Source organism: Lagenorhynchus albirostris, chromosome 5, assembly GCF_949774975.1.
Source record: "Lagenorhynchus albirostris chromosome 5, mLagAlb1.1, whole genome shotgun sequence".
Lineage (NCBI taxonomy): Eukaryota > Metazoa > Chordata > Mammalia > Artiodactyla > Delphinidae > Lagenorhynchus > Lagenorhynchus albirostris.
In genome coordinates, this window is record NC_083099.1 from 59452879 (window position 1) to 59597057 (window position 144179).

Genomic DNA, 144179 nt, shown 5'->3' on the forward strand with positions numbered 1-144179 from the left:
CCAGCAATCCCACTACTGGGCATATACCCTGAGAAAACCATAGTCAAAAACAGTCATGTACCACAATGTTCGTTGCAGCTTTATTTAAAATAGCCAGGACATGGAAGCAACGTAAGTGTCCATCGACAGATGAATGGATAAAGAAGATGTGGCAAATATATACAATGGAATATTACTCAGCCATAAAAAGAAACAAAATTGTGTTATTTGTAGTGAGGTGGATGGACCTAGAGACTATCATACAGAGAGAAGTAAGTCAGAAAGAGAAAAACAAATATCATATGCTAACACATATATATGGACTCTAAAAATAATTTTTTAAGTGGTTCTGATGAACCTAGGGACAGGACAAGAATAAAGATGCAAATGTCGCAAATGGACTGAGGACACGGGGAGGGGGAAGGGTAAGCTGGGACGATGTGAGAAAGTGGCATGGACATATATACACTAGCAAATGTAAAATAGATAGCTAATGGGGAGCAGACACATAGCACCCAGAGATTAGCTTGTTGCTTTGTGAGCACCTAGAGGGGTGGGATAGGGTGGGTGGGAGGAAGATGTAAGAGGGAGGAGATAATGGGGATATGTGTATACATATAGCTGATTCACTTTGTTATACAGCAGAAAATAACACACCATTGTAAAGCAATTATACTCCAATAAACATGTTAAAGTAAATAAATAAATAAATATTCAAAGCTGGAAAGAACAAAAAAAAAGCCACAAGGAGGTATCACCTGACTCCAGTCAGAACGGCCATCGTTAAAAAGTCTATAAATAATAAATGCTAAAGAAGGTGTGGAAAAAAGGGAACCCTCCGACACTGTTCGTAGGAGTGTAAACTGGTGTAGCTACTATGGAAAATGGTATGGAGGTTCCTTAAAAAACTAAAAATAGAGTTACTGTATGATCCAGCAATCCCACTCCTGGGCATATATCCAGAGAAAACTAATTCGAAAAGATACATGCACCCCAATGTTCATAGCTGCACTATTTACAGTAGCAAAGACAAGGAAGCAACCTAAATGTCCATTGATGGATGGATAAAGAAGATGTGATAGATATATAGAGATATATAGAGATATATAAAATGGAATGTTACTCACCCATAAAAATGAAATAATACCATTTGCAGCTACATAGATGGACCCAGAGATTATCATGCTAAGTGAGGCAAATCAGAGAAAGACATATATCATATGATATCACTTATATGTGGAATCTAAAATATGATACAAATGAACCTACTTAACAAAACAGAAACAGACGGGCAGACATAGAAAACAAACTTATGGTTACCAAAGGGGAAAGGAGATGGTGCAGAGATAAATCAGGAGTTTGGGATTAGCATATACAAATTACTCTATACAAAATAGATAAACAACAAGGTCCTACTGTATAGCACAGGCAACTATATTCAATATCTTGTAATAAACTGTAATGGAAAAGAAAAAAATGCAAGAAGGAGAGATACCAAAAGTTTAACAGTGGTAACTGTCCTTGAAGTGTTTACACTTGAACTGGTAGATACATTGAGTTGGTAAGTACGTTATTTAAATCTTTTTAGCAATATGTAAGTAATATATGATATGCGATACATTACTAAATTACTTGCATATTACAGCAACATGCGAGTAATATGTTGAAGCACAGAGGCATGACCAACTAATCATCTCTGTACAGGGAATTTCTTTTGAACTAAATCTAGAAGAATAAGTCATTTTCCAGATGGAGAACTAGTAGAAAGGCATTCTTGGAAGAAATTATGTATGCAAAGCCACTGAGTTGTTTGTATCCCTGGAATACAGTTCAAGGGCTAAATATTCAATTTTTGTCTGTTGAATACACTAATGAATGAGTTATAAAAAATAATTCATTCTCTCTCACTGTTCTTTGTCTCCCGTATTTTAGTCACTAAAAGTCTACTATTACAACATAATGATATATTACAAATTTCAAAAGTGACTAATTTTCTATCTACATCTTAGGATGTTGCTTCCTAAAATCACCTTGGAATTCTTTAATTTCATTAGTAATTGATCAATAATTAAATAGTTAAAGTGAGCTAATTCTGGAGACCTTCCAGAGAGCCAATCACCACCTCTTAAGAGTATTAAATCTTTTCCTTGCTTTATATCCTAAGAAACAGCTGATATTTCGACAAAGAGCCCTTTATCTACTCACCAACTATAAATCAAAAGAATGACTATAATTGATTTTGGACACCTTTTCTTCAAAAAAAAAAAAAACCTACCACAAGGTGATCTTTGATACAACAGGTTTTTTTAAAAAAGATTCATTTGCTGCTGTTTATTCTTAATAAAGTGATATGTTGGCAAGGCAGATTGCAAAATTTGTATTAAAAAAATCTCCACAGTTACTTAATTCCTGAGTCATTATTTATCTTTTTAACATTCATAAAGACTGAAGTCTATCATCCTTTGTCAGCAATTATGAGATAGAACGATTAGATGGAAACAATTTTTTCTAATACAATGATATTTGACAAGAAAAATGACTACTGAAAGGAAAAGCAAGGGATACAATATCAGCTAAGGCAAGATTGAAATCATAGATGGGAACTTAATTTCAAAGAGATATTTATTTATTATTAAAATAACAGCAACTAAAAACTTCTTTTTCTAGCCATTTTACTTACTAGATACTCTAAACAGTCCTCTATATTAAGACAAGCAAAATGTTGCAGATAATGCATAGGGCTCCTGACAAGGTAAATCTAACAGAAGATCCCTACATAAATCTGGATCCCCACAGAGTCATACCCTTTGAGCCCCTGTAAGGGTGAATAGAAATAAAGAGGCATTTCTGTTAGTGTTTGGGGTAGTTCTGTCACCAAAAAGTACCTTTTAATAGTGAAAGTTATTTTTAATTGTGAAACGCCCAACCTCTGTCCAAAAGAGCAGAGGTGGTCTTAATGCTTTAAAGACACATCCATGCCAAGGGAAGACCAAATGGTACACTGCAGGAACGGAGGTTTCACAGTAGAGATGACTGTTGAGAAAACTGAGTGGTCACATGCCTATGGATAGTTACCCATGAAGACTCAAAAGACTCTCCACTATTGAAATCAGTATTAAAAATGCAATCTGTGATTTAGTTGGAAGAAAAAAACAACTGTCTTATGAAATCAGTGTGGTTCATTTAAATTGTGTCGGTTTTGTATTTTTGTTTGTATTTGATTTGCAGTTTTTTTGTTTTATTTTTACATAAGTCTTGGACATCTTAATGGTTTATACTTAGTTTTACGGTTGTACATATTTTAAGAGGTTTTCTTTCTTAATCTTTTTTTCTTTCAAAAGAGATATATACATTCTTTGATAGAATATAGAATGTAGGTTTGATAAGAACTGGCTTACCATTTGATTTCTTGTGTTAGTCCACCTACAGTGTGGACCTGTCACTCTGGCCAGAGTGTGCCATGGCAATTATGGTGGCCATTACAACTTGTGAAAGTTGTCTTATATTTCAATCTCTATGAACCTGTTGAAATGGTTCTGCCCTGAGGCAGAAATCCACCTCAAGTGAATTAGGTTGAACTATGTGAAACTGCCAGTCTTATAAGTCAAAAACAGCCATTTGTAAGCATTTTCTTGTCATACAACTTAATATATACATGCTCAAGTTTCTTCTCCTTCAAGAAGAGCCTGAGCTAAACCAGTATGGATGCATCATAATAGAAACCTCTTAACAGGCAACTGACCCTCCTTGATACTATCCTGGTTTTGGCCAATGCCATTCAGTCAAATCAGAAATTAAAAGTAAAGGCTTTTTCTTTATATAAAAATAATATATTTTAAAAAGCAGGGCTTCCCTGGTAGCGCAGTGGTTGAGAGTCCGCCTGCCGATGCAGGGTACAGGGGTTCGTGCCCCGGTCCGGGAAGATCCCACGTGCCGCGGTGCAGCTGGGCCTGTGAGCCATGGCCGCTGAGTCTGCGCGTCCGGAGCCCGTGCTCCGCAACGGGAGAGGCCACAACAGTGAGAGGCCCGCGTACCGAGGAAAAAAAAAAAAAAAAAAAAGCAACTACTGAACATAAAGAAAGAAAGCTAGAAGGAATACAAAATTAGACCATAGTACGTGAGACACTGTCCTGGGGAACTACTTGGACATTGATCAAGGAGACTCTCTTCTTAAAAGACCAGAAATTAATCAATCAGGTTTTTGTATAAAACAATACAAAAAAGATTCAGAACTCCCAGGAACAGCTATCAGTCAGAACAGTTTTTCAATAAAGTCCTCTTTATTTTCTATTCACTACAATACTAAGAAATAATCAAATATTACCCACACTGTTTCCTCAACCCTTTCTTGTGAGGGTCCTTTCCTTTTATTGTTTCAAATTTCCCAGCAGTAAGAACCCCCACCCACATCTAATTGTAAGATGGGAGGACAAAGAAGGGTTTGTCCATAGTTACCGCTTCCTTAGAGCTGAGGTGATCTGTCTCCCTGTTTCATACCAAACATGATTGTTAGTGACAATATCCAAGTGCCACTTTTCTGGTCTCATTTGAGACACTGAAATGTACATTCCAATCTCCTCCAACAGAAATATTTCAAAATAACAAGCATGACAAAATCCTCATGATACAGGGCAAGATATGAAGAAATATGAGGAACACCTCAAGTTCTTGTTACTCCCATGTTTAATGTTTTTTGGGTTTTTTTTTTTGCGGTACACGGGCCTCTCACTATTGGGGCCTCTCCCGTCACGGAGCACAGGCTCCGGACGCGCAGGCTCAGCGGCCATGGCTCATGGGCCCAGCCGCTCCGCGGCATGTGGGACCTTCCCGGACCGGGGCACGAACCCGTGTCCCCTGCATCGGCAGGCGGACTCTCAACCACTGCGCCACCAGGGAAGCCCCCATGTTTAATGTTTTTAATTTATCTTTTGGGAAGGAAACATCTCAAATCTTGTATACAGAAACTTTATGTCCACTTTGTTCCCAGATAAAGGAAGGATTACCCTGTGACAAATGGCCAGTGAAGCCTGGCCTCAGAGACATGATATTCCACAACTTCCCTGTCATGGCACCAAAGGGCTGAGGCTAAGAAAGAGAATACATATTCACAGAAGAAAAAATGTGATATATCGGATCTATGAAAAAGAGCTGAGTAAAATTATAATAAATGATAAAAGATTCCTGGAGTTCTGTGATAGAAAAGTCATTCCTTTTTCATTCATTCAACTAATGTTTACAAGAATCTATTTTATGTAAGGTATTGTATTAATACAAATAATCAACATTCATTGAGTACTTATTATGTGCCAGGTACTATACTAGCTATTTTATATACATTATTTCAAAATTATTATGAATAGATATTCTTATTATCCCAACTTTACAGAAGAAAAATAGGAAGCTAAAGAGGTTAAATAACAAGTTCATAAGTGGCTGTGCTGGGATTTGAACTTATAACTGACCCTGTTTTCTTTCTACTACACCATACGAATCACTTAAAAACATTTGAAAATTGAAGGGATATAAATATGTAGAGTGCCTAACAATGCACAAATCAATATTCTGTTAAAATAAATATGAATCATTCTTAAGATAGTCACCAAAATTTCATTTGGGGTCAAAAGCATAAATATTAAAGTACTTATTCTGTTGATAGTGGTATCTCCCAATCTCATCTGTAGCACCTGCCAACAGCCAACATCACAGTGAATTTTACAGGAGTAACTGAAAAACTATTATTTCATTGACCAGTGTGGAAATTTCCCGCTGGTTCCTCTGTTAGAGGAGTTACCCCTCAAATGAAAAATGCCTAGAGTCTGCATAATAGCCAAGACTGGGTTCTCTCCCATGTGTTTGCCAAACAATAGCCAGGAGTTGCAGCTGGGAGACCTACTCAGTTCTCCCTCATTTTGACTTCCATGGTGGTGGACTAGAGCATGATCATTTCATAAAAACATTTGATTATTAATTTAGTTATACAATAATCTCTTACTGAGTACCTATTAATGCAATCTATGTTACAGGGACATTTTTTCAAAGAAAATGTAACCAATAATAGTTTATATATCTATCTTGAGCAAATATGGCATGTTTAGGACCTTTCTATGATTCAATTTGCATACATGCACTAAGGAAGACATGTGGAGAGAATGTATACCTACTTCCCAGTCCTCTAAATACATCAGACCTTTAACAGGAAGGACACGTGCCTTTTTCACCATTTTTTATCCCTAACCCCATGCATATATGCCTTGCATATTGTTGGTGCTCAAATAATAATAATGTTTATTATTAGAATAAATGAACTCTATATTCTTTCAAATCCTTTGGCAGCACCCATAAAAAAATAGCAGCAGCCTGTGGGTCAGAGGCTCTGGTTCTAGTCCTGACAATATGCCAAACCCACCATCTGACTTTTTAAACAAGCCACAGCAACTGACTGCTTCCATGAGAGTAAGTGGAACTGAACGGACAGCTAGGATGTTAAGGAATGGTACCAGATGCTCCTTAGTATAACACTAGCGGATTTCAGCTCATTTCTGAAAATAATTGCTTTAGAATGAGGCTTCCACCAGAGAGCTCATGATGAACAAGCAGAATTTTGGAAGTGATGTTGGGAAGTACTTGTGAGTGGTACTAGGAACTGTGGAGAAGATGACCTAGGAACTGTGGAGAAGATGAAAAACTCTGAGACCCTGCTGTCAGAATGGGCTCAGGAGTTCCAGTAGGAATGGACTAATTGGTCCCACTTAGTGGGCCTACACTAGGAGATAAAACTGACTCTGGGCAGAGAAAGGAAACACAATCATCAAGATGCACCAAGTACCCTGGGAAGTGAGATAGGTGGGTTAGATGGAAGCTTCCAGAAGTAACCACTTCGAGCCCTCCTTATGAGAGCTTGCTTAGAGGGAGTCTGTGACAGCATTATACTTAATTGAAGTCTGCAGGCGAGTAAAGTCTGTAGGCTGGGTTTGGGAGAAGAAAGTCAGACTCTAGAGTCAGTAACTACAAATGGCACACGAGTTCAAGGCAGGACACAGCAAGGTTGGACTAATATTGAGTCTGATAATCACAAAATTTCCCAAGAAGAGCTCTTAAAAACACCCTGCTGCTCACTCCTTATATCAGTCCTTGAATTCTGTGAAACTGATGACTGCTTTTTGCTCAGAGAAAATCCATTTATTTGATTCTATTTTTACCTTTTTCCTCAACTCCTAAACTATCTATGGCCAATATTTTTCAAACAGTTCTGTGGATGACTCCTTTGAATAAGACTCAATGAACACAATCAAAAATGGTTACAAGATCACTTAGATCTTACATTAGTGGTCCAGTGATCAGCACAGATCCAAAGATAATCTGGTCTCCTCTTTTCATTGCCCATGCAAAGCACTAAGGTGAAGGGAAGTTGAATGACTTCCTTAACATAGTACAACCTGTTAGAGGTCACATGAGGACTAGAATCCATGTCATGAACATGCCTAGTTCAGTGCTTTGTTCCCTAAACAGTGCTGAGTTCTATTATAATGTGAACACATGCAGCTTTCCTTACTTACTGTTCTATCTTGCACAAGACTTCATGAAATTATATTCTTATCAGACTATATTTCCCAAATAGCTTGCTTAGTAAATCTCTCTTACTGAAGTGAATATCTTATTTGTTGGACTTCTATGTCTTGCCTTTCACTGCTAAGAACAAAACAAAACAAAAACTGCAGTGCCCAATAGGTTATACATCTCTGACAGTATATGGCTCAAAAATTGTCAGATACAATTTATGTATGGTAGTCACTGTTAATAATCAATGACGATATTACAAAAATCTTTAAGTGGTTTTATTGATAGGGATATTAAATTTGATAGGATAGGAGAAACTAAGAAATTCAGATTAAAATAAAGGCAGAGATATAAAAAACAGTGAAGATTACACAAGTAGGCATCCCAGTTCAGCCACTAATTAATTCTGTAACCTCAGTGAACTCATTTAACCTCTGTAGTCCAGATTCCTCATAAGAAGGAGAAGAAGAAAAAGAAGGAAAAGGGGGGAGAGGGACAGTAAGGGGGGTGAGGGGAGGGGGAAAGGGAGCAGTTGGAACTAAATAACCCTGGATTTAAATAAAGCCTCCAGAGCTCCATGTAGGTGTACTCCAATTTTGATAAAAACAGGGTCTAGGATATAAGCATGGCTTATATATATAAAAGTCTCTGCGATAATAATAGCTAAGTTAGAGAATAATAACCATATGTCAGGCATTTGTCTAAGGGCTATAAATATATGTGAATTCATGGAATAATTGTCACAGAAACTCAATGAGATAAGCACCATTATTTTCATCCTTATTTTCCAGATTAGGAAACTGAGGCATAGAGATTAAGTGATTTGCCAATGTCATACATATAGTGAGTGGTAGAATCAGGGTTTGAACCCAGCCTGGCTCCAGTGTCATGCACTTAAAACACTGTTATACTGCCCCCTTACGATGGGTGAAGTGATAGGTTTGGGTGGCTGATGATGACAGATTAAGAGATTTTGGATGGTCTTTTAAGGCAAAATGGATAACTTTTAATTATAGCATCCCTCCTGGGGCAGTTTTCTTAGACAGTTTATAGTAGTAAGACACCAATATTCATCCAGTTTCTCAGATTAAAAATCAAAGAATAATTCTTGATTTTTGCCTTTCTCTTACTCCAAAAGTCATTAGCAAGTCCTCTTAGGTCTACCATCAAAACAAATCTCGAATCCAACCATTTCTCACTACTATACTGCTACCACTTGGTGCATCTTCATCTTCACCTTCACCTATAGTGCTGCAATTACCTCCTGAATCACCTCCCTGCTTTTACACTTACCCTTCTGCAGTTTAATCTCCACATAGCATGCTGAGTAATCATTTTTAAAACACAGATCACATCATTCCTGGATTCGAAACCCTCCTATGGCTTCCCATCGTATTTAGAATAAAATCTAAACTCCTTATTAAGGCCTGACTCTACATGATCTGGCCTTCATGCACTTGTTATCCACTTTTTTTTTTTTTTTTAGAAACAACAGAAATTTATTTCTCACAGTTCTGGAGGCTGGAAGTCTAGGATCATAGTACTGGCAGATTCGGTGTTTGGTGAGGGCTTCCTGTTTCATAAATTATCCACTTCTTTTTTATGGAATATATTTTGCTATCTGAATAAACTTCCTGAAGTCTTTGAACTTCTCCTGTGATGTTCTGGACTTTTTTCCCACCAAAATATAACAGCTATGTATTTATTGGAAGAGAGTTAGCTCATTAGCATTAAATACTAAGATAATTACTACATTAAAATCCCATGCCATGTGGAGATGCAGAAATGAAAGCTGCCCCCTGCTTCCTTTGCTCTTCACAATCTATGGAAACTTCCTAGACTGCCCTGAGAATTCTTTTTTTTTTTTTAAGTGACAAAGAATACCTGCTCAGCAGGTTTTTACTCTCTAGGTATTGTCTATTCACCATTACAAATAATAAGTTGTTGGCTAAGACTGATGTTTGTCAATTCAGATAGAAACTTTGGAATAATTAATGATACCATTTATTTTTAAAACCTGTGGTAAGTTAGTGGCAAACGTACATAGTGTATGGAAAGGAAAAATTGTTGCTTCCCAGAAACTGATTTCCTCATCAGGGGAAATTAAATAGGTCAAACACAGCTAACACACAAAAGTTAAAAAAGAAGCCCTTGTTTCTAGTGATAGTTCAGGGAAGTGCTCTTGAAGATTCCATTCACATGTTCTGAAAGCATTAATTTCTCCATTAAACATCTATGGAAGTAATGACTATCTAGTGATTTAAAAGACCATAAAATGGATATGATCCATTTTCTTTTCATTAAATAGCCCACTGCAACATCCATGATTTGACCTCCACATGTACAGACAATAATAAAACTAAAAATTTCTAAATTGGTTGATTTCTTAGCTCAGTCATAGGAGTTGAAACAAGTTAGCTCTCAAAATCTGAAAGAGCATTAAGAGCAACAGCCTTTTTTATGTGCTAACTAGGAGTGTGCATTTAGTTCTCTAGAAACAGATTTGAAGTTGTATCCTCCCCTAACCTTCTACTAAGATTAGATCCACACATTTTAAACTCTATTTGGAGCACAGATTACAGTTTCTGTGGCTCTGTCATTAAAATAAACAGCACCAAAGCAAACTATAATCACAGTGAACCGAGGAATTAATGTGAAATACTAAGTAATTCATTCAAAGGATAAGTTAGCTTCCTTGCTCTTAGCTTCAAAGATTGTAGATAATAAACTAAAACTATAAGCAAATTGAAATAAAGGGAGTAAACATAACTCTTGAGACTGATGTAGGTCACTTTACTACTACTTCATATCTCTCCCAGAAGATAAAAGAGACTGAACTGTTGATATCCTAATGAGGCATGATATTAAAAATATTTTACAACCAATATTGTATTAGCACTGACCTAGTAGAATAGACTCCATCCTGCCAGAATGAGGAAGTAGTGTCTTTGAGGGCCCCTTTTGTGGCAGGCATCAACCATTTAGTTGCTGATTTGGGGGAAGTCTGGTAGGTTCTGGGGGAGAGCCTAGGGTCAAGCCAGCAGGGATGAGGGTAGGGCCACTAACCCCTGGAAGAGCCATACAATGCATACCAATTGAACATTGCCCTTAATACTGCCATCAGCTTTGGGTAATTGAAGAAGGGAAGGGGGGAGCAATGAACATATTGAGGCATGGGATAGATGGACTCCAGGATAGACATTTACAACCAGCCTCATGTTTATATTTCTAGATAGAAATAACAAGAGGAACAGGGTAAATGGCTGGACTTTGTCTCCTGTGGACACTTTAAGATAACAGTAATGGCAGGGGAGAGAGGGGTTAAGCCCTGCTTAGGTAAAAGATCAAGATGTCATATATTTCTCATCCTTGGGGTCATGGAGAGCTGGACTGCTCATGCACAGAAAGGCTCCTCGGGGGTCAAAAAGGGAGGGGATGCCAGACCATAATAAGTTTTGCTAACTTCCCAAAGGCCCTTGTGCTGAAACCCACCTTGGCTAAAGGATGCATGCACGTATTGGGAGGGGCCCTGAGTCAAAGAACATAGCAAGACAATTGGCCAGAGGAAAACAAAGACCCAGAAGACTGCCCCCTTATAAAGGATTTAAAGGTGTGACTTTCCCTTTCCCAAAGGTGTGACTTTCTCTGAGCTTACCCGTGCATCTGTCAGGATGTACTCCACTTTTCTAATAAACACCTTACTTTCCTCTCTGTCTTCTGTCTCCTTGTCAACATTTTTTTGAAGACAGACAAGAACTGGTGCCCAGACTCTAGCCCATGGTCTAGTGGTTAGGATTCAAGGCTCTCATCACCTCGACCAGGGTTCAATCCCTGGTCTTGTTTCCAGCTGTGCTCACTACTGTCTCCTGAAATCAATATCAGTCCTTCTAAAATATTTTTTTTATCTTGCTATTTCTCTTCCCTTAGTGAGATCCTACTCATCCATCAGAACTCAATTCAAATGTCACTTATAAAGTCAAAAGCTCCCTCCCAATTCCCCTCCCTCCTGTTCTCATTCTCCCCTCACTATAATTATATATGTGTGTAAATGGGTATTTGCTCCATGTCTCTTTCTCACATTAGCCCAAAGCCCTGAGGGGTCTAAGGCCTTGACTTACACCTTGTCCTTTGGCTCACCATTTTCTTCCTAGCGATTAGAAAAATACTAGAGGGGGGACCTTCAAGATGTCAGAAGAGTAAGACGTGAAGATCACCTTCCTCCCCACAAATACATCTACATGTGGAACACCTCCTACAGAACACCTACTGAATACTGGCAGAAGACCTCACACTTCCCCAAAGGCAAGAAACTCCCAACGTAACTGTGTAGGGCAAAAGAAAAAAGAAGAAACAGAGACAAAATAATAGGGACGGGACCTGCACCTCTGGGAGGGACCTGTGAAGGTGAAAAATTTTCCACAAACTAGGAAGCCCCTTCACTGGTGGACGGGGGTGGGGTGGGGGGGAGGCTTTGGAACCACGAAGGAGAGCATGGCAACAGGGGTGCAGAGGGCAAAGTGGAGAGATTCCCGCACAGAGGATCAGTGCTGACCATCACTCACCAGACTGAGAGGCTTCTCTGCTCACCAGCCAGGGCAGGTGGGGGCCGGGAGCTGAGGCTCCAGCTTTGGAGGTCAGATCCCAGGGAGAGGACTGGGGTTGGCTGCGTGAACAAAGCTTGGAGGGGGCTAGTGCACCACAGCTAGCTGGCAGGGAGTCCGGGAAAAAGCCTGGACCTGCCTAAGAGTCAAGAGACCATTGTTTCAGGGTGCACGAGGAGAGGGGATTCAGAGCACTGCCTAAATGAGCTCCAGAGATGGGCACGAGCCTCAGCTATCAGCGCGGACACCAGAGACGGGCGTGAAACACTAAGTCTGCTGCTGCAGCCACCAAGAAGCCTGTGTGCAAGCACAGGTCACTATCCACACCTCCCCTCCCGGGAGCCTGTGCAGCCCACCACTGCCAGGGTCCTGTGATCGAGGGACAACTTCCCCAGCAGAACACACGGCATGCCTCAGGCTGTTGCAATGTCACGCTGGCCTCTGCAGCCACAGGTTCACCCCGCATTCTGTACCCCTCCCTCCCCCAGGCCTGAGTGAGCCAGAGAGCCCCCCTAATCAGTTGCTACTTTAACCCCATCCTGTCGGGGGCGGGGGGGGGACAGATGCCCTCAGGTGACCTACACGCAGAGGCGGGGCCAATCCAAAGCTGAACCCCAGGAGCTGTGTGAACAAAGAAGAGAAAGGGAAATCTCTCCCAGCAGCCTCAGGAGCAATGGATTAAATCTCCACAATCAACTTGATGTACCCTGCATCTGTGGAATACCTGAATAGACAACGAATCATCCCAAAATTGAGGCAGTGGACTTTGGGAGCAACTGTAGACTTGGAGTTTGCTTTCTGCACTGAATTTGTTTCTGGTTGTATGTTTATCTTAGTTTAGCATTTAGAGCTTACTATCATTGGTAGACTTGTTTATTGATTTGGTTGCTCTCCTCCTTTATTTTATTGTTGTTCTTTTATATATGTATTTTTTTTTCCTTTTTCTCCTTTTGTGAGTGTGTATGTGTATCCTTCTTTCTGTGATTTTGTCTGTATAGTTTGCTTTTACCAATTGTCCTAGGGCTCAGTCAGTGTTTTTTTTTTTTATTTTTGTATAGTTTTTAGCACTTGTTGTCATTGGTGGATTGGTGTTTAGGTTTGGTTGCTCTCTTCTTTCTCTCTTTCTTTTTTTTATTACTTTTTAAATTTTTTTTTATTTTAATAACTTTATTTTACTTCTTTCTTCCTTTCTTCTTCCCTCCCTTCCTCCCTCCCTCTCTGCCTACCTTCCTTCCTTTCTTTCTTTTTCTCCCTTTTCTTCTGAGCCATATGGCAGACAGGGTCTTGGTGCTCCAGCCTAAGCCTCTGACGTGGGAGAGCCGAGTTCAGGACATTGGTTCACCAGAGACCTCCTGACTCCACATAACATCAAACAGCAAAAGCTGTCCCAGAGATCTCCATCTCAATGCTAAGACCCAACTCCACTCAATAACCAGCAGGCTACAGTGCTGGACACCCTATGCCAAACAACTAGCAAGACAGGAACACAACCCTACTCTTTAGCAGAGAGGCTGCCTAAAATCATAATAAGGCCACAGATACTCCAAAACACACCACCATAAGTGGTATTGCCCACCAGAAAGACAAGTTCCAGCCTCATCCACCAGAATACAGGCACCAGTTCCCTCCACAAGGAAGCCTACGCAACCAACTGAACAAACCTTACCACTGGGGGAAGACACCATAAACAATGGGAACTGAGAACCTGCAGCCTGCGAAAAGGAGACGCCAAACACAGTAAGTTAAGCAAAATGAGAAGACAGAGAAATACACAGCAGATGAAGGAGCAAGGTAAAAACACACCAGACCAAACAAATGAAGAGGAAATAGGCAGTCTACCTGAAAAAGAATTCAGAGTGATGATAGTAAAGATGATCCAAAATCTTGGAAATAGAATGGAAAAATACAAGAAATGTTTAACAAGGACCTAGAAGAACTAAAGAGCAAACAAACAATGATGAACAACACAATAAATGAAATTAAAATCTCTAGAAGGAATCAATACCAGAATAACTGAGGCAGAAGAACTGATAAGTGACCTGGAAGATTAAATAGTGTAAATAACTACCACAGAGCAGAATAAAGAAAAAAGAATGAAAAGAATTGAGAACACTCTCAGAGACCTCTGGGACAACATTAAATGCAACAACATTCAAATTATAGGGGTTCCAGAAGAAGAAGAGAAAAAGAAAGGGACTGAGAAAATATTTGAAGAGATTATAGTTGAAAACTTCCCTAATATGGGAAAGGAAATAGTCAATCAAGTCCAGGAAGCACAGAGAGTCCCAACAGGATAAATCCAAGGAAAAACACACCAAGACACATATTAATCAAACTATCAAAAATTAAATATAAAGAAAAAATATTAAAAGCAGCACGGGAAAAACAACAAATAACATACAAGGGAATCCCCATAAGGTTAACAGCTGATCTTTCAGCATAAACTCTGCAAGCCAGAAGGGAGTGGCAGGACATATTTAAAGTGATGAAAGGGAAAAACCTACCACCAAGATTACTCTACCCAGCAAGGGTCTCATTCGGATTCGACGGAGTCATTAAAACCTTTACAGACAAGCAAAAGCTAAGAGAATTCAGCACCACCAAACCAGCTTTACAACAAATGCTAAAGGAACTTTTCTAGGCAGGAAACACAAGAGAAGGAAAAGACCTATAAAAAAAACCACAAAACACTTAAGAAAATGTTAATAGGAACATACATATCGATAACTGCCTTAAATGTAAATGGATTAAATGCTCCAACCAAACGACATAGACTGGCTGAATGGAGACAAAAGCAAGACCTGTATATATGCTGTCTACAAGAGACCCACTTCAGACCTAGGGACACATACAGACTGAAAGTGAGGAGATGGAAAAAGATATTCCATGCAAATGGAAATCAAAAGAAACCTGGAGTAGCAATTCTCATATCAGACAAAATAGACTTTAAAATAAAAACTATTACAAGAGACAAAGAAGGACCTTACATAATGATCAAGGGATTAATCCAAGAATATAAAACAATTGTAAATATTTATGCACCCAACATAGGAACACCTCAATATATAAAGCAAATGTTAACAGCCATAAAAGAGGAAATCAACAGTAACACAATCATAGTAGGGGACTTTAACACCCCACTTTCACCAATGGATAGATCATCCAAAATGAAAGTAAATAAGGAAACACAAGCTTTAAATGATACATTCAACAGGATGGACTTAATTGATATTTATAGGACATTCCATCCAAAAACAACAGAATACAATTTCTTCTCAAGTGCTCATGGAACATTCTCCAGGATAGACCATACCTTGGGTCACAAATCAAACCTTGCTTGGTAAATTTAAGAAAAATGAAATTGTACCAAGTATGTGTCAATTGTATCAAGTATCAATAGTATCAAGTATCAAACAAGTGACAATGAAAACATGACAACCCAAAACCTATGGGATGCAGCAAAAGCAGTTCTAAGAGGGAAGTTTATAGCAATACAATCCTACCTCAAGAAACAAGAAACATCTCAAAGAAACAATCTAACTTTACACCAAAAGCAATTAGGGACAGAAGAACAAAAAAAAACCAAAGTTAGCAGAAGGAAAGAAATCATAAAATCAGATCAGAAATAAATGAAAAAGAAACAAAGGAAATGATAGCAAAGATCAATAAAACTAAAAGCTAGTTCTTGGAGAAGATAAACAAAATTGATAAACCATTAGGCAGACTCATCAAGGAAAAAAGGGAGAAGACTCAAATCAATAGAATTAGACATGAAACAGAGGAAGTAACAACTGACACTGCAGAAATACAAAGGATCATGAGAGATTACCACAAGCAACTATATGCCAATAAAGTGGACAACCTGGAAGAAATGGACAAATTCTTAGAAAAGCACAACCTTCCAAGACTGAACCAGGAAGAAATAGAAAATATAAACAGACCAAGCACAAGAACTGAAATTGAGACTGTGATTAAAACTCTTCCAACAAACAAAAGCCCAGGACCAGATGGCTTCACAGGCGAATTTTATTAAACATTTAAAGAAGAGCTAACACCTGTCCTTCTCAAACTCTTCCAAAATATAGCAGAGGGAGGAACACTCCCAAACTCATTCTACAAGGCCACCATCACCCTGATACCAAAACCAAAGATGTCACAAAGAAAGAAAACTACAGGCCAATATCACTGATGAACATAGATGCAAAAATCCTCAACAAACTACTAGCAAACAGAATCCAACAGCACACTAAAAGCATCATACACCATGATCAAGTGGGGTTTACCCCAGGAATGCAAGGATTCTTCAATATACGCAAATCAATCAATGTGATACACCACATTAACAAATTGAAGGAGAAAAACCATATGATCATCTCAATAGATGCAGAAAAAGCTTTTGACAAAATTCAACACCTACTGATGATAAAAACCCTGCAGAAAGTAGGCATAGAGGGAACTTACCTCAACATAATAAATGCCATATATGACAAACCCACAGTCAACATTGTCCTCAATGGTGAAAAACTGAAACCATTTCCTCTAAGATCAGGAACAAGACAAGGTTGCCCACTCTCACCACTTTTATTCAACATAGTTTTGGAAGTTTTAGCCACAGTGATCAGAGAAGAAAAAGAAAGAAAAGGAATCCAAATCAGAAAAGAGGAAGTAAAACTGTCACTGTTTGCAGATGACATGATATAATACATAGAGAATCCTAAAGTTGTTACCAGGAAACTACTAGGACTAATCAATGAATTTGGTAAAGTAGAAGGATACAAAATTAATGCACAGAAATCTTTTGCATTCCTATACACTAATGATGAAAAATCTGAAAGAGAAATTAAGGAAACACTCCCATGTACCACTGCAACAAGAAGAATAAAATACCTAGGAATAAACCTACCTAAGGAGACAAAAGTCTTATATGCAGATAACTATAAGACACTGATGAAAGAAATTAAAGATGATACAAACAGATGCAGAGATATACCATGTTCTTGGATTGCAAGAATCAACATTGTGAAAATGACTATACTACCCAAAGCAATCTACAAATTCAATGTACTCCCTATCAAACTACCAATGGCATTTTTCACAGAACTAGAACAAAAAATTTCACAATTTGGTTAGAAACATAAAAGACCCGAATAGCCAAAGCAATCTTGAGAAAGAAAAATGGACCTGGAGGAATCAGGCTCCCGGACTTCAGAGACACTATGATACTGGCACAAAACCAGAAATATAGATCAATGGAACAAGATAGAAAGCCGAGAGGTAAACTCATGCACATATGGTCATCTTATCTTTGATAAAAGAGTCAAAAATATACAATGGAGAAAAGACAGCCTCTTCGGTAAGTGGTGCTGGGATACCTGGAGAGCTACATGTAAGAGAATGAAATTAGAACACTTCCTAACACCATACACAAAAATAAACTCAAAATGGATTAAAGACTTAAGTGTAAGGCCAGACACTATAAAATTCTTAGAGGAAAAGACAGGCAGACACTCTATGACATAAATCATAGCAAGATCCTTTTTGACCCACCTCCTAGAGAAATGGAAATAAAAACAAAAGTAAACAAATGGGACCTAAAGAAACTTAAAAGTTTTTGCACAGCAAAGGAAACCATAAACAAGATGAAAAGACAACCCTCAGAATGGGAGAAAATTTTTGCAAACGAAGCAACTGACAAAGGATTAATCTCCAAAATATACAAGCAGCTCATGCAGCTCCATATCAAAAAAACAAACAACCCAATCCAAAAATGGGCAGAAGACCTAAATAGACATTTCTCCAAAGAAGATATACAGCTTGCCAACAAACACATGAAAGGATGCTCAATATCACTAATCATTAGAGAAATGCAAATCAAAACTACAATGAGGTATCGCCTCACACCTGTCAGAATGGCCATCATCAAAAAATCTAGAAACAGTAAATGCTGGAGAGGGTGTGGAGAAAATGGAACCCTCTTTCACTGTTGGTGGGAATGTAAATTGATACAGCCACTATAGAGAACTGTATAGAGGTTCCTTAAAAAACTGAAAATAGAACTACCATATGACCCAGCAATCCCACTACTGGGCATATACCCTGAGAAAACCATAATTCAAGAAGAGTCATGTACCACAATGTTCATTGCAGCTCTATTTACAATAGCCAGGACATGGAAGCAACCTAAGTGTCCATCAACAGGTGAATGGATAAAGAAGATGTGGCACATATACAATGGAATATTACTCAGCCATAAAAAGAAACGAAATTGAGTTATTTGTAGTGAGGTGGATGGACCTAGAGACTCATACAGTGTGAAGTAAGTCAGAAAGAGAAAAACAAATTCTATATGCTAACACATATATATGGAATCTAAAAAAAAAAAAAAATGGTTCTGAAGAACCTAGCGGCAGGACAGGAATCAAGACGCAGATGTAGAGAATGGACTTGAGGACACGTGGATGGAGAAGGGTAAGCTGGGATGAAGTGAAAGAGTGGCATGGACATATATACACTACCAAATATAAAACAGCTAGTGGGACGCAGCTGCATATCACAGGGAGATCAGCTTGGTACTTTGTGTCCACCTAGAGGGGTGGTATAGGGAGGGATGAAGAGAGATGCAAGAGCGAGGAGATATGGGAATACATGTATAAGTACAGCTGATTCACTTCGTTATAAAGAAGAAAATAACACACCATTATAAAGCAATTATACTCCAATAAAGATGTTAAAAAAAGATAATAATAATTGATAAAATAAATATTAGAGCAACAGGAAAAGAGAGATTTGGCCATAAAATGAGGTTAGCTAATATTTAATAAGGTGTGCCAGGCTCTTTATGAAAGTTATTAGATTTAATAAAGGTGTTAAAACTATGGAAAATATATATATATAGTAGCTGAAATCTAAAAAAAGAAAAATACTAGATGCATATTAAATATTTTTTAATAAACGAATGGAGAAGTTAGTTTGATTTTAAAATGTTACATAACATACAAGGTCAATTACTGTCTACTCACAATAAAGGAGAAAGTTGTGCAAGTAGAAAAAGAAAACGATAAAAATAGATAATATTTACTGAGTTCTTACTATGAGATAATCACTGTGTTACAAATACTATCTTATTTAATTTTCCTAAAACCCTATGCGGTAAGCACTATTTTCACTGTCCTCATTTTGTAGATGAGGGAACAAAGGCTTAGAGTAAATTGCTAAATTTGAGAGCTAGTAAGTGGTAGACCAGACTTTTAAGCCAGGCCTATCAAATACCAGAGACCAAATTAATCTCCATACATTTGGTTTCCCCATGTTTAATCCATGTGACATATGCCCCCTTCCTTTGGGGTGAATGAACCAGCAAGTATTGTACTTCCGTGCTTCTGTACTGGATTGGATTAAGTATGCGTAAGAACCAAAGTAATGCACTGTAAGAGAGACAACTTGACAAGAAAAACTGCCACAGACTTATTCTGGTATCTATTTGATGAGCAGATGGTGTACTTCTGAGAAATATCAGGATATATGAAAGAAAACATTTAGGCAACTGATGTTTATGTGGGTGCAATTTTCTGGCTACAGCAGATGCCTATTGCTTCCTGACATCTGCCCTATTCCACTCTGAGTATAAAAAAGTATAGCTGACAAAGTTGAATAGACTGTGGCTTTGTATATCAGTAAATTGTACTTACTGGTCCTATAAGGCATCATTTAACCAAGAATTCAGAAGTTGAAATTGATCTCTCAGGTACTATGGCACAGTAGAAAGAACATAGACTGTGAAAACAAACAAGCCTGAGCTCATAATTCTGCGCCTGTCATTTACATGCTGTATAACCTTGACCAATGTTTTTAACTTCACATAGCTTACGTTTCATTATCAGTAAAATAATACAGTATTGCATAACCTGCTAGTTGCTGCATGATTCAAACAGGAATAAAGTGTCTGACAAACAGTAGGCACTTAACAAATGCTAGCTATATATCCAAATTAAACCAAAGTCTGGCATAGTTAATATAAAGGTTAATTTAATGTAGCAACTTGGAGGGTGTTTTTGAATGAGATTAACTTTTAAATCAATTAATTTTGAGTAAACAGATTACTTATGTGGGTGGGTGAGCATCATCCAATCAGTTGAAGGCCTGGATAGAACAAAAAGATTGGCCTCCCCAAGCAAAAGGGAATTATCTAGCAGACTGCCTTCTGACTTCATCTGTACCACTGGCTCTCCTGGGTCTCCAGCCTGCCAGCCCTTCAGATTTTGGACTCACTAGCCTAAATAATCATATGAGCCACTTTCTTGTCTCTCTGTCTCTCTGTCTCTCTGTCTCTCTCTGTCTCTCTGTCTCTCTGTCTCTCTCTGTCTCTCTGTCTCTCTGTCTCTCTGTCTCTCTCTGTCTCTCTCTGTCTCTCTCTCTCTCTCTCTCTCTCTCTCTCTCTCTCTCTCTCTCTCTCTCTCTCTCTATATATATATATATATATATATATATATATATCCAGCCAAGTTGACACAAAATTAACCATCACAAAACACTTTGGGTCATTATTCTGGGGATCATATTTCTAAGACCTTTTAAGAAAACTTGTAAATTTGAAGACTGGTGATGCTGCTAATAGAGGGTCATGTAAACTGTTATAGTCTAGGCCAGGAAACTTTTTCTGTAAAGGGCCAGATAGTAATATTTTAGGCTTTCCAGGTCATAAGGTCTCTGTCACAACTATTCAGATAATACATAATGAAAAAGCATGGCTGAGTCCCAATTAATCTTTATTTATGGACACTGAAATTTGAACTTCACATAATTTTCACATATCACAAAAGATTTTTCATTTTCTTTTATTTTATTTTTCAACCATTTAAAATGTAAAATCTGAGAGTTCCCTCATGGTCCAATGGTTAAGAATGCAGGGGACACAGGTTCAATCCCTGGTGAAGGAACTAAGATCCCACATGCCATGGGGCAACTAAGCCCACATGCTCTAGAGTCCGCACGTACCACAACTAGAGAGAAGCCTGTGTACCACAATAAAGAGCCTGCAAGCTGCAACTAAGACCCGATGCAGCCAAATAAATTAATTAATTAATATTTTTTAAAATAATTAAATAAAATGTAAAATCTACCCTTAGCTCCTGGGCCATACAGAAACAGGTTGCAATTTGCTAACCCTTGGTCTAGGCTGATAATTCTTAAACAGTTGTCTTTGGTACCTTGGGAGTTGCAAACTTCTTCCTGATGGTATGTGATTCAAAATTGTGAGTTCCTTCTTTGGTTGCTATAGGCTGAATAAATGACATGAAATGCTGCAGACTTACTGTTATGTATGTGTGAGCCTACTTACTAGTAGCCTACTAATAACTTATTAAACATTATTTATATTTAGTTATAAAAAACTAAAACTGATCCAATACTAGAATTTTCCCCACCTCTTAGTCTTTTTACCTTTTACAAGGATTATATGTTATATCACCCAAATTACCTCACAGACATTGTACAACATAACCATAACACGCTGTACTTTTACTCCATATCACTTACCATAATTGTAATTAATTTAATTAAAGTATGTCACTCCCACTACACTATTAGCTCTGTAAGATCAGTGGTCATGTCTATTTTTTTCACCACTATGTACCCAGTCCATAGCATAACTGGAAAATTGTAGGTGTTCGGTATATATTTGTGGGCTGAATGAATGAAATGAATTGCTTCTGGTCGTTAACTGTTTCAATTCTTAGTTTTTAATTATAAAGAACTTTTCATTTAGCTTTAACATTATCAATCCAGTTTGTTAATGGTTGTTTACCCTACTGCTCCTAATGATGTTATGCTTATACTAACAGTATTTTGGGTCTATAATTTTGAACTGACAGGTCTTAAGACAAGAATGAAATGTGGTTCTAATATAAGTCATTCACACTTGTACTGTTAAACAGTTATATGAAATTCACTCCTGAGGGGATGGGGTGAAGGATAGAAGAGGGTAAGTTTAACACGGACACTTTATTATTAGCTACAAGTTCTTATTCCAATGGAAAATGGTCAAAAGGTTTGAAAGCCTTTGTATTTGCAAGAAATGTACTTTGTGGATGATCTCTTTTAGTCTACACCCTTTGGTTCCGGGACATTTAACTTCTAGATATTCTTGCTTCTTCTCTACCTCAAGGCTAGACTTTCAGAATGTTTCTGCTAAGCCTCACCTCAGCTCCACTTGGGGTAATGCAACTTTTACTAGCTTGTTTCCAAGACAAGATGTGAGAAGGAAGGAGCTCTCCCAGCTCATGATAATGCTTCGAGGTCATTAGCCCTCTGTGTGCTTTGTTTTTACAAACATGCAGGTGCAAAATGGAACCCCAGGGATGATGGTGCCAACCTCCAGGTCTTAAAATACAGGCCTAATGTGAGACATAAGAAAGACTTCCTTGGAAAACAGGACACTGATCTGTACTCAACAGCTTTAGATACAGTTTTGGTCTATTTAACCTCAATATTTCTAGCATTTAAGCAAGAAAGATCCAATTCCAACGACTCTTATTTTAAACTATTTCACTAAAGGCAGCATTAAGGCAATTTAGGTAAAAACAAAATGTAAACAAAACAAGGAAAAAGAATGTTAATTACTTTAGGGAAATGTGTAAACTTCCTCTTCATTGAATGCTCAGTGGTTATTTGTTCTAATTGCTCTTTGGTGAGTATTTATTGGGCACACTGGCAAGCTGCTCATTAGAACTGCTGATTCAAAGATAAGAGGAAAACTGCAAAACTACCAAAAAGTTCACCAGATCCTGTAATCCTTTATGCCCTTAACTCCTTTGGCAACCTCTGCACAGTTGTCAAGGAATCTAAAGACTCAGTACTGCCAACCGCCAACCTGATACTCTGATATGTACTCAGAATTTAACCTGCAAGTTCTACACAGATTGACCCAATTTGCAAAGTTGAAAAAGGTGGCTAAATTGTTTCTGACACTATAACAAGTCCTTGAAAAGAGATAATCTTGTCAAGCTGTGACGTCTAGTTATGTCAAAAAGAAAACAAAGGGCTTCCCTGGTGGCGCAGTGGTTAAGAGTCCACCTGCCGATGCAGGGTACACGGGTTCGTGCCCCAGTCCGGGAAGATCCCACATGCCATGGAGTGGCTGGGCCCGTGAGCCATGGCCGCTGAGCCTGCGCGTCCAGAGCCTGTGCTCCGCAATGGGAGAGGCCACAACAGTGAGAGGCCCGCGTACCGCAAAAAAATAAATAAATAAATAAATAAAAATACAGAAGAAAACAAAACAAAAACTTGGAAAGGAAGCTTTTTTTGTATGTGTGGAAGTGTTTGTAAAGGAGAGAGCTTTAGCTTCCAGAGAACTTAGATTTAAAGTGTCTCTTTCTTTTTAATTTTTTTTGAGAAAAAACAGTCTAGTACTGGCAAAAAAAATGTTTTGCCTTCCATCTTTGGCCTAACTTACACAAGTTAACATCTCTCAGAGAGCCCCTTTCCACCTATCCAGATCCTACCTGTTCTTCCAATTCCAGCTGAAGTCCTTCCCCTTGCAAATTCTGCCTGAGTCAGTTTCCAAATGCATCAGCCCATATCGATTCCCTTTTTCTCTAAAGCATCATTGTCTCCACCACTTATTATATCTTTTGTTTCTTGGTTGCTTTACTTTTATTGAACTGTTCCTCTTCTCCATAATCAAAGAATTAACTCCAGGAAAGCTAGAAGAGTGCTTTATCTCCATTCAAACTAGGAGAGGGATGTTATGAGGAGCTACTGGTAGGGTGTTGTGACAGCACTAACACAGACTGGGGGGTTTGGAAAGACTACCCAGAGGAGATACCACAAAGCAACATTCTCTCATTCCTAGGGCTCTGCTTAACCCAATGATCCAGCCAAAGCTTTGGCTCTCTTTATCTTCCTTCTGACTATATTTACCTCTCTTTTTGAAAGCACATCCACTTTATACTCAATCCTTTTGGTTCTGCTTCAACTGTAAGTCTTTCTTCATTTCTCTCTCATAAGGGCAGAAAGGGCTGAGCTAGAAACAAATCTGCTTCCAATTTAATGGGTACTCTGATGTATTTTTATTTTTCTTTTATACCTCTGTATTATGTATGCTGTGGTGCTACTGCATATGGATTGGTTCCAGGTCACTGGTTGGCAAACCTGTACTCTAGTTCCAGAGTGGTATTTCACTTTCAGACTTCACTGTCTGTTGAGCAAGTATGTTATTTGTGTCAGGACAGAAGATAAATAAATAATATTGCAGCAGACATTCACCCAGGGATTATTGTGTTCTGCAAGGTAGTGGTAGTATTATATGCACTCTATGAGTAGGTGGCTAAGGATAAAGAAACTTTATATATCTAAAAAGCATAGAAATAAACTTACAGGGTTCTTTTTCTAAATTAGAAAAGGGGCTTTCTCCTTCAAACTTTCTCCTTCAAACCAATGTTCATAGCAGCATTATTTACAAGAGTCAAAAGGTGGATGCAACCCAAGTGTCCATCAACAGATGAATAAACAAAATGTGGCATACACACACAATGAAATACTATTCAGCCTTAAAAAGAAAAGAAATTCTGGCACATGCTACAACATAGACGAATCTTCAAGATATTATGCTAAGTGAAATAAGCCATTCACTAAAGGACAAATATTGTACAATTCCACTATATGAAGGACCTAGAGTAGTCAAATTCATAGAGACAGAAAGTAGAATGGTGGTTGCCAGGGGCTGGAAGGGAAGCAGGAATGGGGAGTTAGTGTTTAATGGGTATATAGTTTCAGTTGGGGAAGATGAAAAAGTTCTGGATGTGTAAGGTAGTAGTGACTGCAAAACAATGTGAATGTACCTAATGCCACAGAACTTTACATGTAAAAATGGTTAAAATGGTAAATTTTATGTTATGCATATTTTACCAAAATAAAAAGGGGGGACTTTCTCAATAATACTTCTCTCTTCCTCAAAAGTAACAAAAAGATGAAAGAGAAACTAAAGATGGATTCTGCCCATCTCTTCACTTGGCTAACCCCAGCCTAGCTGTTCCAATAATGAGTTATACAAATAAGACTTACCTGATTGTTTTCTTTTTAAGGTGTTAAAAAATATATATATCTAGAGGAAATACACATTTTAATATCATTTTAAAACTTTTCTTTAAATCACTTAACCTTCACATACCAAGTAGATTTTTACTTATTCTGCCCCTAGATGTTTCCCATACCTTTTGATATCTGAAATTCCATGTATAGGGACATAAAAATTGTATTCTACAATAGAAAATAGGAATTAATATGCACAGACAACTTAGGAAAGGGAACACATTTTCTTCAATTAACTAAGCCAGAGTTGCTGACAGTATGATCTTATAGCGTCTTGCATTACAACAACTAGAGAACCTATTAACATTCTTATCCTAAGCATACTGAATCAGCATCTTTGGGCTGATGACTTGTAACCTGCATTTTAAATTAGCTCCTCTAAATTAAATTAATGTACACTGAAGTTTGAGAACCACTAAACTAACACAAAAGTAAATAATACCAGTTATATCTCCTTAGACAAACAGGAAAAGATGACAGACAGGTGGGAATCTGATCAGAGGGCAGAAACATGAGACTGTATAAACTGAAATCAAAATTACAATGTCTTGGCCTGTACTCACTGATTCTTTAACTAAGATAGACAACATCGGGATGATGCCACAGATTTAAATACCAGAACAACAAAGACGCAAAAAGTTTCATGGGGAGGTACACTGAAAGGAACAATTTGTCTTTGTGAAGTGTTTTGTAGAACTTGAAGGAAAAGTGTAGTGTGTCATGTGTGTAAAAATTAATAAAACAGAAACCTCAACAAAAATAGAGTCAGAAGGCCAGACAATAGCAGAGCACAACAGGAAGAAGAAAGACTTCCTCTTCTTGCCAGGCAAGAAGTCAGCCAATGAATGACTGTCACAACTCAGCCAATGAACAGCCACTATACTTTGAGCCCTCAATTCCTCCGATGTACTCATTGTTTACTACAGCCCTCCCAACTTCCGTTTCCCACTGTTTGAAAGCATTCTCTCCTTGCTGTGTGGAGATTTGCACCGTGGTTCCCCACGACTGTAGACCCTGAATTGCAATTCTTTGTTGATCCCAAATAAACCCGTTTTTGCTGAAGAAATATCTGGCAGTCTATTTGTTTTAGGTCAACATGTTTCAATGGTAGGAACAGGAACAGGGCACAGTCCCTTGGCATTTTCGTCTTTGACCAGCCAGTCCAAACTCAGACAGAACTTTGCATTATTATATAGTGTTTACATTTTATTTGAATTCTTATGTAACTTCTATCCAGGGCCACCCAAAGATCTTTATGCTTTGCTTCCTTGAAGTTTTCTGTCTCACATCTTTGAGAATTGTTGAGTGTCTTCCTGGGGCCAAAATATACCATATATGTAGAAAGTGTCAAAGGAATTGAAAGAATGCATGAAATGGTTTTTATCTTTCTAGGAACAATATTTCTGTTAAACAAAAAAAAGAGAGGGGGAAGGAGGGCTTAAAATCCAAAGCAACAAAATATTAAATAGTTTAAAATACTGTCAGTAATGCAAAAGCCTTAGTATTCAGTCTTTTTCACAGTCCCAATATGTATCCTATAAAGAGGATTTCAGAACATTGAGACTGCAATATGTTTCATAGTCAATGTGGTTTGAGTGATAAGGCTCATTTCTCTCCTCTTCAACTTTTCTAATGTCTATACTATGCCTTCATTCTGTCTTTTCTGCCTGTATGTCTACATTTAACTCTTTACCTCCAAATAAAGAATGCTGCCCTTGATTGTAACCATATAAGAACAGTTCCTTTCTTTAAATTGTAATTTCATTGATGAGATAAAATGATATCTGTTAGCATTTTTTTTTAAAGTACTGTGAATAAATCACTTCGGAGCAATTATCTAGGAAATGGTCATCATTACTCCCCACCCAATCCCTTGGTGTTTCATACCCATGCCACATTCCCAGGTACTCTGGGTTCAGAAAGAAGCAGCTGCCTGAGCATCATGTAAGGACATCCATCTGTGGCACCAGAAGGAATGGATACATGGGAATCCATTAGGAAGAAAGAGCTTTCAGTTCTTTCTGGCTGAATTGATAGGAGAGGCTAGAGAGAGGGGAAAGAGTCCAACTTAATCAGAGGTTTCAAGCTGGGCAATAAAGAGAATCATGACACCACCAGCAGAAATAGAAAAGACAAGAACTGGTTTTGAGAGCAAAATGATGCATTTTCTTTGAGGTAGAATTTTAAAACTGATGACTGGATGTTCAAATAGAAATGTCTAGCAGATAACTGCAGATACAATATTGCAGCTAAAGAGAGGGGGCAGGCCCAGAGAGGGTGATTTGATCATTTTCATTTATGCAGTGGTTATGGCATTATGATGAATGAAACACCTCAAGAGAAGGAGCGAAGAAAGACGAGCAGAGCATATGGATGGACATTTAAGATATGAAGAAGAAGAGAAGCCAGTGAAAGGGACAAGAGAACAGAGATCAAAGAAACTGGATAAGAACTATACTGACTCAGAGTTATAGAGGTCAAGGGAGAAAGAAAATCAAGAAAGCAGGGATCCCCATTGCGTGAAACACAAGAAAAAAGACCAATGAGAATGGGAACCAAGAAAAAAAATTAGGTTTAGAAATTCAGAGGCTATTAATGAGCCAGATTTTAGGGTAATGAGGAAGTGGGCAAGACGGGTGATGGCACTGACCAATAGAAAGATGATATGCATCACATATATAATTTAAAATTTTGTAGTAGCCACATTTTTAAAAAGGTAAAAAGAAATAAATGAAATTAGTTTTAATAATATATCTTGTTTAACCCAATTTCAAAAATTAAATTGGAAAATTTCAATCTGTAGTTAATATAAAAATTATTGAGAATTTTACATTCTATTTATCTTTTGCCATCTTCAAAATTTAGTTGTGTATTTTACACGTTGCATCACATCTCAATTTGGTTGCTATATTTCAAGTGCTTAATAGCCACATATGAATAGTGGCTTCCTTATTGGACAACTCAGAGTCAGAGAATGTAAATATGCCCCATGTAACACAGTGAAGACAGGAATGGGTTATGGAAGCCAGTAACCAAAATTGCAAGTGGGGATAAGGTATCCTAAATGGATTATCTGAACCTCAGATGAGAAGTGGGATGACAGTGGCCGATAAAGGTCCTAGAAATGACATTTGGGAGCTAGAAGCCCACCTCCGTCATGTTCAATACACTAGGAGGAGAATGAGAAATGAGGATGAGTTCACTGTAAGGGGGTTAAGGGGAAGGTAGTCCTATCAGCAGAGAGTCATATCTGAGTTATGTTGAAGGGAATATTTGATTATGAGGAACAGCAGTGTGGAAATAAAGATCAGCCAAATTAAGACAAGCAAAGGCTATTATTCAGAGCTTGCTATAGAAAAGGAGTTAGCCACTGCTACTTGCATTTTGGCTGAGACTCAAAGCGGGCAAAGGAGTGGGGAAAGCTTTGTAGTAGAAAAAGGGGAAGGCTTCAGGTATGCCTTGAATGGAGGCTGTTGGCATGGGGAGGTTGTAGGCTGGCTAACTAGAAGTGGGGCATCCTATGTGATTCGTTAGAGGTACATATTTGGCTTTTTCTGGTTGGTCCTAAATTGGAATTAGGGGCAAAAATTAGGGAAGCTATCAATTATTAATCAAGTTCTGGGCATTCTGGGCAGATTGTAACAGGGGTTAGTGTTTGGTTGTGGTTTTTTTGTTTTTTTGCTTTTTACTAGTTACAGCCCCTGACTTCATACCAGTCTGATTTATAGCAAACTGGCTTCCTGGGCTGCTTACTATAGATAATGAGTCAGTTTCCTGGGCAGGTTGCTGCAAATTGTGGGTCAGAGATCTATTCATATATATGGTCTGGCCATCATCCATTTGTATATTCAGTCTCTCAGTAGCCTTGCTTCTGTTACTCATTGTAAGACTGTACTTTTGAATTTAGTGTAGCTCAGGAAAGTCACATGTTAGAAGTCAAAAGACCTGAGTCATAATCTCCATTCTTTCACAATTAGTAGTGTGACCCCAAACTCATCATTAACCTTTCTGTACCTCAAATTTTCTCATCCAAAATTGAAGAGAAATCAAAAGTTTTCAGCTGCAGAAAATACAAAAGGAAGGCAGAAAGCAAAAAGGAAGGAAGACGCCAACCACAGAGCAGAGAAAACTAACAATGCTTCAATATAAATTAAATATAATTAAACAAGAAATTGTAGATATAAAAAATATTAAAACTGAGTCTAGAAATGAACAAGGAACAGAGAAATGTGAAGTCATAGTTAGCCAAACAATGGGAAAAATTGGGGAAAAAAAAGTATGTCAACAATTAAAACTAAATTACAAGATGTCTATGCACCAACACAGGCAATAGGTGAGAATCAAAGAATGGCATCTGAAACTCATAAACAAAACAGAAGCTTAAGTAAGAAAAAGTGGTACTAAGAGCATTATATAAAGAAAATTATTAGAATTAGTATAAAGGTAACACTGGAATAAAAATACAAACCTTCCTACGTACCAAAAGCAATATAGAGAAAGAACAAAGAAAACATAATATAATGTGAATGTCAGAGACCAAAATTATCAATGACATTAACAAATTCAAACTCATATATTAAAAGAAAAAGTTACATTAGCTTACAGGGTAAAAACCAATGCTATACCATATATAAGAGAAATCCCTAAAAGTTATTCAGAAAGTTTAAATATAAAGAGATGGGCAAAGGTACATACACACACACACACAAAAAGCAAACAAAAAGAAGGAAGGAGTTGTGATCTTAATATCTGACAAGCTAGAATTCAGTACCTTAAGCATTAAAAAAAGTGGCAATAAAGGACATGTCATTATGTAAAAAAATATGAATATATAATAGTTTTGAATATTTACGCACCAAATTTCATAGCAATCACTTTATAAAGCAGAAACTACAAGAGCTGTAAGGAGAAATAGCCAGATGCACACAGTAATGCACAATTTTAATATATCACTCTTAGTCCAAGAGGAGTTGACAAAAAATAAAGATATAGAAGCCCTAAACAACATAAGCAATAAAGTATGTGAATATACATCAGACTTTGCATCCCAAATATTGATGCATTTTCTTTTCAAGAGCACATAAACATTCATGAAGATAGACAATATATTATGGTCCAAAGAAAATCTCAATGAGTTTAACAAAGTAGAATGATACAAAAATAATTCTCTCATATAAAAAATATAGAACTTAATAGCAAAATTAAAACATAAATAGGCCTTTCTATCTAAAGTTAAATAACTCTCTATTAGACAACTCTCAAGGCAAAGGGGAACTGAAATTTCAGAATTATTTGTAAAAATAATGGAAATGATGACACTATTTGTCAGTATTAATGAATGAAGATCAGAGAAAAAAATCATAGCCTAGAACAAACGTATGGACACCAAGGGGGGAAAGTGGAGTGGGTGGTGGTGGTGGGATGACTTGGGAGATTGGGATTAACATATATACACTAATATGTATAAAATAGATAAGAATAAGAACCTTCTGTATAAAAAATAAATTCAATAAAATTCAAAATTTCAAAATAAATAAAATGTCCTTTTACATTAAAAAAAAATCATGGCCTTAAATGGTTATACAGAAAAAAATAAAAGGATGACAATAAATAAATAACCACTTGAATTAACAGAAAGACATTCCTTGTTCTTAAATAGGACTTATTTAATATCACAAAGATGTCAATTCTTCACAAATATATAAAAATTTTACTGGGGAGCAGTCAAAAATAAACAGAAAAAGTGGGGATATTAAAAATAATGGCAAAAAGGGACTTCCCTGGTGGTCCAGTGGTTAAGACTTCACCTTCCAAGGCAGGGAGTGCGGGTTCAATCCCTGGTCGGGGAGCTAAGATCCCACATGCCTCGTGGCCAAAAAACCAAAACATAAAACAGAAGCAATATTGTAACAAATTCAATAAAGACTTTAAAAATGGTCCACCTCAAAAAAAATCTTTAAAAAACAAGGCAAAAATAATGAGTTATAAACAGAAAAAGAGATTTAATTAAAAAGTTAAAATGTTGGTTTTTTGGAAATATTAGCAAAATACAGAATCCACTAGCTAATTAATCAAGCAAAAAAGAAACACAAATATACAAAATAAGAAATGACAAGTAAACAACCATAAAAACAGGATTTTTTTTAAAAAATCATGAGAGTTTACATGGTACAACTCTGCTAATAAATTGTAACACCTAGATGAAATATATACATTCAGAATATTAACCCTGGTGTATATAAAATGTCAAAGAAACTAATTTTCATAAAAGAAATAGAGACAGTTTTTCAAAACACTAGCCCACCAAAAGCACAAGGCCAAAATGGTTTCACGAGAGAATTCTAGCAAACCTCCAAAGATCAGATTATCCCAATGCTTCTATGTTCCAAAACACAGAGGGAAAAAATATCTGCCTATCCTCCTCCTAAATACCTTTTTAACTATGATCCATGCCCACTACCATTGCCTGAGCTCATAATCTTTTGCCTGGATGCTCCATTCCTTTTCCCTCTATTTTTTTCCTGCAATCTGATGCTGGAGTGTTACTTTTTTGAAAATGAAAATATGATCACAATTTTATTTACTTTCCCAACTTAAATGTACTGGTAATTGAAGTCGTAGGTGTGAAAATTACAATGGGGAAAATTCTGCTATCATCTTAAACATGCTCTGTCTAATAAATCTGATTATTGATATAGTTTTTGGGTATGTGGGGCTTAAGGGGCCTTTGGTATATCCAGGCCGTTTCTTTGGAAGACATTATGGAATTGAAAAGATAAGACAGCTGAAGATGGAATTCTAGATAATATATCAAAGGAAACTAAAGAAAAGTTGAGGGTGTAAGACAGATCTTCCCAGTGATTTTGTGGGGTAGTCAGGTAAGTAACCATCTTCATTTTGAGAACCTTGTCTCAGGATATTTAGTCAAGGTCATATAACTAGCATATGATGTAGCCAGGACTAAAGCCCAGATTACCACCGTAGCCAGCAGTCTGCACACACTGCCTTTCTTCATCTAATAGTCCTCAGCAAGTCTGTCCTTTGAAATGTAAAGGCTTCTTATACTGCCTAGTGTCGATAGCTCACTTCTCTTAAATTTTATTCTCCTTAAAAGCAGGAACCATATTTTATTGTACCCTTTAATCAACAAGGGTGCCCAGCACAGTGAAGCACTAATTCATGCTATAGAACTCTTGGGTATTATTAACTATTATTATAACACATATTTTCTTAAATCTATTAGATTTCTGTGGAGACTGGTACATACTTTTAAAGCAGTTGTGCTGTTGAAAATGTCAAACAATAATCAGTATTGAGGCTGCAAAGAACAAAGAGCTTTGGAGTCTTAAGAATTGCAATTTGGGAGACACAGATTCGGATGAAGCCGAAAGACTGCTCCGAAGAAGAGAATCAGTCAGGAGTTTAAAAAGACAAAAGCCACAAGGTTGTTAACTTGCGAGAGAATTGTGATTGACTCTGATGCAATCAGGGGATATTTGTGCTTAAGGAATCATGAGTTGTTTTAGGGTAAGGATTCAATAAGCAGATAGGTTGTCACAAGTTGTTTTAGGGTACATGATGGATAAGTATCTTGAGTAGGACAATAAGTGTTCAAAAGTTGAGATTCCATCTGGGCTGAGATGCACATAAGTCACACTTCCTCAATGGTCTCCCAGCTCCATTTTAGAAAGCTCTCTTAGCAATACTGACTCCATTTTGATTTTCCTTTCACAAAAGAGATTGAGAGGAAATGTGTTACACGTAAAACATTGTACACATAGCAACCTTATGGCTTAGATTTTTTTCCTTAGGTCGGGACAATTTCAAATATTTTGTTCCATTATCACCATAAACAGATGTTATAGTTTGAAAAAATATAGCAACCATATACTTATTATTAGTTTGAACTGCTGTCCAGTGTAAAAATTGTGCTGTAAGTGGAGAGTCAAGAAAACCTAGATGAGGTGGAAAGTATCTTGATTGACTTAGTAAAGTGTTCTCAACTTAAAGTATAAATAATATTTTGCTTCATCTTGACTACTGAATATACTCCATACCCTCAGGTTAATACTGAATATCTACCTGCTATAACTCTATTATGTATATTCAGTATGGTAATTCTTTTAACACTTTATCACTAAAAAAGCTCATCAGTGCTCATCATTCAGACTAACTGAAGAAAAGGCTAACGTGGTAAAAAGTTTAAAAGATAAATTACATTAAAGTAAACTTACTACTTAAAATACATGCAGTAATTATATGATACCTAGTTGAGAAATTACTTCGATGAATAATTTGAAATTGGCATATTTACAGCTATGTCCTTCTGAAGTATATAAAGACCCATGGAAGGTTTGTTCTCCTGAGTAGTTTTTAACGTAAACCTGTTAGTTTTATTAATATTGTTAATTTTCTCAGGAAACCCTTTTTACATAGATGGTACAAAAAAAATTAAAGCAAATAATCACAGGATATAAATTCAATGAATGTAAATGAATGCTTTACTTGCATATAGATTGCTGCCATTTAATTTGGTGTGCATTTCTAGATTATTTCTTTATTCATTTATTCACAGAAATTCAAGTAGCCCTCTTTTTAGACCTGCAGAAGTGAAAATGTAAGTTTGTGAGAGCATTGTGATGCTTACTTAGAGCTACTATGGATAACAAAGAAGAATCCCACCATGGTTGCACTAAAAGGTAGTTTCTGTGAGTGACAGACTGGAAGAGAATCCAAAATCTTAAAGTGAGTCCTAGCTCATATAGATGCCAACAGGCCTCAGTTCCCTTTACCAAAGACTTTCTTTAACACATTGCAAAAAGTCTAAAGCCTTGCTGTGATATTCCATTGAGCATTCACCACCAAGCAATAAATTATTCAAATGGCAAGTCTGATTATGTCTTTTAAAACTACCTCATTTTCCTCTATTTTGAAGACCAAATGGATTATGTATCCCTCAGGTTCTGGCAGAAAGAGATGGCTCTGGATTAGCCTCAAACTGGATAACTGAGGAGCATTTAATAGAGAGACTACAAAAGTATGGGAAAGGTTACAGGAAATCAATTAAGCATAATGCTTTAATCCAGGACTAGCAATTGTAGGGAGGTACTACTCCCCTACATCAGATGGTGTGAAGGGAGAAAAAAGCTACTCAAACCTGGAGAGAGAAGGACACTTGACAGGATCTACAGCCTCTGCAAGAAGGACCAGCCAACCTATTCGTATCTACCAGTGAGAGCCCCTAGGAATAAACGGGGAATAATTGCCCTGACTTCAGTCTCCAGAGAGACTTCCATTGGCTGAACACAACCAGAAACCAGAGGGCAACAGAACTCTTTGATGCAATTCAGATAGGTTAGTCCCCTGGGGCACAGAGAGGGTGGAGAAGAGTAGAGAGTGAATTTGGAGGGCAAATGGAAAATATCCAATATAGTACTCTTTTGGAGGTAATATAAAATCTAACTCAAGGTTATCTAAGCAAACAAGAGTATTTATTGACATAAGTATCTGAAAACTATAGAGGTAGCTCTATCTTCAGGCCCAGCTTCACCCAGCATTTCAAAGGATGTCATTGGGATTCAGCATCTTTCCATCTCTCAGCTCTGTTCTCTTATGTGTAGACTTTATTCGAAGTGTCAAGATATCTGATAGCAGTTTCAGGTTGAAGTCCAGAAAATATACTAAAAGAATAATAAAATAAAATAAAAATAATAAAGTAAAAAACACAAGGTCCTTTCAACAGTTTAATCAGAGTTCCTGGGCTTAACTCTCAGTGGACTAAATCAAGTCACCTGCCCATTCCTAAACCAATCAATTTAATCAGAGGAATGAAACATGATGATTGGCCTGTACTGAATCACATGCCTATTCTTAGACTCAGTTGTTTAGGCCACACAAAGCCCAAGGACAGAGGGTGGGGAAAAAGTGGGTACTGTTACCAAAATTAGGAAAAATGGATGTTAGGCAGCCAAAAGAAAACAAATGACCACTGAGGCCTATTTGGTAATCTAATTCACTTCTCAGCTCTAATTATCATGATGTTCAGGAATATATGAATCTAACAGTTTAGGCTGACCACGTAGCATTAGAAAAATATAGTAAAAACTTCCACCTTTCTTCCAATTTCCACATTTTATGCCAATGAAGCCATGACACACTTATTCATATATATATATTTATATGAACATATATGTAGATACTGCTATCTATGTATGTATATAAAACTTCTCATCTTGCAATAATTTGATTTGTTGTGCTATTAAACGTAAATATAAATATATTAGCTTTCTAGATCTATAAGTAGTGTGCACAACATAAGCATTCTCTTTAGGTCACCAGTTCTTGAAAAAAAGGGAGACATTTCTTTTTTAGTTGTTGTGTCACTTCTTTCCAAACTATTGGCATAGAAGGATGAATTAATGAGTCAATATGGTGTTTGGGGTTTTTTTATTTATTTGTTTATTTATTTTTGGCTGCGTTGGGTCTTCATTGCTGCGTGCAGGCTTTCTCCAGTTGCACCAAGCAGGAGCTACTCTTCATTGCGGAGCAAGGGCTCCTCACTGCAGTGGCTTCTCTTGTTGTGGAGCACAGGCTCTAGGCACATGGGCTTCAGTAGTTGTGGCGCACGGGCTTAGTTGCTCCGCGGCATGTGGGATCTACCAGGACCGGGGCTCAAACCTGCGTCCCCTGCACTAGCAGGCGGATTCTTAACCACTGTGCCACCAGGGAAGTCCCAATTTGGTGTTAATAATGATAAAATTATACTTTGGAGTATTTTTCTTTGAAAAGGAAGTATTTTTATTTTCAAACATAAATCACACTATCACAGAAATTTAAAGCTGGAAAGGCCTGGTTTATTTTAGAAGCTGAGAACCAACAAAGTTCAAGTGACCTAAAAACTAGGTAACATTTTAAAATCAAATCTTGAAGAAATGAAAGTCTATGTCCCAGGGAAATTATAGTATGATGAGGTAACATTAGTAGAGCTTCTATATTTTAGCCAGGGACACTACATGAACTTGTAATCACAGTAAATTTAACCATGTGAGTGGCAAGGGACTACTAAGGCTGAGCCTAGATGTATATTCCTCTTAAATCATCCTGTTTTAAGGAAGAAAAACTTTAACCAGGTAGACACAGGATTTAGTTCTTTCAGATCACATTTATAGGGTAAATGGAGTTTTTTTTTTATTGCAGCTGTGTATTTGCTGATAAGACAAAGCGAAGAATGCAAGTACTTAATCATCACATCTCGAAAATGATACAGAAAATCATCTATTTTTAGCTTTCTACTGTGCCCTTTTACCTTTCCTCTCAATAATGTACCTACATATTAGTTTTTAAATTGCTTATCTACACAAAGCACATTAACTTCTCATAGGTTTATAGGCTGGCTTCACACTCATTCCTCTACAGAAATGAGCACATCTCTAAAATTATCCAGTGACAAATCTAAAGCTAGATGATTAGAAAAGCAACTGGGGAGCAGGAAATCATTTTTTTAGCCTGCTTGACAAAAAACTAAGATGTACCAAAATGAAAACTCATTCCTATTTAAGATTACTTTCCCTTTGTCCTCTTCCTCTACCCTGGCTGTTGCTGAGCTGGGGAACTTAAATATGCCACTATGACATCTGGGTAGAAGGGTTATCCACTTTGTATTTTAATTGGTCTCATTTTTGGAAACTGGTATCCTTGGAGATCATGTTTCACCATTGTGTTGTTGATAATCCATTGGGATGTGGCAGCATCCTCTTCGTATCTTCTCCCATCTCTCTGGGATTCTTCTCACCCAGGCTGAAAGACTGGTAAACCTCCTGCAAGTCTGCTGAGTGTTTCTATCTCACCTATATTCTGGGCCCTTTCTTTCTTGTGGACACAGAGAAATTCACTGTTTTTTCATATACCTCTTGGACCACAAAGGTTCTATGGCTGTCAGCAGGCACTTGCTGTGCCATACCATCTCTTCAGAATTCTGTTCCATTGCTCTCCAGTTGTCATAGTGTGGTGAACCTCAGCAAACCTACCAAAGTCCCAGAAAGAAAGGGTGATTCATAGAGAGTAAACCCATCGGAGGAAGACAGGGAGAAGGATTTACCACCATTCTCTCCTCTCCCTATACTTGCCCCAGAATTCATTCCAAAGGAATTCATTTCATTTACATAGAAAATGACAAAGCTCCCTTTTCTTGCCTCTATCTCCATTACCATTACAAATCTTTATATATATTTATAATAACTTCTTTAAGCGTCCTTGTCTGTTAATTCCATCATCTCTATCAGTTCTTGGTCTGGTTCTATCGATGGATTTTTTCACCTGGGTACGGGTCACATTTTCATGATTTTCCACAGGTCTAGCAATTTTTGATGAATGTTGAATATGATGAATTTTATTGTTGAGTGATTTTTGTGTTTCATTAAAGGGAACTGAGTTTTGTTCTGGTAGGCAATTAATTTACAGGCATACCTTGTTTTACTGCATTTCACTTTATTGTGCTTCACAGATACCATGGCTTGTTACAACTCTGCATTGTCGGATGATGGGAAGCATTTTTTCAGCAATAAAGCTTTTTTTTTTTTTTTTTTTTTTTTTTTTGCGGTACGAGGACCTCTCATGGTTGTGGCCTCTCCCGTTGCAGAGCACAGGCTCTGGACGCGCAGGCTCAGCGGCCATGGCTCACGGGCCCAGCCACTCTGCGGCATGTGGGATCTTCCCAGACCGGGGCACGAACCCGTGTTCCCTGCATCGGCAGGCGGACTCTCAACCACTGCACCACCAGGGAAGCCCAATAAAGCATTTCTTAATTAAGGTATGTACGTGGTTTTTTAAGATTTTTTTTAGATTTCACACTTAATAGACTGCCGTATAGTATAAACATAACTTTTACATGCACTGGGAAACCCCAAAATGCATGTGATTCAATTTATTGTGATATTCACTTTAGTGCAGTGGTCTAGAATGGAATCCACAATATCTCCGAGGTATGCCTGTACCTGAAGAGTAATATGATCATTTTGCAGCTTCTATTTCAACTTTATTAAGGTGGGTCTAGAACAGATTTTACTCTAGGGATAGTTTTAGCCCTTCTTCTTAGGAGTAAAACTAATGGTATAGCCCTTTGGGGATCTCTAATGAATTCCCTGAGTGTGAACAGGCCTTTCCACCCTAGTTGGTCAGAATTCAAACATCTCCCAACGCTGTGAAACTCTGATGGATTTTCAGCTTACAGCTTCCCTATAGTTGTCCCCTCCCTGGTAGGCATTTATCTGGTCTTGCGGAGTCTCACCCCATATATGTACGGCTTAATATTCAAATACTCAAAGGGACATCCATGCAAATTTCTGGAGTTCTTACCCTGCTTAGCTCCCTTCTTTTTGGTCCTCTCCGCCATAAATTAACTTTCTTAAGCCTCTCTAACTCTGATATTTGCCCCCTCAGTTTAGCAAGGCTGCCATGTTTTGTCTGTGTTCTACCTCTATGCACCACTGTCTACGAAGTGCCTCCAGCCAGAAAACTGGGCAATTGTAGGGCTTATCTAGCTTGATTTCCTTCTCTCAGACACTGTAGTCTTGCACTGCCTGCTGTACAATGTCTGAAAACAGTTGTTTCATATATGTTTTCACGTTTTCTTTTTTTTAGTTCTTTATTGCATAAGCGTTAGTCTGGTACCAATTAATCAGTCATAGCTGTAATACAAGTCAAGGCTTTTGATTTTCTCCATTTATACTATTATTGACAATCCCTAATATAATGGATATCCTTCTATGTAGGTGTCAACTGAGAAGAGGATCACCATTTAATCATTTATACCAGGAAAAAAATCAATTAATAATTCATAAATCATACTATCAAAACATCTCAAATTTCTACAGGTATGTAAACTAGATTGTATAGTCAAATTTTATTACCACTGTAATGACTATAATTCAGATACTTCACATAAGGAGATCAGCTAGAAGATTTATTCATAAAAGAGGACAAAAGAGAAGTTACTGGAAGAGAAGAAGAAGATGGGAACTAAAAATGACTTCCTGGAGAACAAAGGAAAAGCAATTTCCTAGAGAACAAAGGAGAGATTAAGTTCTCTTCTTTTCTAATAAAATTGAAAAGTTTCAGAATTTAATAATACAGGAGTCTGCAGTCAATGACAGGATAGGGAACTGGTGTTTGCTCACTGCATGGCCTTGGGAGAATAAAATATAATCCATTGGAAGAGTGCAAGTAGAGGCCCAAGTGATGAAGATCTAAGAGGATTTTCATGCTTCCCTCAAAGACTGAAGATGTGATAAGTTTAGGCTAGCCTTAGAGAAGTGTATCACATGCCAAAGGTGAGTATGGGTCTTGCATGGAACTGAAATGAACACTTACGACAGAGTTTCAGGAAAACTGGGAGGGTATACAACCTAAATGGGCAAGCATGCCAAAAAGTCTCACACATGAGCTCAAGGTTTGAAAAAAGACAAATAGGTAAACAGGCTGTAAATAATGAGATTGCCCAGAAAATTTCAGCATTGACATGCTATTAATCCATTTAGTAGCAATATTTCTTGTATAAAATGTATTTTTTTTTAATAATTTTATTTATTTATCTTTGGCTGTGTTGGGTCTTTGTTGCTGAGTGCGGGCTTTCTCTAGTTGTAGCGAGCGGGGGGCTACTCTTCGTTGTGGTGCACGGGCTTCTCATTGTGGTGGCTTCTCTTGTTGCAGAGCATGAGCTCTAGGCATGCAGACTTCAGTAGTTGTGGCACGCGGGCTCAGTAGTTGTGGCTCGCGAGCTCTAGAGCACAGGCTCAGTATTTAAGGCACACGGGCTTAGTTGCTCCGCGACATGTGGGATCTTCCCGGACCTGGGCTCGAACCCGTGTCCCCTGCATTGGCTGATGGATTCTTAAAAACTGCGCCACCAGGGAAGCCCTAAAGATGTGACTGTGTTTCTGTTTTGTAATTTAGTGCACGTGTAGCCATTTTTAGATTCCACCTATAAGTGATATCTTATGATAAGTCTCTTTTTCTGTCTGACTTATGTCACTTAGAATGATAGTACCTAAGTCCACCCAAGTTGCTGCAACTGGCCTGATTTCATTGATTTCATGGCTGAGTAATATTCCATTGTACATAAGTACCACATCTTCTTTATCCATTTTTTCCTTCCAAGGACATCTAGGTTGTATCCAAGTCAAGGCTCTTGTAAACAGAGCAGCACTAAACGTTGGGGTACCTGTGTCCTGTCGATTTTTGGTTTTCCCAATATATATGCCCATGAGTGGAAGTGCCGTATGCTCTGTAGCTCTGTTTTTTAGATTTTTGGGGAAACACAATACACTTCTCCAGAGTGGCCATTGGCAATTTACATTCCCAGCATCAGCGTAACAGGGCTCCCTTTTCTCCATGCCCTGGCCTCCATTTCTGGTTTTTACTCTTTGTGAGAATGGCCATTCTGACTGGTGGGACGTGATACCTCTTTGTAGTGTTGATTTGCATTGCCTGCCTGTGCATCATTGGCGAAGTTCAGCTGCTTTTCATGTGCTTTAATGGCGAGTCCAATCTACCTCTTGAAATCCCTTTCCTGCAATTCTGCCTTGCTTACAAGTCCTTTTCGATGACATACCTCAAGACATTTTTCGTTGATAGGTATCATTTACAACCCTGCAGGTTTGTGAATTGTAGTGTCCCGAGCTCCATTTTTCAACTTGTTTTTTTGGGAACTGGCCACAAAACAGCATGTTTGCTTCAAGCCCTATTCTGGTTACGGGGGCAAGCTGAGCCCTTGGTCAATTCCTCTTCCTGATTGGAAATTAGAGTGGCACATGCCTGTCCAAACACCTAGGGCTTGTCTCTCATTGGTTACCCCCTTCCGCTTCATGCTCCGGACAAATTCCAAACTGTACGAAAAAGGATGTTGAAGGTGCTGACTTCCCCAAGTGGGGAGACTGTAAGGGAAGAGGCTGGAGGGGGGAACCCGACCACCCAGAGATGAGGAGATGAGGTGCCTTTTCCAAATTCTTCCCGATCAGATGGTGTACCATCCTCTAGGTGTCCCATGCATGTTTTAGCTGTAGGAAGGGTCCCCTGCACCTGGAGATTTGGGACCCATGGAATGGGGACCAGGCAGTATTACTCTTAAGGGGCTGCATTTGCTGGCCCATCCTCACCAAGCCTCTCAGCCCCATGAGTGTCCAGCCTTAGGTCCCATCCAGCTGTGGGTCTAGATGTGGTCAGTCCAGGTTGCATCACAGCCCCTGAATGAATTCTGTAAGAATTTGTCTTTTTTTTCTTTTTTTTGTATTTTATTTTTATAACGGTGTGTAGCTGATTTTCAATGCTGTGTTTCTTGCTGCTGTACATCCACTTGATTCACTTACAGAGAGACATCAATAAATTCTTTTTCAGATTCTTACTACTCTTATTTTTTAAATAATTTTATTTATTATCTTTGGCCGTGTTCGGTCTTTGTTGCTGTGCACGAGCTTTCTCTAGTTGTGGCAAGCAGGGGCTACTCTTTGTTGTGGTGCACGGGCTTCTCATTGCAGTGGCTTCCCTTGTTGCAGAGCATGGGCTCTAGGCATGCGGGCTTCAATAGTTGTGGCTTGCAAGCTCTAGAGTGCAGGCTCAGTAATTAGGGTGCATGGGCTTAGTTGCTCTGTGGCACGTGGGATCTTCCTGGACCAGGGCACAAACCCGTGTCCCCTGCATTGGCTGGTGGATTCTTAACCACTGCGTCACCAGGGAAGCCCCATAAAATGTATTTTTGTTTAGTCATTTTTAATAAAACCTATCATAAGAACACTTGCTCAAAATTCAACACTCTCTCTCTCCATGAACACTGGGAAAGGGGGCTATGTCAACTCAGACTATTCCATAAAATAAATTTCGTAGTAAATGGTATAAAAATTTCACCAATTCAGTTCTTATTCCACTAATTCCAAGGATCCTACAGATACTCGTTTGTTATATAGTTCAGGAAATGAGTTATCCTTAATTTGGCCAGAAATAAAAGCCAACGGCAAAGGCTTGGAAACATTTTAATTATACAGAGATAATCAACATAATGATATGTGTTATTGTAAAATTATACTATACTATTGTGAATTTTATTCTTCTCTAAATTTTAACAAGAGTACTAGTGCTTTTATTCTGTATAACTGATAAAAGCTATAGAAATAATTCACTTTTCTTTCATATCCAGAATTATAGAATTAAGGAAGATTCATCAGGATGAAAGCAAAATATCGGCAATAACCATTCATGCTACCTTTTTCAATTATGATGTTTCTGTGACTTGTTCACCACTGAATTCCCAGCACCTAGAGGTGCTTGGCACAAGTAGATATTCAGTAAACATTAGGTGAATGAATGAATGAATTACAACTTTTACATTCATACTAGTCACCATGATGCCAATAATGAATACAATAAATTAATTCAATACAAAAAATGAATACAATAAAATCTGGACCAACAGCTAATGAAAGGTCTAAGTGTCACAGAAAAATAACAACAAAAACAAAACCAAAAAACTTTCCTAACAGGATGATGCTTGGTTTTGTTTATTATTGCTGGGGAAGGGGTTGAAATATGGCCACAGAAATGGGCATGAGACAGTTAACAGTAAATCCTTAGCTTGTTACAATTAGGAGAGATGTTTTATAGCTTAAAAACAGAAGTCACCTGGGGTCAATGATTCATGCAAAAGGCAGAAAATTTTTTACTCAATGCTCAACATGGAAGTTATTTTGCAGAAATCACCAGGCTGGATAAGAAATCTCCTTATGTTCTAGATATTAGAAATAGTAAAATAAAAGCATTACTAGCTTAGATGTTTTGTTGATAAAGGCCCTTAACTGAAATTAAAGCAATTTCAAGCCAAAGGATAGTGAAATGTCTACAATTCATACTGTAACTCTGATATAAGTAAGACATAATGATTCAACTCAGAAAGACACTGGGTATGGACAAGTGTGGAACCCAGTAGTTTGAAAGATGCAGAATTTCTGTGTTTATTTTAACATATTTATTGGGAGTATAATTGCTTTATAATGTTGTGTTTCTGCTGTACAACAAACTGAATCAGCTATACGTATAAATATATGCCCATATCCCCTCTCTCTTGCATCTCCCTCCCACGCTCCCTATCCCACCCCTCTAGGTGGTCACAAAGCACCGAACTGATCTCCCTATGCTATGTAGCTGCTTCCCACTAGCTATCTATTTTACATTTGGTAGTGTATATATGTCAATGCTACTCTCTCACTTCGTCCCAGCTCACTCTTCCCCATCACCATGTCCTCAAGTCCATTCTCTACGTCTGCATCTTTATTCCTATTCTGCCGCTAGGTTCATCAGAACCTCTTTTTTTTTTTTTTTTAGATTCCATATATATGTGTTAGCATATGGTATTTGTTTTTTCTTTCTGATTTACTTCACTCTGTATGACAGACTAGGTTGGTCCACCTCACTGCAAATAACTCAGTTTTGTTCCTTTTTATGGCTGAGTAATATTCCATTGTATATATGTACCACATCTTCTTTATCCATTCATCTGTCGATGGACACATAGGTTGCTTCCATGTCCTGGCTATTGTAAATAGTGCTGCAATGAACATTGTGGTACAAGACCCGTTCTGAATTATGGTTTTCTCAGGATATATGCCCAAGAGTGGGATTGCTGGGTTGTATGGTAGTTCTATTTTTAGTTTTTTAAGGAACCTCCTTACTATTCTCCATAGTGGCTGCATCAATTTACATTCCCACCAACAGTGAAAGAGGGTTTCCTTTTATCCACACCCTCTCCATTTATTGTTTGTAGATTTTTGGATGATGGCCACTCTGACTGGTGTGTGGTGATACCTCATTGTAGTTTTGATTTGCATTTCTCTAATGATTAGTGATGCTGAGCATCCTTTCATGCGGTTGTTGGCAACCTGTATATCTTCTTTGGAGAAATGTCTATTTAGATCTTCTGCCCATTTTTGGTTTGGGTTGTTTGCTTTTCTGATATTGAGCTACATGAGCTGCCTGTATATTTTGGAGATTAATCCTTTGTCAGTTGCTTCGTTTGCAAATATTTTCTCCCATTCTGAGGGTTGTCTTTTCATCTTGTTTATGGTTTCCTTTGCTGTGCAAAAGCATTTAAGTTTCATTAGGTCCCACTTGTTTATTTTTGGTTTTATTTCCATTTGTCTAGGAGGTGGGTCAAAAAGAATCTTGCTGTGATTAATATCATAGAGTGTTCTATGTTTTCCTCCAAGAGTTTTTAAAATATCTGGCCTTACATTCAGGTCTTTAATCCATTTTGAGTTTATTTTTGGTTATGGTGTTAGGGAGTTTTCTAATTTCATTCTTTAACATGTAGCTGTCCAGTTTTCCCAGCACCACTTATTGAAGAGGCTGTCTTTTCTCCACTGTATACTCTTGCTTCCTTTATCAAAAATAAGGTGACCATATCTGCGTGGGTTTATCTCTGGACTTTCTATCCTGTTCTATCAATCTATATTTCTGTTTTTGTGCCAGGACCATACAGTCTTGATTAGTGAAGCTTTGTAGTATAGTCTAAAGTCAAGGAGCCTGATTCCTCCAGCTCCGTTTTTCTTTCTCAAGATTGCTTTGGCTATTTGGGTTCTTTTGTGTTTCCAAACAAATTGTGCAATTTTTTGTTCTAGTTCTGTGAAAAATGCCATTGGTAGTTTGATAGGGACTGCACTGAATTGGAGATTGCTTTGGCTATTTGGGTGCTTTTGTGTTTCCAAACAAATTGTGCAATTTTTTGTTCTAGTGAAAAATGCCATTGGTAGTTTGATAGGGACTGCACTGAATTGGAGATTGCTTTGGGTAGTATAGGCATTTTCACAATCTTGATTCTTCCAAACCAAGAACATGGTATATCTCTGCATCTGTTTGTATCATCTTTAATTTCTTGCATCAGTGTCTTAGGGTTTTCTGTATGTAGGTCTTTGGTCTCCTTTGGTAGGTTTATTCCTATTTATTTTATTCTCATGTTCCAATGGTAAATGGGAGTGTTTCCTTGATTTCTCTTTCAGGTTTTTCATCATTAGTATATAGGTATGCAAGAGATTCCTGTGCATTAATTTTGTATCCTGCTACTTTACCAAATTCATTGATTAGCTGTAGTAGTTTTCTGGTAGCATCTTTAGGATTCTCTGTGTATAGTATCATGTCATCTGCAAACAGTGACAGCTTTACTTCTTCTTTTCAAATTTGGATTCCTTTTATTTCTTTTTCTTCTGTGATTGCTGTGGCTAAAACTTCCAAAACTATGTTGAATAACATTGGTGAGAGTGGGCAACCTTGTCTTGTTCCTGATCGTAGAGGAAATGGTTTGTTTTTCACCATTGAGAATGATATAGGCTGTGGGTTTGTCATATATGGCCTTTATTATGTTCAGGTAAGTTACCTCTATGCCTACTTTCTGGAGGGCTTTTATCAATGGGTGTTGAATTTTGTCGAAAAATTTTTCTGCATCTATCGAGGTGATCATATGGTTTTTCCCCTTAAGTTTGTTAATATGCTGTAGCACATTGATTTGCGTATATTGAAGAATCCTTGCATTCCTGGAATAAACTCCACTTGTTCATGGTGTATGATCCTTTTAATGTGCTGTTAGATTCTGCTTGCTAGTATTTTGTTGCGGATTTTTGCATCTATGTTCATCAGAGATACTGGCCTGTAGTTTTCTTTCTTTGTGACATCTTTGTCTGGTTTTAGTATCAGCGTGATGCTGGCCCCATAGAATGAGTTTGGGAGTGTTCCTCCCTCTGCTATATTTTGGGAGAGTTTGAGAAGGATAGGTATTAGCTCTTCTCTAAATGTTTGATGGAATTCGCCTGTAAAGCCATCTGGCCCTGGGCTTTTTTTTGTTGTTGGAAGAGTTTTAATCACAGTTTCAATTTCAGTGCTTGTGATTGGTCTGTTTATATTTTCTAGTTCTTCCTGGTTCAGTCTCAGAAGGTTGTGCTTTTCTAAGAATTTGTCCACTTCTTCCAGGTTGTCCATTTTATTGGCATATAGTTGCTTGTAGTAATCCCTCATGATTCTTTGTATTTCTGCAGGGTCAGTTATTACTTCTCCATTTTCATTTCTAATTCTATTGATTTGAGTCTTCTCCCTTTTTTGCTTGATGAGTCTAGTTCTTCCTGGTTCAGTCTCAGAAGGTTGTGCTTTTCTAAGAATTTGTCCACTTCTTCCAGGTTGTCCATTTTATTGGCATATAGTTGCTTGTAGTAATCCCTCATGATTCTTTGTATTTCTGCAGGGTCAGTTATTACTTCTCCATTTTCATTTCTAATTCTATTGATTTGAGTCTTCTCCCTTTTTTGCTTGATGAGTCTGGGTAGTAGTTTATCAATTTTGTTTACCTTCTCAAAGAACCAGCTTTTAGTTCTATTGATCTTTGCTATTGTTTCCTTCATTTCTTTTCATTTATTTCTGATCTGCTCTTTATGATTTCTTTCCTTCTGCTAACTTTGGGTTTTTTTGTTCTTCTTTCTCTAATTGCTTTAGGTGCAAAGTTAGGTTGTTTATTTGAGATTTTTCTTGTTTTTTGAGGCAGGATTGTTTTGTTCTAAACTCCCCTCTTAGAACTGCATTTGCTGCATCCCATAGGTTTTGGGTCATAGTGTTTTCATTGTATTTGTTTCTATTTATTTTTTTTATTTTCTCTTTGATTTCTTCAGTGATCTCCTGGTTATTTAGTAGCATAAGAATTCTTTAGCCTCCATGTGTTTGTATTTTTTACAGTTTTTTTCCTGTAATTGATATTTAGTCTCATAGCATTGTGGTCGGAAAAGATACTTGATACGATTACGATTTTCTTAAATTTACCAAGGCTTGATTTGTGACCCAAGATATGATCTATCCTAGAGAATGTGCCATGAGTACTTGAGAAGAAAGTGTATTCTATTGTTTTTGGATGCAACGTCCCATAAATATCAATTAAGTCCATCTTGTTTAATGTGTCATTTAAAGCTTGTGTTTCCTTATTTTCATTTTGGATGATTTGTCCATCCATGAATGTGGGGTGTTACAGTTCCCTACTATGATTGTGTTACTGTCGATTTCCCCTTTTATGGCTGTTAGCATTTGCCTTATGTATTGAGGTGCTCCTATTTTGGATGCATAAATATTTATAGTTGTTATATCTTCTTCTTGGAATGATCCCTTGATCATTATGTACTGTCCTTTTTTTCTCTTGTCATAGTCTTTATTTTAAAGCCTATTTTGTCTGATATGAGAATTGCTACTCCACTTTCTTTTGATTTCCATTTGCATGGAGTATCTTTTCCCATCCCCTCACTTTCAGTCTGTATGTGTCCCTAGGTCTGAAGTGGTCTCTTGTAGACAGCATATATACGAGTCTTGTTTTTGTATACATTAAGCCGGCCTGTGTTTTGGTTGGAGCATTTAATCCATTTACATTTAAAGTAATTATCAATATGTATGTTCCTATTACCATTTTCTTAATTGTTTTGTGTTTGTTATTGTAGATCTTTTCCTTCTCTTGTGTTTCCTGCCTAGAGAAGTTCCTTTAGCATTTGTTGTAAAGCTGGTTTGGTGGTACTGAATTCTCTTAACCTTTGCTTATCTGTAAAGGTTTTAATGTCTCTGTCGAATCTGAATGAGATCCTTGCTGGGTAGAGTAATCTTGGTTGTAGGTTTTTCCCTTTCATTACTTTAAATATGTCCTGCCTCTCACTTACGGCTTGCAGAGTTTCTGCCGAAAGATCAGCTGTTAACCTTATGGGGATTCCATTGTATGTTATTTGTTTCTTTTTCCTTTCTGCTTTTAACATTTTTTCTTTGTATTTAATTTCTGATAGTTTGATTAATATGTGTCTTGGCATGTTTCTTTTGGATCTATCCTGTATGGGACTCTCTGCACTTCCTGGACTTGATTGACTATTTCCTTTCCCATGTTAGGAAAGTTTTCAACTGTAATCTCTTCAAATATTTTCTCAGACCCTCTCTTTTTCTCTTTTTCTTCTAGGACCTCTATAATTTGAATGTTGGTGTGTTTAACATTGTCCCAGAGGTCTCTGAGACTGTCCTCAATTCTCTTTGTTCTTTTTTCTTTATTCGATGCTGAGTTTCTAACCATTCCCTATCCCTTCAGCTGTTCTTCACATAACATGGTCTCTAGCTGCTTTGCCATCATGGGGTTGTACTACTCCAATTAAGCATCATTGTCTTAAAATGTGGCACTGAAGTACAACACATTTGTGATAGTTATTTTATGTGTCAATTTGGCTGGGCCATGGTGCCTGGATATGTAGCCAAACATTCTGGATATTTCTGTGAGGGTGCTTTGGGATGAAATTAACATTTAAGTTGGTGGATTTTTGAGTAAAACAGAATGCCCTCCATAATGTGGGTGGGCCTCATCCAATCAGCTGAAGGCCAGACTAACACTGTAGACTGACCTCCCTCAAGCAAGAGAGAATTCTGCCAGCAGAGAATTCTGCCTTCAGACTTGAACTACAGCATCAGCTCTCCTGCCAGCCCACCCTGCATATTTTGGACTTGTCAGACGCCATAATCACATAAGCCAATTCCTTAAAATAAATCACTTTCTATATATATACACACATCCTACTGTTTCTGTTTCTCTGGAGAACCCTGACTAATATAACACGCATGCAGATATTTGTCCTATATGCACAGAATACTGCAGAGCGATTATTCCTAGTCACACCTCAGAGAGGGCAGTCCTTAATCACAGATACAATGAAATCAACAAAGATTAATACAAGATAAAAGACAATAACCAAATGTAAACCAGGGAGAAGAAAAATATAAAGGGAGGAAGAAAGAAAATTACATTTGCTTTTTTAGTTATCACACCAAGTAACTCATAATTGAGCAAAAGGAGAAAAGAACTCCTTTGAAGTTTTTTTAAAAAATGAACCCATCTGCTTCTGGAGTATCCAGTTACCATGCTCCCTTCACCCATCCAGAAAACACTTTTATTCCATGTTGAACCAATAATATGAACCACTTTTTTGGAATACCACCTTTTGTCTTTTGCTATAATTTCCAGATGACATGTTTTGCTTGCCGTAACTACCTCCCAAGGCAAAAGGTGGTCCCATGGCCCAGAATTGGAAATTATTTCCAGGTCCCCTTCAGCAACCTGGTTAATTTAGCCTTGCTCAGCCATATATGTGACATATATGACAAACTATGTCTCATCCCTTACTCTGAGTGTGATATCTGCATGTAAATATTAGTATATTGTCATTCATTCATATGTGCCAGGCACTGAGCTAGCTATTGAGTACACAGTCATGAACAAGATAGATATGGCCCTGTCCTCATGGACTTATATTTTAGTGGGTAAGACAAATAATCGGTAAGAAAATAAACTATGATAACTGTTATGATGGAAATAAATGGAGTGCTGTGAGACAGAAGAGGTCTCCTTCAAACTAAGACCTGAATATTTAAAAAAACAAAATAAAGAAAATTTAGGGAAAAGCATTTCAAAAACAGCAAGTACAAAAGCTCTGAACTGGGAAAAACTTGGGAGTGTTTAGAAAATATCAGAAAATCCATGTGGTTGAATCCCGATGATGATAGAAAGGATTGAAAATGAGGTAGGATACGTAGGCAGAGACCAGATCATAAAGGGTTTCATAGTGAAATTTATTAGGGCAATGGAACACTCCTGAACTTGGAAACCAGATTACTTTCTCAAAAAGTGAAACCAGGAAGAATCAAAGCACAATGAACAAGAATCACCACCTGTGGAAGTGGTTACAAGCAGAAAAGAAAGTGTGTGTATGGCTGGCAAATTTGAAAAATTACAATTTCAGAGAGACTACAGTATAGACATAGAGAACAATGAGTAGAATATGATTATAACTTAAGCTGAAACATAATCAATGATACTGAACCCTGCCTGAAGGAGTAATCTGCTAACAAGTCTGAGATATTCCTTAAAGGTACCTCTCCAGCCATGGCAGGGCAGGGAGAAATGGGGGAGGTGTTAATAGATTGCTCAATATCTTCCTGTCAATTGTTCCAACAAAGATAGTTCTGTTGTTACCTGTTTTGTACATTGGGCTTCCATTTCAAAAAAGGTTAAAAAAAATCTTTGAAAACTGCTTCAAAAACAGAAACTATAATTACATATATATAATGACATATATGGAGAATATAACTAATAGATATTATATATATGGAGACTATAACTATAAATATGTATATATATATATATATATATATATGAGGCAAGAAGAGAGAGAGAGAGAGGGAGAGAAAGACAGGGAGAGAAGGAGAGAGAAAGAGGGTGGGGGAGAGAGAAAGAGGAAGAGACAGAGGGGGTTCCTAGGTGAGCAGAGTATCAGACAGCCTTAGCAGAAATACTCATATAGAGGAAATAAATGCATAAGACTACATAGTTTGATGGGATTAGTCATTAACATCACCCAACAGCCTGCTTTTGCTCTGATTCCAGGCTCACAAACAAACTTCTACTGACAAGAGCTGGCTTCTCATGGGAGAATATATTGATACTCCATGACTTTCTGGTGCACATGACATTAAACATCATCAATGAGGTTTCTAAATCAGTGTCTAATTAATTTCTGCACTTGAAAAACAGGATCCCCCAGTGCAATGACTACCTCATGGAACTGTCACACTCAGGTTTCCTGAGAGTGACCAACCAATGTCTGTGACTTCTGTGGCTGGTCTCTTTTCTATCCACAACCAATTGGAACTAGAGAATCTCATCCATTTAAAGGGACGATCCACAGTAGGAACCCACACTTACCAGCAATGCAATACAATAGGAAAAGAACTTCCTACCTTCTTCATAGAAAAAGAAGCATAGTGGCTTAAAGACAGATATGCAGTTTTAGCACTTGGACTGTTTTTATCACAGACAGAGAATGTTAAAGGTTAGATCTGAAAGTTCATTGTGTCCAACCCCTGAGTTTTAAAGGTGACAAGAGAGGCTTGGGAGATTAGATGGTCTGCTCCCAAAATACAACCAGGACTCCTGGGCTAAACTGTTCCCCCTATGATAACTCCCTACATCGTGGTAATAGTTGCTCACACTCTTAATCTTCTTGCAGCCAAGAATTCGTATTCTCATTCTATGCAATCATGGGTAAACTTTAAAAAGAAATTATGTTTTCCAAGAAATCAAAGATAGCCTTGTATAAAACTTTTTCCTTTCCATTAAGAGCAATAGGTATTTAGTTAACTCCAGCCTATATGGCAGCCAAAACTTTTATAATGAAAGTCATAATACCTTTCTGCTTAAAACCCTGAAACAACTCCTATTCCACAAAGAGTAAAAGCCAGTTCTTCCAATAGCCTACAAATCCTGCACCTCCATTCTCACCCTGTTCCTGCCACACTGTCTTCCTTGCTGTTCCCAATATACCAAGTACTCACCTGCCTTAGGACCTCTGTGCTGGCTGTTCCCTCTGCCTGGAACGTTTTTCTCCCAAATAAGCTGAATGACTAATTCCTTCATCTCCTTCAAGTCTTTGCTCAGATGTCATCTTCTCAATGAGACCTGCCCTGACCATTCTATTTAAAAGTACTACACCCAACCCTCTTCACTTCCAATGCCCCTAACCCTGACTTTCTTCTTTTTCTATAGGATTTAACACCATCTAACATTTACTTATTATGTTTATTGCTCATTGTCTGTCTCTTTCCACCAGAATGTAAGCTCCATGAAGGCAGGAATCTTGGTGTATTTTTCCACTATTATATCCCTAACATTTGAAAGAGTGCCTAACTCTCAACAAATATTTGCTGGATGAATTAATTAATTCATTCAATTAATTGCATTTGGAAATTTGACCGCTTTATGTCTACCAATAATAAAATGTCATATCTAAAGTGAGTAGGATCAAAGTTGAATCTTTACCCAGATAGGCTGGCTCTTCCAATGGATTCCATTAAGGAGGGAAATATACTAATGCAATAATACATTTCTAGTCTCTGAAATTCTTCTTTGTTGTTGCCATCAATAAAATGAAAAGGAGTTACTGTTCAATAATTAAAAGATGATCACAACAAGGATTTACTGTATAGCACATGGAACTATATTCAATATCTTGTAAAAACCTATAATGGAAAAGAATCTCAAGCTGTACACCTGAAACTAACACAATATTGTAAATCAACTATAGTTTAATAAATAAAATAATTTTTTTAAAAAAGATGATCAGGGAATTCCCTGGAGGTCCAGTGGTTAGGACTCTGCACTCTCCCTGCCAAGGACGCGGGTTCAGTCCCTGGTCGGGGACCTAAAATCCCACAAGCTGCTCAGTGGGGCCAAAAAGAAAAAAATTAATAAAAAGATGATCAACTACTCTTTTTCAAAGAAACACCCAAATGCATTAAAAATGAGTATCAAACCAACCCAGAATGTATTGACAAGGAATACTATTTATTTAGCATCAATTAAGCTGTCAATTTTTCTTGGTTATAACCTTGACATGTTCTCTTGCACAGTATTCTGAGAAACTGCCACAAAATGAGAATCTAAGTGTGTGTGTGTGTGCACGTATCTTTATAAGCAGTCATGACAAAGTACCTGAGAGTAAGCATACTGACCTATCTATTCCATGCAAGTATTCTACACATCTTTCAACTGGTTTGTTTTTTCAACAATCATGATGGATATTTTCTTAAATATCCTCATTCTATTTCCAAGTCCTTTTTGTAAACAAACATGGATAAATAGCTGGCTGAGAATAGCAATGCAGGTGGCCACTGTGTATGGTCAAGCACTGCATGCACATCTCTGCAAGTGCCATGTGTATTGTACATGGATTATGATGTAAATGCATCAGTACCACCACCACCACCCTTCCCTGGAGTTGTGCAGTATTCACCCATGGGTCTGTTCAATCTAACCAGCCCAGACTGGAACTAAAACCAATGATCTTTCCTCTTGGAAAAAGTAATTCAAAATGACTGAGCTAATCAATCCTAGACAATGATATATGAGCTGATTTACATTAAAATAATATCCTCAAAACATTTACCAGTAATTAAAAAATGGAGAAGGTGTTAAGAGACACAACTATCTTAAAATGACTTTATATGACAGGTCACAGTTTCCCATCCCTGAATCTTTGTTTAATTGGCAGTTGGTTTTCTGGTAAAGGGTAGAAAATCTGATACACATAATGATCTTAGAGCACACTCAAGTGGATAAATACTAGACTAGCAATGTTTTTCTTAAAGAGATGTCTTGGTCTGTGATAGAAAAAAATGAAAAGAGAAGGTGGTGGAAACAAAGATTACTGAATGAATGAAGATGTACCAGCCCTCATCACAAGGGCTTGTAGTTTAAATTATTTCTTTAATAACGAGGATGGATTTTTGGCTGGTCTAGCCATACTTTCCATTTAGTCTTCTTCACTCTTTCTTGAGTCAATTTAGGGGGACTTTGAATAGAAGTTTGGGATTTTTTTGGGAGAGGGTGTGTAGTTTTGTTTTTTTTTTTTGGCTGTGCCACAAGGCATGTAGGATCTTAGTTTCCTGACCAGGGATCAAACCCGTGTCCTCTGCACTGGAAGCTCAGAGTCTTACCACTGGACTGCCAGGGAAGTCCCTCGAATAGAACTTTGAATAGAACAAAGCTACCTTATACGGTAACAAAGCTGTAATCTAAACCTCTTGCACCTCATACTTATGAATGAAACCAAGTGGCCTCGTTATAGGAAAAATACCTGAAACGACACACTTAAACAACCAAAATGTCCGTAACTAAAATATCCCTACCTAACTCAATTTCAATCTTGCAGTCTCCAGAAAGCATTTTGCTTTTTCATATCTCTACTCCTCTAATCCTATTGCTCCCTCATCCTGAAGTGCACATACTTGCCTCCTCCTCTTCTCTCTTACCTTCATCAGTTCCCACTACTTCATCTCCCAGAAAAAAAAGGGGGAACTAAGCAGACACATAGCAGGTATCCACAACAATAGTACTTACCACTGTGCCATATTTGTTTCTTCTTATGTCTACTCCTCCATTGAACTGTGTGCCAGCCAAGAACCAGGGTTTTTTTGTTTTGTTTTGTTCTGTTTATCTTTATATCTCCACGGCCTAGAAAGCATTTGTTAAAAGATGTACATATATGTTTATTTAGAAATGGAATTTGACATCACAGTAAAAATAGGCCCAGGGTGAAGACACCAAAGATATGATTGTCTTGAATGCCCTGCCCTCTCTTACCTCCCATATATTCACTTAATCACTCGTACTGCTTAATGTGGAAAAATTACTTGGAAAATATTTTTTAAATACTTTTAACAGTCAAACCAGTAACCAAAAAACTTAAATCAAGAAGTGAAAATAAAAGTGTCTTCTTTCTATGTCCACCTTGAGAAGCTCCATCTGTGAGACTGGTTTCTCCAAGATAAGAAGCAAAACTAGTTCTTCACTTTCTCTCCTCACTCCCTCCTCCAGTCCTACCTCAAAGATCCCATACCCTGTCCGCTTTAAAGTCAAAGGTACCTATCCCAGCAGAAAATGAATTCAAATACACCTGTAATTGTAAACCAAAATAGCGTGAAGGCATTCACTATACTTTGGCTGGGTGGGGAGACAACGAAAGGCAAACTAATCTCCCCAAATATGCAAAGCTGCAGAAGGTGACAGAATAACTGCTATTTATTTTTGTTCAAGAGGACTAGGCTAAACTACACAACTTAAGTAATACAGACTTTAATATATTGTAATAAAACAAAGCCACATTATTTCAATATTAAAGTTAGACCTTCTATATGATAAAAATATTTCCTCCAGCAACTCTGTCAGTGAAGATCTATTACGTCGTAGGTTGAAATTCAAACTAGCCTTTTGCCAGCTGGTGATATTGAGCATATATATTGAGAGTCTCTGGGCCAGTTTCCTCAATCTCCAAAATGAGAGTACGATGAGGTACAGTGGTTAGGTTCCCAAGTCAGTAAGTAAGGGGGGGGGGGGAAGGCTGTCACAATTACCTCTGAAAAATCACTTTAATTACCCCTAAGTATAGCATATTGACTTTAGTGTACACACTATACAGTAAACCTTATGGGCACTAAATTTTGAGAAACCACTTAAACTGAAGAAATAAAAAAGACTGTATATATGCGTACATGTAGGCATTAAGGCCATTCTGGTTTTAACTCTAAAAGCACTAATAGTGAACAGGGTATGGCTAGAGAACACAGCTCCAGAGTTTAGTAAATGTTAGTGTCCTGCCTTTCTTCTGCCCTTTAGCCTATCAGGAAATCTCCCAGATCAGTCATTTTAACGTGATTATGCCTGAGGCGCAGGTAGTGACTTATGCAGCGAATACTTCGAGGGAAGAAACTTTGTAACCCGTTTGGAGTTCTCCTCCTAACACTCGCACTTTGAAGTGCCTCGCTAAATAAGAGGATGAATTATTATCTACCACAGATTAGAGCTCGGGCCATTTCAATGTACTAATACCTCGGAAATTTTACAAAGCAAACTTGCTACACACATCACTACCTCAAATCCGCAGTCTTCCCTTAGCTCCAGAAAAGCTTGGCCCAATCCTTTCGGCTTCCGTAACCTCGCTCAATTTCGCGAGACTAAGGCTGAGCTCCGCGAGACTAAGGCTGAGCTCCGCGGCACTGCCGCTGGGGGCGGCTCCAGAACACTTCCGGGAGGCTCCTGTGGGGAAGTGTCTGGGTGTCTGCTTCCGGCGGCTTCCTGGCTGCTTCCTCAGTCTCCCGGACCATCGGGCTGAAGTAGTGGGCACGGGACGGGGGGCTGGCAACGCCCGGTCGTTGGGCCCGTCAGTCTCTAGCCATGGACCGGGACCTTATGCGGCAGTCACTGAATTTCCACGGGCCGTCATTGCTCTCCCTGCTCAGGAGCGAACAGCAGGACAATCCGCACTTCCGGAGCCTCCTGGGGTCGGTGGTCGAGCCTGCCCGGGGCCCGCCGCCCCAGCAGCAGTTACAGGGCAGGTAATGGGACGGCGGCGCCGCTGCGAGACGGGGGAGGGGAGGCAGCTGCGGGCTCCACTACCGCAGTTGGGCGGCTGAGTCCTGAAGGAGCAGAGCCGAGGCCGTGAGCCCGTGAGAACTGCGGCGCTAGTTCCGAGGGCAGGATGGAGGAGGGTGCCCACTCCTGGTGTGAGGGCAATGCAGGATGCGGGCTGAACTTTTTAAATCTGGTACTGCACTACCAGAGGCGCGGATTCTTTAGCTAAAATCCCTTGGGCTTGTGTATCTGCCGCGGCTGTCTCTTTTTAAGTTTCCGCGCCCTCCACCTACAGACTGGCGAATGAGGGAATCCTTGGTTAAAACTTTTTTTCGGAGGATGTACGGCCAAGAGCTTAGGACGGACCCGATTGGGCGATGAAAAAGCCCTGAGCAGAAGCTTGGACTTACTAAAAGGTTTTGCAGGTAAACCAGTTTTCATAAATTTTGTTTCTTTTTAAGAAAAGAGAAGAAAGTTGAAAACATTGAAATACAAAAATTCATTTCCAAAAAAGCGGATCTGCTTTTTGCAGTTTCCTGGAAATCAGATGCACCTACAACTTCTGAAGTTAATGAAGACGATGAAGGTGAGTTTAATCTTAAAGTCGTTTGATTGCGGTTTGGTTTAACAGCACTTCAGATGAACACAAAACTATTGTTAGTAATTTTGTTAATTATTTTTTCAGAGCGTTATGCAGTCATGCCACCTTTAGAGCAATTCATGGAGATACCTAGTATGGACCGGAGAGAGCTCTTTTTTCGAGATATTGAGCGTGGTGATATAGTGATTGGAAGAATTAGTTCCATTCGGGAATTTGGGTTTTTCATGGTGTTGATTTGTTTAGGCAGTGGCATTATGAGAGATATATCCCACTTAGAAATCACAGTAAGTTATTCACTTCTCAGTTATTTGATTGTTTCTGTTTTGGATAAAATGTCATCTCAGTGCAAAACTTATGTCTTTGCATCCAGTTGTAATTAAGTGTACCCTACAGACATAGTTTTGAGAATTAATTAATTAAATAAATAAGTATTAAGTAAAAAGTATAAATATAAAGCACCTTTTCTTTTTAAAAAATAATCAGCAGTAATAGAGTTACTTACAGTTTCCGGCACCATTTCTAGTTTGGGGGGGTTTTGCTCCCTTTGGGTGGCAGGGGTGGGGTCCTTTTTTAAACACTCAAAGAGATATCAGTGGAGATGGTGAGATTGATTAGTAGACTGGGGTTATTTCTTCTAGTTGAACATGTCTTTAATTATTTAGTATTAGATACTTGTATGTGGATAATTTAGAAACAAATTCTTATTTATTCAATATGCATTTACAATAATTAAATTAAGTGGTTTGTACATTATAAGATGCTTTGCCCTGGGCTTCCCTGGTGGCTCAGTGGTTGATAGTCCGCCTGCCGATGCGGGGGACACGGGTTCGTGCCCTGGTCCGGGAAGATCCCACATGCCGCGGAGCGGCTGGGCCCGCCTGCGCGTCCGGAGCCTGTGCTCCGCAACGGGAGAGGCCACAACAGTGAGAGGCCTGCGTACCGCAAAAAAAAAAAAAAAAAATGCTTTGCCCAAGGTGAATAGACCTAAATTTGAAATAGTATGTCACTTTAATTTAAAAGGTTAGATATTTACTGTGTGTTAAGGCAGGTAGAAAGGGAAGCAAAGCAGAAGGTATCACAAACTGGATAACAGACCTAAACTTTGAAGAATTCACATTTCATTTTCTTTGGAACTCAGAGGCGCGGATTCTTTAGCTAAAATTCCTTGGACTTGTGTATCTGCCGCGGCTGTCCCTTTTTAAGTTTCTGCGCCCTCCACCTACAGACAGGGGAATGAGGGAATCCTTGGTTAAAACTTTTTTTCGGAGGATGTACAGCCAAGAGCTTAGGACAGACCCGATTGGGCAATGAAGCCGGTCTACTTTCTGGACAAGCTTTTAGTTTTATATTTAACAAGCACAAAATAATTTTTTGTTTCATCATCCATACTTATATGTGGTTTCTAAAACTAATTGCAAATTTCATGAGATTTTAGTTTTTGACCTGAACCAGAAAACTTGTTTTATTATGTTTAGGCACAGAAATTATTAAAGTCCTTATTTAAATTTAGACTCTAGGGTGCTAGTTGTTTTCTTAATGTTCCTGTCAGCTATTAGCTGTTTATACTGAACAGCTAGAATAAAAGAAGACACTTCTCACCAAAGAATAGAATGTCTGGTGTTTTACAATACTTCTCATTGCAGGCTCTATGTCCACTAAGAGACGTGCCTTCTCTCAGTAACCATGGGGATCCTTTATCATATTACCAAACTGGTGACATTGTTCGAGGTAATCAGTTTCATCATATTAATAAAAAAGTAACAGTTGTCATATTTATGTTAGTTTGCATTGCCTTGTTAATCAACTCAATTTTCTTATTTTTTAAGCTGGAATCAAGGATATTGACAGATATCATGAAAAGCTTGCTGTATCTCTATATAGCTCATCTCTTCCACCACACCTATCTGGTATTAAATTAGGTGTAATTAGTTCCGAAGAACTTCCTTTGTACTACAGGTAATTTATCCACATTGTCTCAACAAGTTAATTGGAAAACAATTTCTTTGCTAAAAAATAGCAAATTTTGCCCAACTTCTAACAAAGTAGAATTGTAGTTTCTCTTATTTCAAAATATGCTAATTTTATTTTTATAACCCTTAAATTTCTTCAAACTTGGCAAAAGGAACCAAGTCATTATTGCCACACCTTCATGTACAAAAATGGTTTGAGTATTTAAATCCCATGTGATAATGTTATTTCCTTAATTAAAATGGGACATGCTAATCATGTTAATCATTTTTATATTTTTGTTGTGACTTTTTTTTTTTTTTTTTTAAGGAGAAGCGTTGAACTAAATAGCAATTCTTCAGAATCGTATGAGAATATCATGCAGAGTTCTTTGGGATTTGTTAATCCAGGAGTAGTTGAATTCCTTTTAGGAAAACTAGGAATAGATGAATCTAATCCACCATCTTTAATGCGAGGCCTGCAAAGGTATAGTAAATCAGTATTATTATATTAAGTGGTGAGGTCAGTGGTGCTGAAGTCAAAAGCTGCATAACTGAAGAAAATACTCAATTATCCTAAGCTTGCTGCCAATGTTTGAATGAACTAGGTGATCCCCTCTTTTTGGAATGGAGTCTTTTATCAGTGATTGATGTGTGCCATGTGACCAGATAGATGCAGAAAAAGATGCAGAAAAAAATAATATTTAACAATAATAGTCATTCCTGAGAGTTCAAGAATTTTGCTTTGTAAATAAAATACAAATTTCTTGCTTGGGATTCAGTTTTTATCTGTCAGGTGGAGAGATATAGTTACCCTAAAAAGTATTTACAGTTTGACTTTTATTTTCTTTAATAGCAAAAATTTCTCTGAAGACGATTTTGCTTCTGCATTAAGAAAGAAGCAGTCTGCATCTTGGGCTTTAAAATGGTATGAAGACTGTCTTTCAACACTTACATTAGTCTAAAAGGTTAGGTTAAGGCAAGCATGCTTATGTCATCTTTAAGACCAAATTTGTTTATAAATGAATTTAAATGATACCTTTTTGACATTAGCTTTTTTAAAGGTGTAAATGGTGTTATGTTGTAAACTTTAAAGATTTAAGTTTTAGCCAATATTTTTAACTTTTTTAAAAAGGAATTAGTATATCGATATCTGGATTTCATAAGTATTTGTTATGAAATTATCCAAAGACAATACTTCTTAGTTATATTGAGAATATCAAAGACTATTAACCAAATTTGATTTGCTTTAAAATTTTATTCGTGCTGACATTTTGTTTGGATATTCTGTGAAATATTTGTTATGTATGCTTTACAAACACCTTTTTAGTGTGAAGATTGGAGTTGATTACTTTAAGGTTGGACGCCATGTGGATGCTATGAATGAATACAATAAGGCTCTGGAAATAGATAAACAAAATGTGGAAGCTTTGGTAGCTCGTGGAGCATTGTAAGTGGATAATGGGTTTTAAGGAATATTTACAAGGTAAATGTGTATAAGATTTATGAATAGCTCACAAAATAAATTCCTCTAATTTTGTCTCATATCTATAGATATGCAACAAAAGGAAGTCTGAACAAAGCAATAGAAGATTTTGAGCTTGCATTGGAAAACTGTCCAACTCACAGGAATGCAAGAAAATACCTCTGCCAGACCCTTGTAGAAAGAGGAGGGCAGTAAGTGTCAGATTTTGTTAAACAGCAGAGATCTAATATTCAACCAGCTACTATAAAATCTTGAACTTAACATAAGGAAATAGCAATAGGAAATCTCTAACTCAGTTCAGACACTCTTAGTTTCAATTTTGGTTGAAAATGTTTTTTAAATATAGTCCTCTATACATTTTCTAGTTCTTTTTTTCCTTATTACTTAGGTTCTTTAAGATTGGAGATATTTTAGTGTCTTGACTTCACTTTTCTGAATATTTTCATTACACAGAAATATAAATGTAAAGATACAAGAAATTAGGTAAATATTCTTTTCCTGGACATACACTAGAAGTTTTTGTTTAATAGACAGAAATTTCTAATTCATTTCATCATTTTAGTAATTATAATGCCAGAAATATAAGTTGAGAACTCTATAGTTAATTGTGAATTAGATTTCACTATTGTATTCAGCTTATTGCTCTACTTTGTCCAGTGAAATCCACAAAACTTAGATTAAACGAAGAGCAAAACATTAAGAACAAACCCTATAACCTATCTTACTGTCCTGAGATACTGGCATAATACTTGGCATAGTAGATTTATCATAAATATTTAATGACTAATAGACTAGTCTAATTTATAAAATATTTTGAAGAAACATAATACTTTAAATATAAATAATTTGCTAACAGTCTGCTTTAATAATTAAAGACCAGTTTATGATTAATAGCATTTTTTTGCTGTTAATTTTTTAAATAGAATCATCTCTTTTCTGTTTCATGAATTTGCCTGATCATTCCAGTTTGTATGATCATTCCAGAACTCCATATAAATGAAATTTTGTAATATTTGTTTTTAACTGATAACGAACTTCTAGTTGGATCCAAGTGTTTGGAGCAGCTTTTTACTTTCTCACTAGGTACATAAGCTAATACCTACTTAAATGTGGTTGTCTCATTTTTCACATTGGTGATTTTTAGCTCAGTGAATGACAACACCATCTATTCCATCATCCAGGCCAAAAATGTTGATCGTCTTTGGTCCCTTACTCCCCTCATCCAGTCTGACACGAGTGATTCCATTGAACCCACTGGTTTTTAAATTTGTTTTATAGTAATTACTTTTTCCTACTTTCCAAAACCTGAAAATATTTTTCAAAACCCTTTCACTGCTGTGTATCTAAACTTTCTAATTCTCATTTTTCACAACATAGACTTGTGAACATCATCTAATAATTATCCTGTCTACAGGCTGGTTGTGATATACACGTATGCCTTGGTATTTCCAACTTTAGCAGTGAATTTTCTGGGAAAATTTTTCTGTAGAAAGGAAAATTCTTCATAAATTACTAGGAAAAGCCAGCCTATATAATTCTGTACTAAAGCTCAAGATCATAATAAATTTACAGAGGATATCAGTTGATCATGTGTTTTCACGTATTATACTAAAATGCCAATGCTTGACCTACAGTATGGCTTTAGTTATCAGTAATAGATTCCTATTCGTATTTTTGTTTGTTTAATTAAGATATAATTAACATATAACTTTATATTAGTTTCAGGTTATGTGCATTAATGTGATTAGATATATGTAAATATCATGAAGTATTGACCACAGTAAGTCTGGTTAACTTCCATCATCATACATAGTTAAATTTTTTTTTTCTTGTGATGAGAACTTTAAGATGTACTCTCTTTGCAACTTTCAAATATACAATATAGTATTAACTATAATCACCATGATGTACATTACATCCCCAGGACTTTATCTTATAACTGGAAGTTTATAAGATAAACCACTTTCACCTACTTTGCCCCCACCCCCCCACCCCCACGTCTGGCAACCACCAATCTGTTCTCTGTATCTTTGAGTTCAGTTTTTCTGATTTGTTTTATGTGGTTTTATATTGTCTTTTTACCAAAAAAAAATAGCTGTAAAAGCACAATATTTAAGTATTGTTCCATTTGAAAATAATTTGCTGGGCTTCCCTGGTGGCTCGGTGATTAAGAATCCACCTGCCAATGCAGGGGACATGGGTTCAAGCCCTGGTCCAGGAAGATCCCACATGCCGCGGAGCAACTAAGCCCGTGCGCCACAACTACTGAGCCTGCACTCTAGAGCCTGCGAGCCTAGAGCCCGTGCTCTGCAACAAAGCCACCACGATGAGAAGCCCGTGCACTGCAACAAAGAGTAGCCCCTGCTCACCGCAACTAGAGAAAGCCCGACACAGCAATGAAGACCCAACACAGTCAAAAGTAAAATAAATAAATTAATTTATTTAAAAAAAGAAAATAATTTGCTGAACGTGGTTTTTCCCCTAATAAATTCTCTCATATACGCCTCTGCCCTATATGCATATTTGAGGACTTCTAATTTTTACCCAAAAAAAGCTAAATTTTCCTTTCTGATTTAGGCTAGAAGAAGAAGAAAAGTTTTTAAATGCTGAAAGTTACTATAAGAAAGCTTTGGCTTTGGATGAAACTTTTAAAGATGCAGAGGATGCTTTGCAGAAGCTTCATAAATATATGCAGGTGATTCTTTATTTCCTCTTAGAAATTTAATGAGATTTGAAATTAATGCCAAAACTTAACTTTTTTCTAGGGAAAACTATTCTAAATCATTTAATTAAGGCATTATGAAAAGTTTTTTAGATAATAGCTTTTCTTAATTGGGTTTGACATTGCTTCATAGTTTTGTTAATACTCAAAAGTAAAAATAGCCCTGTGAGAAGATTCCCATTGCCTAAATTTGGTATGTGGATTTGAGAACTGTCCTTGTAGTGAGCTTTCCTGGTGGTTACAGAATTCAGTATTGTTACTGTAATTGAGCCAATTTTAAAAAACCTTTTTGAGAAATATTTTAAACTGTCTTTTCCTGTAATACTGATGATGATGTTTTCTCATGCATTTTCTTCTGAATTGGACCATTGCTGCTGTGTCTGTGACATCTGGTGCTGCTCATCCCCATCCTCAAACTGGAAAATGATTTCTTATATAATCATGCATCCAACTGGGCTGTGCTATTTTTTAAATGGTTTGTATTTGAACATGGTGATTTCCCCCTCAATTCATCTTAATGGAATTTCTTTATTTGAATTTTATTTATAAAATTTGTGTCCTGTTTAAATTTTTAATGTTTTTTAATAATTTTTCATGTATTTTATTTTTTCCCTTTCTTGCACTCTGGGTCATGGGTTTCGATGCAATGGCTTCCCCTTTTTTCATGGAATACCAACTGCAATTGGTCCTCAATACTGTTCTGGCTGTTCCAATGATTAATGCCAAACACCTGTGTGATTAATTTTTATATGTTAAAAATATTTGTTTAATGCTGGATATATGGTGATTTGGGTATACCACATTTGGTTTCTGGTTGGGGGGTTGGTCTTTTGAAAACTGGGTTTTATATGTTCTGCTATTTTTAACGTGTGGTTTTTTCCGATATCTGGGTTGTAAAAGAAATCTTTGGAATTAAGAGAAAAACAAGCTGAAAAGGAAGAAAAGCAGAAAACAAGGAAAATAGAAACAAGTGCAGAAAAGTTACGTAAGCTTTTAAAAGAGGAGAAAAGGTAAACTATGATATTCAGTATTCTTAAACTTAAAGCAAGTACTGAGTTGAACCAAAGTGCCATATGGGAGGTAAAGTAAGTAAAACATAAAAGTGTTTCAAGTTGTAATCAATGATTCTTAGCAAGTATGTATACCATAAATTTTTCTATAAAAGAGATAAAGCAAAGTGGAATGGAAGGCTAGAATTCTGCAAAAAAAAAAGAAAAATTTAATCTTAGAATTAAAATATGTAAGTCATTTTAATTATCTGTATTTTAGGGAGAAATTTTTTAGAACTAGAGCAGTAATTTTCAACTGGGAGCGGTTTTGTCCCCCAGAGGACATTTTTGGTTGTCATAACTGGTAGAGTACTGTTGGCATCTAGAGGATAGAGGTCAGGGATGCTGCTAAACTTTCTACAATGATGTAGGATTCCCCCACCACCACCCTACCCTCCCAGCAAAGAATTATTTGGCCAAAAATGTTAATAGTACTGAGGTGGAAAAACTATTAACTAGAGGTAGCCAAATATAAAACCTCAATTCTCTCCTTTATGTATTCATATGGTCTTAAATTTTTAAGGTAATATGGGAAATGTCACTGTGTCTTTCAGAAATGATGGATTTGCTTACAGTGACAACTGTCTACACAAGTATTTTTTTCCAAAAGTCATGACATGGTAAAATTGGATCTTGTGGTAGCTAGGATTATTATTATAATTCCTTATCTAAGCCACAACTTTTATGAAAATCTTTAGAATAAAATAGAACTAAAATCTTTATGGATAATTAAACACTTTTATACTCAACATATCTGATGAGTTAACTACATTTTTTTAGGCTAAAGAAAAAAAGAAGAAAATCAACTTCTTCCTCTTCAAGTGTTTCTTCTGCTGATGAATCAGTTTCTTCTTCTTCATCCTCTTCCTCTTCTGGTCACAAAAGGCATAAGAAACATAAGAGGAATCGCTCAGAGTCTTCTCGAAGTTCCAAAAGGCATTCAGCTAAGGCATCCTCAAATCAGGTAGATCAGAATAAGAAAGATGAGTGCTTCCCAGTTCCAGCCAATACTTCAGCATCTTTTCTTAACCAAAAACAAGAAGTGGAAAAACTACTGGAAAAGCAGGATAGGTTACCATATCAAAAGAAACAGGTAAAAGAAAAAGATAGATGCCCTCTTTCTTCATCTTCAGTTGAAATTCCGGATGATTTTGGAGGTAGGTCTGAAGATCCAAGAGATTTTTATAATAGCTATAAAACTCAGACAGGTAGTAGCAAAACAGAAAAGCCACATAAATCAGAAAGACATTTTTCCAGTAGAAGAGATTCCTCAGATTCCTTCTATAGGAATTCAGAGGACAAGATAAAAATTTATGGTTATAGAAGATTTGAGAAAGATACAGAAGGAAGAAAAGAACATTATAGAAGGTGGGAGCCAGGTTCCATGAGATATTCCACTTCACCAGCAAGCTCAGACTACTCTTGGAAGTCAGTTGAAAAATATAAAAAATACACTTATTCTGGATCACGTGATTTCAGTAGACATGAGCAAAGATATCAATTAAATAAAAATCAAGGAGAATATGAAAGAGAGGGTAATTATGAGGAGGATATTAAAACAGAGGTTCCAGAAGAGGGACTGAGTAGCAAAGAGCATTCAGAAAGTGGAGTTAAAAAAAATTTACCTCAAAATTTACTCAATATATTTAATCAGATAGCTGCATTTGAGAAAGAAAAAGGAAATAAGCCAAAAAATTAATATGCCAAGGGGATCAGCACCATTAACACTAAAGGCTTTTAATAAAAGGTTTTGGTCTTTTAGTAATAACAGTCCAGTGCAGAAATATCTGCTCCTGCAGTTATTTTATTTGTAGAGACTACAGAAATCAAGTGCTTTTTATAGCGATCCTCAAAGTATTTGTTTCAGTTGTAGGTCCCCTTTTCATAGCTTGATTTTTTTCAGGCTTTTCTTGTGTATGTTTATGTACAGTTATTTCTTACTCTGATGATTTAAACTTCTTCACCTGAAGATAACACTCTCAAAGTATTGTTTCTTCATTGTATTATGGTGTGTGAGAATTTCTTGGGTCCACCTTATCCTGCTGTTTGAGAGAATATTAAATTTATGCAGTGAACACTTGGATCGTTTTTATGAAAACTTATTTCATTCTCTCCTCTGTTAAATTAAAAGCTCTTGACTTTTGAAACAAATATATTTGAATGTTTCATAAGTACCATTTTATATTCATTTTTAAATATTAAGTTTTTTGCATAACTTTTATCTTAAAATGGTAGATTATCTGTCTTGTCTAATTGACCTCTAAACCCTGATTTAATTAAAATGGTTTATGTATCAGCTGTTTAACAGGTACCTTAGGAATAAAGCCATGAAAGTTGACTAGGGGCCCATTTTACTTACTTCTCTTTTTCTCCCCCCTTCTTGCTAGCAATATAGCACTAAGAAATTTCTTTAAATATTGGCAAGACCTTAAGAGACTACATTCCAGGCAAAAATAGATCAGAGTAGGAAAGAGTTCTTTTAGCAAAAACAGCAGTGGCAAGTGAAACACACTATAAATCTGGTCTTCCACTATGGGAAAGGAAGTTAGGAAACCGTCCTAGTATTGCAAATGTCCAGTTGGGAAGGCACTGGGCCTGTTTCTGAATAGCCTAGAGCTGGCCTGCATTTCTGCTTTTCTTCCTTAACACCTCTCCTCTGATACCTCCTTTCTTAGAGTCTGAATAAATGACTAGGCTGACAGAGCCTGGGCTTAGAATAAATTTCAGCAACTAGAGCTGAAGAAGGAATGGACTTGGATCGTAAGGATCCTCCCCGAATTATTGAAAACAGTATAAATAGGGATAGAGATAGATATAAATAGAAGTCATAGGTGTTTATAATGGGCTTTAGAATCTTTGCAACTCATGATGACACTGGATGGGTGGGTTGGAGGGTAGTGAGTATCCATCTACAAAGGTCTAAGTGACAGAGAATGATAGAGGAAGAAGACAGTCCTTGTTCTGTCTTGGAGTTTCTGCCAACAGTAAAATACCAAAAGTTAGTATAACTGGATATGTACTATTTGTGACCTTCAGACTTCAGTGATGGGAGCCTAATGAAAAAGCTAAAATTTGTTTTGCAATGGAACAGAAAAAGAAACTCTGGTCAAAAACAATAGGTAATGGCGGTAGAAATCAGTCAGTCACTTGGGCATTAGTCTTTGCACCAAGAAATTTATCTGAAAAGAGTCCCTAGTTCTTTCTGTGTATTAATAGTTCTGGTATCATCCTTATGTAATCCTACATAGTGGTGTTTTTAGAGTGGAAACTCTTTTGACATACTACACCTTGACCTTTAGGAATTGCTAGCACAGCTTCAGGATTTTACACACACTTTATTTAATAAAATCTCTTTGAGCATCACTATCAACCAGCATTGTCATTTTCCAAAGCGTTTTTATGGCTTAATGTTACATTCAGTTACAAAAAATTAGGTTAGTATCTTATACAACAGCCTGCCTGAATTTAGAAATTCCATCTTCCCCAAAGCTTCTTTCCTGGGATATATTAAGCAGATTATATAAGACAATTTATAAGGATATATTCAGGAAACCCATCACAGAAAAAAAATATATTATTGGAGATTTACTTGTGAAGAATCCCTAGTGGTATCTTCAGCACTTTTTTTCCCTGAACATTATATGTCTATAGTTTGTACGTACCCAGGCAGTATCTTGGTTTGCATAAGTAGATGACTTTCTAACACAGCAGGTGAATGTTAGGATAACTCTAGATTTGGAGATAATAGGGTTGATCCCTTGTTTCACCATTTAACATTATTACACTGAACTTGGAACTATTACTTTATTTAAGAGTTAAATGTAGACTTGCATGCTGGCTTGAGAACCTAACCATTCCACAAATACTGTGCTAGGCTTTGGTTGGTGACTCAATAATAGGTAGAAGTTACTGTGCAATTCCGATGTATCAGGCCCTGTGCACTTTGTATATATTATCTGATTATTTCAATAAACTTTTGATATAGATAACTCTTACTGTCTTTATATTACAAATGAGGAAAAAAGCATAAAGTAACTTTCCCAAGGTCAGAGAACTAGTAAGATACAATTCCTGCCTTCATAGAATACAGTGTTTAATATTTCAACTTCCAAGTAATTTACAAAGTAAAAAAGGGCAGAGAATGAGAACTCTGAACATTTGAAGTGACCATAAGATCAATCAGTTTTTAGATCTTATAAATCTCACTTAGCAGAACAGTGTTTTATGAAACAATATTCAGCTTTTTACCCATCTTATTCATTGGACTTGGCTATGCCTTTTGCTGGCTATTACTAAAAATGATAATAAAATATTCTAGTGATCAGGAGAAACCACTACTGCCTTTCAGAAGGAATTGCAAGTGACAGTTCTAAACAATGACAATTGTCTGTATAACAAATATTTTTTTCCAAGGTTTGAAGGAGACAATACTCATTTAGGTTCATAGATCCTGATAAATTTATTTGAAAACCAGTTTTATAACATCATAGTCATACTTCAGGAGTTCAAACTGTTGGGCACATGTTATGATAAAGTATTGACTGAAATAACATTCTTAATCTGGTAGTCTACCTTCACTGCAAATTTATGGAATTCCTATTGCAAATCTAATTATGCTTAGCTTTCTTTAAATTGTTTATTAAATCAAGGAAATCTTGAAAACACATTCTTGGTTGTATCTTGAGAGCAAAATCTTTAATGTGTTTGACTTCTTTCAAGATCAGAATGGACTACTTCCTAGAAATTTAAGCTGCACTTTTATTGATACAGTGGTTCTCTTTCCTATCAGTTGTTTTCTTGGTGGGGGGAGGGGAGAGGTAATGCCATTTTTTGACTAAAAATTTTTTAATTATACTAAAGGAAGAAGCTAACAGTTTTCTTCCCCCAAAGTCTGGGAAGTATGTTTCTTTTAATAAAACCTAAATTCAGGATCTTCCAGGGTAAAAGAGATATAACAAACAAAATAACAGTGGAAAATATCATAACCCTATGCTTGTATAACACATATCCTTGTTAAGAATCTGTTCTTACTGCTTTCCTTCTATGTGAAAAAAAATAGTAGGCAAAAAGCTAAGAAAATTAAACATTTTTTTGGCTTATTTGGACCCAAATAGCTTGACTTTTTTTTTAACAGTTTTTATATTTTCCACTGGATAAAACTTTTGTCTGGTCATATTGTATTTCTAACACTATTTCAGTAGGCCTGTATATCAGTATAAGGCACCCAAAAGCATAGAGTGGGATATACTATTTTTAAATTATGAGATTTTTGGTTTTGTGTTTACAATTTGTTCAAAAGAGAGATTAAAATGTTTATTTGCTGCTCTTTTTGCTTTTACCATTACTGGAGCCACTGCTAGCACTAGGTGGTCTAGAAGTGCTGCCAGTTAGTGAAGAGGCTGGGAAGTTCAGCTCTAATACTTTAATTGAAGTCTGAGAAGCAGAAGTACTTGTACTCTTAGATGACCTAGAATAAAACCAGAATTACTGTAACTTAATTCAAAATTTTTTATTTTAGTAGAGACCCCCTCATTAATGGCAAAAGATGCCATAATCCCACAAGTAATTAAAGAGATCAAAAAAGATATACTATTAATAGTGCTAATAATTTTAAAAGCATCACCATTAGTAATATCAAGAAATTAGTTTAGAAAGGAAAAGCTGATAAAGTTTCAAACCAGTAGAAAAATAGTTCAACAAATATATTTCTATTGATACATGAAAAATGTTTTCAACTATAACCAATTTAGAGATAAAATCATTAGGTATTAAAAGTTTGCAAAAATCATTAAACAAAAGGTAACAAAAACAGGCATGGGAAGTTGGGTGCTGGCAAGAGTAATTAATATGATAGGTTATATAATTTAAACCAAAAAGAAAGTGAAGGGCCTATTGACAGGATAAAGCGGTGGTAACTATCCATACAACTGTAAATACTAAGATTTTTAAATATATATTTTTATGAAAGTACTGGGATGTTCAAGTGGCTGCTCACTGTGTTTACATAGAAAGTGTTTTTGTTTTGTTTTACTTAAGCACTGTCTTAGGAAATCCTTTCATGACATCTCTTCGCAGAGTAATGAAAAGTAATATGGCTGCTGTGTTGACAAAATGTCTACTTGATGATAGAATTCTGTATAAAACTAAACTGCAGAAGTAAAGAATAATTTCCTTTTTAGCAAAATTAAGCAGCATAAATAAAATTCTGACTCCTGAAGATTTTACAATGGATTTTAATAATAAGTCTGTACAACCAAGTTGCCCTTTTATGGTTTAATAAATTCTCCCCATACTCAGGGATGACCATGCTAAATGTACCCTCCAAAATCTCACCCTGCTTTATCCTACTGAGATAGCTGCTAGTCACAAAGCACTTATGCCAAAATGAAAATAACACCAGAAGTCAGAAGGAAAGAGTCCTGCCCTGCTGGCTGTTTTCTGTATATGTGACACTGACACATGCCATAGCTGTAGCATGTGGAAGTAGCTGAGTTCACTTAGGATGGAAGCTGTGAGAGTTGTAGGCAAGTAAGTAAGGAGACGGTGTTTTCTCCTTCCACTTACCTTGCTGATACCAGTGAAGTCTGGGAAGGAGATCTAGAACTGTGACGACTCCCTTTAGTACTAGCCGTAGGTAGTGCTAAACCACTCTGGAAGGATAGTCAATAGCAGTCAGTACCACTGCATTTTAGAATATTTTTCATTAGACTTCACTTTATGATGAATACCATAAATTTTTTTGTGAAATGTTTAAGAAATATATTTAACTAGAAGATACTCTTATTACCTGTTGAAAGTATGTTTGAAGGATAATACCAATCTCAGCATTTTCTTCTGTGATATCAACTAACATTTCATCAATGATCTTGTGAAGCTGTTTCACTTCACGAAGTTTGATGTCTTGTTCTTCTAGTGTTTCATCTTTCGTGTCTTTCAAAAGACGGATTTCCTTGATGAGTTTTGCACACTGTTGGTCAACAGTAGTCAGTTATTATTTAAACCTGTTTTCTAGAACTTAATATTTTTTAATGGGTGAAGGAGGATTTGGGGTTACCATTTGGAACTCCAAAAAAATATAAATATGACAGGTCAGTTTTTAAAAGTTATCAATACCTGTTTAGTTACTCTCTCTAATTTTGGCTTCTGCTCCTCAGTTTCTTTCCTTAGTTGAAGTGTGTAAGCTTGCTTCTCTGATATTTTTTCTTTGACATTATTTGTTAAATGTTCTATAACTGCTAAAGTATTTTCCATGCTCTGCAGAAAATAAAGGTATTAACATACTTATTGGTTAGGATCAGAAATAACTTTTATAACTTGCCAAGTATTCATTTAATTTCGATTCATTTATTTTTGTGTACAATGTACATTCTGTTGGTAGATAATAAGTAAAATGGCTTTATGGATTAAGTTTTATATATAATTACACTGGAAAGTATTTTTATGGTATTTGGGAGAAAAATAAACAATTCAAACAATGACTGTTGAAAGCATACAATTTTCAAAGATTCCTAATTCATATCACCTGTTCCTTCAACTTTATTAGTCAAAAAAAAAATCTAAATGTTTATAGAGCCTGCTTATTACCAAGCACGTTGTTTTCTTATCTTTCAGACTTTTAAGGAACAATCTTTAAGGTGATATTAAAGGATTTAAATGAAATAAAGTTCATTAAATAAAAGGTTAGTGGATAGATCATAATTAGCTAGCTCTGATTCATCAGCTAATCAACAAGTAATTGTCAGGAGTCTAACCTACACTTTAGCACTGGGATTTTAACTAATTTAGTTAATACTTTGATCACTTATTTTTTTTCTCATTTAAATGAGACATCTCTCACTATCTAATTCTCTAAAAAATTGTCTTTGTACAAGATAACAAGAAAGAATAATGATAGTTAACTTTTACTAAGGTCTTATTACTAAAGCCTGTAGAATTTACCTGGATATCTTCCTGTAGTTCTCTGATTTGTCTTTGTTTGTATCTGTGTTTTTCATCAACAGCTCTCTTTTGTTCTTCTAGTTGAATTTTTACCTCATACTCAGCACCTAGAATGTAAAGAATTTTTGCTCTAAATTTTTAACATGCTGTGTAGAAAGCAAGCTTAAAGTCTTACATAAGTTAAACTTTTAACTTTTTTTTATGAAAGGTTAAATTCCTTATGTCTAGTTGTTGAAAAACAGGACATGAAATAACTATTTTTATTTTGTCAGCATAGAGCAGCCAATATGCTGTTCTCTTCAGATTTGAAATTAATTCCCTAGAGAAGTGATATGCCATATCACTAGAAGTAATAATGGAAATAACACCTTAGCACTTATTTTAAAGGAGGGGGATTAGTTTTTCCAGCTGAATCAAACATGATACACTTTTGTTTTCCTTGTCTCATAGTGTTCCTCTTTTTAAGGTAAATAATTCTACAGCTTTCATTGCATGTATATTTTTAAAGTTTTAATAATTCCCACATACTAGATGGAGTCACTTTCTTAAAAGATTGTTTGTAATTGTTGTTGCAGCTGTTCAGCACTTGCAAGGTGTTTCCTAGAGCATAGATTTCTTTTTCAGCTTTGTTGATCTTAGCATCCAAACTGTCACCTTCCCTTTGAAGTTCTTCTTTTTCTTGAGCAGCCTATGAAAAATGGAATAGATTGGTTAAAAGTATCATGGGGGAGAATGTTTTCAGGGCAGGAAATAGTTAACTCACAACAATACCAATTTGCCGTGGGGCCTACATGCAGCACCAAGCATTTATTTCTTGCACCTGATTTAAAATAAAAGACCAAATCCTCAAGGCCTTCCAAATATAGCACATAGGCTACAAAAGCATGATGGCAGTGTAGTAACCAACCAAAGCTTAGATGAAAACTCTCCAACAAAAATGAATGAAAAGTTAAGCAGGTATCAACTTTACTGAGAAGAGAAATAAGGTTAGCTAGAAGCGGTTTCAAACTAGATATTAAATAAAAAGAATGTATGTTTCTCACCTGAAAGCGGCTTGGCACACTTTCTCATTTTAAGTCTTAGTGGTAAAAGAGGTGAACAAAGTATACCCATAAAGTGTCACATTTTTTTAAAGGAAAAATACTGCATGATCCTACTTATATGAGGTACCTAGAGTAGTCAGATTCACAAAAACAAAGTAGGTTGGTGGTTGCCAGGAGTTTTGGAGAGGGAGAAATGGGGAGTTATTGTTTAATGGGTACAGTTTCAGTTTTGAAAGATAAAAAAAGTTCTGGGGATGGCTCTTGTGTTGACTGCACAACAATATGAATATACTTAGTACCACTGAACTGTACACTTAAAAATTATTAAAACAGCAAATTTTATGTATAATCACATTTTTAAAAGTTTTAATTAGATAACTGCGATAAATATGGCTAGAAAAAATGAAGTCTGTAAATTGCTGAAAACCAAAAATTCCTCAGTGAGTGAACATACTCAGTGACTTTTTCCAGCTTAACTGTCACTGGGCTAAGCCTTCTAGAGTTGTACCCAAACAGTTCCAAAGAACTGCAATTAAGGGTTGAGAGGGATAGCATGCATATATATTTAAAAGTGCCCCCATGAAAAGATGCTCAGCATCGCTAATCATTAGAGAAATGCAAATCAGAACTACAGTGAGGTACCACCTCACACCAGTCAGAATGGCCATCATCAAAAAGTCTAAAAATAACAAATGCTAGAGGGGGTTTGAAGAAAAGGGAACTCTCCTACACTGTTGCTGGTAATGTAAATTGGTACAGCCACTATGGAGAACAGTATGGAGGTTCCTTAAAAAACTAAAAATAGAGCTACCATATGATCCAGCAATCCCACTCCTGGGCATATATCCAGACAAAACTATAATTCAAAAAGATACATGCACCCCTATGTTCATAGCAGCAGTATTCACAATAGCCAAGACATGGAAACAACCTAAGTGTCCATCAACAGATGAAAGGATAAAGAAGATGTGGTACATGTATACAATGGAATATTACTCAGCCATAAAAGAGAATAAAGCAATTTGCAACAACGTGGATGGACCTAGAGATTATCATACTAAGTGAAGTAAGTCAGAAAGAGAAAGCTAAATATCATATCACATATATGTGGAATCTAAAATATGACACAGATGAGCATATCTATGAAACAAACAGACCCACAGATATAGAGAACAGACTTGTGGTTGCCAAGGGGGAGGGGAGTGGGGGACGGAAGGAGTGGGAGTTTGGGATTAGCAGATGCAAACTATTACATATAGGATGGATAAACAAAGTCCTACTGTATAACACAGGGAACTATATTCAATATCCTGTGATAAACCATAATGGGAAAGAATATTTGAAAAAAAAAAATATATATATATAGCTGAATCACTTTGCTATACAGAAGAAATTAACACATTGTAAATCAACTATACTTCAATAAAATTTTAAAAAATAAAGTGCCAAAACCCATTTTTAGTCAAAATCAACTAATAATTTCATTGGTAAATTTATTCAATCCCAAGTATCTATATTTAAACCAGAATGTGGTCACTGGAATTTTTTTTGGTAATGTTTTAATTCTTAACATTTTCAGTTATTTTTTTTATTATGCTTCAAGATATGTTACACATTTTTATAGCAAATAGTACATAATAAAAAATTAAGCTTAGCAAAGAAAATAACGTTCTTAGGTAAATTACATCTAATTCTTTCAGGTTGAGTCTAGAATTAGCAAACACTTCATTCAAAGTATAGTGTAGGGAGAAAGAGCTAGAATGAATCAAAACAGCTAGATTTTAGTTGTGGATTTCCTACTAGTAAGCTGAGTAACATTAAGTCATTTACTTCCCTACTCCAAGGTCAGTTTGTTTGTCAAATAAATGAGTTGAATTTGTTCATTTATACAAAATCCTGATCTAATTCCATAAATACCTTAGACTTCTAAACAGTGGTAAATAGAAAATCAGTCAGAGGTGTGCACTCCTGTAGAATCAGATAATCCCTGGAGGGCCCACTAGAAAATGCCAGGTCTTTGGTGTCACCATGCAGTGGCATCATCCACTGATTGCTTTTGCCCATTTTCAGACCATGGATAATTTTTCTCAACATAAGCCAGATTGACTTTAGTTATAAAGAAAAGTTTCCATTTTACACATCTGGCACATGTGAAGTGTTATGAGTAAAACATTTAAATATGCTGACAACAAAAAGTGTGAATAACTGTGTGGCAAGCTATGGACCCTGGAGGAAAGTGAAGTATGACATCAGGAAATTAAGAAGGGCAACTGATAGCCTTGATTAATTTCACATATTCACTATAGTGGCACAGAAGGAATACTCTTCCTCATAAAATTTGCCTGTTTTCCTGAGAAGTGTATACTTCATCATCATCATCATAACAGCAATAACAGTAATGATAGCTAATATTCACTGAGAGCTCATTTTGTTCCAGACACTGTTTAGGGGTTTACATATATTTACTTCTTAAAACAAAAGTAACAATATTACCCTAATTTTTTAAGTGAGTAAACTAAGACCCCAAATGGTTAAATAACTTATTCAAGGTCACCTACCTAATCAGTGATAGAACCAAGGCATGGACAAAAGCACTCTAACACCAGTGCTTTTATGTAACTCATCAAAGCCCTTGTTGGTAGAGAAACTTAGCTGGAATTGCAACATCTATCTACTTCCCATCATTTAACAGACTAGAGCCTACAATTCACCCCTTGGGAACCTTCAAAACCTGAGAGGAGGAAAGTCCTGTTAATAGTGGGCAGAAGCCTCACGTACTAAAGACTGATGAGTTATAAGAAGGGTTTGAGAGCTGGGACTCATTTCTCATATAGGTTGGGTGGAATTTCCTGAGGCAAAGTGGCAGACATACCACACAGTGTAGTAGGTTAGGGGCAGCCTTAAAGAAGGGCTACAGAAGGAAACTTAGAAGATTAAGTAGAAGTCCAAATGGAGGGTGCATCCACAAGAGCCATCCTCTAAAGATGTGAATTGGAGATCTCTTTCCCACTCCTATCCATGTATGATACAGGAAAAATGACCTAAAGTTACAATCTCCATTCCTTCTTTGAACTGTTTAGAGTAACTTCCCAGACCTCTCTGCAAAGGAAATCATACCTGTTCAGGGTATTTTCTACAAGGGAAAGATGAATATAGCAGTAGTCAGGAAGGAAATTGCATCCAACTCCTGATCACTTCTAAATTTCCCTTTAGGGTTACAAGGTACAGATAATCACGAGATGGCAGACAACTCTCAAAACATCAGAAAAAAACAGTAGATTCACCTGATCTGTCTCCCACCTAAAACGAAAGCAAAGGAACAGCCCTCTTCCTCTGTAGCTATCTGCCATACCAGGACAGCAATGATAAACTGGAGTGTAAGATTCAGAGGTGGTGTAGCTCTAGGTGACAATAAAGTCTAGGCTGTGGTCACATGAGTGCATGACTACAGTGAAGTAAAGCTTTGAGCCTGAGGTTTTGAACAGGTTGTCACAACATGTTAAGGACACCCAGAGTGACAGTGGGTCTTAGAGTAAAAGAGATTATGAACCTTGAATAAATGAGGGAAAAAGACATGACACAAATGATAGCAAAAAAAAGTGTCAGAGTGGTCCAGACCTCTCTTTGACCTCGTGTATAAAACTAATAATGCTTCAGTACCTCCATCTAGCAACTCATGTTTTATGACCTAATTAAGTGTAATAGCTACTGGAGTGCTATGAAATTTGAAATTTCATGGCAAAAATAAATTTGCCATTTTGGTTTTTAACAAAGAGCTAAGAAAGAATGAATACTTCATTCTATCACAACTGTAAATCCATTCAGATTACCTTTATTACGTAATAGGCCTGCGTTTTCTCCTCTTCTCCCTCAGGAGGCAGCATAACAACAGTAAGAATTTCATATCTATTCTTCAGCTTATCAATTTTACTTAGCCGCTCATGAAACTCAGCACTAGTATGAAAAAGAAAAGAAAAATTAAACACTGAAAAACAATATACTTTTAAAGGACTACTGTTCTTACAGAAGACAGTTTTCTGTTACTACTGAACTCAAACAGTTTAAATATATTCTCACATTGCAATTTTATAATTCAGTGTGAAGGGTCTCAGATTTCACCCAATTTGAAAGCTAACAAGTTAGCCTGCCACAGTTTCATGGATGCTGGCAAAAAAACACAAGATTTCTGGGTCAGAGGAAAAGGCCTTTATCACTCATGGCACACCAAGTAGCATGAGCTTCCTATTTGCATTAGTTCCCCTCACTCCCAAAGTGCCATGCAGGTGAGGAGGAGCTCAAATGGATGCTGCACATACAGCAGGTTTATGTCACAACTGAAGAACCTCAAGCTTAGTTAATCCAAATATTTTATAATGGAAAGTAAGCAAACATACCTAACCTTTGCTGCAGAGGGAGATACTATCTCTAGCTCCCAAGGCTGCTCACTATCCAAACATCTTTTAAAAGATGGTCCAGTGCAAATCAAAACCACAATGAGATGTCACCTCACACCCATAAGAATGGCTACTATCAAAAAGAAAAAAAAAAATAAAAACCCCAACATAGTATTAGTGAGGAAGTGGAGAAACAGAACCTTTAAGCACTATTAGTGGGACAGTAAAATGGTGCAAATGCTATGGAAAGCATGGCAGTTCCTCAAAAACTTAGAAGAGCCATATGATCCAGCAATCCCACTTCTGGGTATATATCCTAACGAATTTAAAGCAGGTTCTCAAAGAGATATCTGCACACCAATGTTCATATATTATTCACAAAACCCAAGATGCGGAAGCAAGCCAAATGCCCATGGACAGACAAATGAATAAGATACATAAAATGGAATATTATTCAGCCTTAAAGAGGAAATTCTGTCACATGCTACGTGGTGAACCTTGAGGACATTATGCTAAATGAAATAAACCGGTCACAAAAAGAAATACTACATGATTCCACTTATGTGAGGTATCTAAAGTAGTCAAATTCATACAGAAAGAATAGTGGCTACTAAGGGCTGGGGGAAGGGGGAAATGGGAAGGTAATATTTAATGGGTATAGAGTTTCAGTTTTACAAGATGAAAAAGTTCTGGAGATCTGTTGCTCAACAATGTGAAAATATATAACACTACTAACTGTACATTGTAAAATTGTTAAGATGGTAAATTTTATGTGTTTTTTACCAAAAAGTTTTAAAAGATAGTTTCAGTTTTATAAGATGAAAAAGTTCTGGAGATCTATTGCTCAAAAATGTGAAAATACTAACACTACTAACTGTACATTTTTAAATGGTTAAGATGATAAATTTTCTTTTTTACCAAAAAAAAATTTTTAACATCTTTATTGGAATATAATTGCTTTACAATGTTGTGTTAGTTTCTGCTGTATAACAAAGTGAATCATCTATATGCATACATATATCCCCATCTCCCCTCCCTCTTGCGTCTCCCTCTCATCCTCCTTATCCCACCCCTCTAGGTGGTCGCAAAGCACCGAGCTGATCTCCCTGTGCTATGCAGCTGCTTCCCACTAGCTCTCTATTTTACATTTGGTAGTGTATATATCTCAACGCTACTGTCTCACTTTATCCCAGCTTACCCTTCACCAGCCCCCGTGTCCTCAAGTCCATTCTCTATGTCTGTGTCTTTATTCCTTTCCTGCCCATAGGTTCATCAGAACCATTTTTTTTTTTAGATTCCATATATATGTGTTAGCACATGGTATTTGTTCTTCTCTTTCTGACTTACTTCACTGCATGACAGACTCTAGGTCCATCCACCTCACTAAAAATAACTCAATTTCATTGCTCTTTATGGCTGAGTAATATTCCATTGTATATATGTTCCACATCTTCTATATCCATTCACCTGTCGATGGACACTTAAGTTGCTTCCATGTCCTGGCTATTGTAAATAGTGCTGCAAAGAACATTGTGGTACCTGACTCTTTTTGAATTATTGTTTTCTCAGGGTATATGCCCAGTAGTGGGATTGCTAGGTCATATGGTAGTTCTGTTTTTAGTTTTTTAAGGAACCTCCATACTGTTCTCCATAGTGGCTGTACCAATTTACATTCCCACCAACAGTGCAAGAGGGTTCCCTTTTCTCCACACCCTCTTCAGCATTTATTGTTTGTAAATTTTTGATTATGGCCATTCTGACTGGTGTAAGGTGATACCTCATTGTAGTTTTGTTTGATTTGCTCAACATCACTAATCATTTCCCTAATGATTAGTGATGTTGAGCATCTTTTCCTGTGTTTGTTGGCAATCTGTATATCTTCTTTGGAGAAATGTCTATTTAGGTCTTCTGCCCATTTTTGGATTGGGTTGTTTGTTTTTTTGATATGGAGCTGCATGAGCTGCTTGTATATTTTGGAGATTAATCCTTTGTCAGTTGCTTCATTTGCAAATATTTTCTCCCATTCTGAGGGTTGTCTTTTCATCTTTTTTATGGTTTCCTTTGCTGTGCAAAAGATTTTAAGTTTCATTAGGTCCCATTTGTTTATTTTTGTTTTTATTTCCATTTCTTTAGGAGGTGGGTCACAAAGGATCTTGCTGTGATTTATTCATAGAGTGTTCAGCCTATGTTTTCCTCTCATAGTTTTATAGTGTCTGGCTTCACATTTAGGACTTGAATCCATTTTGAGTTTATTTCTTTGTATGGTGTTAGGAAGTGTTCTAATTTCATTCTTTTACCTGTAGCTGTCCAGTTTTCCCAGGACCACTTATTGAAAAGACTGTCTTTCTCCATTGCATACTCTTGCCTCTTTTATCAAAGAAAAGGTGACCATATGTGCCTGGTTTTATCTCTGGGCTTTCTATCCTGTTCCATTGATCAATATTTCTGTTTTTGTACCAGTACCATACTGTCTTGATTACTGTAGCTTTGTAGTATAGTCTGAAGTCAGGGAGCCTGATTCCTCCAGCTCCGTTTTTCTTTCTCAAGATTGCTTTGGCTATTCAGGATCTTTTCTGCAATTTTTTTGTTCTAGTTCTGTGAAAAATGCCATTGGTAGTTTGATAGGGACTGCATTAAATCTGTAGATTGCTTTGGGTAGTATAGTCATTTTCACAATGTTGATTCTTCCAATCCAAGAACATGGTACATCTCTCCATGTGTTTGATCATCTCTAATTTCTTTCATCATTGTCTTACAGTTTTCTGCATACAGGGCTTTTGTCTCCTTAGGTAGCTTTATTCCTAGGTATTTTATTCTTATTGTTGCAGTGATAAATGGGAGTGTTTCCTTAATTTCTCTTTCAGATTTTTCATCATTAGTGTATAGGAATGCAAGAGATTTCTGTGTGTTAATTTTGTATCCCGGTACTCTACCAAATTCATTGATTAGCTCTAGTAGTTTTCTGGTAGCATCTTTAGGATTCTCTATGTATAGTATCATTTCATCTGCAAACAGTGACAGCTTTACTTCTTTTCTGATTTGGATTCCTTTTATTTCTTTTTCTTCTCTGATTGCTGTGGCTAAAACTTCCAAAACCATGTTGAATAATAGTGGTGAGAGTGGGCAACCTTGTCTTGTTCCTGATCTTAGACGAAATGGTTTCAGTTTTTCACCATTGAGAACGATGTTGGCTGTGGGTTTGTCATATATGGCCTTTATTATGTTGAGGTAGGTTCCCTCTATGCCTACTTTCTGGAGAATTTTTTATCATAAATGGGTGTTGAATTTTGTCGAAAGCTTTTTCTGCATCTATTGAGATTATCATAATGGTTTTTATCCTTCAGTTTGTTAATATGGTGTATCACATTGATTGATTTGCATATATTGAAGAATCCTTGCATTCCTGGGATAAACCCCACTTGATCATGGTGTATGATGCTTTTAGTGTGCTGTTGGATTCTGTTTGCTAGTATTTTGTTGAGGATTTTTGCATCTATGTTCATCAGAGACACTGGCCTGTAGTTTTTTTTTTTTTTTTTTTTGCAGTACGGGGGCCTCTCACTGCTGTGGCCCCTCCCGTTGCAGAGCACAGGCTCCTGACACGCAGGCTCAGTGGCCATGGCTCATGGGCCTAGCCACTCCGTGGCATATGGAATCCCCCCCGGACCAGGGCACGAACCCATGACCCTGCATCGGCAGGCGGACTCTCAACCACTGCGCCACCAGGGAAGCCCTGTAGTTTTCTTTCTTTGTGACATCTTTGGTTTTGGTATCAGGGTGATGGTGGCCTTGTAGAATGAGTTTGGGAGTGTTCCTCCCTCTGCTATATTTTGGAAGAGTTTGAGAAGGATAGGTGTTAGCTCTTCTTTAAATGTTTGATAGAATTTGCCTGTGAAGCCATCTGGTCCTGGGCTTTTGTTTGTTGGAAGAGTTTTAATCACAGTTTCAATTTCAGTGCTTGTGATTGGTCTGTTTATATTTTCTATTTCTTCCTGGTTCAGTCTCAGAAGGTTGTGCTTTTCTAAGAATTTGTCCATTTCTTCCAGCTTGTCCATTTTATTGGCATATAGTTGCTTGTAGTAATCTCTCATGATCCCTTGTATTTCTGCAGTGTCAGTTGTTACTTCACCTTTTTCATATCTAATTCTATTGATTTCAGTCTTCTCCCTTTTTTTCTTGATGAGTCTGCCTAATGGTTTATCAATTTAATCTTCTCAAAGAACTAGCTTTTAGTTTTATTGATCTTTGCTATCGTTTCCTTTATTTCCTTTTCATTTACTTCTGATGTGATCTTTATGATTTCTTTCCTTCTGCTAACTTTGGGTTTTTTTGTTCTTCTTTCTCTAATTGCTTTAGATGTAAGGTTAGATTGTTTATTCAAGATGTTTCTTGTTTCTTGAGGTAGGATTGTGTTGCTATAAAGTTCCCTCTTAGAACTGCTTTTGCTGCATCCCATAGGTTTTGGGTCATTGTGTTTTCATTGTCATTTGTTTCTAGGTATTTTTTGATTTCTTGTTTGATTTCTTCAGTGATCTCTTGGTTATTTAGTAGTGTATTGTTTAGCCTCCATGTGTTTGTGTTTTTTACAGATTTTTTTCCTGTAATTCATATCTAGACTCATAGTGTTGTGGTCAGAAAAGATACTTGATTGAATTTCAATCTTCTTAAATTTACCAACACTTGATTTTGTGACCCAAGATATGGTCTATCCTGGAGAATGTTCCATGAGCACTTGAGAAGAAAGTGTATTCTTTTGTTTTTGGATGGAATGCCCGATCAATACCAATTAAGTCCATCTTGTTTAATGTGTCATTTAAAGCTTGGGTTTCTTTCTTTATTTTCTTTTGGATGATCTGTCCATCGGTGAAAGTGAGGTGTTAAAGTCCCCTACTGTTTTTATGTTACTGTCGATTTCCCCTTTTATGGCTGTTAGCATTTGCCTTATGTATTGAGGTGCTCCTATGTTGGGTGCATAAATATTTACAATTGTTATATCTTCTTCTTGGATTGATCCCTTAATCATTATGTAGTGTCCTTCCTTGTCTCTTCTAGTAGTCTTTATTTTAAAGTCTATTTTGTCTGATATGAGAATTGCTACTCCAGCTTTCTTTTGATTTCCATTTGCATGGAATAACTTTTTCCATCCCCTTTCACTCTGTATGTGTCCCTAGGTCTGAAGTGGGTCTCTTGTAGACAGCATATGTATGAGTCTTGTTTCTGTATCCATTCAGTCATTCTGTGTCTTTTGGTTGGAGCATTTAATCCATTTACCTTTAAGGTAATTATTGATATGTATGTTCCTATTACCATTTTCTTAATTGTTTGGGATTTGTTTTTGTAGATCTTTTCCTTCTCTTATGTTTCCTGCCTAGAGAAGTTCCTGTAACATTTGTTGTAAAGCTGGTTTGGTGGTGCTTAATTCTGTTAAACTTTGCTTATCTGTAAAGGTTTTAATTTCTCCTTCGAATCTGAATGAGATCCTTGCTGGGTAGAGTAATCTTGGTTGTAGGTTTTTCCCTTTCATCACTTTAAATATGTCCTCCCACTCCTTCTGGCTTGTGGAGCTTCTGCTGAAAGAACAGCTGTTAACCTTATGGGGACTCCCTTGTATGTTATTTGTTGCTTTTCCCTTGCTGCTTTTTTTTTTTTTTTTTTTTTTTTTTTTGCGGTATGTGGGCCTCTCACTGTTGTGGCCTCTCCTGTTGCAGAGCACAGGCTCCAGACGTGCAGGCTCAACGGCCATGGCTCACAGTCCTCGCCACTCCGCGGCATGTGGGATCTCCCTGGACCGGGGCACGAACCCATGTCCCCTGCATTGGCAGGCGGACTCTCAACCACTGCACCAGCAGGGAAGCCCTCACTTGCTCCTTTTAATAGTTTGTATTTAATTTTTGATAGTTTGATTAACATGTGTCTTGGTGTGTTTCTCTTTGGGTTTATCCTGTATGGTACTCTCTGTGCCTCCTGGACTTGATTGACTATTTTCTTTCCCATGTTAGGGAAGTTTTCAACTATAATCTCTTCAAATTTTTTCTCAGACCCTTTCTTTTCCTCTTCTTCTTGTGGGACCCCTATAATTCGAATGTTGGTGCATTTAATGGTGTCCCAGAGGTCTCTGAGACTGTCCTCAATTCTTTTCATTCTTTTTTTTTTATTCTGCTCCCTGGCAATTATTTCCACCATTTTATCTTCCAGGTCACTTATCCATTCTTCTGCCTCAGTTATTCTGCTATTGTTTCCTTCTAGAGTATTTTTAATTTCAGTAATTGTGTTGTTTGCCACTGTTTGCTCTTTAGTTCTTCTAGATCCTTGTTAAATGCTTCTTGTATTTTCTCCATTCTGTTTCCGAGATTTTGGATAATCTTTACTATCATTATTCTGAATTCTTTTTCAGGTAGGTTGCCTATTTCATCTTCATTTATTTGGTCTTGTAAGTTTTTACCTTGCTCCTTTGTCTTCCAGAACAGGAAAGCCACTGCCTCTCTTTGCAAGGCATGCAGAAATATGAGAAACCTTTGGAGAATTGTCTCCTAAGATTTTGATTTTTAAATCTGCTTGTTACTTTTTTCCTTCTATTCCAGTAAATTTATATTTTTAAACTATTTTTTAACTTATATAATAATAATACTAAGAATGTTAATATATGCACAGCAACATGGACAGTGACTTGTTTGCCTGCTACAACTTCATGAAAATAAGCCTTCCAATCATGGTGAAAAGAAATCTTCAACATACCAGGTTCCTACTCCTAAAGAAAGTTTATGGTAAAATATATTAAGTATCAGAAGTTACAGCTTTGCTTATTTTTAAGTATTATTATTGTTTCATCAGAAAATATTTACTTGTCCTTTATGTGATTTTAAAAGACAAGTCTTGTTGGCCTTCTAGCTTAAGATGGTAGACTGAGCACAAGAATCTCTCTCCTCCTTCCTAAAATGGAAAAGATTAAAAGAAAAATAAACCAAAAAACCCACCACAGCTCTGGGAAAAGAAAGAAAATTTTTTCATGAATTCATGAAAAATGGAAAACAAATGGGATATGATTGACAGGATGAAAAAAAATGGAGATTCAGAAGATTATATAGTAATAAGAGCCATTTTTCACCAAAGAAGTCTGGAGAAAATCCAAACTCAGTAATAAGAAATAAAAAGAGCAAGAGTGATCTCTGAGGCTACTGTCAAGGTAATTAATAAAAGGATTGCCTATAGAACATCTGGGCCACTCTCCTCAACCCCTCAAAGTACATAGAAATGTTGGCAGGAATTATTTATGCTCCAGTGATAACCCTCAAAATTACCAGAGTTCCTAACATTGTATGTTGAAGCTGGAGAGAAAAGCAAAAAAGAGCATGAAGTAATTCCAGGCTTCCACAACAATGGAGGTTAATAAAAGAGAAAGGCAGTGCCAGCCAGAAATGAAACCTTTCGTTGCCCAAAATAAACCCCTTATGCTCCTTATAGGACAGACTAGCCCAGAGCTTACAGTCAGCCCTCCCAGTTAGGGGAGAGACCTGTTAGAAAAAGCAATCTACCTAATTGCAGAAGAAACCCATACCAGCCAGCTATACCAATCACCATGATTATTAATTAAGCATTTGTTAATAAATATAACAGAGAGCCAAAGATTATCAGCATTTATGAAAAGCTAACGGTATGAATGAAAAGAACAAAATGAGCAAAGACAGAATAGACCCTAGGAGAAACAAAGATAATGTATGGGATAGAAAAAAACCTTCAAAGTATTCTAATTAGTATCTTCTAAAACATGAAAGGATATTACATCCAAAAATGCCCCGTAAAACAAGAATGGGCTGCTATGAAAAGAAAGAACCAATGAAAGAATAAGAGTTCTCTCAAATAATCTCCACTTTTTAATTTAAAAGTAGTAAATAATACTGGGCATGGTGGGCACACGCCTGTAGTGACAGCCACTCAGGAAGCTAAGGCAGGAGGATCTCTTGAGCCCACGAGCTCTGTACTGTAGTGTGCTATGCCAATTGGGTGTCCGCACTAAGTTGGGCCTCAACATGGTGACCTCCCGGGAGAGGGGGACCACCAGGTTGCCTAAGGAAGGGTGAACTGGCCCAGGTCGGAAACGAAGCAGGTCGAAAGACTGAATCAATGATATAGAGAGAGGAGAAAGACAGAGGGGCAGGGGATGGGGAGAAGACAGAAAGGATTGTAATGGGGCGAGAGGGAATATCTTAAAAAGTGGAATAAAAAGAATAAAAAATTAAAATGAGAGAAAAGTTAAGAAATCTGGAAGACTAAGCATCCACTAAAACTAAGCAACAGATGGAGAGAGTGTTGTGAGAAAAAAAAATTGAAAAACTAACAGAAAAATATTTTCCTGATATGAAGAAAGACTTGAATGAAATAATTAAAGGAGCTCACCAAGGGTCAAACAAGAAAAATGAAAAAGGATAAAACACCCAGACGCACCCATGAAAGTTCTGAAATCCCCCAAATAAAAACATTGTCCCAAAGCTTCCAGAAAGAACACAAAAACCAGGTTCCCTATCTGGAACCAGACCTCCCATAAACAACACTTTAATCTGGAAGAATATGAAACACTTTCAAACTTCGACTGTAATTCAAACATGGGGAAGAATAAATATGTTTTAAGCATACAAGGACTCGAAAATTTCAGAAAACATCAGTTCTTGAGAAAAAGTTTCAAAACATATTCCAGAGAAATGAAATAAGAATCCAAGGAAATAGAATAACAAAAGATACATGAAAGAATATTAAACCAAGAAACAAGTAAAACATGAAGCTAGGTTGAAATTATTGCTGGCAATTGGCTGTACAGTTTAATGCAAGTTATAAGAAAGAGTTCTTTTCAAACTAGAGACATAATATTAAAAACAAATAACAACCCAAAACTATAATCTGTGATTTCAGTAATAAATGAAAGATGGAGAAAGGAAATACAGCAGTAAAACACGCTAAAAGTTGTAACTATTTTAGGAAGGAAAAAATAATAGTAACTAATCTTCAGTATTCAGAGAGATAGGAAGATTAGAATTTCTTTTGAATTTAAAAATAAACAAAATAATTTAAATTAGAATATACATACTACAAACAAAGAGGAAAAAAGGGAAATTCAGTAAAACCAATGAAAGAACAGAAAGACAAAGAGAATACCTACCATATGATCCAGCTATTCCACTTCTAGGTATCTACTCAAGAGAAAAGAAAGCATATGTCCATACCAAGAACACATATGTTCATAGCAGCTTTATCTGTAATAGCCCCAAACTGGAAACAACTGAAATATTCATCAACAGGTAAATATATATATAAATTAGGGTAGACACATACAGTGGAATGGTACCACTTAGAGATAAAAAGCCAAGGTCAGCAAACCATCCTATACCTGCTACTTGTTTTTGTACAGCCCATGAGCAAAGAATGGCTTTTACATTTTTTAATGTACAATGGTTGAAAAATCAAGAGAAAGTTTCTATTTCATGAAATATGAAAATTCTATGAAATTCAAATTTCGGTGTCCATAAAGTGGAACACAGCCACACTCATTTATTTGCATATTGTCTAGGGCTGCTTACACTCCATAGTGGCAGAGTCAAGTTGTTGCAACAGAGACTGTATGGCCAGCAAAACCTATAATATTTACTATCTGGCCGTTACAGAGAATTGTGTGGGATACAGCTAGGTAATACTTCAGGGAATTGCTTTAGCCTTCAAAGTTGAAAACTAATTAGCTAAGCATCTTATCTCAAGAAGTTAGGAAAAGAACATAAAAATAAATCCACAAAAATAGAAGAAAGAAATAGTAAATGTGAGAGCAGCAATTAATAAAATAGAAAATGAATTCACAATAGAAAAAAATCAGCAAGAGTTTATTCTTTTCAAAGAGTAATAAAATTCATTAACTACTGGCAGGACTTATCCCACCCAAAAAAGAGAAGTCACAATAACCAATATCAGGAATGAAAAGCTACAAGCACTGCAGCTATTAAACATATAATAAAATGATATTGTGAACAACTTTATGGTAATAACTTTGAAAATTTAGAAGAAATGGAAATTTTTTCCTAGGAAAAATATATAACTTACTAAAATAGATTCAAGAAAAAAATACAAGATCTTCATTGTCCTATAACCAATAAATTGATTAAACCAACAGTTGAAAATCCCCCTCAAAAAACTCCAGATGTCCAATGGCTTTACTGGTGAGGTATTTGAAAATTCAAGAAAGATATAATTCTACTCTTTTACAAGCTTATGCAGAGTGTAGAAAAATAAGAAGCACAAAGATCATTTTATAAAAGTAGATGTAACCTTAATAACCTGATAATTTGACAAGGGCAGGAGAGAAAAAGAGAATTATAAGCATAGATGCAAAAATTGTATTAAAATATTAGCAAACCAAATCTAGATACATACAAAATGTAATATGTAACAAATAGCTGTATTTATTACAGGAATGTAAGTTTGTTTTAACTTTGAAAAAGCATCAATATATTCAATTATATTAACAGACTGAAGAAGCTACATCATATCAGTGAGTACAAAAAAAGCATATAATAGTCAACATTCATTCCTGATTAAACAAATTAAAACAACCTCTTAGCAAAGGATGAAAATAGATGGGAACTCACTTAATATTATAAAGAGAATCTCAAAAAAACACTATAGTAAACTTGATACTTAAAGATAAAACAGTTAAAACTTTCCCTTTAAGATCAACCACCTGCAAGACAAGGGTACCTGCAATCACCACTGCTATTCAGCATTGAACTGGAGGTTAGATAACAAGGACAATAAAGTAAGGACAAGAAAAGTTATAAAGATTGAAAAGGCAGACACAAAACTGTTATTTGCAAATGATGTCAGTGAAATACCTAGAAAGTAGAATCTACAGATCAATTGTTAGAATTAATAAAAATTTAAGCAAGGCTGCTGAATACTTAATATACAGAAATCAACTGCATTTCTATACACCAGCAACAAACCAAAAATGAAATGCTTTAAAAGGAGATAACACTGATAGTAACATTAAGAAAAAATAGCATGTATCCAGGAATAAATCTTATAAAAGATATGCGAAATCTCTAGGGGAAAATTGCTTCAATAAATGCAGCTGTCGGGTATCCATAAGGGAAAGCATGTTATTGGACCCTTACCACAAACCATACACAAAAATCAGTTCCAAGGAGATTAATGATCTTAAGGTAAAAGGATAACTCTAAAGAAAGGAGTTAGCCTAAGGAAAGAGAGGGAAAAGCATAGCTTTGTAGCTAAAATATGGCCTATGTATTATATTAAAAGCTTTTTCAAACAAATAAGAAAAAGATGGACATCCAGGGTGGTGGAGGGAGCAGTCAGTTCTTCTGACATTACTCTTAACGTTTTCAAAATTCGTGAGAAGGATTTTAAAACTCTAATTGTTACCTTATATTTTGCCGTTCTTGATCAACACATCTTATTTGTGATGCAAGCATTTTTTTGTGAACCTTAATTTCTTCATTCCGTTCTTCCATAGCAGTGTGTAATTGCTGTTTTCTTTCTTCCAGAGAAAGAACTTCTTCTGCCTTACTGTGAAGCATATCTCGAATACGTTTAACCTCAAGTTTTAAAAGATTGTCTTCTATCATCAAATCCTATCAACATAACAAAATCGTCAAATATTGAAATAATAATTTGCATATCCAAACCAAAATATATTTCCTTTTTATTGCTACAAAAGTCAAACTTGAAAATATAACATTTTCTAATTTGACCATTGACCAAGATATTAATTAGGGTTAAATTTAGATTGCTCTGAGTCATGACTGATTTTCCTTTTATTTTTATTTTAAGGAAAGGGTTTATGGTTATTCCAAGTCTTTTATTATAATTCAATTTTAAATTCAAGTTTACTAAAAAAACAAAAAGAAGAACTTATAAAATTGAAAGTTACAATGTCCAGCAAATATATGAAACCCAATGGATGAGCATTTTTATATTCTAAACTAAATCTTACAAAATAATGTGTAAATACCTTTTTATTTTAAAACAGTTCAGTCATGAGTAGAGTGCTGACACAAGATCACACTAATAGATCAATTTTCAGAATAGAAAGCCCAGAAAAAACACTCTAGAATATAATATTTTACAAATTCAAAACAAAGCTTGTTAGCTGGAGAAAAGATTAGATCCCCATATCTCATATGTACCAAAAATAAATGCCAGATGAATGAAAGAACTTAATGTAAGAGATTAAACCAGTGCAGCCACTAGAAATGTAAATATCTGTTTGATTTTTAGTGTGATGAAAAAGTTTCTAAGCATAAAAATTATACAGGGAAAAACACTTAAACATATAATGTTAAAAAAAGTTTTTATGTCAAAAAAAACTGAATAGAAATTTAAAGACAATGGGACAAATATTTATGAGTTAATATTTATGAGTTAATATTTTAACATATGAAGATCTTTTGCCAAGCATTTAAAAAATATAAACCACCTGGGGACTTCCCTGGTGGCGCAGTGGATAAGACTGCACTCCCAATGCAGGGGGCCCGGGTTCAATCCCTTGTCAGGGAACTAGATCCCACACGTGTGCCACAACTAAGAGTTTGCATACCACAACTAAGGAGCCCACGAGCCACAACTAAGGAGCCCACCTGCCACCACTAAGACCCAGCACAACCAAATAAATAAACATATAAACCTCCTAATGGAAATATGGGCAAGAAAATGAACTAGAAATCCAAAAGAAAAATTATGGAATATAACATAATAGAAAAAAATGTTTATACATTTTAATTGAAACATAAGTATTTTAAATTTTATGTTTAAACATAAAATGTTTTAAAATGTCACCAATTTCTAAAGTGTAGACTAAAAACAATGAGATACCATGTTTGCCCATCAAATTAACAATAATTTTATAAATTATATTATCCAGCCCTGGTGGTGGTGAGTAAAATAGAATGCTTACACACTGCTGGTAGGAGTATTAACTGAACCCTCTAGAAGGCAATTTGGCTTGAAAATAGTTTCAAGACACCGAAAATATTCACTTTTTGAACCATAATTATACAGCTAGAAATTTATCCTAAGGAGATACATGAACTGTACAATGAAATATGTGCACAGTACATGATAGCACCATTTAGAATAGCCAAACACTAGAAACACATATCCAAAAATAGGAGATGGTTAAATAAATTACGGTAACTTCATGCAATGGACTGTAGGAAGCCTTTAAAGATAATTAATGTTTAGGAGACATGTGCAATATACTTTTAAATTTTTGAATATAATATATAAAGCCAATTTTCTTTAAAAGACTGAAAGAAAATAATATACTATAACACTTTATCTTCTGTACAGTGATTATAGTGACTTATTTTCTTCTTTATAATTTGGTATTTTAAATTTTTCTACAATTAGCATGAAAATATGTGTTTTTTAATATTATATATACATATGATTTTATTGCACCTGTTTCAAAGCTTTGGCTTTATTAAGTTCTTTCTCTGATCTGTCATTGAAGAGGTTTAGTTCATTTATTTTGGTCATGAGGGACTGTTTTTCATCACGATTTTTACTATTTGACTTCTTGATAAAGTAAAGATCATTCTGTAAAGAGGAAAAAACGGTACATAAATACATATTTTAAATAACAATATTAAATACATACTACTAAACATGACTTACATTAAACTATATGCTCCATTAAATATTTATAATAATATAATATTATAAATCTCACCCTTCATGGTCTTATGTCTCTAATAGAATATACATGGATGTTCACATAGAAGCATTTTCATTTTTATTATCTATTGATGTTTGGGTTCAGTTTGAGTTCAATAATTCTAGGAAATATTATGTATGATTACAGTTCAAACTGAACTATTAAGTCGTTGCCATTTACAGGGAGAAATGGGAGGGTGGAGTTCAAGCTTTGGTTAAATACATGGTTCACCTTCTGGAGTTCATTATTTGATTCAACCCAAGTCTCAGAAGGTAAAAACATTAACAGTCTGAGAAAGCATAGGGTCTTGGTTAACTACAAGCTCTGGAATCAGACAGCCTTAATTATATATTAGCCATCCAACCCCAGTGGGCAACATACTCTTCCTCAGTTTCCTCATTTCCAAAATGGAGATGATAACTATACCTACCTACCTGGGTTGTTGTGAGGGTTAAAGAATTTACTGTCAAAGAATATGTGCAACAATGTTTGACACATGGAAGTGTCTATTATTATTATTATTATTACATATATAATCACATACTGCTGGAGAGAAAAATGCTAGATAAGATCTAATTCCACTGAATGAATAAATGGGTCATACATACTCAGATATTAGTTTTCTAGCTTTATACCAGTTTGTATCCTCCCTCCCACTCAGAACCAGAACAAGGTTTGTTCCCTTTGTCCCCCTTAGCCCCTCTTAGGGGACATAAAGCAAAAAGTTTCTATTGCCAAGATCTGTCTCCCTTCTCTCTCTCTCTTTCTCTCTCTCTCTTCCTCTGTCCCTTCCTTCTTCCCTCCCCTGCCCTTCTCACTGCCTGTATTTCTCTGAACTATCAGGACTTAAGATTGAAGCAAGACATTAAGAATTTTTTTTCACATAAAGATGTGATTTCATAAAATTAACTTTTAGAATGAAATTTTTAATTTAAGGTAATTTTCAACCAGAAGAAATTTGTCTCTACTATTCAAAATAATAGATGGAGTGGCATGGGAAAGAGAATGCAGAATGACTTTACAATCTAATGCTACTATTGAGAAGAGAAAACCTTCATTAGAAGCTTAACTAGCTTTAATCTTTAAAAATTCACTTGCATTTCTATTAATTTATTTACCTCTCTGTCAAAACCAGCTGGGATAGGCATAAGTACTAGCCAACTGCATAATGGACAGAGCCCCAGGGTAGCTAAAAGGAGGAACACTAGAACCATCCTCACACAGGAAAACAGACACAATTCAGGCTAGGGTCAAAAAACATGTCCAGATACAAATGTCACCCTCCTATTATTCTGTAGCACTAATATTCTCATATTCTATGTAATTAAAAAAATACCATTTATTGAGTACCTACTAAAAGCACTGTGTTAAGACATACATTGCTTCTAATTCTCCCAAATGCCCTAAAATAATATTAAATATAGTTTTCCATTTTAAAATGAGTAAACTAGGACTCAGAAAAGTTAAAATATCAGTTAGTGGTGTAACCTTGACATTCAAAACCGGTTCTGCTCTCTTCCACTAAACCAAGGAAACAGTCTTCTAAAAATTTAATCAGGCTACAAACCACTCCAAACCAATATTTTGTCATGTTAATTTTTTTTTCCCCTAATTTAAAAAAGTAGTAGCTCCCTTTCACCTTTGTAGCCCTGAAGGAATTCAGGGCAATTCTTCTTAGAACCACTAGAGGACACTCATCACTAGCCTTTCCAGCTGTTTAACATTTTTAAACCTTTGTAGTTCTCCCCCTATTCAGGTCCATGTTTTCACTCCTTCACTCTTACTTCCCAGTTACCCTTTAACATAGGTTTTATATTACATAGATTCCCCTAACACAGGTTTTATATTGCCATAAACATTAAAGTACCTAAAGATGAAGAACATTTTTACCGTATTAACAAAACTGAGTCATCTGAAATATGTAACTAAGTAAATATTTGAATAACAATAGATGACCCATAAAAGAGCAGCTTCTTTTAGATGCCACTTCAGACATAAAAAGCAATCAAGTTATTATGGCAGATACATAATAGAAAACTGGAATTTATCAATTTTTTTAAATCATGTACTATTTAAGACTATTTTTAAGTCACATGGACCACGGATCAAATCCTAGCTGTAATCATGGACAAGTTACTTAATCTGTAAAACAAGTATTATCTTCATCACAAGACATTTATAAGGATTAAATGAAATAAGATACTAAAGGCATATACTTAGCATTCAGTAAATGCATAATCAATGGTAATGTTACATTCTCATAGTCAGTATAGAAATATAAGCATTAGCTCATACACTTGTTATATATATGGGTAGCTTGGCAATTATCCTATCCAAAGTCAAGTCTTAGGAACATGTTGACTTAAAATGATGACTAGGATATTTGAAGCATAAAAAGTATTTTAACTAAGTTACATGAAGCTTCTTGATCTGTGTTTCCAAAAGGTTAAATGTAGATTTTTTCTCTTCCAATGTCTTTTGAAGTTCAACAGTTTTTGCTTCAAGGGCTTGTTTTTCTTCTGAGTTAATATCTCCCTTTAACCGTGACATTCGGCGTTCCACTTGTTGAATGTAAAAATCCTGTTACAGGTTTTAAAGATAAGTTAGTAAGAAGAAACAGTTAAAACCATTTCTATAAATGCAAAAACACTGTAAATACTTTCTTATGAATTTGGCCTGATGTCACCATTTACTAAAGTCACTTTCACCCTTCAGTGATTTATAGGATGAAATCCTTCTTACTGTAAGGGGAGAAAGAGCAAACTATTCTTCAACAACCAGAGTACGTGATAGTAACACAGAACTAATCTGAAAATATAATAAAGCAGCTAGGTGGTCATTTATCATACTCCCATGATGGAACATCAGTAAATCCACTGGATTTACATGGATATGGATTTTTTGAGGGTACATTTTCTAAGGAGTACAAAAAAAGAATCACAAATTGTTAGCCATGAAGGTTTCAAATATGATGAACTTCTAAAGAATTATTCTGAAAATTATACTTTAGAGTCTAATTTTGAGAAACTAAGAACACAGTAGATGGGGAAATTAAGACGTAGAGAGGGAGGACATTAAGAAATTAACATGAGACAATATATAAATAGAACAAAAAAGGAAAAAAATTTAAAACATTTTTTGGTCTGGGGGTGGGGTGGGGATGGGGATGGGGATGCCGATGTTTGCACAACATACAGTCATAGGGGTTTGGGGTTTTGTTTGTTTGTTTGTTTGGTCACGCTGTGTGGCATGTGGGATCTTAGTGCCCTGACCAGGGATTGAACCCGCACCCCCTGCAGTGGAAGCGTGGAGTCTTAACCACTGGACTGACAGGGAATTCCCAACATACAGTTTTTCTAGGTTTCAGACATCCCATTCCTTGTTTTGTTTTACTCCAGGTCCAATTGCTCCAGGTTCCTTTAAAGCATGGTCTCCCTCACTAGAGCTGTCGATCCTCTTCTCTATTTATTTCAGATCAAGAAAAAAAAATAGCTTTTAAGGTCCCCTCACCCTTCGCTGACCTAACATGATATCCCATCTTCAGCATCTGTCTATCCCCCCACCCCAAGAGTTCTTAGAAATCTTTGTTTTCTTAGGACACTGCAGTATCTTGACCATCACAATTATAACAAATCAATATGAAGACATTCATAAGAGTAACATCTACCTGATTGTACATAATTTCTTGCTGCTGTAAGGTTTCAAAGTCCAGTTTATGTAACTGATGGTTGAGGTGCTTTAGAGAAGAACGGGTTCCTTCAATTTCAGATACAACAGCTTTTTCTTTCATTGTCTCAGTCTGTAATACCTGAACTTTCTTAAATAGCACATCCTTCACTATGTTCAACTGAACTTCTAATTCCTGATAATAAGAATAACAATGATTAATGAAATATAATACCTTGTAATGTTTTATTGCATGAATATTATAATTTGGGGGTCATAAATGAACCCTCATTTTAGCCCTTAAGAATATAAAGCCCTTCCCACAGTTTCAACAAATCCCCAACATTGTTTGTAGTCTACTCCAGTCTAGTAGACTAGAATAGTAGTTTTCTATTCCTGTGTCATGCACCTTGATCTGTCATCTTAATTCTATCCTATGTCACCTTAGCCTTAGAACTTGACCATTCCACTGGTTTCCTTAGAACATAAAATATACTGAAGACACACAGCTTCTAAGCTCACAAAGTTTACTAAAGTCTTGAGAGTGTTAAGGGAAGAAATCTCCCACCTTCTTTTTGGTACTATCCAGTGGTGAGCACATAAATTTTAACCATCAGCTTTCTAGTAGATGGGAGGTTACGGGGAAGAGGCTGATTTCTATGATTATTTTATTGCCACTATGGCCAGTTTCAAGCTACTAACATGATTCCTCTAAATGCAGAGCTAGGAAGAGATATGCCATAGCAGACCATTATGCAGTATATCTACTAGACAGATATAACAGATGTTAATAGTCTAAAGTAACCTTAAAAGCATAGATAACAGTAAAATGCAGTAAAATAATTTGGAAGTGATATGTGCTGAGTACATATTTTATTTTTAATATAATTTATTTAATTGTAAGACTATATAATTTGATTTTTAATAGTAGCTATGTTTAGCAGCTGACTTAAAAAATTCCAGAAAATTTAACTATCAGCTGTTGTGAGCTGGTGAGAGCTGGCCCCAACACACTACTGGCACTATCACTATCCCTCACACCTTGCCTGCAGCTGACTTCCCTACATGTGCAGCCCTCTAGCAAATAGAAACCGGTACCCTATTCCCACTTCTCCTTTCTCAGGAGGCAGGTCCGTCTTGATCTCACAGTGTCACATCAATGTATTCTAGGTTTCGAACAGATCTCCCACGCCAAGATCTATTGAAAGCTCTCATTTTAAAATGTTGAAATAATTTCCCTCTGTGTTCTTATACCCAGATAAGCATATTTCCCTTTGGCATTCAATGAACCTCAATATGAAACAAAAGAAGTCTGTGACTGGCACATTTAAATTTTCACAAATCAAGAAATATAATCTGATATAACCTTATAAAATGCATTCTTTTTCATATAATAGACAATTTTCACTGGGTTTAAGACCTTCTGAGACTGCTTGGCAGAGTTTTAAAGTCAGTGCTTGGTGGTGAATAACACAGAAAAATATATAGAGTTGAGTTTTTTTCAAACAAACAAAAAACCCCAATAACTACAAAAAACGAGATTATGAACCCAGCCCTGCTACAGCACAATCAGTACACATGCTGCCAATCTTATTGTTTCCTAATTCAGCTAATTATGTCTTCAGAAGGTGTATTTCATACAAACTTCACAGTATTTACAGACTTCTAATAAGTTCTAATACTATCCCGTTCCATGTACTACAGAAAATCATGCTCTTAGGGGCAAAAAAAATCCACAACTTTCTTTTTTTAATAATGTTGTATGATTTGGACTCAAATACCACTCAAGTCAAGACTGTTGCATGACTTCACTACTCAGCAATTTTAAACATACAACAGCACACTGAGGAAGCTGGATTCTATCCAAATATAAATGCAACCATACTTGATATAAGCCTCAGCAAAAGGGGGATTTTACCACCACCTTCAGCTACCCGTCCTCTTCCCCCATCAAAAAAAAGAGTAAGGGCTTCCCTGGTGGCGCAGTGGTTGAGAGTCCGCCTGCCGATGCAGGGGACACGTATTCGTGCCCCGGTCTGGGAAGATCCCACATGCCGCGGAGCAGCTGGGCCCGTGAGCCATGGCCGCTGAGCCTGCGCGTCCAGAGCCTGTGCTCCTCAACGGGAGAGGCCACAACAGTGAGAGGCGCGCGTACCGCAAAAAAAAAAAAAAAAAAAAAGAGTAAAAGCAGAAAGTAGTGCCTACAGTGATAGGTCACACAAATAATTTTGAAGTTTTCAAAGAGGGAACGGTGAACCAGCCTTTTCCAGTTCCTTAAAAATCGGCTTTAATTCTACCAGAATGCCAAAGAGGTTAAGGTAGAAGGGGTATGCCAGTGAAGTTAGTAAAAGTGTTAGCATTTAAAAGTCTGTTTACCAATAAATGGTGCCAGCCTGGAAGAGGTTAAAGAGATAGCAGATGATGAAGAAATACATGCAATGAACGTAGACCACTGGGGGGAACTTGATCACAAACAAAAAAGATGATAATCAGGTGGAAATAAGTTGTAAAACACGGGCATTTTTCAAGATGCATTTGCAATGTAAGAACATATATACAAGGACTTCCCTGGTGGCACAGTGGTTAAGAATCCACCTGCCAGTTCAGGGACACATGGGGTTTGATCCCTGGTCCGGGAAGATCCCACATGCTGCGGAGCAACTAAGCCTGTGTGCCACAACTACTGAGCCTGTGCTCTAGAGCCCGTGAGCCACAACTACTGAAGCCCGTGTGCCTAGAGCCCGTGCTCCACAGCAAGAGAAGCCACTGCAATGAGAAACCCGAGCACCGCAACGAAGAGTAGCCCCTGCTCGCAGCAACTAGAGAAAGCCTGCACGCAGCAACAAAGACCCAATGCAGCCAAAAAAAAAGTATAGGAATGGTAAACAGGGACAGAGACACAGTAGGCATTGAGAAGACATGGAATTTAAGATAGAAGGGCTATACCTCTAAAAGAAGACAAAGTTAAATGCTGAAAGTGAAGCAAATGGAGAATTAGGAGCTGAAGATAAAAAGAGGTCCAACAACTTAACAATCTAATTACAAATGCAATCACCCCAGAAATCAGAGCCTCGTAAAAGACCTCCTTCTCCTCTGATCTCAAGAGTCTAATTTATTCACTATTGCTAAATTTGCTGTGATTTTTTTCTTTAATTAATTTATTTTTGGCTGCGTTGGGTCTTTGTTGCAGTGTGCAGGCTTCTCATTGCGGTGGCTTCTCTTGCTGCGGAGCACCAGCTCTAGGCACGCAGGCTTCAGTAGTTGTGGCACACGGGCTTAGCTGCCCCACAGCACGTGGAATCTTCCCGGACCAGGGCTCGAACCCATGTCCCCTGAATTGGTAGGCGGATTCTTAACCACTATGCTACCAGGGAAGCCCTGCTGTGATTTTTTTTAAAAAAACGAAACTAAACTTACTTTCACACCTCTTTCTTCCTCCTTTAGCATGTCTTCCAAGTTTGTAGCTTTCTCCTCTACAGACGTAGTTTTCTCAGTTATCTGCTTTAATTTTTTTCTTACAATCTGATTATGATTTTTAATTTTGTGTAACCTATAGAGAATTTATAAGGAAAAAATAGAAAACATGTCTAAAAGATATTTAATGCAAACAAATAAGGAATAGTTTATCCTAAGATTTCTTCATATAACTTGAAAATTTCTTTTGCCATAGATCTTTTTATTATCAATGCGTATATAATAAGCCATAAAAATATTGTTCCTAAGCCTTTGTACTGAAAAACCCAGGAAAATTTTTTTAAGTTTAATAATTTAGTAGCTATAATTTTACAGTTATTTAACCAAAAAATCAAATATTCAATAATTTTTCTAGAAATAGTCAAAAACTATAAACATATTTAAATACCTTTTTTCTTACCTTGTTGTCTCTTCATTAATGTCCTTCTTTATTTTGGAAATATTTTTCCTCAGAGCTTCTAAATCACTAGAACTTCTATTCACAGTGGCTTTTAAAGTATCCAGCTATTTATTAGTTAACAGAGAGAAATTATATATTTACTCTACATCTTATAAATTAATATCATTTCTGAGAAGTTCTATTATGAACACATTAATTTCTAACTTACATCACAACCATAAACATAATAACCATGTTGCTGTAATACATATTTAACAATTTTTCTTTTTGATCTGATATTAAATTTTGAATAACTTGTAAATCCTGGCATATTATAGAGAACTACATATATGAGTTAAAAGTGCATAGAACAAAAGCTTCACAACATTGTATGTGGCAGTGATTTCTTCAATATGACACCAGAGGCACAGGCAACAAAAGAAAAAGTAGACAAATTGGACTTCGTTAAATTAAAAACTTTTGTACAACAAAAACAATAACAGAGCAAAACGGCAACCCAAAGAATGGGAGAAAATATTTGCGAATTATATATCTGATAAGGGATTAATATCCAGAATATATAGAGAACTTCTAAAACTCAACAACAACAACAAAAACCCAGCCTGACTCAAAAATGGGCAAAGACCTTGAATAGATATTTCTCTAAAGAAGAGATGCAAAAGGCAAATAAGCACATGAAAAGACATGCAACATCATTAATCATTAGGGAAATGCAAATCAAAACTACAGTGAAATACTACCTCACACCAATTCATACAGCTACTATCAAAAAAACCCAAAATAACAAGTATGGACAAGGATGTGGAGAAATTGGAACACTTGTGCACTGTTAGTGGGAATGTAAAATGGTACAGCCACTGTGGAAAACAGTATGGCAGTTCCTCAAGAAATTAAAAATATAATTACCATGTGATCAGCAATTCTGAAATAATTGTTCACCCATGTTCACAGCAGCATTATTCATAATAGCTAAAACATGGAAGCAACCCAAGGCCATTGACAGATGAATGGATAAGCAAAATGTGGTATATACACACAATAGAATAGTATTCAGCCTTAAAAAGGAACAAAATTTTGACATATACTGTAACAGGGATGACCCTTGAGGACATTATGCTGAGTAAAATAAGTGAAATAGGCCAGTCACAAAAAGACAAATACTTTATGATTCCATTTATATGAGGCACTTAGAGTACTCAAACTCACAGAGACAGAATGTAGAATGGTGGTTTCCAGGGGCTGGGAGGAGGGGGAAATGGGAAATTATTGTTTAATGGGTACAGAGTTTCAGCTTTACAAGAAAAGAGTTATGAAGATGGGTGATGGTGATGGTTGTAAAACATTAGGAATGTATTTAATACCACTGTATACCTGAAAACAGTCAAGATGGTAAATGTGTGTTATATTACATGTATTTCACCACAATAAAAAAATTTTGAGGAAAAAGAAGTACTCTTATATGCTACAGCTTGTATGAACCTTGAAAGCATTGTGTAAGTAAAAGAATCATGACACAAAATGCACCATATTGTATGATGTCCAAAATAGGCAAATCATAGAGACAGAAAGTAGATCAGGAGTTGCCAGGGCCTGGTAGGAGGGGAGAAAGTAAGGTGATTGCTAATGGGTATGGGATTTCTTTTTGAAAGACAAAAATATTCTAAAATTAGTTAGTGGTAATGGTTTCACAACTCTGTGAAATACTAAAAACCATTGAATTGTACACTTCAAAAGGGTGTATTTGATATGTGAATTCTATCTCAATAAGCAAATTATAAATGAATGAATACCTGCATTCTTTTCTGTAATTGGTTTAAACTTAAAAATTGTTGAGAATGAGCTATTAGCAGTGACATTTAATTTATGCAAGAAATTCACTTATTTTACTTTTTCAAGATCTTAATAATTCTCTTCAGACAGAAAAAAAAATCTTTCCTTCTTTATCAGGAATATAAAGTATAACAACTTATAGAATAAAAAGCTCTGCAATATTCCAATTTCCCACCCAAATAGCAGTAACTTCAGATAACATGGCCTCAAGGCACAAATTTCATAAAGATCCCTTTATTCCTAACTAAGGGGATTGCTAACTCTCCCTATGGAATAATCTAGTTGGCATGTATGCTCAAAAAAAGAAAAGAACAAAGCAGGAGAATTTTATTCTCTCTTAGTCTGTTTAAAGACATTATACCACTACATTGTCCCACTACCACATTGAAATATTTTCCCTTAACAAGGTAAGAAACTGAACTTCAGCAGGTAGTTCCACCTAGAATTTGAGAGTTAAAACCACCATACACATGTAGCACTGGAAGGACACTTCAAGTTACCACCAATGTCAATAATTCATCTTCACATTTGCTCATTTGCCGGTTATCTTATAATTATGATTTCCAGCCTAGACCCTTCAGGAGCCTTTTGCCTTGGGTCACTTACAGAACACTATGTGTGACAGTCAAGTTGGTCACTGCACAACTCCAGAGGGAGCCCTTCACACCACCTGTGATGTGAATGACAGCCCCCTGTTGCCTTCATCCAAGCAAGGTCTCATTAGAGTATCCTAAAAGTGCCACAACATGAAGGGATGTAACAAAAAGAACTAGAAGACAGTTTCTTAATCAAAGGAAAGGCTTTATGCTTATTTGTATAGTAATTTGTTATAAACACACAAACCAGTCTTTTTAGTTGACATACCTCATCCTTCAGCTGAATTCTCTTAGTTTCATGACATTGATATTCCGTTCTACATTTTAAAACTTCACGATCAGCAACAGAAATTTTTTTCTCATACTCTGTGTTATTCCCAATCTCACTTTCCAAAAACTTGATCTTTTCCTTAACCAAATTTTCTTTTTCTCTTATTTCCTGTTTTATCTTTGCTAGTGCCTAGGATTTAAAATACATGTTAAATATATATTTAATATAACAAACAAAACTAAAACTAAAAGGAATTTAGTTTTTCTATAGCATTTATTTTACCAAAACTTAAGAAAATGTTTTTTAAAGACAGACTGATTTATATGAATAAAATAAAATATTAATATGCCACACACTAATATCTATAAGCTCATTTTTTAAAGATCTCTGTATTTTATTTCATCCATCTGGTACTTTGCTAAAGGGATGAGAAAAATGTCAATTTTTCATCAACAAAAGGTGACATGTAAAAAATATAACAGTATTGAATAGTTTTCACATGGAAAGTTGGATTTCAATGAAATTTTCCAAATATTTCACAAGACCAGTTTCTTTCATTTTTTGAGAATTTTATTTTTGTTATTGGTTTCTGTAGGAATGTCTTCACGCAGGCTTTTTGCTAGTCTTGGGGATACAAAATAACTAGAGTATATAACGTAGTAACTGAGGTATGGACAAAGTATTAATACTATGGGAGCAAAGAGATAATGAAATCTACCCAAGAGAAATCATTAAAAGGCTTTACCTAAGAGCCTTCACTTGAACCGGGCCTAAAAAGATAAATGGGGGGCTTCCCTGGTGGCGCAGTGGTTGAGAGTCTGCCTGCCGATGCAGGGCACACAGGTTCGTGCCCCGGTCCGGGAAGATCCCACATGCCGCGGAGCAGCTAGGCCCATGAGCCATGGCCACTGAGCCCGCGTGTCCGGAGCCTGTGCTCCGCAACGGGAGAGGCCACAACAGTGAGAGGCCCGTGTAGCGCAGAAAAAAAGATAAATGGGGATGCATAAATACTCTAACATGGTTAAGGTGCAGGGTGGGAGGGCGGGTATGGAATGGGGACATAATAAGAAAGGTTGGAGACAGATGATAGGGATTAGGCTGGAAAGGTAGAGGTTAAGGCCAAATGGTGAAGAATTCAATTTTTCAATTGCCATGTTAAAGAGGGTCAGCTTTTAAGCAACATGGAATAAAGATTTTAGAGCTGGGGAATAAAAAGATCATATGTGGTTTTCACGGGTGATTCTGATGGCAATATGTTAACTGAATTGGAGGGAGAAGGAAAATTTACCCTAAAATATATTTCTTCCAATTCTTCTGAAATAGGGTCCCATCAAACAACTAATCCCAGGAGACTGGGTCAGGGGAGAGTATGTGTTCTAAAATCAGTAAGTTTTAGAAATGCTGCATGTAATATTGTACATATTAGCATATTAAATCAATATATATCTGAGATTTACTGCATTTTAAAAAACATTTTAAATTCATTTAATCTAGTATTCCCATCTATATAACAATTAACATTCTATAATTGTAACATTCCATCTATCTACTATGTTCATTCAATCTTAGGAGGTCAAAACTTCCTAAGTTTATATGTGTCAAATGATTATTCTAGAATTTCTTGCCTTATATTAATTTTTCTACCACTTAATCAGATGTTTTAATTCCTACTTCAGCGTTCACATTTTTTAACAGGGCAATCTATTCACAGTTAAGTTTTCATACAGGTGATGCCACAGAAATCAGAAATACCACAAATTGAGAGCCAGCTGTTAAACACTTAGAAGCATCCCACTACCTATGGAACAATTTCTTGTTTCCCTTCCTAGTCTTTTTCAATACATACAGCCAGGAAATGTCACCCCATAAATAAGGAACCACTGAGGATATGACCAGAGAGCTACAAGCTGTGGATTCCGCCAAATCAGCAGGCTGAGTCAATTTAGCTGCAGGGTTGTATGAGAATTTGATTATGGATCTGCAGTCTTAGATCTGACACATTTGATTTACACAGAGGAAGCAGTCAGGACTTGATGCTTGAAAGCAGTATGAAGCCAAGAAAGAGAAACCAACATCAGCATTAAGAAATAAGAGGAACTCATAGTTAACATTGGGTCTCCCAAGTCCCTCCTTAAGGAGGTGTAGGCCATTTTGTTGACAAAATGTTGATTACTTACAGAAGTTTAAAATAAAGAAATCACATTTTACATATAAGTTACATTTAACAAGTAAACCACATCCAGATATGGATGTGGTTCCAAACTCCCTGGGAGTTCCAAACTCCCAGTGACCTGAGCTGCTTGCCAATGCCTTTCCATGGAGTATATTCAGAATGGAAGTTCACCCATTTTCTCATCTGCCTTCTTTCCTCCTCAATTCCTTCTCCTTCCCAGCTTTCCATCATCTTCCCATTTTCACTCACTACTATTTTACCCCTTAATGATTTCCCAAAAAAGTTCTCCTAAATTACCTCTGAAAGTAGCAAAAGATAACACTAGGTCTGTGTTTAATCAGTGTGGTGTTCCTCCCCTTCTGAGCTTTCACCCCATCATGGGTACCTCAGTTTCAAAAGGGAAAATTTATTGCAGTCCTTCTTTTTTGGCTATCCATGAGGCTCCTTTCCCTACACCTTTGATTAGCACACAAATAGCACACATGCTAAATCCAAGGCACCTTGGACAACCATGTATAAGTCAGGGCATTGGTTTTACTGCAATAACATCATCTGTTGATCTTCTCTCGTCCCACATTTCAGAGATGTCAGGATCCAGTCTTCGGCATTATATCCATAAGTAAATAATCTTCATAAAATCTCATTTCTAAATGGATACAGGGTCAGCTTTGAAAAACATTTACCAAAACTACTGAATCCTGCTACAAAAGTGACTTTCAAATAACAGTGTGATTTACATTTGAAATGAATGAGTTAAATACAAAAGAGATAAATACAGCTGAACGTTGCAAGGACCAAACAACTACTTTACCAAGGAACAGTTATCAATGTCTCGATCTCTCTTCTGCATCTGTTCTATTGTGTTCTCCCACTGTTGAATGAGTTCTTGCCTTTCATTATGAATATTACGAAAATCTTGGGCTGCTTTATCCAATTCTAACTGTCAAATGAAGACCAAATAGTATTTCTGTGAATTTAAGTGCTTTTTAAACATCACTTTGACAACTAAGAAATAAAAGTCTTTACTAAAGGGAGGGTGGGAGGGAGGGAGACGCAAGAGGGAAGAGATACGGGAACATATGTATATGTATAACTGATTCACTTTGTTATAAAGCAGAAACTAACACACCATTATAAAGCAATTATACCCCAATAAAGATGTTAAAAAATAAATAAATAAAAACAAAACAAAAATCTTTACTAAACCAACCTGTGCACTTAGAGTCTCTGTGAGTTCATTGTCAAGTACCTTTCTTCTCTGATTACATTCCACAGTCAGTCTTTCTAATTGAAGGGTCAGTGCCTATGATGTAATTACATGCAAAAATATTCATAATTATCATTTTATTAACATAAAAGCTGTTAGCATATCTCACATTAAGTATTATATTATACATATACATATTATATTATACATATTTATTTGACATCTAAAATAACTACAAAATAATATATATATTCTTTATCTTCTAGACCCATAGTGCTGCAATGATAACCCAATTGTTTCTAAAAAGACTTTTAATACTTTTTAAAGTAAGTTAGAAAAAAGATTAAACAATAATTTTCCATTTAAAATTATTTTAACTAACATATGTGGTATTAATCTATTAGAAAATAGCATGTTTCATGATACTAAAATATTACCAGATTTAATTACAAGTAGATTTTTAAGTAACGGCTAAAATAATATATTAAATAATCAATAGCACTATAGTCTCAAATCAGCAAAAACTATCTGTAACATTCAAACTATTACACAAAAGAAGTTAAAATACTTATACATAGTTCCAGTACAAAACTTTCTTTTCTGAAATGCTTTTGAGAAACCTTCTCAATCAGGATTCTTAACCGGGAGTCCAGAGATCCCTAAATGGACAAAGGGCTTCAGAGGATCTGTAAAACTTGCAGCAAAATTTTGTGGATATTTGAGTATAGTCATTTATCTAGAGACAGGATAATTGGCTTTATTAGACCCAAAATGTTTAAGAACTACTTTAAAATTATAAGTACAATTTAGATTAAATGGTTGATACATTACAGATTCAGAGAAAATCTAACACTACAATTTATAATATCTCACCCTAATTTTATTATCATCTTGTCGTGCATACTTCTGAAGAGTGAGGGCATCATTATCTTTATGAGCCGATTCTTCCAGCCATGCCTCCAGTGCTTGCTGGTCCCAGTTCATCTGACATTTCAAATCATCCAGTTTTTGAGTAGTTTTAAATATGTAATTCTAATTTCCAAAGAGATGGGGCATGGGGAAATTACAAAACATTATTTACTGTACAAATTAAAATAAAACATGGGCTTCCCTGCTGGCGCAGTGGTTGAGAGTCCACCTGCCGATGCAGGGTACACGGGTTTGTGCCCCGGTCCGGGAAGATCCCACATGCCGCGGAGCGGCTGGGCCCGTGAGCCATGGCCGCTGAGCCTGCGCATCCGGAGCCTGTGCTCCGCAACGGGAGAGGCCACAACAGTGAGAGGCCCGCGTACCACAAATAAATAAATAAATAACATATTACAGGACATATTTTAAAGGAAGAAAGAAATCCTGTCTCTGTCCCTGGCCAGATGTATATAAATGCCATATTTAATTGTATAACTATCATACTAATATTTTAATTACTCAGTTGTGAAATAGAGGGGAGATGATTATACAAAGTTGAGAACAGTGGTTGAGCCAAAGTTTGCTTAAAAAGGCTTCCGCGGGCTTCCCTGGTGGCGCAGTGGTTGGGGGTCCGCCTGCCGATGCAGGGGGCGCAGGTTCGTACCCAGCTCCAGGAGGATCCCGCGTGCCGCAGAGCGGCTGGGCCCGTGGGCCATGGCCGCTGGGCCTGCGCGTCGAGAGCCTGTGCTCCGCGGCGGGAGGGGCCACAGCAGTGAGAGGCCCGCTTACCGCAAAAAAAAAAAAAAGGCTTCAGGGTAGCTCCCCTAGAGCAATCTCATTAGTCACTCCACCAAAACTACCCCAAGCTGATACACAACCTTAATAAAAATAATGTACTTGATATGCTAACTCAAGCCCAAGACAAGTCCCCTTCAGCCCCATTTCCAATCAGAGGTCTTTCCTCTAAAAGACCTCTTATATAGAAATTTTAGAAGCATGTCTAATTAAAATAAATATAGTAGTTAAGCAGATAAAAATATTTCTGTCAATGTATTCATTTAACAAATCTAGGTTCACAAGAAGAAAACAGATCAATATGCAAACACATACAAATTAATATGATATGTATGCATATGTATACATACATGTATACATATAGAGATACAGATATATACATTTCCATAAGTATATGCATATGTAAAGATAAGAATTGAATTTGGAAAGAGCTCCCAGCCAGGTAACTAAAAACTAAGAAAGAAAAAAATAGGTTACAGTAGTTTAATATTAGAATCACCAGCTGATAATATGAAAAGTAAAAATTTTAACTGAAAAATGAAATTCAAAATTACAAGTGACTTTTTTAATGTAGCTTTTAAAAATGTAGCACTTATAAATTATGCCTAGTGTGGTATATAACAGGCAGCCAGCATGGTACTTCGCACATAGTAAGGCTTAATGACTATTTTGGTAAATGAATATTGAGAAAATAAATGTAACATTCTATCACTGTTGATTCAAATTACAGCTCCACGTGAGTTTCATTGTCCAAAAAATGACGTAAGTGAATGTCAGGAAACTAAAGAATGCCTTTGCCGTATGGAAAAAAAAAAAAAAGTTTATTTGGTGAGGGAAGAAGGAACAATAGCACACAATTTTAAGTAACATTTCAACACATACTTCCTTATCACTTTTCTTTTCCCGTATTGAAGTTATCTCATTTTCCAGTCGTTGCATTTCTTCCTTCACTCGTCCCAGTTCTCTTTCAGCAATCATCTTAAAATGTTCTTCACTTTCAATCTCATGCTCCCTGGCTTTGCAAAGAGACTACAGAATAATATACAAGACAGAAAGACTTTTTAAATTTTAATATTATAAAATATTCATAATAATCCACTAGACAGAAAATAACAAAGTTCCCACAAAATGCTTAGATCAAGTACTATTAATTCCACTTCTCAGAAACCTACACCACATTAGACTTTGTGATTCAGTGTAGTCGGTGTTGCTTACTAGTTGTAAGAAGTCAGTTCATGGAATGTGCTAGGAAAAAATGTTGTCAGCAGTTTTCAGTTTTTATGTTGGTCTAAGGAAACTGCTGAAAACCAAAATTTATATACTAAGACTTTTAAAAGATATAATTCATTTATTTAAAAATAAAAAATGAAACTAATTAAAAATACTTAGGAAATGGTATGTTTATAAGAATTGATCACATATTCTAATTAACAGAGATAATTTTAAAGTAATTATGTAAACAGTGATGGTTATAAATATGCCCTAGAGTATATTAATATACAATGATGACTTTGTGTTAAGTTTTACTTAATAAAATCGTATTTGTTGACTACTGATCTTGTAGGGCTTCAAAGTTATCACCATATGTATTATTTTTACATTATTAAGGCTGTTAGTGTTGAAGGAAGTTTACTGTCTTTTGTCTCTATTGTCCTACTTAATTGAGGTTTGGCTATAATGAAATACACCTACAGAAAATCTCTGTTTCTCAATTCCCCAACTCAGTGGTTTAACAACTTGAAGAAAAGATGTTGTTCCAAACTGCTTATTAGTTACTAAATCACATCAGGATACAAAAATCTTGAGATTGTTTTTAAAAGTTCATTAAATTTATAACTTTCTAATAAGACTTGTAAAAACCCATAAAACAGTTACTTACCTATATTAAGTATAAATTAGTATTAAAAACATGACTTTTTTCATTTTTAAGAATTACATACTTCTTCAAAGGAAAGTTGATGCATTTTTTGAAAAATTGTTTCAGATAGAAGTTAGTAAACTCTCCAATGCTGATTTACAGAGCTTTCTGATTTCCTGGGCATCATCAGGGAAAGAGATTCTACACATGAATAGATGGTCCATAAAACAGATGTTTACTTAATTAATCACTCTAAGTTTTAATTTTTATTATTTGTGTTAATATTTCTAAAATGCGTTATACTGTTCCCAGTTACCTTAGTTTCCTGAATATAATTTAACTTTTCTATTACCTCAGAATCGTCATTATAAAATTCAATTCTTAAACTATGCTAAAATACCGTCGTGTCCTAAGGGCTACTGAAGTGTGTGGACTATTTACCTCCACTCAAAATGGCTCCAGGGGGTTGTGCTGAAAAATTTAAAAGTAGACAGAAACTCTATTATGTGTTTTATTAGGTCTGCTTCCACTTAACGCCATAGTTTCTCACTGCCATCACTGTATCCCTCTCATATAATCAGCTGACTAATATATCAGACTGTTTGAATGAGGATTTCTGTTTTCAAATGAACTAATTATTCCTTGAATTTGGTGGCAGTAGAGTTCCTAAAAGTCTTTTTTCTACCTACTTTCAGCATCAAGGTTATGTTCATAATTATTGAGTTATATGAAGTTTCCTATAATATCTCTAAAATCAAATCATAGATGTAAATGCAATGTGAAATGTTCCATGACTACACATGATATAATCAATGTGAATTTCAACATTATTGTACCTGGGTAAATAAGAACTCTTGCTTAACATTTTTGAAGTGAGAAGTCATAGCATTAATTCGATCTTCATAGTCACGTAGCTGATCTTGAAAGCTTGACCTTTCATTCCACAGCTTTGACAACTGTAAATAATAAATTCTATGATTAACCAAAGTCCTACTAAGTTTTTACCATATTAAAAGGATCTAAAATCAAAAGAAAATTAAATCCTCATTTACTTCACTTCTTGCAATATCCATTTAAACTTCTAAAATCTACTAATCTTTTAAATATTATAAAATAGCTCTGTGGGAAAATTAGCACTATATTAAAAGAGAATAGAAATCTCTCTCAGATTTACAGCGTTAGCAGGTCCACTGCTAAAATGCACTTTAATAAGATTCTATTCTGTAATTAAACCACAAGATAGCTAAAGTAGACAGAGCATAGCAACAAGATGTAACAAAAACACACAGCATGGAACATAAATTTGAAAAGTAGCTGTACACGCAGCATAATAGCTCATCCCTGAACTCCTATTCAAAACCAACAAACTTAGGCTAAGCTTAACAGAACAGAACAACTAACTCTCACATGCTTAAAACCTGTTTCTTAATAAATTTTGTGTGTCTTTTGAATAAGAATCCTGAGTAGAAACAAAACATTGTAAATGCAAGCAAACAAACCTTTAGGAAATTATAACACACATTCTCAGGACCACTAGAGTATGTCACCCCCTCGAAGCAGTATAAAACTCAACAACAAAAAATATGCTTCCTTAGTGTTTGGAGCTGTGGTTCCGCATGTTGGGGCTACAACCCAGGAGGTACACAACACCATCCACTAAAATGCAGAAGAAATATTTGAATTTTTAACGAAGGAAGAAAGAAAATAAATACTAATTTACTCATTTGTTATGTCCTATATTTTATTAAACTTACTAAGTACAGTTGACCCTTGAACAACCTGGGTTTGAACTGTGGTTTCACTTATATGGGGATTTTTTTTCAATAAATATAGTACCTATATTTTCATTTTACAGATCTTTAAGTGTGGGGAAAAGTTTGTGTTTGCTTAGAGATCACAATATGGGGAATCAAAAGAACTAAGGTTTGATTCCTGATTCTATCCAAACTGTTTCAGCTTCCTGACCTTGGGTGAATCATTTATCAATTCCCTGTTTTTGAGACAGAGATAACAGTACTCAAATTTTCCACTGCCAGGGGCAGGGGGGCAGGTAGCACCCCCTAACCCTCACACTGTTCAAGGTCAACTGCAATAATAAATATGTATTTTTTGCTGTTTATTTCATTAATTTAAGTTTTTATTTTAATTCCCTTTTTTTTACTTTATTGTTCTTTTTCTTTGGTTTGTTTTGTTTTTGCGGTATGCGGGCCTCTCACTGCCATGGCCTCTCCCGTTGCAGAGCACAGGCTCTGGACGCGCAGGCTCAGCGGCCATGGCTTTCGGGCCCAGCTGCTCCGCGGCATGTGGGATCCTCCCGGACCAGGGCACGAACCCGTGCCCCCCGCATCGGCAGGTGGACTCTCAACCACTGCGCCACCAGGGAAGCCCTATTGTTCTTTTTTAAAACTTATTAAGAGGAGTTCTTAGTTTCTTTAATTTTTGTCTTACTGATTTTTATGACCTAAATATTTGTCACCCCCAAATTCATATATTGAAACCCTAATCCCCAATGTGATATTATCTGGAGGTGGAGCCCTTGGGAGGTAAGTAGGTTTAAACTATGACATGAGGGTAGGACCCTCATGATGGGATTAGTGTCCTTAGAAGAAGAGGAAGAGAGACCAGAGCTCACTCTCTCTCTTAGGCATGTGAGAACAGAGCCAGAAGGCAGCCATCTACAAGCCAGAAAGAGGGCTCTCATAGGTACTCAGCTGTGATGGCACCCTGATCCTGACTTCTAGCCTTCATAACTGTGAGAAATAAACGTCTGTTTTTTAAGTCACTCAGTCTATGTTACTCTGGTGTAGTAACCCAGGCTAAGACACTGATCTAAAATAAAGGCAGTTAAGGCTATAAGTTTTCTCTAAGATTTTTGCCGTTTCCTGTGGGTGTGGGTATGAAGCAGTCCCCTTTTACTGTTTTCTAAAAGGTGATTTTTTTCCTTTCAATTTCTCTTTGATATAAAGCTACCCAGAAATATATTTCTGAGAAAACTCACCTAAGTATCAATATTTAAGATGGGTCTCTTAGTCAGCTCAGGCTGCCATAACAAAATATCATAGACTGGGTGGCTAAAACATGGAAATTTATTTCTCACAGTTCTGGAGGCTAGGAGGTCCAAAATCAAGGTGCCAGACAATTCCGTTCCAGTGAAATTTCTCTTCCTGACTTGCAGATGGCTGCCTTCTCAGAGTCCTCATATGACAGAAAGAGCCCTGGTCTCTCTTCCTCTTCTCATAAGGACAGTAATCCCAAGCTCTCCCTTCCCCGCCATCATGACCTCATGTAAACCTAATTACCTCCCAAAGGCCCCACCTCTAAATACCATCACACGGTGGGGGGGGGGGCGTTTGCGGTGGGTGGGTAGGGCTTCAACATATGAATGGGGCAGGGGTGGGGGGGGTGGGGAAGGCACGCAAGTATTCAGTTCCTAACAATGGCAGATAATTTTTTTAATTGTTTATTATAAATTCTATTGGCTTATGATCAGAAAATGTGACCTAAAAATTTTCCATCACTCATTTTTAAATTGTTATGAAATATATATAACATAAAATTTACCATTTTAACCCTTTCTCAGTGTCCGTTAAGTACAGTGGCATTATGTATATCCACGTGTTGTGCAACCATCACCACCATCAATTTCCAGAAATCTTTTATCTTCCCAAACTGAAACTCTGTACCCATTAAATACCAACTCCCCATTCCCCTTACCCCCAGCCCCTGGAAATCACCATTCTACTTTGTGTCTCTACAAATTTGACTACTCTAGGTTATCTCATATAAGTGGAACCATACAGTATGTCCTTTTGTGTCCAGCTTATTTCACTTAGCCTACTGTATTTAAGGTTGATCACTCATTTTCAGGTTTTTGTTCTGGTCTAGTACATAATCTACCTTTGTAAATGCTTTATGAACATATTCTACTTAAGGGATATATGTTCTCTATGTTCTTATTTTTGTTGTATTAGTCATATCTTTTATATCTTTATTTTTGTCTATTAGAGTTGTCTAATTCTGAGGAAGTAAATATTGAAGTATCTCACTACATATTTTTGTCAAGGCCTACTTGCATTTATAAAAGCTTTTACTTTTACATATTTAGCTGTTGTGTTGTTTGGTGCTTTATCACTTTTATTTTCTTCATCAATTATGATTTTTATCATTGCATAATGAACCCAGAGCAAAAGCATCTGCTTTTTAAATGAAAGCATAATGATTAACTTACCACAACTTGATAATTCCTTCCCCATAGAGTTCCCAAACAACATTTTATTGCCTCTTTCTTCAATATAAAAGGACATGCAAGGACCACCAGATATATATTGAAAACTTACATAATGTGAGGGACATCAAGATAAACAAACAAAAAGATCCCAAAGAAAACAGATAATTCAGGACACAAAAGACAAGAACTAAACACACACACACAGACACATACACACTCAGAGACTGTAAATGATAATGTACTCCTAAAACACGACCATGTGATACAAAAAAGCAATAAGCAAATAACCTGAAAATTAAAAATATGATTGATACAGTTGCCAAAATTAAAATTTCTATGTAAAGATGAAATAAAACCCTAAAAGCTTCCAGAGATTAAAAAAGTAAGCTACAAAGAAATGAAAATCATTCTAATATCAGATTACTCACCAACAACACTGCTGGAAGATAATAGGGCAATACTTTCCAGATTCTGTGGAAAAATTATTTTTATTCTAGGATCTTCTACCCAACCAAATGACCATCATATGTGAAGATAATCACAGTGTTTACCTCCCATAGACCCTTCTTAGGGAGACACAAGAAAGTATTTCATTAAAATAAGAGAATAATAATCTGAGAAAAAAGAAGCTATGTGATGTAGGAAATAGAGCATCAACCCAGTAAAGGAAAGGGAATTCTCAAGTTAACAGCTGGGAAATAGGTCTGTGGGAAAATAGTCCATACTGGGAAACACAGGACTCCAGGAGGAAGGAGTTGGGGGAGAGAGAAAGTACCTTGAAGATCTGATACTACGATTTAAGGACTATAAATGTAAAGTTGGCAATGCAAGGAACCAGACTGGCAGCCAGGGATGTGAGGAATTGAAAGCACAGTACTGTGGGTCCTTCTTGAAACCCACACATGGATAGTACCCAACCAGTCAAAAGATGAATCAAAGTGAAAAATTCAAAAAAAGGTAAACATAGTAAAAGTGGCTGCATGAACAACCATTAAATCATTTTAAATATAAGACTAAACACTTGCAGTAAATTAAGGGCACTGAATAGAATGAAAATAAAATAAACCTTGATATTATAAAAATAATAAAACCACTATTTTTAATGGGGAAAAGAAGGTGGCAGGAAGGGTAAGAGAGCTAATTTCTTCATTTCAAAGATGAGAAATGAAAGATCAGGGAGTCAACCCACACTGTCTACAAATGAAGCAAAGAAGTTTTTTAAAAACAATTAATTTAACCATTAGTTTTTCTTAATGTTAAAGAAATCTTTAGCAACCATTATCTCTTATAACCAAGTAATACTCACTGAAATTCAACAATTCCGTTCATTTTCTCCTTTTAAACACAAGTAAATTTAAATTTCTATGTTAAAAGCAGCACATGTAATAGGATCCCAGTTTTATAATACTCCTGTCTTTTCTATCTGTATACCTGTAGACCATGATGTCTGGGATATTTGTTTAAAGCCATGATAGCCACTTCTACGGTCAACAGTGAGTACTTTGGGGAGGGAATATCTTGAATTTTTTATTTTATACCCTTCTCTTCTGTTTGAATATCTTAAACTTTCAAGAGTTGCTTTTTTAATATTGGAGTTTATTCAGGTGAAGTGATTATGGCCCTTATTATTCTTTTTATTGCTCTTTAATATTTTTTTAAATAGCTAATACAAGTAATATGTATATAAAGTCCTGTGAGACAAATATTATGGCAATAATACCAAAAACTAACGTTTGAATGGAACTTAACCTATATTAAAGTCCTTAGAGCTGTGTAACAACCCTGTGAGATAATTATTTTACTTATGTCCAGTTTACAGAAGAAGAAATGGACTCAGTGCTCGTAAGCAGAATCAGAACCCAAGACTGGATACTTATTATTAGTCCTCAGTACTCAGTGCTAGATCTCTTATATTTCCTAATGCTGCCCTTCACTTAAAACAAAAAACAAAATCTGAAGCCATCTACATTAGATATAAGTAAATAAGTCAGAAGAGTTTGAAAAACATATTTTCAAAAAACAAAGTGGAGGATTTTCATTTTCATTTCTCAGAGGAACCTTCTCTTCCATTCTCTAAAGTAGTGTAAACATCATCGGTCTTCTTGGACCCTCTTCCACACAACACATTGCCATGTGATGGAACTTTAGACTGACTGCTAACTGGTTTTCAAAGTTTCCTGAGCTGGTTGCAATTTTATTTTTAACAACTACCATGCACTGTTGCAAGCTGGTGTAAAATACTCCTTACAAAAATATTTTATATATTTCTGTGACAACTTAATCCTCACTTTGAAAAGCTGTAAATTGCACATTATACGTACTTACTAGAACATCCCTCTTAAAAACATTTCTTCGAGTCACTTTAAACATCATAGGCAGTAACTCAAAAAGAAATGTCAACCATAACATGTTTTGTTTACAAACATCCGCAAATAACTGTCGCTACGCAAACCTCAGAAGTCCCTTTGCAAACTGCGCTTAATTCTGAGGAAGGAAAAGGCGGGCGCGAGAACCAGCCTTTCCTCTACTGCTCAGGAGGCTAGAAATGAGTGCAAGGGGTGGAAGAGGAGGAGGGAGTAAAGTTTCAAGCTTTATAGTTGTGAATATCTATTATAGTTTCAGTTTGATTGATTGATTGATTGATTGATTTTAATGCTTTAGCAAGTACTGAAAAGGGCTAGCAGGTGAGGGAAGAAGGAGATGCTGCCGGAGAGAGGTAGACCGAGAAGAGATGGGATTAGGGAAAGAACGGAGAGAAATAAAAGGGTTGGGGTATTTCTGCCAACTAGAAAACGTCCCCCAACAGACCCCTTCTTCCCCCGCCTTCTTCACCTGATCCTTACCAGATCTTCCAGTATCTTGTTCTCCTCGTTCGCCACCGGGATGGCGAACCCTTCCTCCCAATTCAGCTCCGCCAGGAATTCACTACTCATGATGACAAACAGATAGGGGACCTCAGAAAAGGTGCAGAGGTAAGATCCACCTTCTCGTATCGCCCGTGAGCGGCACCTGAGGCAACCCAAGGAACTCGCAAAGCTCCGGGGTAGTTGCTACTGGAGCTCTAGCAACCGTTTCGCGCCCTTAGTTACCAAACAGGAAGCGCCCAGGCAAATCTTCCGGTTGAGAACTCCTTCCCATGATCCAGTGCAACTTTTTCTTCTTGGGCACCCAGCGAAGCGAATCAACTTACTCCTCCAGAGGTTCCTTGGGATTGCCAGGTACCGGCATAACAGTCCTTCAATGTGCGGCTCCGGTTAGCCCCTTCGGCGCTCCCGGGAGGCATAGAGTCGGTGGCGCCTGCAGTCTCCAGGGGACCACAGGGCACCGGGCCTGCGTTGCGCTACGCAGCTGCGATCGCGGGCGGAAGATGAGCGCTAACGAAAAGAATAAACCTAGCTTTCCTTTCAAGTGGCGTTTGTTGAGTTTCATTAGTAGATGAAATCTTGTAGGCTGAAGTAGACAGGTATTTTGAAGCACAATTCACTCCCTAGAATCATTGCTGGATGTTTTGATCTTCGTCTGTTTTAACTTCTGGTCTCCCACCCAATGGTCTTCTGCCCGGTTGCAGAGTCCTACCTAGTTGACCGCAGTCGTGAACTGCCCCGAGATGGCAAACCTGCAGCGCAGAGTTCCCACACCTTTATTTCCTTGTTTGTTTTTTTTTGGCTAGGCAGCATGTGGGATCTTAGTTCCCCCACCGGGGATCAAACCCGTGCCCCCTGCAATGGAAGCGCAGTGTCTTAACCACTGGACCGCCAGGGAAGTCCCTATTTTCTTTACATTTTCATTTGTTAGCATTTACACATCTTTAATTCCACACAGAAACCTATATTTCTTCCTAAACTCGAAAAAGTCTAACCGCTTTAGACTGGCAAGCACTTTACCAATTCACTCATTTGAATTAACTGCTTGGCACCGGTAGGAGTTTGAGTTTATGACCCGTGTTTTATGTACCCGTTTCTCAGAACTGGAAAGCACAAAACAGTGAACTAACCTAATTCTTTCATTTCCTAGATAAATGAAGTGAAGCTCCCTGAGGTGAAGCGGGTAAAGTAAGCAGGACCTAAACTAGGAAACAGGTCTCAAACTATGCTGTCTGCAATGAGGGGTGTTGTTGGCTGGAATACTCTACCACTTCATTGTGAGGACCAATTAATTTTGCTTATCCAATAGTCAAATATATGTAGCTTTTTTTGCCCTTTTGAATTTTATTTTACCTGTTCATTGTTAACCTTTTTTATTATAAAAAGTTTAAATATATGTAAGAATAGAGAGCAGGGTATAATGAACCCCTATATACTCATCACCATGACTTAACATTTTCTTTTTTTTTTTTTGCCATATTAGTTTCATCTGGATCTTTTGCTGAAGCATTTTAAAGTAAATCACAAACATAACATGTCACCCATAACTACTGGAGCATGCATCACTAATGTTTTACGTTTTATAACATAAACACTATCATTATCACATCTGACAAAATTAACAGTATCAAAATAACTCTTCATGATCAGTATCTTTTCATATTCATATTTCCTCAAATGTCTTGAAAATGTCTTTTTTTACCCTTGGTTTGTCGCTATACTTTTGAAATCTTTTGTAGCTTTGTCTCTTTGTGCTTACATGGTTTTCCATATATTTAGCATTATGGACTTAGAGATAGTGTCTTCAAAGTCTAGAGTTAGCAAGGCATTTTATTCTCCAGTTCTACAATGCCTAAATTTCCAAGGTGGTTAAGAGAAAGAGAGCTTGTAGAGGGAATGTTGACCTATATGGAATAATGGACTTTTACAGCTTAAATAACCTTAATAGAGATCATCTTTTATTTTATAATAGTTTAGTCAACACTACTAATGAAAATGTTAATATCCAGCATATATTAAGATGACATATTGTTATTTATATTTAAAAATTGTTATGGCAATGTCCCTTGTTTAATGATTATTTTAAAATGTGAATATTGAGGCAGCTGCCTTCGCCTGTGCCAATCTGTTGATCCACCCCTCTCAGTGTCAGCTGTAGCTGCCAAATGTATGACTGCAGCTGTCTTTGCTGGGTACTTCTGTAGGCCCCAAGGACATAAGAACTTTGGCAGCCAAATCCCTGCAAAGAATCCCATTTCCCATATCTCAAGGCTTCTATTTCCTGAATTTCAGGATAATGATTATACAATGTTGAATTTTGGACAAAATGTCCATGCATCCTCTAAATTCTACCTTTCTGCCTTTAAACAATATCCCTGCTTCTCCCCCTCATCACCACAGTATTCCTATCATCCATTTCCTCCCACTTTTATAATTCTACAGCTTCCAGATTCTAACCCTATCATTATTCATTCAGATTTAGAAATAAAGCCCAAAGTTTTACAAGCCTTGTCACTAACCATGAAATAATCAATTTAATCCCCAAATGCTAAGGTAGATGTTACCCTTTTACTATCTCATTCTCAAATAGATAACTTCATCCAGATCAGGTTGTTAAGGCTAAAATATGAAGAGATTTGGGGTTTTGCAAAAATAACATGATCTTTGTTTTATAAGAAAGAAAAATACATATATGTATGAAGTAAAAGGAAAAGATATCCTCAGCTCCATGCCAATCTCATTCTCAAAAGTTTGCCCCATTTTGGTGTTTATCCTACCGGCATTTTTTTTTTTTTTTGTGGTACGCGGACCTCTCACTGTTGTGGCCTCTCCCGTTGCAGAGCACAGGCTCCGGACGTGCAGGCTCAGCGGCCATGGCTCACGGGCCCAGCCGCTCCGCGGCATGTGGGATCTTCCCGAACCGGGGCACGAACCCGTGTCCCCTGCATCGGCAGGCAGACTCTCAACCACTGCGCCACCAGGGAAGCCCCTACCGGCATTTTTTTAAATGAAGCTGTAAGTATATACATATATTAATTTTTTCCTATAGAAATAAAAACCTAAATATTTTGCAAATTCATTTTTTCACTTAACAATAGTGGCTATGTTTCCGTGTCAGTATATTAGATCTTTGGTCTTTTAATAGCAGCTTAAAATTCAGTATCATCAATCAATTTTAACTTTATAAACAATGCTATAATGAACACCTTTCTAATACTGTATTTCATCAATTCTAGACTATACTTATTTTCACATTTTAATATCTCCAAAATTGGAATGCATCTTTCAGTTAGTGTTATATTTGGTGAATAAGATATAATCTTGAACACCTATGTAAGTATTTCTGCATGACATTTTCTTAGAAGTAAAATTAATGGAAAACAGGTATAAACAATTTTATTTTGATAGATACCACTAAATTATCTTTCAAAATGTCTTTGCATACCTACAAAATATGACAGTATTCTTATGAAGTATCAAATATTTTACAACCTAAAGAGTAAAATATGGTTTTTCATTGTTTATTGACAATTATATAATTATGAGTGAGACTGAACATCACATTTCTTCTGCTAAGAATTTCTTTATCATATCCTTTGTCCATTTTTTCCCGTTAGGTTGTTTCTTCTTATTGAATTATGGCAGTGTTTTTTATGTTATAGTTTCTTTGTGCATGTTTGTGTGTGTGTATGAGTATTTTTCTCCTAATTTTTGGGGTTTTTTTTTTTAACTTTTTTTAGTGTATTTTGCTATACAACACCTCAGAAACTGCTCTCATTGCCATCAGTATGCTTCATATTCCAGTGGATACGTTCATCATCAACTTACCTGATCTATGGGCTACATTCAGCTCAACTATTCTTTCCCTATTAAAACATTTTCTTCTCTTGGCTTTTATGACTCCCTTCCAAGTCCACTGCCACCACTCCAAACAATCATCATCTCTCACTGCACTACTGCAATGGCATCCTCAACAATCTGCTTCTACTCTTGTTCCCCCGAAATCCATTCTCCCTCAACAGTTAAGGTAATCTTTTACTTACAACATCTAATTTTGAAATATTTCCCACATATAGAAAAGCTGAAATAATTTTACAGTGAGCACCATTATTCCCGTGATCTAGATGTTTCCTAGGTCCTACCATGAGTGTTTGACTATTCTTGCTGTTACATACCCATCTATCCATCCACTCATCAATTCATGTTATTTATTGATGCATTTCAAAGTAAATTGCAGTGATCAGTACACTTCCCCCCTAAAGACTTCACTATGCATATGTTTACTTTTGTTTACATTCTTCCCTCTATAGGTAAAATTTATATACAAACAAATACACATATCTTGAGTTTGGACAAATGCATACACCAGGTTAACCTAAACTATGCTCAAGAGGTGGAACATCACCACTTCCCCAAAGTTTCTGCCTGCTGCTTTGCAGTCAATCCCTGCTCTCACATCCCCTAACCCCCCAGAGGCAACTTCCTGTTCTGATATTTTCTCTATCATACATTAGTTTCCTCTCTTTTAAAACTTCAAATCAGTGAAAAGGTACTGTATTGTGCTATATTTCCTAAATTTACCGTTTATTGCCTCTCAGCTCCAAATTCACCCATTTTGCCTGCTCTGTGAAAACAGATATGGGCCTTTTAAATATTTCTCTTTCAACAGCTGGCACAACATCAATCTTTATCAATCAGGGCACAGGAGAGACACTGCAGGAGGAAAAAAACCTTTTTTTCTCCCTGGTTCCAGTGTGCTCACCTGGCAGCACACACAGCTTCTTCAGCGTCCAGTTCCTGCATCTCAGGCAGTTCTTCCAGCATCAGGCTCCTGCAGCGCTTGTGGCTTCTCCATGCCCAGCTCCTGCTGTGTGCAGCAGCTTCCCTTAGCACTCACCCCCACCCCAACTTGGGTAGTTTGGCAACAGAGTGCCCCCAGTGAGACATCACCCCCTTAATAGATTTCCCTGGCACCACAGAGAACAGATTTCCAGCAAGTTCGACCAGCACAATGATTTCTCTGCCATTCATTTAGCTGGGGGACAGGGTGGGGAGGCTCTTCCCTGGGCACACTGTCTCAGCTTTAAGGATAGTAACTGCTCCTTATTTCTGCTATATCTCCATTCTTTAGAGTTTTCTTTACTTCTTAACGGCCAGCTGCTTGTTACTCCATCCTCTGTTACAGTTAACAATTCTTTATATTGAACCTTCCCTATTAAATTGCTGTGTGGTTTCTCTCTCCTGATTGCACCCAGACTGATAAAAATATATACTTTTTGATGTTAGGCTTTTTTTCACTCAGCTTCACGTTTTTGATATTCATCCATAGTGCAGTATCAATGGTTCATTTCTTTTTATTGCTGAATAGTATTCCCTTATGTAAATATAACACACTGTTTACCTCTTCTCCTAATGATGAACACCTGGACTGTATTCAGTTTGGGGAAACTATGAATAGAGCTATTATAAACATTCCTGTACAAGATTTTTAATACACTTTTTATTTTAGAATAAGTTTGATTTACAGAAAACTTGCAAAGATAATATCCCATATATCCCTCATGTAGTTTCAGTTTCCTCTAATATTATCATCACACATTACCATGGTACATTTGACAAAAGAAAGAAGCCAACATTGGCCCATTACTATAAACTAAACTCCAGATTTCCAGTCTTTCCATCCATGTTTTTTCTGTTTCAGGATATAATCTAGCATACCACATTGCATTTTGTTATCATGTCTCCTTAGTCTTCCTTGGTCTGTAACAAGTTCTCAGTTTTTTCTTGTTTTTTGTAACCTGAACAGTATTGAGAAGTACTGGTCAGTTATTTCATATAGAAGTTCTCTAAATGTCTCTTAATGTTTTATCTGATGGTTTTCTCATAATTAGTCTGGAGTTATGGGTTTGGGGGAAGAAAACCACAGAGGTGAAATACACTTCTCATCACATCTTATCAGAGGGCTCGTGATGTCATTATGGCATTACTGGTGATTTTACCTGTGATCATTTTGTTAAGATAGCATTTGCCAGGTTTCTCCATTGTAAAGCTACTATTTCCCTTTCCATACTCTAAATGATTCACTGAGTTCGGTCTGCCTTCGAGGAGAGAGATTACACTCTACCTCCCAAAAAGAGAGTATCTACATGTATTATTTGAGACTTTTCTGTAAGTAGGAGTCTATCCTCTCCATTTATTTATTTATTTATTCAATTATTTATTTATATTACTGTGGACTCATATATATTTTATACTTTGGATTATAATCCAAACTATGCTATTTTGTTACCCAATTTGTTCCAGCTCTGGCCATTGGCCCCTGTATCTTTGACATGCCTTCATCTTTTTGTTTTTTGAGCACCTCCTTACTTTCTGGCCTACAAAGTACTCCGGGCCATCTTGTATTTTCCCTTACACAGCCTGAGAATTAGCCATTTCTCCAAGGAGCTCTGATTCCTTTTATTGGAGAATGGCATTTAGAAATCAAGATCTGGGCTCTGGGCATGTTTGCTGTTACTGGGTTGTCAGTGCTTCTGGGCCCTCTCAGCAGACAAAACTAGATAATATATGATGTATACTAACCCAAGAATTCACAAATCTATAATCATCTTTGTGTCTATCTGTATAAGCTAAACATTAGTACATACTGATGTCTCTGACTCCAATCCAGTACCACAGAGTTTATTCTAGCCTTCCCTTCTTATTTATTTGAAACTTCCCTCCTGACAGTGAGAAACCTTGCTCCCACTATCCATCAGCCATTTACTTATTTTTTCAACCCCAAAGTACATTTAAATGTGTTTCAGAATTATTAATGTGTACTCTCAAGACAAGCCTTTTCAAGGACATATGTTTTTATTTCTCTTGGATAAATACCAAGGAGTACAATTGCTGACAGCAGGGCATGTTTATAAAACATTCCAGACCTTTTCCAAAGTAGTTGTACCATTTTAAAGGCTTTTTTAAACTTAAATCAGATTTCTTCCAAGTTAAAACTCTTCAGTGGATTCCTGGTTTAGTTGGAATTAAATCCAAAATCCTTAATCTGGTCTACAAAATCCTATGTGATCTTATCCCTGACAAATTTTTTCCAAGCTCATCTCTTGCCATCTTTCCCCTTATTCACTATGTTTCAGCCACCTTGAATTGTTTTAATTATTTCCTTAGAGCTTCAAAAAACCAAGGAGTCTCCCAGCCTTTGGGTCTTCATATATACTGATCCCTCTGCCTGGAATATTTTCTTCCATAATGTCTAGTTCTAGAGTATTCTGCAGGGCTCTATATTCTTCAGTTTATATATAACCTCCTTAGAGAGGCCTTCCTTGCCCATTCAATCAAATATAGCTTTTACTTGTTACTCTGTCTTACAGCAAAATTTTCACATTTAGTAATTACATTGAGACTAATTCACCATAATTAGTACTTATATTTTTATTTTGTTTACTTATTTTCTATATTTGCCACTAGACTATAATATGCATGACAATAGGAACCATATGCATTTTGTTCACACTATATTCAGAAACTAGAACAATATCTGCACATGGTAATGCTCAATAAAAATCTGCTGAGAGAATAAATACATAAATGAAAAGAGGAGTTTTTTTAAATAGTTAAATCTGTCAGTCTTTTCCTTGATAACTTTTGTTTTGCATCTCACTAAGGAAAGCCTTGCCCGGAAGACTATAAAAATAAACTATTTTATATATTATTTATTTATATATAAGTATTATATATAACATATTTTATTTATTTAAATTTTACTCTTATTAATAGTTTAATATATTTAATATTAAAGTTTATATTAAGATTTAGTATTTATTCATTAAAATTTATTGTTGTTTATTCATTAAAATATTTATATATAAGTTATTTATATATTTTTTAGTACTTTTTTTCAGCTTCCCAAGAACTTTATTTATTTATTTATTTATTTATTTTTGCGATACGCGGGCCTTTCACTGTTGTGGCCTCTCCCGTTGCGGAGCACAGGCTCCGCACGCGCAGGCTCAGTGGCCATGGCTCACGGGCCAAGCTGCTCCGCGGCATATGGGATATTCCCGGACCGGGGCACGAACCCGTGTCCCCTGCATCGGCAGGCGGACTCTCACCCACTGCTCCACCCACCAAGGAAGCCCTAGAACTTTATTTTTTTAATTGAAATATAGTTGATTTGCAATGTTGTCTTAATTTCTGCTGTACAGCAAAGTGATTCAATTATACCTATATATATCTTTTTTTATATATATTCTTTTCCATTATAGTTTATCATAGATTATTGAATATAGTTCCATGTGCTATACAGTAGGACCTTGTTGTTTATCCATTCTATATATAATAATTTGCATCTGGTAACCCCAAATTCCCAAGTACTTTTATAATTATATAAGTACTTTTATAATTATATATTCTACATTAAAATTCTAATGCACATAAAATTTACGTTTGTGTATGACAGGACATAGATTCATAGTTCTTTTCCAAAATAAATAGGAATTTTCTCAACACCATTTGTTAAATAGTCTGTCTCACTCCTGTGGTTTGAAATGTGTCCTTTTGTATACTAAATTCTCATATATATATAATGATATGTTTCTAGATGTCTGGTATTTCATTGACTTATTTATCTATCTCTACAAAAGAACCACACTGTTTTGAGTAGCATAGCTTCTTACTATGGTAGGGCCAAGCACACCATCTATCACCACCATCACAACTACTCTTATTTATTTTCAAACACTTCCTTGCAATCAAGTTGTGAAGTTCAAAAAAGGTCAAAGAACCCTAGGATTTTTCATTGAAATTTCCTTGAATATACATAATAATTTAAGAAGAAATTAAACTTTTATTGTATTGTCTTCCTACCCAGAAATATGGTAAATGTCTCCATTTTCTCAGATTTTCTTTTATGTAATTCATTCTTAATATAGTTCCATATGACTAGATTCAGAGCATTTATATAACCTCAGAATTAGAAGAAACTTCCAAGATAGCCCCTGACTACAACATGCACCTCAGCAACATGCAGTGCTTTTACACTGCTATTGTATTGCTGAGGTACTCACTCCCTCCTGAGGAAATTCATTTTATTATGAAATAGTTAATGACTTGGGTAATGAGATAACAGTCTCATTGAAAGGTCAGAAAGGTCTTATAATTGTTCTGTTCCACAGTTTTCCTCCCTATACAAAACATGTTTTTAGTGCTGAATATTTTGACCAGTATCTATAACATTTTGCAAACTTGTACATTTTACAAAGCTATATCGGATAATTGGCTGCTCAGTTAATGAAAGGGATGGATGTAAGTCTTTACAAAGGAACACTTACCTCACAGACAAATATTATGCAATATTTCTGAAATCACTGTTCTGTTTTTTAATGTTCTTATCATTGTTGCTGAAACATAGTAATCCCTTGATTAATACTTGTTTAATTAATGAATTATTGAATGGATTATTTTTAAGGATTTATTTCTTCTGATAACAGGAGGCCTTAACTATATTTAAAGAAAACATTTTCTACTGCAGAGAAACAGTAAAGGAAAGACCTCCTTAATTACGGACTTTCTAATATCCTTTTCGGGGAAATTACATTCACAAAATTTCTTTTGCCAATGGCAACAACTGCCTTGTAAAAAAAATTACATGATTTAGTTGGGTACAATGGGATATGCGTGTGTGTGTGTGTGTGTGTACACATGATGCAAAAAAAAAAAAATTTCCTAGATGCAAAGACAGAGGGGAAAAGAAGGCCCTATATAGCAAAGTACTCTCATCTACTAGTAAAACAATCATCAGAATCAAAAGAATTGGCTAAACCAATTCCTATCAAGCTATAGGAAGCTTTGATATTCATAGTTTCATACTTTTGCTAGTGGAAATACAGATTTTATTCATTTATTCTAATCCAGTAGATGGTGCTACATGTCCGTCTATGTAAAGTACCACAAATACCTCTTTTTTTCAATCTTTTCTTTCTTTTTTAGCCAGAACTATCATCAAGGTCTACTTTATAATGAAGCTCATTATTCCTGACATCTGAGTCAAATCTCTGGGTGCAGTATTAAAGATGTTCTTAAGGAGAAAACCCCCCAGAAATAATTGTGGCCCAAATACCAACCTAACAATCTATTAACAACTATTTTCCCCCAGCTCATTCTCACTGTAAAATGACAAAATCTTTGGTGTGACACAGAACTCTGTGTCATTGCATTAAAAAACATCCAGATGCAAAATCAGAGCCCCTTTTATTCTTCTAAACATTGTTAGTTGCTATTAATGTGAAGCAACCATAACAATGATAATAATTAACAATGAAAGTTTAAATGTAAGATTGTCATGGATAGAGCAACATGTAAATTAACCACTTAGAAGATAACATATGCTAAAAAACTTAGGTATATGAAATTTTATAAACAAAGTTTGTTGAATCTGATTAAGTGAACCATACAAATTAATGTTTCATTTTGAATCGTGAAAGACTGAAAGTTTTAGAAAAGTAGGGACTCTAATTAGGTATCAGGAAAAATAATCCATATCACCCACCACCCTACAAATAGTTCATTTATGTTACTTATTTACTAGAAACACAATAATGAAAATTGACATATAATCTGAATCAGAAGTTATCAATTTTTTTGGCTTTTCATATTTTTGTAGATTTGTGATATGTTATTAGCTCACAAATTTATAATGCTTTGAAAGTGTCATTGTATATAAAATAAGGATAAGAAGAAGACATCTACTACTAATATTAAATTAGAACATTTTTACTATTTTATTAGTTTATTGTATTAAATTTTGATTAACTGTGATGTTATTTCACAGAGTCCTCTCACATACTTTGAAAATTCTTTTACTCTTTTCATTGTATCAAAAGAAAAATGAGAGTTATAATTACTAATTTTAGATGAGTTCTATATATAATATAGGTATTAATAATCTGCTGACCAAAGGCTTAATAAAATGATTTTATTCAGTGAATTATATCACTTTAATGACTAGATTCTAATACAAATACAGGGAAGTCAGAAGTAACCTTTCAGATGACTATTTTATCATTTATGCTTTCCTTAATTCATATCTTCATTAACTCTTTCACCAGTCTTTGAATAAACACAAAGAGGCAGAGTTGCATGGATTATTCTTAGGTAGATTATGCAACATGGAAAAGCCATGATCTTAATCCAGGAATGACATCTTCATGAAAAAGCCAAAAAAATGGTCAGTTATAATATAGGCAAGGTAAGGTAATATAAATCAACTTATGTATCTATCACGAGCAAGGTCAGGGTGGAGGTGCCACTAAATCTCCTTTGTGTAACCAGCTTACCTGGAGGTAGTTATATTGACCCAATGACTAGATGAGCCACAGGGGTGCAACTTCTTAAAAGAAGGGGCTTTTTTATTTTTGTTTTTCTGAGGTATGATAATTGACATATGTAGTTTGTCATTCATTAAAGAAACATTGACCTAAGCCCTTAATTTACAAAATTGAAAAAGTGATTATCCTTCCCCTCAAGGTGTTTACTATCAAGTGGAGAAACCACCGACAAAAGCCGTCTCCTAACAGGTAACTGCCTCCATAATCGATCTCTCTAATATCATCTCCACGCCTCAGCCAAAATGAGTTTTTTAACCCACAGATCTTAGCACATCATCCCTCCCCAGCTCTCCAAGGCCTCCCTAACGTGGATTCTGAGGCCCTCATGAACTGGGCCTTCTCCCTCCCCACTCTCATCTCTCACTCTTCTTCATCTCACACTGGGAATTCTAGCCTGAGTGAATTTGTTTCCTTTTCTTCAAGTTCTCTCTCACTTTAAGCCTTAGCACATCTGTTCCTGCTGCCTGGGCACTCTTCCCATATTTTCCCAGCTAATGTCTACCTTCCCTGACCTATATACATTTCCCCTGGCATCATATTTCGGCTATCATGACATTTCCTCTGTTTACTTCCCTGAGTCCCCCTATTACATTGTAAGCAACATAGGTCAGAGAGGTCTAGCTGATTTAACACTGGCTCCCCAGCACTAGGCACACAGTAGACATTCATCATTCCTTTATTCACTCATTCTCATTGTATAGTCTTTGAGCACCTAAGGTGTGACATGCTCTCTGTAGTAAGTGATAGTGATATGTATCAGTGAGAAAAACTTGTAGGATGCTGCCCTCCAGAACCTTTGTTAAATGAGCTAAAGCATACCAAGTGCACACAGTATGGCAAGCTATCAAGACTCATCAGGGAAGCATGTCTGTCTCCAGGGGGGAGGGGATCAAGGGCAGAGCAGTCACACCATTAGAATAAGGACTTACCTCCTAAATGTAAGACCAGATACTATAAAACTCTTAAAGGAAAACATAAGCAGGACACTCTCTGACATAAATCATAGCAAGATCTTTTTTGATCCACCTCCTAGAGTAATGAAAATTAAAAAAAAAAACAAATGGGACCTAATTAAACTCAAAAGCATTTGTACAGCAAAGGAAACCATAAACAAAATGAAAAAACAACCCACAGAATAGGAGAAAATATTTGCAAACAATGCGACTGACAAGGGATTGATCTCCAAAGTTTACAAACAGCTCATGCAGCTCATGTGAAAGAAACAAACAACCCAATCAAAACATGGGCAGAATACCTAAATAGACACTTCTCCAAAGAAGACGTACAGATAAATGGCCAACAAACACATGAAAAGATGCTCCACATCGCCAATTATTAGAGAAATGCAAATGAGGTATCACTTCACACAGTCAAAATGGCCATCATCAAAAAGTCTATAAAACAATAAATGCTGGAGAGGGTGTGGAGAAAAGGGAACCCTCCTACATTGTTGGTGGGAATATAAATTGATACAACCACACTGGAGAACAATATGGAGGTTCCTTCAAAAACTAAGAATAGAGCTACCATATGATCTAGCAATCCCACTCCTGGGTGTATATCCAGAAAAAACAATGGTTTGAAAGGATACATGCACCCCATTGTTCATTGCAGCACTGTTTACAATAGTCAAGACATGGAAGCAACCTAAATGTCCATCGATCGATGAATGAATAAAGAAAATGTGCTACATATATACAATGGATTATTACTCAGAAATTAAAAATAATGAAATAATGCCATTTGCAGCAGCATGGATCGACCAAGAGATTATCATACTAAGTGAAGTAAGTTAGACACAGAAAGACAAATACCATATGATATTGCTTACATGCGGAATCTAAAAAAATGATACAAATTAACTTATTTACAAAACAGAAATACGCACAGACTTAGAGAACAAATTTATGGTTACCAGGGGGAAAGGGTGTGGGGGAGGGCTAGATTGGCAGTTTGAGATTGACATGTATACACTACTATATTTAAAATAGATAACCAACAAGGACCTACTGTATAGCACAGGGAACTTGGCTCAATATTCTGTAATAACCGAAATGGGAAAAGAATTTGAAAAAGAATGGACACTCATATGGGTATAACTGAATCACTTTGCTGTACACCTATAACTAACACATCATTGTTAATCAACTACACTCCAATATAAAATTTAAAAAAATAATGTAGCCAATGAGAAAGCAATAAAATATATGCACTCTATTAAAAAAAAAAAGAATAAGGTCTTATCTGAAACTCCAAAGATGGGGATATAAATGTTCCTGGAGAAAAGCTGAGGTGAAAGTGTATTCCAGGTAGAGAGAATAACAATAAAAAGGTAATAATATGGAAAATCTTGAGCCTGAGCGGTGAAGAGAAGTGAGAAATTACAAGTAGTTCAACACTACTGAATGGGGAATGGGGTGACTTTTGAGGGTAGCATTTGCCTGGGAGAGTAACATGAGATGAGGCAGGGAGAATTGAAAGGTACCACAACACAAAGATATTTTCTTATAGACAATAGGGACACACTGAATAATTTTAAGTGGGGGAGATGAATGGAAAGCGGATCAGTAATGTGGGTCTGAAATAGGGAAAGAGAAAAAAGGCAGAAGATAAGACTTTGTGACTGTTTAACAGTGGGACCAGGGCTTCCCTGGTGGCGCAGTGGTTGAGAGTCTGCCTGTCGATGCAGGGGACACGGGTTCGTGCCCCGGTCCGGGAAGATCCCACATGCCGCGGAGCGGCTGGGCCCGTGAGCCATGGCCGCTGAGCCCGCGCGTCCGGAGCCTGTGCTCTGCAACGGGAGAGGCCACAACAGTGAGAGGCCCGCGTACCGCAAAAAAAAAAAAAAAAAGTGGGACCAACCAAGAGGATGGTCTTCTCATTCTGTGAAAAATATTGGGGACCAGTGGGCTTGGGATGAGAAAAGCTAGCTCCAAAATCCACCAGCAATATTGTGCCACAAGTAGCAGAGTTTTCAAAATATCCTTAACATTATCTCATCAAAGTGTAAATGTGGTTTTGCTTAGCCTTTCCAACCTTATATATTCTCTCACGTGCTTGACAATCCCACTCTACGTCATCAGAATATATAGCCTACGGGTACCTGCATGTTTTTGCACATCATTAGAGTGTTATTCTCCCGGGACCATGGTAGACACAGAAAAATAAAGAAAACAGGCAGGAAGTAATATCCTGTGTCTTATGCTATCCTAGCATTTAGTAAAAAAAATATTGGTATTGGCTTTCTTTGCTTTCAGTACTGCTCTTCAAAACAATACCAAGATTCTTTCATTTCCTTCTTTGTTATTCTGTGAACGTTTTTCATATTCTTTACAACAAGCTTGAATTTTTTTATAACCAGAAGAAAAATACTTTTTAACAACAATAATATCACCCCTCCAAAAAAAAAATCCTTGGGAGGTAGTGGGGAAACAGCAAACAAAAAACACACCCACCGTATAATCACTATGTAGAAAAAGGTAGGGTAAACATACAAGAAAATGTGTGTTGTCGTGACACTGTAACACACCATCCATTTGAGCGCAGTATAAAAACAAGGCTGGTTCAGAGCTGCAGCATGAACCTCCCATGCTTCTGTACGGAAAAAGCACCACTCCATTGGGCTAACAAACTTGGCTTTCTTATAGTTGAGGCTTTAAGAGACACTGCAGAGTGTTGGCTTACTTTAATTCAACGAGCTATAGCTCCCCACATAATATATGGGTAAGTTTACTCAAAGCACTTTTTATCAGTTGTCAATCTGTTTCCTAGCCTGCATTTGGCTACATTTCAGGTAGCAAAGGAGAAAGCAGGTATTATCCTAAGGTTTTTGTCCTAGGGGAACTAATTGTTGCCTATTACTTTAGTGAATTGTATGTGAAGTAACTGCTGTTCTTCTACTATGTTCTGTAGTATTATTCACATAAATCTTATGTAAAGCTAGGTCTGTATACAATCTACTCAGTTTAGTCAAAAGTGGGTGATGTCTATATACGTGTATCTAGATAGTTGGAAGTGGTGGTTATGTCATTCATCCCATGTTGAGACATCAATGAAGGTGTATTGATTCCTTCCTCTTGGAATCTGTTCAGTGTGTCTGCCCACATTCTAAGAATTTTATGTCATCCATTGTTTTTCTTCTCTACACATTGAAGGATGATCTCTTGGTATTCCTATAGCATTACCTTACTCCAAAGTCTTTTGTGAATGAGTTTCTGAAGTTTCGGTGGGTATTTCTGAAAATACAAACTATTCTACCACCTTTTTCTCATCTTCTTTGAACTCTTTCACTGAGGTTCATGTAAGGGTGGCTAATAATGGTAGGACAGAGAGAGTAGAAGAGAGACAGGTGGGGGAGAGAGAGAAAGAAATGCACACATTAACAGTTTTCTCTTATGAACAAGAAAATTGGCCATTTTCCTACTAGCATATGAGGAACCTAAGACTGTCCCTTGTTGTCAAGGCAACAGCTGTTCCTTGGGTAGCCTCAATAGAAAAGAAGCCAGAGCAATCTTTATAGGATCAAGTCTTTTTTATCATCAAATCATAGAAAGGAATCTTGAGAGTCTACCCAGCCTATTCACCTGCCTTTAGTTAACACCTACGGAAATAATTTGAAACTAATACAGAAAAGTCTTATTTTGAATAATTCTGGAAAGATTACGTAGTTTTACTTGGTAATCATTTGCAGTGTTTTACATTTCACACTAATTGTAAGTTTTTTTTCAATCATTCTAACTTAAATCTTCCATGCTTCAGTTTGAAATCCACTTCCTATTGTTCTAATCTCAGTGGAAATAAACAACTGTATACTTCCTAAGAGAGTCTTGCCTGTACTTAAAAAAATAACAAAAATGTCTGACAAATTCCTCAAAGTGAATAATGCTGTTCTTTTTTTTTTTTTTTAGCCATTTGTATTGTAGGTCCCCTCTGATGAAGTCCTACACTCTGCAAGACCATCCCTCATTAGGGAACCCAATCCTATCTTGTTACTTATCTGAAAGGCTGATCAGGGGTGCCCCAAAAGAGCAGGACACCACCCTGTTCTCAGTCTATCTGCTCAAGGCTTTCAGGTTAACTTAATCTGTAGAATTACATTCATCATACAGTTGTTTTGCACAGATTGGCTGATAGAGCTTTTTCTTCTTGGTTTGAACATAATCATTCATTTCGCACGTGGTACTTTGGCAACCGATTTTTCTCTTCAAGTAGACTACTATCACATTTCCTGGTAGAATCATATTTTCTTGGTTCTTTCTTTCAAGGTGAAGCTCATGCCCTCGCTCCCTCACACTAGCAGGTTTAATGAGCATACTTTCTGTGCCACTGTCCATGTCACTAATGAATATATGCTGAGCGCTAACCACAGGAAGGCATCCTGGAAATATTATTTTTTTAAAGATATCCATATTGGTCAGCAAGGCACAAAACAATTTATCACCTCGAGCCAGAAATATCCCTCTCACTGGATTTCCTGTATCATTTTGGCTTATTACTTTAGTTCTTCAGCCATGGATGACATACTTACTGGTCCTAATTTTCCTTATCTTTAATGTGGAGGGACTGCAAACATAGACTAATAGTTAGCATTTATTGATCCCTTTCTCTATGTGAGGCACTGTGCTAATCACTTATATCATCTCATTTCAGCTTCCTAACAATCCTAAAAAGCAGATATTTATTGTCATTCCCATTTTACAGAAAAAGAAAGTGACCCTTAGCATGGTCAAGCAACTTTCCCAGGATAACATGGCTACTGGACAATGGAGCAAGATTTTGGCCTGACCTCCCACACTATTAACCACTCTGCCACAGGAGCAGGAAAATGGGTACTCCACTCACATGCTGTGCTCTAAGCATATCAGTTGGTAGACTCTTTCTGGAAGGTAAGAAAAGAATACAGAAAGAATTCTTTAAAAGGTACACATACTTTTCTCCGGTATTTATTTTATAATATTATGTGCCAGGCACTGCCCTAAGCATTTTTCAAATATTAAAAATAAACCTTTATGGCAACATTATATTGATATTATCTCTATTTTACAAAAAAGAAAATTGAGGCACTTAGAAACTAAACAATTTTCCTGAAGTTTCACAATTCATAAGATGTGAAGCTGGGTTGTGGCTGCTAAATCATATATTAATATATTGACAGGAAAAGACAGTAAATGAAATATTATTATGGTGTATCTAATTTTTATTTAAAAATAGAAATTTATGGGACTTCCCTGGTGGCACAGTGGCTAAGAATCTGCCTGCCAATGCAGGGGACATGGGTTCAAGCCCTGGTCCGGGAAGATCCCACATGCCGCGGAGCAGCTAAGCCCGCGAGCCACAGCTACTGAAGCCCGTGCGCCTAGAGCCCGTGGTCTGCTACAAGAGAAGCCACCGCAATGAGAAGCCCGTGCACCGCAACGAAGAGTAGCCCCTGCTCGCCGCAACTAGAGAAAGCCCATGTGCAGCAACGAAGACCCAACGCAGCCAAAACTAAATAAATAACTAAATAAATTACAAAAAACAATAGAAATTTATGTACGAACACACAGAAACTAGGAGAATATAACAACAAAATTAAACAGTGATGGAGTTATGGATGGGTGATTTTTTTTCTTGAATATATCTGTATTTTTCTTTTTTATTTACAGTGAAAGTATATTTCTTTTCTAAATAGCAGTTCTTCATTTAAAAGTAACCTAAAGAGATTGTAGTAAGGTTTCTCTGGGGTCTTTTTGACAGTGGGATGGTGGTTACCTTATATAAGTTTATAGGAACAGCCATGCTTGGAACAAACTTTAACTGGAAATTTATCTCCCTGGCCCATCCTTTATAAATATCAGCCTAGCAAGCAAGGAGGATTACTTGATTTACTTTAATGAAGTTATGTGATCTACTGAACAACCCCAATTTATGAATTTGGAAAACCTCATCCTAGATCCATCAATATGATGTCTTTTTTTTTTTTTTTTTTCAGTACGCGGGCCTCTCACTGTTGTGGCCCCTTCTGTTGTGGAGCACAGGCTCCGGACGCGTAGGCTCAGCGGCCATGGCTCACGGGCCCAGCCGCTCCGCGGGATGTGGAATCTTCCCGGACCGGGGCACAAACCCGTGTCCCCTGCATCGGCAGGCGGACTCTCAACCACTGCGCTACCAGGGAAGCCCAATATGACTAGTCTTTTAACTCCTCTTGCTACGTCTCTGGGTTATGTTGAAGGTGTTTGTGGTTCTAGAATAGAGTAATGCTTAAGAGCCAGGTTCCAGGGATCAGGCTTTTATAGGTTCCATTCCTAAATCCACCACTTATTTTAGCTGTGTGAACTTGAACTCTCTCGGCTTCACGGGGATACTAACAGCATTAAGCATTAAGTCCTATGGCTTTTGAGAGAATTAATTAAGATAATATATGTAAAACACCACTATGTCAGGTACACAGTAGTTAGTCAGTAAAGGGTAGCTGTTTTATTATTACTGTTTATTATTGCTTAATGTTCATTTTAAAAGTACAGTTGAATTCTCTAGTAAAAGTTACTGTGCACTTTCTTCGGGTATGCTCACCTGAAGAATTTAAATTTTTCTTTCATAAGGAGATGAGGAAAAGGGCATCACTTATGATCTGATCTATTTAGACTTGTTAAATGTCAATATTTTAAATGATCCCTATGGTTTTCTAAGATCAGTTTTCTTTTTCTAAAATTTTATTTATTTATTTATTTGGCTGCATTGGGTCTTTTTGTTGCTGCACACGGGCTTTCTCTGGTCGCGGCGAGTGGGAGCTACTCTTCGTTGTGGTGCGCAGGCTTCTCATTGCGGTGGCTTCTCTTGTTGCAGAGCATGGGCGCTAGGCACACAGGCACATGGGCTTAGTTGCCCCGCCTCATGTGGGATCTTCCCGGACCAGGGATGGAACCTGTGTCCCTTGCATTAGCAGGTGTATTCTTTTTTTTTTTTTTTTTGGCAGGCGGATTCTTAACGACTGTGCCACCAGGGAAGTCCCTAAGATCAGTTTTCATAATCAATGTGATTACTATACCTATATTGATTAATAATGAGTGTATGAACTGTTCAGAATTCATAGTCAATCTATACATGTTTTGGCTATGCCACAGACTGTTTATTTTTAAATATAGAATTTTGCATATAGTCTCAAATTAAGCTGTGGACCCTCATACACCCTAATCCTCATCAGACACCCATGCTATATGGTTTGAATATTGCCAGTTTCCATGGGGAAGGAACATCAGATTAAATTCTGTGTGTTATGGACAAGAAAAATATCAGTGAAATAGCTTTATCCTATAGCACTGTATGGCCATTTCCAAGAGAGACTCCTTCCATGTTTCCATGCCAGTGTAGGGAGGAATGAATGAGTGCACACACGTGTATATACACACACACACGCACACACTTAAACTTCTTTTTAATAAAATAAATTAAGAGAGTAGTATTTACATCCTTCTAGCACTGTTTCCTCTGAATTCTGAAGAAACAGCTTGGGGAAAACCCTTGCTGTCTTTTGCCAATAGAGTTGTTACACTAAAATCTGAACCGGCTTTTCAGCTGGATTTGGTCATGTGAGTCAAAGCAGAGCTTGTGCTGTTATATGTGTCCCTGCCTCTCTCCACTCCCCCACATTAGTTGAGCCTCACTGCTCTTCCCCATAATCCTCCCAGCCCCACTCTCCAGGTTTGCTGAGCCTCACTGCTCCAACAAGTAATGCACTTCTGACACAATGGGGGACAGCAGGGGCAGTGTGGGGGAAATCAGATAATGCAGACACCAGCTTGACACTCTTGCTTCCCTTTAAGTGCCACATTATAAACTGGTCAAGTGAAACATGAAGGTATTATCCCGTCTTATCTGGTGGTTGAAAGGGGTGCAGCCTCCTTAATGGTAAGGTTTTGGGCTTGTTGCCAAAGGATTCTCACTTTCCCTGCTTCCCATGTTCACCCAGAGTGCTCTCTCCTCCCCTCTGTTAGCTGTTTTGACTTGAACATGCTCCCGGATGAGAGAGGATAACCTGTCAGGACCAGGTGTTGTCTCTGCCACACAAGTTTTATGAAGAACGGGTCAATTCCAAAGCCAATTTAGAAATGTGTACAACTGGAGGGAGAGTTTAGGGACTCCAGGATACCTTACAGATAACCTAGATTTCATAGAGTTTCCCACACTCATGCACCTCCCCTGGACTGGCTTGAGTCTTCTCCCAGGGAAACCTGTCATTCTTGGATCACTATCTTCCTATCTCAGAGAAGAGCGTGTAAACACACACACACACACACACACACACACACACACACACACACACACACACACACACACACACACACACACACACACATTGTTCAGAGTGAGAATCTACATGAAATGGCTCCGGGGTTGTTTTTTTTCAGCAAGCTTCACAAGTGAATCTGCTGCCTAATCTGTACTTTGAGAAAGAATGCCCACAGCATTCCTATAGTCCCATCTAGAGACAAACTCAAGGGCTAACTTTTTAAATTTATGAGCCATTCTGATACAGCAAAACATGCTGAAGCTCAAAGTTCCTCTTATTGCTGACAGTAATCAATAATAAAATGTATAGCACTACTTTTGAAAAAATGTCCAAAACAGGCGCCTAGTTTTCATTAACTGTTATGAGTAAATGGCTTAATATGCCAGCACCAGAAGCACAGCCTTCCGACAGCATAATTAATTCTACAAAGACCAGCACACAGACCATCATCCAGTTGTTGTTTGTGTGACCCTGAAGAAAATTATTTAAGGTATCTGAAGTTTGGTCTCATTATGGGTAAAATGTGTTCTCTATTTATCTCATAAAATTTTCGAAGGATTACAGATAAGTAAAGACCCTTGCTTAACACGCAGTTCATGGAGAGGAGCCACCAATTCAGGGTGGCTCCCTTCCCTCTCCTGTTTCTGAGCCTTTCTTACAAACACCTAGACTTTCCTTTCCACCACGCCAGAGGCCTTAATTTACCTGTTCGTCCACGATGCTACATGGCCACTCTATTTAAGAGCTCAGGAAAGTAAGGCACACCATCCTCGGAAATCAAAGGCGTGTACAGGTAATATTTCATTAAACCACGTAGAAGGCTGATGTTGAAGGAGGCAAAGATTCTCATCTTCATTTTACAGGCACTTGAATTTTTTGAGGTTGTATGCTTCTAAGAAAACAACCAATCTGTGAACAAGATGTAACTAAGACCCACAATTTCTAATTCCCAGGCTTTGACTCCAACCTCTGAAAATGCTTCAGTTCAATGAAGCTAATGGCACTTTGGTCTCCGGCATTAGATCCTGTTATCAATGACTTCCACGTGGAAGGATTATTCCAAAATGTGTAATTAACCAAGAAAATGCAAATAAACCAATTTGTACCTGCTATTTAGAGGTAAGACACAGAAATGGCTTAAGTTCATTATTTGAAAACTAACCTTTTCTGCTTCGAATGTAGCTTATGTTCTCCACTTGTTCACATATTTTTCAAAAATTACATTTTCAGTGAAATGTTGTAGATCATTTGTGATTCTATTACCAGTGCAGAACCTGAATGGAGAGAGAAATACATGTCATCAGACACAATGGGAAGAAAACCCTTCTTTGAACAACATTTAGCAATTCAAAGTAATAAACATTTTTTAAAATTCTACTGTGTACTAGGCACTGTGCTGAGTGGGGTATGAGACAAGCTCCCAGTCTAGCCCAGTGGGAAACACGGTAACACTTGGCAAATGTTACTGAATGATTGAACCTAGTGGAATAAGTAAATACTTAACTATACCTTTGGAAAAAGCAGATGGTAATTGTATAATAAAGCAGGTCTATAAGGTTACAGTCTAGAAAGGCTGCATAGAGGAAGAAATATTTAATGTGGACCTGAAGACTATTCCTTTCAAGCGACAGAGACTCAATTCAAAGTGGTTTAAGGGGAAAAAGGAGATTATGGTTTACCACTATTAGAACAAGGGCTGAACCACCTTGACTCCCTTAGTCTCCCAGCTCTCTTATCTGATTCTTTTTGCATGTTGGCCTCATTGTCTCCTACTACATGTGAGCTTTCTCCTTGTCATAGGGAACATGGTCACTGGCAGCTTTGGGCTAAACGTCATTCCAAAGTAATGATTCAGAAGGAAAGGGTGTCCCTTACCTACCTTCAACCTTGGAAGAACTCCAACTGGCCCAGCTGGGGTTACTTGCTCACCCTTGGATCAATCATTGGGGTCACAAGCATGATGATGTATACGGCCTAGGTCGGTGATTGGCAAGGCTTTCAGAAACGCATCATTGCAAAGGGAGAGAAGCAGGTTCTCCTAGAAAGAGGAGTTCTGGGTAAACCAGAAGAATTAAATCCATTGAAGTCTAGAAAAACAAATTGGCTACCCCCATGCTAAGATGGAAACTAAAGTCATTCCAAGCAGAGACCTTGAGCAAAAGCAAGAAGAGGGAAAACTCAGTGCGTGTTGAGGGACTGGGTGGTATTGGTGGTACACAGTGGGAAAGAATGGAAGGTTGCTGAGGTCAAATAGTGTGCATATTTGAAGCCCTGTAAAGAAGTTGGTGCTATGTTCTCTAAGCAGAGTATAGTTTTTTAAGGTTTTGAGAGTTACATAGTACATTCTACATTTTCGAAAAATAATCTTATCTCATGGAGGATATGCTGGATAGAAATACTGGAGACAAGGAGATTGGGTAGGGAAGGTATGGTGGGCATGTTGTTTTGTCTGAAAGTGTTCATTTCCTCGTGAGAACTTCCTCTCCACTCTGGGCAGTCTTGGTGGGACTGTCAATCAGTGTCCCACAGAACCACAAGGTTGGGTCAATTTTAGTGCTGCATTTCCTGGGACGCACAATTGGTTCATGGATAAGCATGTGATTCAAGCAGAGCCAATCTGAGTTCTTTCCTGAGGTTAAGCCATGGATCCTTTCAGTAAACATAGTCTAAAGATGCAGGCTGAGAGTTCCCAACAGCCATCCTGCCATTACACAGAAAGAGTCTGTATAAAATAGAAGCCAACATATGAGAAAAAACAGAGGTGAAAGGGAAAAAAGAGCTCTACAACATTGTGTCAGCCCTGGGTGACAGTGTCCTGAAATTCCCAGTTACATGTGTCAATATCATTCTTCTTTTGTTTGTCTCTTAATTGCATTTATTTCATACTACAACTGCATACAAAAGGTACCTGTCATTTATTAAACAGCTATTACATACTAGGCATGGTACTGGGTACTTTATGTATATTATAATATTAAATCTTTACAATAACCCTGAAAGTAAATATTATGATTCCTCATTTTACAGAGGGAAAAATCATGACCCAAATAAATTAAGTAACTTCAAAAACTTTATTTAAATATTAAGAGTTGGAAATGATATTCTAAAGGTTTGTTCAACTCCAAAGCCTATATTCTTTTTACTTTACCATATCTATGCTACATTGCTCTGTAGCATTAGAGAGCAATATTCTCAATAAGAAATAATAAAGGCGTGAACTGAGGCAATAGCAGCAAGAATAGGAGGAAAAGGCAGATTCAAGAGACATTCAAGAAAGAGAAAAAATAGTTCCTATTGATTTTTTTTTCAAAGAATTTTAAATGTTGAGGAACAGTAAGAAATCTAAGAAGATTCTGGAATCCAGTTAATCTAAGTACATATAGGAGTAAAGGCTGATTGGAAGGGAACAAATCATGTTTCATTTAAAGTGTGTGTTGAGTGTTGGTGGAAACATAAACTGGTGCAGCCACTGTGGAAAACAGTATGGCGGTTTCTCAGAAAACTAAAAATAGAACTACCACATGACCGGGCAATTCCACTCCTGGGTATATATCTGAAAAAAAACGAAAACACTAATTCGAAGAGATACATGCACCCCAATGTTCATAGCAGCACTATTCACAATAGTCAAGATACAGAAGCAACCAAAGTGACCATCAACAGATGAATAGATAAAGAAGATGTGGTATATATATACACAAATGGAATACTATTCTGCCATAAAAGAAGAAATTTTGCCATTTGCAGCAACATGGAAGGACTTGGAGTTATTAAGTGAAATAATCAGACAGAGAAAGACAAATACTATAGGATATCACTTATATGTGAAATCTAAAAAATACAACAAACTAGTGGATATAACAAAAAAGAAGCAGACTCACAGATATAGAGAAAAAACTAGTGGCTACCCATGGGGAGAGGGAAGGGGGGAGGGGCAACAGAGTGGTAGGAGATAAAGAGGTACAAACTATTATGTATAAACTAAGCTACAAGGTTATATTGCACAGCACAGGGAATATAGCCAATATTTTATAATAGCTATAAATGGAGCGTGACCTTTAAATATTGTGAATCACTATATTGTACACCTGTAACATATAATATTGTATATCAACTATAATTCAATTAAACAATACTTTAAAAATAAAATAAAGTGTGTGCTGAATATCCAAGTGGAGCCATCCAGTGAGTTAAGAATATAGTTCTGGTGATCCAATAGATATATAGGCTTGAGACTAGTATATCTATACCAGTGTTTGCCTCTGGAGTGGATAAGACTTGGCAGATAGCCCATAAAGTGAGAAATAAAAGATAGCAGAAGGTGAACCCTCCAGATTTGAAAACATCAGCATTTAAAGAGTAGGGCTTTTTTCCTGCTACCTCCCTCTGGAGTGCTCTTCTCCTTTGTGTACCTTGTGTATGTATAGTCATCTGTAACAACATTACACAATCATAATACCTCTTCGAGGTTTGGTTGGCTCTTCCATTCTTCATCCTCTAACAGAGAGATGTTGTTATGTTCATGAGTTTGTTATATTTTTTAGATTCCACATATAAGTGATATCGTACAGTATTTGTCTTTCTCTGTCTGACTTATTTCTTGGTGGAAGTATATAAGTCAAACATTTGATCATGTATTGTCTAATTTACTCTCCACTGACCATATAACAAAATGATAAGATCATTTCATACTAGAGCTCTTTCACTGTCTCCACTTTTGTTAGGCTGTGGTAAATGCTCTACGTTCAGTTGGTGTGAAGAGACACTAAGTACTTGTTTTTTATGGCAGGTATATCTACTGCTGCTTTTCAAATGAATAACAAAACCCATTTTCCCATAACTCAAATATCTGTTATGTACTCCTGATTTAAAGACATTTTTTTCTGAAATGTTTCTGCTTTCTGGGAACACTCAAACACAATGTTCCCGGAACACAGGGAACACTCAAAATATTGTTATAAAGTATAAGGTCAATTTGGCATTATCTATTAAGAGACTTCAAGATGTGAGTAACTTGATTAAGCAATTCCACTTCTAGGAAGGTATCCTAAAAAACAATCAAAGGCTAATATTACATTTAAAAATGTTCATTGCCACAGCATTTATTATGGTGAAAAAAAACCCCTAATGTTCTTCAATAGGGAAATGGTTCAAAAATTATAGTACAGTGGATTATTGTCCTGTCAGTACAATCACATTTTTAAAGATTATATGATGACACAAGACAAATGTATACAACAAAATGTTAAATAAAAAATTGGGACACAGTTACACATATAATATGAAGCCAATTTTGTGACATGTACACATAAGAAGATTGTAAAGAAATACAAATATTTCATGCTATAAAAATTCAGTTCCTGAATTCAGATAATAAGCTTTCAGACAGTTAGAAATATCCGTATATTAGAGTAGCAAGTACCTCTAAGTGAGAAATGACATTATTTTCTTCATCTACTTTTGCAGATTATGCACATTTACTAAATTAAAATGCTTTCTTGGGCTTCCCTAGTGGCTCCGTGGTTGAGGGTCTGCCTGCCGATTCAGGGGACACGGGTTCGTGCCCCGGTCCGGGAAGATCCCACATGCCGCGGAGCGGCTGGGCCCGTGAGCCACAGCTACTGAGCCTGTGCGTCCAGAGCCTGTGCTCCACAACGGGAGAGGCCACAACAGTGAGAGGCCCGCGTACAGAAGGAAAAAAAAAAAGATTTCTTTATAGCTAAAAAGTTATTATGATACAAACATTTCTATTTTTACAATAAGAAGAGATTAAAAGCATTTTTCTTCTAACCTCAGCTTTTAGAAGGTCACTGCATCCCTGTGACTCTATATCATTTCAAATTTAAGTTAAGGTACTTTTTCTTCTTTGCTGTCAGGTAGTTAAAGAAATAACCTAAACCAAATATAACTAAATAAAGTAGCCTACCGATGCCCCAGCCACATGAGTCATCTACAGTCATCTCTCTTCCCAGTCCACACAAGTCTTCCATCCCTAAGAACTGTATATGCTGCCTCCTTAGTGTTCTTCAAACTGTCCACTTGTTTTCATCTCCACCACTACTATGTTCAGTTCACCACCATTTTTCTCCTAGATTATTTCACAGCCTTTTAACTTGTCTGACAAAGTAAAATCCTTCAGAGGCTTCCCATACCCACTGTTCAGGGGATGAAGTCTCAACTCTTTAACACAGTTCAGGACAGCCTCATCTTCTGGTGTCTACTTAATTCTCCAGCCTTATATCTTCTAGCCTCCTTGTCACACTCTATGCCCCGGCACATGCAAACTGTAGCACCAGAATCCCTAGAACATGTCATGTCCTCATTCAACTCTTGGTCTTTGTACATCCTAGTCTCTATGCTTAGAATGTTTTTTCTTTCTCCCTTTCCCATCGTGCTTAACAATAGCTGACATCTGGTTATATCCTCCAGGTCGTAGTTGAGATAGTTCTTTCTATCAGGAGGCTTTCCTTGACCTCTTGGTCTGTGTAATATGCCCTTCCACTTGCATCCATGGCATCCTGTTATAAGCACTTTTGTGTATTATGCTATCAGAAAATATGCTACGATAATATGTGGTATGGAATATAGTATAATGTATTTTATTGTAACTATTTTTTCTTTGTATGTTTGTTAACTTGTTCATAATTGTTTATTTGTTTGTTATTTGGTTCTCCCTGACTAGACTGTAAGCTCCTTGAGGAGAAGTGCTCTACTTATTTACTTCAACAGTCTCAATGCCTAGCACAGTGCCTGATATATACTAGGGGCTCAATCATATCATTACATGATTAAATGGACAAATGAATGAGAACATCTCAAAGCCAGATAAAAATGGCTCTTGGGTTACCAACTAGACCCTGAGTTAACGCAGATGGAAAGCAGCCACTATTCCACTATCAGCATGGATGGACGAGCACACTCTTTTTAAATAAGACATAGTGAATAACATGGAAAGCAGAGGTTTGTTTAAGAAATGAAATAAATGAATGTTAACTGATCAAAAATGTCTAGCTAGCTTTAAATATATCACTTGTTTTTAATTAAACTGAATACCTTTATTTTATCTTTACCAGAATTTGATGTCATCGAGGATTTTTTCCCTTGTGATTTCTTTAAACTTGTTCAATGTCTTTTCATTGTAATGAAGGGAAAAGGAGATGTAATACTCCATTGCTGCAACCCCCCAAAGAACATTCTACACAAGTGACCCTTGTTATGTATTTTGGAAAATGGGGGTCTGGGCCAAGAGACTTTGGGAAACACTGTTTATTATTTCCTGCTCTTAGAAAGGTACAACAGAGATGACATATACTAAAGGCTGAGAAAAATTTGTTAGCTTAACTTTTTTAGAAGCCTGAATTATCAAACCTGTTCAAGCTTGTAGCCCAACTAAAACATATTAGAAAATGCTGATATATGGATAGATGATGGGATTCAAGGTCAGGAGACCAGGCTCCAGTTCTATCTGTACCAGTTCTTACAACTCACTTCAGTGCCAGAGCCTCAGTTCCCTGACTTGTAAAATGAGGAAGTTGGTCTAGATAGTGTCAAAGATTCCTTTCACACCTAAAATTCTATTTCAATCATGTCAAATAACTTGTCTTTCTACTTTGCATAAGAGATACTGAAGAACAAAATATATGTCAAGGATTATTTAATGTAATCATAGAGAACTAAATTTTTATTACACTTAACATTCTGCTTTTTAATTTTACATCATCATCTAGACCTCTAGATGGACATTCAGATAACTGAAACCTATTTGATCCTCACTCATGAAAATAAAAAATAGTTAATTTGGCCCTCTCTGCAATGGTCCTCTTAAATACATAGTGCCATTTTCTTCTTTTCCCTCCTGATAAGTAACTGAAATAAAACTAATGGATATACAAGTACAAAGATCATAAGGTTGGGACCTCTGAGTCTGACAAACAAAAAGCCGATTCTACATCTGCAGCATGCTGTAGACACATCTGGCTTACTTTAGCTCACAATGGAGTAATATGAATTGTGATAAAAACCACTATTTGTGCAAATGCAAATAATATTCCATCTGCTCAGGACTTTTTTTTTCCTTATATAGCTTTTGTTCCAGTGTGGTAAAAGCCTGTTTCTTTACCCTGAAGTGCTCCTGCTGATGAAGAGTGAAGTACATGAC

General features: G+C 36.7%; 2 protein-coding genes and 2 long non-coding RNA genes across 9 annotated transcripts; 2 read left to right on the top strand and 2 right to left on the bottom strand.

Moving 5' to 3' along the window:
* Positions 1–34708: 34708 nt before the first annotated feature.
* LOC132520498 (uncharacterized) lies at positions 34709–55851 on the bottom strand. Its single transcript, XR_009540555.1, has 3 exons — positions 55732–55851; positions 54202–54315; positions 34709–34903 (listed from the first exon to the last, which is right to left on the bottom strand). It is a non-coding gene; the product is annotated as an uncharacterized LOC132520498 (long non-coding RNA).
* A 43-nt stretch (positions 55852–55894) lies between these two features.
* On the top strand, positions 55895–89070 carry TTC14 (tetratricopeptide repeat domain 14). 6 transcript variants are annotated; one of them, XM_060150062.1, is made up of 13 exons: positions 55895–56195; positions 56673–56797; positions 56897–57096; positions 58456–58540; positions 58639–58768; positions 59090–59245; positions 59615–59686; positions 60089–60208; positions 60313–60435; positions 62822–62939; positions 63867–63976; positions 64796–65172; positions 88931–89070. In XM_060150062.1, the coding sequence occupies exons 1-13, from the start codon at positions 56035–56037 to the stop codon at positions 88978–88980; spliced, it is 1827 nt and encodes a 608-aa protein (XP_060006045.1). In that variant the 5' UTR covers positions 55895–56034; the 3' UTR covers positions 88981–89070. The 6 variants fall into 6 exon arrangements, 5 of the variants coding, with proteins under 5 accessions (XP_060006045.1, XP_060006040.1, XP_060006042.1 ...); XM_060150061.1 differs by lacking the exon at positions 88931–89070 and adding an exon at positions 56507–56636 and having other exon boundaries at positions 56119–56195; positions 56744–56797; positions 64796–68004; XM_060150057.1 differs by lacking the exon at positions 88931–89070 and having other exon boundaries at positions 64796–68004.
* Positions 69329–115438, bottom strand: CCDC39 (coiled-coil domain containing 39). The gene is made up of 20 exons (XM_060150056.1): positions 115349–115438; positions 109114–109233; positions 107302–107448; positions 105592–105750; positions 104722–104814; positions 104323–104451; positions 101336–101527; positions 98642–98745; positions 98185–98317; positions 94769–94963; positions 93517–93681; positions 90846–90983; positions 88809–89017; positions 76827–76950; positions 72482–72641; positions 71954–72060; positions 71129–71269; positions 70803–70982; positions 70580–70665; positions 69329–69482 (listed from the first exon to the last, which is right to left on the bottom strand). Exons 1-20 carry the CDS (start codon positions 115436–115438, stop codon positions 69329–69331), a joined length of 2826 nt encoding a protein of 941 aa, XP_060006039.1.
* A 191-nt stretch (positions 115439–115629) lies between these two features.
* Positions 115630–119296, top strand: LOC132520500 (uncharacterized). Its single transcript, XR_009540556.1, has 4 exons — positions 115630–115723; positions 116520–116646; positions 118210–118384; positions 119110–119296. It is a non-coding gene; the product is annotated as an uncharacterized LOC132520500 (long non-coding RNA).
* The last annotated feature ends 24883 nt before the right edge of the window (positions 119297–144179 follow it).

Coding starts and splice junctions, on each gene's coding strand:
- TTC14 (XM_060150057.1), top strand. CDS start 56,035: ATGGACCGGGACCTTATGCGGCAGTCACTGAATTTCCACGGGCCGTCA. Junction 57,097..58,455: donor TATCCCACTTAGAAATCACA/GTAAGTTATTCA, acceptor TTCTCATTGCAG/GCTCTATGTCCACTAAGAGA. Junction 59,246..59,614: donor TTAATGCGAGGCCTGCAAAG/GTATAGTAAATC, acceptor TTTCTTTAATAG/CAAAAATTTCTCTGAAGACG.
- CCDC39 (XM_060150056.1), bottom strand. CDS start 115,438: ATGAGTAGTGAATTCCTGGCGGAGCTGAATTGGGAGGAAGGGTTCGCC. Junction 72,061..72,481: donor TAAGAAAGTGACTCCATCTA/GTATGTGGGAAT, acceptor TTTACATTCTAG/GTGCTGAGTATGAGGTAAAA. Junction 70,983..71,128: donor TAGAGAGAGTAACTAAACAG/GTATTGATAACT, acceptor GTTGACCAACAG/TGTGCAAAACTCATCAAGGA.